The 144,179-nt window shown below is 37.2% G+C and overlaps 7 protein-coding genes across 12 annotated transcripts in view; 5 read left to right on the top strand and 2 right to left on the bottom strand.

Moving 5' to 3' along the window:
- The first annotated feature begins 1,065 nt into the window (after positions 1-1,065).
- On the top strand, positions 1,066-7,778 carry LOC121421574 (post-GPI attachment to proteins factor 4-like). The gene is made up of 2 exons (XM_041616324.1): positions 1,066-1,164; positions 5,508-7,778. The coding sequence occupies exon 2, from the start codon at positions 6,276-6,278 to the stop codon at positions 7,623-7,625; it is 1,350 nt and encodes a 449-aa protein (XP_041472258.1). The 5' UTR covers positions 1,066-1,164; positions 5,508-6,275; the 3' UTR covers positions 7,626-7,778.
- A 4,194-nt stretch (positions 7,779-11,972) lies between these two features.
- LOC121421123 (thioredoxin-like protein 4A) lies at positions 11,973-20,733 on the bottom strand. Its single transcript, XM_041615766.1, has 3 exons — positions 20,641-20,733; positions 15,104-16,154; positions 11,973-12,542 (listed from the first exon to the last, which is right to left on the bottom strand). Exon 2 carries the CDS (start codon positions 15,723-15,725, stop codon positions 15,297-15,299), a length of 429 nt encoding a protein of 142 aa, XP_041471700.1. The 5' UTR covers positions 15,726-16,154; positions 20,641-20,733; the 3' UTR covers positions 11,973-12,542; positions 15,104-15,296.
- A 5,244-nt stretch (positions 20,734-25,977) lies between these two features.
- Positions 25,978-68,079, bottom strand: LOC121421121 (doublecortin domain-containing protein 1-like). Its single transcript, XM_041615759.1, has 39 exons — positions 67,988-68,079; positions 64,140-64,293; positions 63,558-63,839; positions 62,492-62,654; positions 61,412-61,574; positions 60,897-60,996; positions 59,704-59,803; positions 59,084-59,177; positions 58,337-58,435; positions 56,863-57,008; positions 54,855-54,944; positions 53,870-53,956; positions 51,786-51,887; positions 51,014-51,185; positions 49,899-50,028; positions 48,983-49,130; positions 48,457-48,558; positions 47,637-47,776; positions 44,585-44,645; positions 43,918-44,195; positions 43,330-43,562; positions 42,504-42,589; positions 41,405-41,545; positions 40,286-40,532; positions 39,788-39,950; positions 39,038-39,202; positions 38,392-38,592; positions 37,650-37,864; positions 36,924-36,994; positions 35,898-36,086; positions 34,848-35,054; positions 34,286-34,439; positions 33,767-33,886; positions 32,703-32,804; positions 31,937-32,073; positions 30,036-30,140; positions 27,684-27,909; positions 26,508-26,617; positions 25,978-26,037 (listed from the first exon to the last, which is right to left on the bottom strand). Exons 2-39 carry the CDS (start codon positions 64,286-64,288, stop codon positions 25,984-25,986), a joined length of 5,532 nt encoding a protein of 1,843 aa, XP_041471693.1. The 5' UTR covers positions 64,289-64,293; positions 67,988-68,079; the 3' UTR covers positions 25,978-25,983.
- Positions 68,080-68,096: 17 nt separating this feature from the next.
- On the top strand, positions 68,097-114,976 carry LOC121421122 (myotubularin-related protein 9-like). Of its 6 annotated transcripts, none has more exons than XM_041615762.1 (16): positions 68,097-68,169; positions 86,895-87,054; positions 88,863-89,022; positions 89,926-90,071; positions 90,972-91,100; positions 91,565-91,594; positions 96,189-96,345; positions 97,248-97,352; positions 102,067-102,192; positions 106,382-106,484; positions 107,415-107,553; positions 109,642-109,726; positions 111,053-111,122; positions 111,725-111,824; positions 113,285-113,412; positions 114,391-114,975. In XM_041615762.1, the coding sequence occupies exons 2-16, from the start codon at positions 86,908-86,910 to the stop codon at positions 114,443-114,445; spliced, it is 1,680 nt and encodes a 559-aa protein (XP_041471696.1). In that variant the 5' UTR covers positions 68,097-68,169; positions 86,895-86,907; the 3' UTR covers positions 114,446-114,975. The 6 variants fall into 6 exon arrangements, with proteins under 6 accessions (XP_041471696.1, XP_041471697.1, XP_041471695.1 ...); XM_041615763.1 differs by lacking the exon at positions 68,097-68,169 and adding an exon at positions 74,132-74,450 and having other exon boundaries at positions 86,897-87,054; XM_041615761.1 differs by lacking the exon at positions 68,097-68,169 and adding an exon at positions 81,882-82,480 and having other exon boundaries at positions 86,897-87,054; positions 114,391-114,976.
- A 12,579-nt stretch (positions 114,977-127,555) lies between these two features.
- Positions 127,556-129,041, top strand: LOC121421180 (putative ankyrin repeat protein RF_0381). Its single transcript, XM_041615842.1, has 2 exons — positions 127,556-128,930; positions 129,025-129,041. The coding sequence occupies exons 1-2, from the start codon at positions 127,556-127,558 to the stop codon at positions 129,039-129,041; spliced, it is 1,392 nt and encodes a 463-aa protein (XP_041471776.1).
- On the top strand, positions 129,038-137,374 carry LOC121421179 (serine/threonine-protein phosphatase 6 regulatory ankyrin repeat subunit B-like). Its single transcript, XM_041615841.1, has 10 exons — positions 129,038-129,158; positions 129,282-129,752; positions 130,020-130,819; positions 131,192-131,534; positions 131,631-132,092; positions 132,450-132,614; positions 133,143-134,207; positions 134,925-135,098; positions 135,366-135,593; positions 136,455-137,374. Exons 1-10 carry the CDS (start codon positions 129,038-129,040, stop codon positions 137,372-137,374), a joined length of 4,749 nt encoding a protein of 1,582 aa, XP_041471775.1.
- Positions 137,375-140,079: 2,705 nt separating this feature from the next.
- Positions 140,080-144,179, top strand: part of LOC121421178 — a 14,508-nt gene continuing 10,408 nt past the window's right edge. Inside the window, exons 1-6 of the mRNA XM_041615840.1 lie at positions 140,080-140,379; positions 140,714-140,979; positions 141,529-141,657; positions 141,777-141,939; positions 142,739-142,772; positions 143,213-143,481. Of these exons, the coding sequence (XP_041471774.1) occupies positions 140,151-140,379; positions 140,714-140,979; positions 141,529-141,657; positions 141,777-141,939; positions 142,739-142,772; positions 143,213-143,481 (1,090 nt within the window). The 5' untranslated portion in view covers positions 140,080-140,150. The remainder of the gene's footprint in view (positions 140,380-140,713; positions 140,980-141,528; positions 141,658-141,776; positions 141,940-142,738; positions 142,773-143,212; positions 143,482-144,179) is intronic.

Here is a 144,179-nt window from a genome sequence, read left to right as displayed (position 1 = left end):
ATCTTTCCAAAGAAAGTTTCAATATATTTTTGAGAATACCCTTTTCTCGGGACCCTTTTTATGGCAAGAAAAAATGATAAATCACTTTAGCTTCCGCGCTTCGCGCGGAGTTATTATCATTTTAATTTCCTCCATTGTATACCTCTTTTGTGCGTTTACAATCACTTTTGAAAACAAGGTTCAAAATCGCAATATAGTCAACCGAATTGGAGGTACTAGAGACAAGAGAAACGGCTCCTTTTCATTTTAATTTATGAAACACTAAAAGCTTCGCGCTTCGCGCGGGAGGGGGAAACTCCCCCTCCCTGCACCCACCCCCTACGGAGCGCGCTTTGTAAGTGTTGGCACGCTTCGCGTGCATTTACCGCCCCCTCCAAAATGAAATCCTGGCTACGCGGTTGGCCATATCATGAGTGCTACGATCCGAAGGACATGTAGCATCGACTATGATACCAACAAACTATTGACAAAAAGGTTATGTTTTCAACGCAAAAACGAGAACATTTCTGCTCGCTCGCGGGTCATGACCGCACTGTTACATACCCATCCCCACTTAAATGTTATTGTCTTATTTGCATCGCTGAAAAAAATCATCACCTCCCCCCCCCCCCGCTCATCACTTTTTAGAGACTGGGCGGGAGATTTAAAAAAAATCAGCTCGAACCCCCCCCCCCCCTTTCAAAAATCCTGCGTACGCGCCTGTGATTGATACACGTCTGACAAAACCATAGAGTTATATACGTATTTAACTCTATGGACAAAACTCAAATACACACACACACACGCCCACTAAATCGTGATTGTATAAGAGGAAGATTTATTTGCATACCGTGACCGCGATCGATACAATCGAATACATTTTTAAAAAAAATATCATGACTGTTGTGAAATAAACCTCCACGAAACGAATTGGTAGAGAAAAAACAAATAATCATAAAATCTCCCAAATAATAACCATCTCACTGGGCCTCTTTCAGGGATTTATTATAGGTAAAAATAAACAACCTGGGAGGATTAATTGGCAGAATGCATATGACCAGGGTACTCAGATAGCGTTCCATATTCTTCGAGTGACAAATTTTTCATTACGGTTAGGCCTAGATGATATTGGCGATCATTTTTCGTTGGATCTGGTATTCTGCAGTAATTATGAAGGTGTGAATAGTAAGTATCTTGGGGTTGTGTTTGGATGAGAAAATTTAAAGCATATTTAGGGGTTCGGTTCTAACTTTTTAGATTCTGCTGCAGCGACATTACTGTATCGGAAACGATACCGTACGGTACCCCGGCCGCGACGCACCCCGCCTCCGGCCCATCCGGGCGGCGCGGCGGCCGGAAGCCCGCCGCTGCAAGTCCCGGTGCACTCACGTCACACATACGAGGTTAGTATGTACCACTCATTCAATGAACAAGGTTATAATATAACCTTGTTCTCAGTTATATCTCCATGTGTGACAAAATAAGGGTGGCAATGTTTGGCTTATTTTCTCTTTTTCTTTGGGGCAAATGCTTGATTTTTTACACTGACAGTTTCCATTAGACCTGTTAATTCATACTGCTTGGCTCTTATTTAAAATTAAATTTGATTCTTTATATCATTTTTTCTTAATTAAAAATAGAGATAAAAAAAATGAAAATTTTCTTGCCATATTACTTTCCACCAATAGAGGGCGTACACAAAAATATGCCCAAAATTCAAGTTTTTGAGCGCTCTGGTGAATACAAAAATTATTCCCACATTACTAATGATAAATAAATTAAAATTGTATGAAAATTAGTAATTTTGGTCACAAAAGTGATCTATTTTAATGATTTTTTATAGTGTGTGCTCTATACAGCATTGGCATACCATAGTCCTACCTGTAGATTCTCCACAGGCCAGATGGTAGCAGTGAACAAGTGGTATGTACTAACCTCGTACAATAGACCGTGTTTGACCCTGGATTTCGAAGTAGTCGGCAAACATCGCTTCATTGCTGAAGTAATATTTGCTGAAGCTCCTTCTTGCTACGCACCGGGGCTCTTGCCGGTAATTAGCAATAATTTCTTGAATATGAAAATAATAATAAAATAATAATCCGATAAAAAAAGCACATTTTGTTTTTGCTTACCTCGGCCTCGAAAGTGACTTCGCTTGTCTCTTCCACGGAAATACAAGGAAGCCCGTTGGTGGCGCTAATAATTTCACAACCTTGATTCAGCTCCTCGGTAATTTTATAACTGTATCTAAATTCTTTGAATGCGCAATCATTAATTTACTAATTATGGGCACCAATTAATGAAATGCCTTCAAAAAACATAATTAATGATTATTATTGGTGATGATAACACTCATTTGCATTAATTTAAAAAGATGACTGATAAAAAAAAAAAATGAAAATAATATACGTGCCTGGAAAGAAACCAGCAGTACAAGCTTTGACGAACGTCAATAATACGTATACGGTATACCAAAGTCTATACAATGAAAAGATTGGACACTTCACGGACTTTGCGTAATGCCTTGCGTCGATATGCGTGTAAAATAGTGTAGGTGCCTATTCTTTCCCTTGTCGTGTCTTTGATATGAATATAAATCGCGCGCCCTCTTCAGGAGAAAATTGATATCAACGCTGACTGATTTCTACCTCCGTAAAATCTTCACTAAAGATCAAGAAAATATACATATTTTTAGAAAGAAACTTCAAGGAGAAGTCACGGAAGGATCTAAATGATTCGGTAAGTGTCATAGCAGGATGTGGAATATTTATTTATACATAATATTTTATGTGGACAAAAGCCCACTGTATTTTGGAAGTGTAGTGTGTCGCGTGCGTATGACTGATAATCCTTCGCTCGCGAGACGATATGAACCCATGGGTGGTCCCGGTGGGTGTTTCATAAAGCTGTTCGTAAGTTAAGAGCAACTTTAATAAGAACTACTGGTGATCCTATTTTGTGGTAAATGGTATTGAATAAGCGATTATTTAGCATGTATGAGAAGGGTTCACCAGTCCTTCTTAAACTTAAGTCGCTCTAGCTCTTATTTAAAGAACAGCTGTATGAAACGCGCAGGCCCAGCTCATTTGATTTGACAGTGACACAGCTGGTGCATGGTGGGTGTTTATTATTTTCAATATTATTATTATCATTTTATCATTCAGTAGAGGCGCACGGCCAATATTGGAGACTGTCTCCCATGAGAGAGATAATATCTCCAATATCAGAGACTTTCAAAAAATTTTGGTAGGCCCTATCCAATTTTCAGAGACAGTCTCCAGTTTTGGAGACCAATTTTCTTTGTTTACATTGCTTAAAAAGGATTACCTTGGCGGCAAATAAAAATGTGATAAGCAGATTCCTGATGAAATATTACTCCTTTTCACCGTCTACTTTAAAAATTCACCGTCTACTTTTGTTTTTATAAGGATTTTTGTTGTCATCCACACACAAAACGAATGGGCTTCTGACCTTGGTGGGACAAAAGTTTGGGTGGAAAAAAATCATACTTTTGTTGGTGTTGTTTCTTTTGATCTTTTGCAAAGCAAGTCTCCATTATGGGAGATTGTCTCCCTTATTGGAGAGAGTCTCCCATATTGGCCGTGCGCCTCTATTGATTATTAGTATTGTTGTTTTTATTATCATTGTTATTCTTTATTATGTTAGATAATTAACTAAAATTCTCATCTAGCCTTGAGGACTCCATGATGATGTTTTTTTTTTATAATATTTTGTCATTTTTGACACATACTTCATCATGGAGCCTTAAACCGCCTGCCATATATGTTTAAGAGACTCACCATTTAAACAAAGATGGATTTCCCTAGGAAATCTATCCATCTTAAGATAAAAATCATGTAAATGGTGGTGATTTTAATATTATTTTTACACCTTCTTACGCCTAATGCGTGTGAAGGTTTCCAAAATTGGTTAATGAAAAGGCGAAAAATTGAAGGTTTACAAGACCGATCTTGTGTAGATCCCTCGATCCGTTTGTCAACAAAGCAAATTACAATAGGTTTGACCCTTGAACCGCTTTGTTATGACGAAGCAAGGTTTTGCGATGTTACGAAATGCTGTTTTGAAGAACCATTTATAGATAAAAATTATTATTTAACAAATACTAAAATTTTATACGTCATTATGTGATTATAAATAAAGAATTTCAGGAAAAGTTAGGGTATGTGGGCTTTTATTACTTTGTACACGGCCGAGTACAGGTTATTGTACTAGAATAGATGGAGTAGAAATTAGATATTGAATTCATTTATATCCATTTCAACTCACAGTCACACCCACACAAACACATCCACATCCAAGATTCTGAGCATGAAAAAAAAAAACTTAAAAAATAATGCAATATTAAACAATAAGTAATAATTCATTAATAAGTGAACAGGTATCCCTCAAAATACAAAAAAGTAGCATTTGAAAAGAGCCCCCGAAAAGGAGAAATGGAGCCTCAGAAATTTGAAAATGGAGCCCCTGAAAAAAGATATTTTTTTTCCCTGTATTGTTATCATTAATCTTTATCATTGTACTCCTTCCATCCATTCCATTCCTTTTATTTCATTTAATTCCTTCAGTCAAATGAAATCACTTTAGACTCATAATGTTTGGGTATTATCATTTTTTTATATTATTATCATCATTATTATTCTTATTATTTTTGTTACTATTACATATTTTACTTATTGTTACCATTATCTTTTATTATTGTTATCTTCTCTATTATTACCATTAATATTGTTATTAACCTTTATTATTATTGTTGCTATCATTACTTTACTTTTTGAAAATTATACCTTCGAGCTGTAGTAAAGAAATGTGCCCTTTAAAAAAGTGGCCTTGCTCCCCCCCCAAAAAAAGTATAAGAATTTAGTACTTGAACTTTGTAGATGAAATGGAAGTCATTCAACTATTCAAAGACGCAACAGGTTTTTGTGTTTAACCATGCTTAAGCTTAAATAGTCATAATTGACTGAAATGCCTTTAACTTTCAACGAAAGAAAAGAATCTGGGAGCATATGAAAGGCCAGACGCAACGGCATGTGTGACACACATAGACCATGCCTGTCAAAGCAATTCATGGAAATATCTGGAAGGATCACTGACCAACTCTGCACGAAATAATTTCCTCATATCTACACTTTTAAAGACTGCTACACAAACAAAAAAAATTCCTTGCTCTTTCGTTTTTACTTAGGACTGTACAGAACATGCATGCAGCCTCCTTTCAGTTCAGACCTTTTCCCTTGATAATCTAATTTGGAAAGAAAAACTATTCTCTGCTCTGACCTAAAGTTCTTGAATTCAATCACTGATTTTGATTTTCAATTCGGCCAAGGTTCATCACTTGCCCTTTAATGTAATAAAAACTTCTTGGTGCATTATGTAACATTTGTATGGTATTGATAATAGAGCTATCCATTTCCTTAAATGGTACCCACAAATAATGAAATGATCCATGCATTTCTTCATTGTATCCCAGATGGTTAATATCCATTTTTTCTTCAATTTTTGTACAGGTTTCCAGACGCACACAGGAACACAGCTTACCTCAACACTTCTATAACAGTACATCTTCAAGACATGCTACATTGACTGAAATTGGTTTGTCAATTGGAGGATTGCATTCAAGAGTTGACAGGACCAACAGATGTGTTGAAGTTCAGCTTTGTCAATTCTGTTTGGACAAGTTTCCAGTGGTACATAAAAGAAGAATGCAGATGTTTCCATGATGAAGTTGAGTGCTTGGTGATATCTACAGGAAATAGTATATGTGGGACTACAATACCTCAAAGACTGGTGATTGAGGTATTTCGGATACTGATGGCCAGAATCTGAGCCCACATTTAAATTGAGCAACATATGACATCATCAGTGGTGAAGGGCGGGAATGACGAACGGCAAATGTGTTGCGAGAGCTATACTAGTTGTGCTAGATGTATTGCTATATTGTACGAACACAAATATAATAAAAATTCTGACACCCTGTGGAGTAAGCTGACATTCTAACCAATCATAGTGGTTTTAAAAGGGAACAGAGCTTTCAAATTTCATGATGTATTAAAGAAAAAAAGGGATCTTCAAACCGAGAGGTTTCATTTGGGACAACCAACCAACCATCTGTGGGGGCTCTCTAAGATGAGAATGATTCTGTAAATTTCTTTAGAGTTGCAGTGTTGAAGTAGAGCTCAGATATACAATGTTATTGTGTGCTGAACAGTCTTACAGTCACTTTCATACCGGTTATTGATTTGATTGTTATTTGTTTTAATGTTGAACACTACATTATGGAGAGGTCATCTACATGTATTTGTAAGTTCGTGTGCAAGCCATTCGTTTACTGTGGAGCAAAGTTTATTTCCCTTTCTCGTAATAGAAAGTTGAAAAGATTCCTTCTAGCCACTTTTACCATCTACTTTTTGACGTTCTGCATTGCTCTGCCCATCCTGTGCCATGACTTGCCATTAACAAAATACTATCGCCTCTGGAAGGGTACATCCAGACAAGCGTTGATAAACGAAGCCAAAGAGATCAATAGCTTCAATGCCGATAATGCCCAGACACACCTGGACCGGATGCCGAAGGAAGCCACTAAACAGCTGTATGAAGAATCAATGAGGAAGCAGGACCTCAGGTATGCCATCGTTGTTCAAACAATCCCAAGGAACGGGAGGCCGTCTCCTCGCTATCTATCTCAATTAATGCTTGCGCTACATGATATCCTTCGGGAATCCGGAGGCATCACAGAGACGGCACTGTTCATATGTAACACCCAACGATCTGCCGGAGAGCACAAGGAAGCAGTGGATCTGTCTGAATACTTCCCGATGGTGCAGACATCGCTCGGGCCAAGAGTGGATCGCTATGAACGCGAGAAGGAGGACTACCTATTCTGTCTCCAGGAGGCGCAGAAGCTATCTCCAAAATATGTGATTGTTCTTCAAGATGATGCGCTTCCTCGTGCAGACTTTTACACAGTCTTGGATTATGTTCTGAAATATAGAGTTGAGACTCAGATTCATCAAAGTGAGCTTCATCTGGATCAAGACGAATGGCTGTGGCTTAAACTCAACTTTCCCGACTCTCTTGCCAAATATGAACGCAATTACTACTTTGCCTTGGAATGGGTTTCTGTAAGCCTTATTGGGGCATCAATTTTTGTATTCATGATGCGATTTATACTAACCTTGTGTTGGGGAATAAATGCTGATGAAAAAGCAATAGGGGTCCTGCCATGCTTCCTTGTGGGATTCGTATACTTCATGTTATTTACATGGCTCCTCGGGAGACCGTATGTCACTCTTCCACTAACGCTTTCCAAATCCTTCTACAGCCTTGGCCCTGGGACTTCCTGTTGTCTGCCGGCCGTCCTGTACCCACAATCACAAATACCTGGGATCATCGGGTTCCTGGAAACGGTAGAGCTGGACCGAACCAGGCCCTTGGACTTTGCCTTGGACGACTATCGGGCCCAGAGCAAACTCCGCCAGTTCTTGATCAGTCCAAACTTATTTTTCCATATAGGAGTGGTTTCAGCTTTGCATAGCAGCACCTCCAACTCCAGGGTTGCTGAGAGCTTTCTGTTCATTGTAAAAACCATGAAGACTCCTTTTTCCAATTGGATTCCTCAGGATTAAACGCAAGTCAAAAAATCATTTGCAAGTCCAAAATGCGCGCTGCTGATTGGTTGAAAATCAAGTTACGCAGGATTTTAGAGTTGCGTTTGATTGCAACTCTTTCTGCAACAGGCCCCTGTACATGTACCACTGCACAGCTCAAATTTGCAACAACTCGGCTAAAAAGATGAGATTTTTATTATGCTTTTTACTTGGACATAGCAGTTCCTAAGCTTCGTTAGAGCGAACTGTGTCGTCACTATTGATCAGCTAGTTCAATTTTTTTATTGAAATGTAGGAAAATTTCAAAGGTTACATTCAGAGAACAAGAAGAAGCTTCATTCATGCATGAGATGTGAGAAAGCCATCTCATTTGTTATAAACCCTCAATCAACTCTCGCAATGGACATTCTCTTTTCACTCCACAAGAAGATAATTGAGTATATGAATATAAAAAAGGCCCAAGTCCATAGGAAGTCATGTTGAGAAAATCAAGAAAAACAACTAGGATATTTTTTAAATTTGGGCAATTAAAGTATATTTGGCCAAAAGACATTAGAGAACATAAAACAAATTTACATGTAAGTGTACATTTTTTTACGAACCTTGATTCATGTTACCTGTTGGCGGGGCCTTTTGTCTGGTGGACTTGGGTCATCATAGAATCATATGGACTTGGGTCATTTTTACATTAATACACACAGTAGACTTCTGGAGTAAGTAGTAGAAGTATTGAGAGAGGGCGCTTTGATATGAATGTAAAGATAAGCCCAATTCCTGGACTTGGGCTTTTCTTACACTCGTACCACATTTTCCTCCTTTATTTTAAGGTCAAGTCTACCCCAGAAAATTGTTGATTTGAATCGATAGAAGTTTACGAATTTGATGATTAGGACCTCCTTGCCTGAAGCACAAAATGTTAAAATAATGGAATTCCAAAAGTTCAGGGAGGAATGACACTTTATTTCACATGACAATAGTGAGAAAATCAAAATATTTCATATTTCATATAACAAAAAAAATAGTGAGTGGATGATGTCATCGGTGTCCTCATTTGCATACCGACTGAGATGTGCATATAATTGTTTTGTGAAATGAAGCGAAACTTTAAAATATCATATCCTTCTTAGTTTGCGTCCGATTTTGATGGAATTTTCGGTTTTTGTGGGAGTTTTCTCTTTTTATTCAAATCAAATTTTTGTTGGGTGGACTTGTCCTTTAAAATTTTGCCAAAAATTTTACTTGGGCTGTTCTTACATGTATCTTCAGATACTCAATTATTCAACCAATTGTTATTATAGAAACTTGCCTGGTGGTAGTATGGTATACCAGTTTGCAATATTATATTCAAATCTAGTATTATAACCACTACACAGACCAGACATTCGACTTCAAACGCTTGTGATTGGTTGGGCTTGGGCAAAAGTATGTGCCGCATCTCTAATATAGACATTTTCTGCCAGTGTCTTTCCATTGCGTGTTTACACATGAATGTCATGTTCAGAATTATTTTAACGATTTGCAAAAGTGAGACCATAGGCTTTCATTTTCTTGTGTTTATCAAGTGTTCTCTGAATGATTCCTTTACCTTGTCTGTTCAAAATATCTTTACATGACTGTATGTTTTGTCTTCTATCTTGACTTTTTTTCTTGAAAGTTCAACATTATTTTATGATAAAGTTTGCTATTTCCCCACCCTTTACCTCTCTTCAATTTTTGTCTTCTTTTACATTTCAAAGAATGATTTCAAAATGTCCAAGGTTGGAGCCTAAAAAGTGGAACTTGGAATAAATTTATTGGAGATTTATTATTCTACGTACATGTAGACAGTACAAAATAGAAATGTAATGATACTGATTATTCAAGAACTAAGTTTTATTCAATATTGTGTTATTTTGTGAGAGTCTTTTCTTATACCAATGTAGTGTGAAACAAATAGGATAGTGAAAGAGGGGGGGGGGGGGTGCCTGACAGTGAGACAAGACTCATAGGATAGTCGAAAAGAGAGAAAAATAAAAAGGGGAATAGGAAAAGATGGGGGAAGGGAAGAGAGAAAGGGGGTTCTGAAAGGGGGGGGGGGGGGTAGTGGAAATGAAAGGGTGAGTGAATGAGAAGAGAGTGGAAAAGGGAAATTATTGTTGGTGGGGGGGGGGGGTAGTACAAAAGAGGAATACTGGAAAAGAGAGGAAGGATGGGGGAAGAGATGATTGGAAAGGAATATGGAAATGTGAAATATAAAGAAAAGGCTGACTTGTCCTTGCCACAATGACTTGTCAAGTTTCCAATTTGAAATTCAAACTTGTTTGCATAAACTGCATTTTCATTCCTTGATTAATCTTTCAAACTTTCCCATGTAAGCTCTCATTTTTCCCCTTCCATGTAAGTTTTATGTTTGAATGTATGTCTGGGGCCCGTCTTACAAAGACTTGCGATTGATCCGGTCAATCATAACTGGAAATTTGCACAATAACCTTTGAAAACAAAGAGAAGCATACATGTACTCAATTGTACAAAGTTATTGTATGAAGAAACATTTTTAGATATTGATGTTGCTGGCTTTCCATACTTGTCATTGATGGGATCAATCATACCTCTTTGTAAGACAGGGCTCTGATTAAAAACAATCATAGAACCAGCCCCCCCTTTTTTACTTTCACTTTACCCTCTCTCCCTCGATTACCCCCACTCCCATTATTTTTTCTCTCTTGCTGTCATGTCCCTTTCTTGACTCCACTCCATATTCATCTCTCTTCCAGATTAAAGCAATGGTCCAGGCTGAAAACATGATGTCACTTCCCCACTTTCTGTTTTCTTACAGTATGTTATTACATAATTTTTTTTTTCATTATTTCATGACTTGTGTGAATAATGTCTCCCTTATAATGAAATAAGTTGCAGCAATAAATATCTAATGTACAAAATCAGTTGTCAATCCAATTCTACATGTAGTTCTTGGAGGAAAAAAAAATGAATAATCCTAATTTCATATAATAAAATACAAAAGAACAAGTGGGGATGTGACATCATCAGCCCACCTAATGAAAATTCATGACTGTTTTTACAAAATATTGCTAAACTTTAAAATTCAATAACTTACATGTAGTTATTTGTTATCTGATTTTGATGAAATTTTTGTCTTTTTGCTCAGTGAATTCTACTCTATTCATTGAGCCATAAATACTTTCAGCCCAGACCATCCCTTTAAAGTCAAAATCATGATTATTACCTAATTATGTATGATCAACTCAGATTACACATATGTATGAACTTTCAGTCATATTTTTGTGTTTGTTAAACAGAAACTGTTTGCATATTTACTATAAAGAACATACATGTTTAAAGTTCAACGTACAATTGTGACTTCTGAATCAAATAATCATGAATAAAATAAAATCAAAGAAAGAAAAACAACATTTATCAACTGTTATTCTACGGATATCTGAAATACTGGTGGACAGGAGGGGGCCCCATTTGTGTCAAATAATAGCCTTTTACTTATTGGAAAGTCAGTCCCACTTTAATGAACACCAAGAACAATTTGGGTACATGTACATCCCACATTTATATACATGTACATGTAGCACAAAATATGTCCCAGATTTTTATAAAGTTGTCCATAACTACAGTTTTACACCCCTCTCCCCTCCCTTGGCTTATCAAAAATATGTCCTCTCATGATATTTTCACATGCATTGTACTTCACAACATCCGATCGGTGGCTTGGATATTGAGGTGGCATGGTGCCATAAAATTGTGACAATGCATGCACATAGACTTCAGTGAATGAATAATTTGGTTAACAATATTACTCCTCAGAAAAATATTGTAAGTTTTGAAGCTTGATATGATTTTAACATCATCTCCCTCATGTAGAAATAAAGATCACCAGGGTCCAAGGGGAACTACTGTGTCAAGCCTCTCTAATTTTAAAGTATATTTCCCCATCAATATTACCTGATGATCTCTGGGTCCCGTGTCATAAAGCTGTTCGTTATTAAAGTTACGCACAACTGGAACCTGTTCTTAAGCGCTATAAAATCAGTTACACAGGAAGAACATTTACTCTAGTAGCACAAGAAAGGGTCACCAGTCGTGTGTAAAGTCTTACGAACAGCTTTAAGAAACGGGTCCCGTAACACAGGTTAGCTATTTACAGAGCTACATGAAATGACCTACATGTAACAAGAACATTGTTGCATGTGAAATTTTGCTCAGTGGACTGACTAGAAACCTATCTTTCAAGTTAGCGATTAATTGCTAACCTTTTACAGGGACCAGGGGCCCGTTGCAGAAGGAGTTGCAATCAATCGCAACTCTAAAAAAACACGTGCAACTTGATTTTCAACCAATCAGCAGCGCGCATTTGGGACTTGCGATTGATTTTTTTACTTGCGTTTAAATGCACTCTTTTTGCAATGGACCCCAGGAGTGCCATAAACAAGAAAGCTAGAAAAACACTAAAACATACTACATGTACATAAATGCAAAGAGTGTCTGAGACATAATTAAATCTGAACGACACACAGGTGACACTACCCAAGTTGAGTTTCTTGATAACACAGAAAGCTGTTGCACTTCATAAAATTGGAGAGACATTTTGCATATTCTGGTTTGAAATAATGCCTTGAGTTTTATAGGCTTACTTGATTTATTGAAGGTCAAATATGGAGAGTTTACTGCAGTGTATCTTGAGATAAATCCTGGGAGCGTTTCATCATTCAAAAGGACTTGTAAGATCTATTATCAGACAAGTACTGTTTTATCTGACAGTTCCTATGTTAACAGTGCCTCTCACAGTGCCGATCATCCAGTATGTAATCAAGGAAAGTTGTCAGATCTGACTTGTCGGACGAAAATGTTGATGAACTGCTCCCCAGGTGATCGGTGCGATACTGTACACTGTACATTTGATTCAATATGTGACAGCCCGCAACCCTATTGAGCGTGATCGGTTCATCACGGACGGACATTTGATAGATTTTGAAAGTTTTGAAGGCTTGTAACAAATTAGGAATAAGATGAACAAGGTTCCTTTGTGTTTTATAGTGAAGGGTAGGACAAAGTATGCTGAATGATGAAAAAAGTTTGTTGCCATGGTTACCTACAAACATAGGTATCCACTAAATGTGCCATATCACGGACGGACATGATAGAAATGTGGTTTTTAGAATTTTTGTACATTTTTATTGTTTCTATCTAAACAGCTTAAAATTGACCAATAATTGTTAATGCAACTAACACTCGGGTATGTTAGCTTCTATGTTCACCACATTGAATTCTTAATATCAAACTTCTGAGAGAATTGCAAATATTTTCCATCACGGACGGACATCTCGGACAGACATCACGGACGGACACAATCAAAATACATTGGAAGTACCCTGTAACAAGTTCTTAATACTTTTTTGGGGGAACAAATGCTATTGTATTGATGATTTGTACATATTTTAATATTATTAAACAGTATTAGTTGCACAATCAAGTTGTTACAACTTCAATCAAGTTGCTGCAACTTGATTTAAGATGTAGCAACTTGATTTCTATGCAAGACGCACAGTATAATCTAGACATATGATTTCTCTAAACACAGTTCTTGTCAAAATCGAATGTAAAGAATATTGTCTTTTTAAATTGTAGAATACTCGTACATGTAGGATCCAAATCAACAGCTAGTTGATCAATGATCATGTTGATACAAGTATTTTTATGATCATGATGATTTTTAGGCATTAATTTTCCAGTAGCAAAGATGTTTTTTTTTAATCCAAAAACTAAATCGAAAAGATCAACAGGTCGTTGATCCTTATGCTTGTTTGTTGGATCAACACTTGTCAGGGGCTCTCTTTGAATCCATCTTTTGCACATATCAAAGTAGAGACACCCCATAATATCAACAGCCCTCCTGTATTTAGGCCCTGACCGAATCCAAAATTGAAATTGATACACCAATCCTAAGTTTATTAAAACTTCTAAACACTGCAGTGCAAGCTTTCTTCATTTTCAGTTTACCAGATAAGCGATTTGCTTAAAAATAGCTCCAAAATGGACTTCGAAAAAAGGTATTCATGTAATTTTCACAAGCCTCAAGACTGTGATGTCATGTTCTGTTATAAGCATTGTGAATCCATAGGTAGAAAAATTGATGATTTTTCTACTTATATACTTTCTTCTTCTCCATCATTTTCTGCAAGCTTGAATTGATGAAATCTACAGCTTTGGACTTGTACATGTACTTCCCATGTTTTATTTCCTGTTTTTTGGCACATACATGTACATGTAGCTTTCCAACTCTATCTGAATTCCAATAATGTTTAACAATTTTTCCTGACAACAATATAGCCCCAATAACGGCCAAACAAAGATATCACAAAAAATTAAGAAGAGTTGTAGGTTTATTCCTTTTGAGTTCTGAATAATTCTCAGAGATACTTTTCACAGCAATTAGAAGCTAAAATTAAATTCATAATCTGCTCAGCAAAGTTTCTCATTTGCATATACATGTATATGAATCTTTCCACAGTATTTCACTCGTCTGTCCGTGATGAAATTAATGTCCGTCCGTGATCATTTTTGATTGATTTATTATATGCATAAAATGTATGGATTTTTATAGCTATGTTCAAATAAAATGATGTACAGTGTCCAGTGAAATACTTCTACACACTTTTATTTCTGTTTCTATTCTGATAAAGAATAAAGAGCTGAATCCATAGAAATTATCCTAATAAAAATGATCACGGACGGACATTAATTTCATCACGGACGGATGGAAATGTTAACATCCACAAGGAAAGTTTACTTCCCATATTTTTTTCCTACTAATTTATGTTTGATGATAGACTGATGTTCAGAGTGCAAGACTATTGAAAAAAATTGGAGTACCTTTGAAAACAATAAAACTAGAGTGAATTGAATTTGAGTGAATTAACTTTGTCCGTCCGTGATGAAATTAATGTCCGTCCGTGATCATTTTTGATTGACTTTATGATATGGATAAAATGTATGGATTTCAGCTATGTTCAAATAAACTGATCTGTGTTTAGAGAGATACCTCTACACCTTTTTATTTTTGATTTCTATTCTGATAAAGAATAAAAAAACTTTTCATCTTTTTTTCCATCACGGACGGAAATTTCTAAATGGAAATGTTAACACCTACCAAAAAAAATTACTTCCCAATGTTTTTTTTCTACTATATTATGTCTGATAATAGAGTAATGTTCAGAGTGCAAGAACATTCAAACCAAATTAGAGTAACTTTAAAAACAATAAAACTAGAGTGAATTTAATTTGAGTACAAATGTCCGTCCGTGATGAGAGGTAGCAGCACCCCCATGAATAAAATGGACTATTCCGGTACTTTCGGAATCATCAATCTTCATGAAACTAAGTTTTTTTAAAACTGAGATATCAAAGATCATTTTAAAAGCAAATTTGATAGAAGTACATGTACCTTAAAAAAAAATTTTCACCTCAATGCGAACCCTTAGCCGATCCTGCTCTACAAAATCCATCAACAAATTTACCAAAGCTTTGCAGTTCTGGAGTAGCTGAAAGTCATAAGAAAATGTTTGAGGAATGATGTTACATGAAGGCATGGCACCTGCCAGTATTCATTTCCAAACCAACGTGTTCTCAATTGCTGCCATCCACAAATCCGAACTGTTGGCAACAGAGATGCGGTAGAGGACATTAATAACGGTATTTGGTAGAGTAGTCTTTGGGTGACACAACCAAACCACGCCCTTTCCTCGCGCCCCTGTACACTGTCTCCACAATATCAATAACCTCCTGTTCATCGTCTATAGCCCAGTTGATCTTATTGTTGTTACCGGTACCCAGATCAATCATTATATGCTTGTTCCTGAAGAAGAACATCATAGTGCACGGGTCGTACAACTCGTACATCTTGTTAAAATCCGGCACTTTTGTGATGTCAACGAGGTACACCACAGCAAAGTTTTTCACCTTGTCACAGATCCTGTACAACGTCTCGTCCATCTTCATGCACGTCGGGTCCCAGTCGTGACCGAAGCGGATGACGACGACGCGATCCTCCTCGCCGAGGATGGCCTGGTCGACCTGCCAGCCGTTGTGGAGATGGCTAAGCATGTAAGACATCTTGGTTTATTGGTCGTCTTATTTTCTTCAGATTATCAAGATTTTGAGGAGAGTTAACCCCTACAACCTTCCAGTTGTGAACACAACTGACTGCTTCAGAGACAGAAAGAGAATATAAGTTTGCAGGTAAACAGCCACAGTTGATATGGGGAGTAAAGTCGTCTGTCTCCAGATTATCAAGAAATTGAGGAGAGTAAATCCCCTAAAACCCTTCAGTGTAACAGCTACTTTACAAAGTGATGATGAAGTGCAATGCCGACATCCAGTTAAAGAGAAGGGGGTATTCTGCCATGCAAATTACCAAAAACTCTAAATATCAGAAGCTACTACATGTAGCTCAGTTTTATCTGATGATAGAACTTCCTTCAGATCAAAATCTGATCTAAGACACAGGTATCTGGTGTCATCAAGAAGATATGGTCGGAAGACCTGCAAGGGAAGAATCAAGAAAATGCTTTAAAAGATTACACCTTTGCAAATAATTTAGAACGACTAATTTAAAAATAGAAGAAATCTATGTACCTTTAATCGAAACCAGCAGTACAAGCTTTGTTTGTTAGTCAATAATACGGTCTACCAAAGTCTAGACCTATACAATGAAAAGATTAGACACTTCACGTAATGCTTTGCATCGATTTGCATGTAAAATAGTTAGGGTGCGCTGCTTAAGACTAGGCACAGGTGCCTCTAGTCTGTCCCTTGTCGTGCCCTTGATATGAATACAAATTGTGCGCCCTCTTCAGGCCAAAAATTGATGTCGTCGCTGTGGGACAGGCAGCGACATCAAGAGCAAGAAAATATGAGGAACAGGGTGCTAAGAGAAGTCACCAAAGGGACTTTATCGATCGGTAAGTGAAATGGAACAATTCGATGATTTCATAATTGCATGCCATGGAAGTGCTTTATCTGGACTCCAGCCAGGAATCTCACAAGAAGTCAAAGGATCAGCTCAAAGAGTTGCATGCATCATGCCTTCTAGAGAGTGAATTTATTAAGGTACGCTTACTCTCTACGAAGCCAGGGATTCCACTTCATTCATCTGCATGTACATGTATCGCCAAAAAACTTTTGCCCCCGAGGTTTCTACTTTTATTCTAAAAGATTTAGCCCTAGCCTAAATCATGTAAATCGGATACAACTTCATTTCCGACATTTCTACGCTTATTTCATTTTTAAACTTAGCATTCACAAAAAAAATCAGAAAAATATGAATAGATGGGGGGGGGGGGGGGACTAGCCCAATGTTTACGCCAACCTCTTGTTGAATCCTATCGTTCTTCCCTAACGTTATTGGACACACGCGTTAGAATGAAAGGTTATATAACCCATCCATGGGTGCATTACTGCCGCCTTGTACAGTTCACTGCTACCACCCTGCCTGTGGGGAATCTACAGGTAGGACTATGGTATGCCAATGTTGTACAGAGCACACACTTTAAAAAATCATTAAAATATCACTTTTGTGACCAAAATTACAAATTTCCATACAGTTGCAATTTATTTTTCATTAGTAACTTGGGAATAATTTTTGTATTCACCAGAGCGCTCAAAAACTTGAATTTTGGGCATATTTTTTGTACGCCCTCTATTGGTGGAAAGTAGTATGGCAAGAAAATTTTCATTTTTTGATCTCTATTTTTAATTAAGAAAAAAAAAATTCAAAAGAATGAAATTTAAATAAGAGTCAAGTTGTATGAATAATAGGTGTAATGGAAACTGTCGGTGTAAAAAAATCAAGCATTTGCCCCAAAGAAAAAATATGCCAAACTTTGCCACCCTCATAATTTGTCACACATGGAGAGGTGAGAACAAGGTTATATCATAACCTTGTTCATTGAATGAGTGCACGGCGCATGCAAAATTGCAACAAGGTTACAAACTCCTGCGAAATTCACAAGAAATTTTGTGAAACCAAGTACTTCTAAGAAATTTACTGAACGATGTGAAGTCAATTCCCCCTAGTATGATGAATATTCCTCCAACACGAAACAGCGTCATTTAAAGTAACATTGATTTTTCTTCTCGTTGACAAAATAAGGAGTGAGCTTGCGATTTCCCAAATTTTTCATCTAGTAAAGTCTAAAGAGGGCACACACCGCACACGAATATTACTATCAAAGACACTACAAGGAAAAGACTAGGTACATGAACTATTTTACACATAAATCGATGCGAAGCGTTATTGCAATGAATGACTTCAATGAGTGGAATGGATTGTAGTAAGTAGAAATCTCACTTCTCAGACTCAGTCAGGGGCGAAATTTTCAGGTTTTTTGGCGGTACCGGTACACGGAAATCAGTAGAGGCGCACGGCCAATATGGGAGACTCTCTCCAATAAGGGAGACAATCTCCCAATCATATTGGAAACTTGCTTTGCAAAAGAACAAAAGAAACAACACCTACAAAAGTATGATTTTTTCCACCCAAACTTTTGTCCCTCCGAGGTCAGAAGCCCATTTGTTTTGTGTGTGGATGACAACAAAACTCCTATATATTAATAGGAGTGGGCTATACATGGGTCAAAAAAACTTTTTTTGGAATTTCAATATGAGAACAGTTTTTTTTTATTCCTTGTAATGTATCTCAACATGAAATGACAATATTTTTTGTCTCGGGTCCGAGAAAAAAGTGTGCCGGGCCAAAATCCAAAATGGCTGCCAAAACCCCCCAAAATCACAGTTTTGGCCACAACTTCTTTATTTGGTGGTCTTTTTCTTTGGTTTTGGTGTCTATTCATATGTGTTTGGGGGCAGGCAATTTGTTTTTCCTATAATTAGTACTTTTAAACCATTATTTGTAGAGTTAAAAGGTAATTATACCTAAATTCTCAAATTTTTATAGCCTTTTTTCAGCCAAAATGTAGGTTTTTTCGTCCTGGGATTCTTGGATATTAGATGATATGAGGTCAACAATAGCAAGCAGCTTCATAGCAATATCTTGCTTTTATTCCTCTACTATGGGTTTTACGGATATTTGTGAAATATATCTTATTTAATAAAATATGTTAATTATCCATAGAGGATATACAGTATACAATGTACATACTGTTACTGTACATACTGCGCTGCATAAATGCATTGGCCACCATGACAAGGCCTGTATAAACTATAGTGTTATTCATGTAGAAATGAGCTGTTAGGTTTAGAATTAGATGCCCAGAAATTGAAGATATATTTTGTCTCAGACACTGAGGACATGTTTTGTCAATGCTACATGTAGTTCAGGGAGACTCGAGGAGAAAGGTAATTAACCCCACATCATGGCATTTACATTGTAGCTTATTATGGGCCCTGTTGCGTAAAATTTACCATTATGTTGACCTAACTTAATGGTAACTTGCATGGAATCCTTGGTTCTGATTGGCTGTTGATCAACATTACCATGATAGTTACCTGACCCCACAAACATATATGTAGGACGGTTACTTAGACACCACAACCAGGTTAAAAAAAGCATCCAAATGAAGAAGATATGGCTACTTGTAGATATGTGATATTTTTATGTGTAATTTACGTTGCTGGTTTAAACATGTACATCAGCTGACAAGCAATCAAATTCAAAATTCACAATCTAATTTAAACCTTAGGAGCTTATTTCTATTACACTATACAGGCCTTGTCATATGTCATGGTGGTCAATGCATGGATATATATGCAGTGTAGTACTAGTATGTACAGTAACAGTACATTGTATACTGTATAGCCCGTATGGAAAATTAACATTTTTTTATTTTTAATAAGATATATTTCACAAATATCCGTAAAACCCATAGTAGAGGAATAAAAGCAATATAGCTCTAAGAAGCTGCTTGCTATTGTGACCTCGTACCATCTAATATCCAAGAACCCCAGGACGAAAAAAACTACTTTTTGGCTGAAAAAAGGCTATAAATATTGGAAAATTTAGGTATAATTACCTTTTAACTCTACAAATAATGGTTTAAAAGTACTAATTATAGGAAAAACAAATTGCCTGCCCCCAAACACATATGAATAGACACCAAAACCAAAGAAAAAGACCACCAAATAAAGAAGTTGTGGCCAAAACTGTGATTTTGGGGGGTTTTGGCGGCCATTTTGGATTTTGGCCCGGCACACTTTTTTCTCGGACCCGAGACAAAAAATATTGTCATTTTATGTTGAGATAAGGTAAAAGGAACACATAAAAACTGTTCCCACAGTAAAACCAAAAATCACCCATTTATAGCCCACTCCTAATATAAACGAAAGTAGATGGTGAATTTTTAAAGTAGACGGTGAAAGGGGGTAATATTTCATGAGGAATCTGCTTATCACATTTTTATTTGCCGCCAAGGTAATCCTTTTTAAGCAAATGTAAACAAAGAAAATTGGTCTCCAAAACTGGAGACTGTCTCTGAAATTGGATACCAAAATTCTTTATGAAAGTCTCTGATATTGGAGATAATCTCTCTCATGTCATGGGAGACAGTCTCCAATATTGGCCGTGCACCTCTACTGCAAATGAGAATGGGATGGAATCCCTGGCGCAGCTTCATCATAGAGAGTAAGCACACGTTAGTAAATGATTTTTACTCGACAAGCCTCCTGGACCTGGGTAAGCGGCATGTCATGAAAGAGTGGATCGAATCTCGACTCGAGCTCCGCAACGCAGCTCAGCTCAGCCTCACGTCACTCAGTGCCGTCTCTGGCCTGGCCTGCCTGAATAGCGGGGCTCTGCAGCTCTGGCAGCAGTTACCGCTATTAAGCGAGCCCGCTGCCCTGCGGCTCAGCTCAGCTCTGATGGAAGAAGTCGAGTCCTAGTCCTGCGGTTGGGATTATGTTATGGTTTCTCAACAATGTAATTATCTAAAATTTAATGAAATAAATAGCACACATTATAGTTTGACAGTCACCCTATAATCTACATAAATTTTACAACATGATGGTTACTTACAAGTTACACAGTCAAAGTTTGGTACAGAAAAGAGAGCATCCCTTTTAGAATTGTCCAGAAAATTGTTGCAACAACGATTTGATCTGCCTGGCCTGGAACGTAGATGGCGCTCGACCTCTTCAAAATCAGACGTGAGAATTCAAGCCTTGCTTGTCATTTTTTTTGAGGTACGAAATGACGTCAAATTTTTGTAAAGCTATAGACCCCCTTTTTTGCTAGGGGTAGGAAACGACTTGTGATGAACACCCCCCCTTTTTTTTTTTTGGGGGGGGGGGGTTATCAACATTTCATTCAGCTTGACCCCCCCCTAATAAAAATATTTAAAAAAAATAAATAACTTCTGTGAACACTTGAGTAACACAGGGGCGAATCCAGGATCTGTGAATGGAACATTTTTCCAAAGAAAATTTGACAAGCAAAAAAAAGAAAAAAGGGTACTTACTTGTATACGAATGACATTTTTAGTCCAGTTGAAATATTTGCTGTTGATTCTGTATGGGGGCACACTTCTCTATGAACAACATAATTATCTGTCAATTAATAGAAGCTGCATCAGCAGTGCCATAAAATTGGAAAATTAGTTGAGATTGAGACTCCCATAGGCAAATTATACGATTTAAAGGGATAGTCCGGGCTGAAAATATATCTAAATTCATAAAGTAGAATTCACTGACCAAAATGCCGAAAATTTCATCAAAATCGGAAAACAAATAATGAGTTATTGAAGTTTAAAGTTCGGCAATATTTTGTGAAAACAGTCATCATGAATATTCATTAGGTGGGCTGATGTCACATCCCCACTTTCCGTTTTCTTATGTTAGTACATAAAATCATATTTTTTTCCATTATTTCATACTTGTGTGAATAATATATCTCCCTTAAAATGAAATAAGTTGCAACAATAAATATCTAATGCACTAAATCAGTTGCCATCCAATTTTTCTAGTTCTTGGAGAAAAAGTGACCTAATTTCATGTATTAAAATACAAAAGAAAAGAAGAAAATACAAAAGAAAACGGGAATGTGACATCATCAGCCCATCTAATGAATATTCATGATGACTGTTTTCACAAAATATTGCTAAACTTTAAAATTCAATAACTTTGTAATTTGTTATCCGATTTTGATGAAATTTTCGGCATTTTGATCAGTGAGTATATATTCTACTCTATTTATCAAGCTTTAAATACTTTCAGCCCGGACTATCCCTTTAAGTGTCAACATGAGTTAGATCGGTAGAGATGCACGGAAACAGAACAAAATTTTAGAGTGAGAATGGAGGAAAACGAGTGACTCTTACTCTAAATGAGAGTTGGCAGACCTGATATTTTCCCTTCCTTCCTCTCTCTTCCCTAACCCTTTCTCGCCTTTCCTTCTCTCACTCCCACGATCTCTCTATTTATTCCCCGCTCTAACTCTCCCCCTCCCTACCTACAAGGTAATACAACACACTGTAACAATAGAGGCAAGACAAAGAAGGCATGCACATATTCCACCTGATATTCATCAAATCATTCTTATTGATCATTTCTACAGAAATGATTTAAATCAAGAATCTTATTAATTCATACAACAGGACATATTTTCATACCAATCTGATCACACTCTACATTGGTCATTAATTTTGCCTAAAACATTAAATTTCATGACTGGTACTTGCTCATTCACAAATTCTTTTTCTGAGAAATAGGCTAAGTTGGCCTGTTGTTTGCATCCGCAAATTCACAAAAGAAGTATCAAATTAGAATATGGCTCATTTTTTTTTTCAAAGATGATCTCAAAGTAGATGATTTAGAAATTGTCAATTTGAAAAAAATAGTGCAAAAACATCTAGATGCATACATGTATATAGAGGTAATGAAATGAAATAAATCAGAAAAATGACTTGCTATCAGATAGTAAAAAAAGAAGAATAAAGATCACATGCTATTACTTCTTTACAGACTGATATAATTATATATTTTCAATATCAAGGTGTTTCAAGCTTGCAATTAATGAAAAATTCTTTTATAATACATTCTATACATTGAAATCTGCCATTGTATTGTTAAAATTCAATATTTCAACCAAGGTTTATACCACTATATACATATATCACTATCAAATTTGAGAATCATTTACAAACAAGATATACAGAGTGGAGAATGAATACACGACAGTATATTTACACTACATTTTATGTATTGAATACAATTTTCACGACCATCGCACTAAAATAGAAAATGAGGAAGAAAATAAAACTAGCTATGATAGTACTAGTTGAGTGAGACAACTTAAATCAAAATCAAAAACAAAAAGGTTGCATGGCATTTCTAAGAGCATGTACACATGCAAACAGAGACAACTACTCATGTACATTTTACACTGGCTTCCTTAAAGCGTGTCACATACAAAATCCTCACCATGGCCTACAAATGCATCCATAATTGTGCTCCACCCCATCTGAATGAGCTAATTTCTCCATACCAGAGTGAAAGGCGTGGATGATCGGGTAATGATTCAACTCTGATGGCAAGACCAAGAACTGCTTCCTCCTCAGGGGACCGATCGTTCGCTGCTGCTGCGCCACGCCTCTGGAACTAGCTCCCCCGCTGCATCCGTGAATCGTCATCTCTGAGAGCATTTCAGTGGTCATTACAGACATTTTTTTTGGAAATAGTTTAATTTACTTGTTATTTATGTATGCAAGTATTTTTTTTCACAATTTTGATTTTGCTCATTTCGTAAAGCGCTGTGATACAATCATTGTGAAGAATGCATTATAAATACTTATATTGTATTGTATTAACTGACAAACAATACCTTACAACAAAAATACATAACTGGAAAAATGTTGTTGTAGCATTAATTACATGTACTTGCTAAACATTTTGTTTGAGTAAAGCCCAATTTTATAACCAATTTCATTGATAAAAATGAATACAAATGGCAATTAAATGTTGATGAACTCAGGACATTTTTATGTGACTGACTTACAGATGATATTGATATATAAATTTTTTTTTCTTCTTAAATGTATTTCTGACTAATCAAATGATGGTGATAATAGTGATACATCTACCGTATTAACGATGACTTTTCATGCTAAAATCGAACTGAAAATCAATGAAAACGAATGAACTGTTGATGATACTGGAAAGAGAAATAACATTACAATACTCATAGCTCTGAAGACAATATGCATCACAATAAAACATCTTTTAATGTATCAAATATATACACCTACTTATATATTCATTATCAGAAATTCCCCATTTTTATCCTCTTTTTTATCAACCTTGAACAAAAATTGTACAATGACTTTTTGCAATCAAAAGAGAAGATTTGGAATTACATAGAGCACATTCAACAGTTTCCACCAATGGAAAATGAACCCTTTTCTCTGTCAAAGGTATAAACAAACTGTGCTTTCATTATAAGCATTCTTTTTTGGCTAAGTACTCGTAGTTGATCCCTACTACGAATTGATTCTCATCAATTTGTTTTTCTGATCAAGGAATGCATAATACTCAAAGTCCTTTTGAAGCATAAAGAGATGCTAGATATGCAGAATACGAGTGCAGAAAATTATTATTATTCTCAACAGCAAAAATAAGACTTGAAAATCAAACCCCTTACCAAATGCCATAAAACGACCTATTGCAATACATGTACAAACATACGTATAAAAATTACAAAACATACTTTAAACGATTTATATAGCCTAGGATAGAATTTATTACACATTTTTTGTAATAAGCACGCTACTATAAGACATTGCACAACCAGAGGGTTTGAAGCATATGACAAGTACTACACAGCACAATAAACAACATCCCCGATCACCATCGTCAAGTACATGTACATTTATGATGGTGTTAAATGCATTGGCTTCAAATCTACATTTTTGTCAATTTCTCAATATACGACAACAAAAACAACACTTTTTTGGCCTGAAATAGGCACACAAATCATCTACAATCTTATTATTAAGAAATACTTAAGAAATGAAATAGTTTTGAGCGGCTTTGAAAAAAATAAAATGCCAAATTATACCTCAACTTTTGCAAAATGTAGATAATGCGTTTTTCCATGGGGAAATCCTTAGATCAGTGTAGATACTGCATTTGCAGTTACTGAAAAGTGGCTTTAACCCCAAATAATTCAGAAAACTGGATGTGTCATGCGAAGAAAATGTAATATTAGGAGTGGGCTACATGTATACATGGGTCAAAAATACTTTTTTGGTAATTTCAATATGGGAACAGTTTTTTTTTATTCCTTGTAATGTATCTCAACATGAAATGACAATATTTTTTTGTCTTGGGTCTGAGAAAAAAAAGTGTGCCGGGCCAAAATCCAAAATGGCCGCCAACGTCCCCCAAAATCACAGTTTTGGCCACAACTTCTCTATTTCTATGCATGTTGAGATAAGGTAAAAGGAACACAAAAAAACTGTTCCCACAGTAAAACAAAAAATCACCCATTTATAGCCCACTCCCAGTAATATGCTGCATTTGCCGTAAGGGCAGTATTTAGTACATGCACATGTATGATTTATCATGGTTGGTATTCGTAATACAGTTAAGTCTGCATAAGTCAACCTTCAATCAATAAGTCAGAAAATCACTTACGTCAAAGCAATTAGGTCTGGTTTTCCCAGTGATGACTATCACAAAATACTTGATTATCATGGCAAATTGTCATGACCATGGGTCCGTTTCTTACAACCCGTTGCAACAACAAATTTGCGATAACAGTTAAAAGCTACTGAGATCCATCAATCTGATAGGCTGATAGTAATCTACAGAGCTTAAAGGGGAAGTTCACCCTGAAGAAAACTTTGTTGTAAAAATAGCAGAAAAAATAGTAAAAAATATTGCCGAAGGTTTGAGAAAAATTCATCAAATGATTATAAAGTTATGAGAATTTCAATTATTTGATTTGTGACGTCATATGCGAGCAGCATTCCTACATAGCGAATGGTAAAAAATCAATGAAATGTCATTTTCTCAGAAAATTGAAAATGGTTTTCACTGTAACTTTTGTATATCAATAGACAAATCATTTCACACCCGATCATGAATAGAAAACAAAATTAAGTCATCAGGAACCATACAAAATTTGAAATTCATACAGTTTATATTACATAACACATGGGGCAGCTGCTCGTTTATGACGTCACAAATCCAAAATTTTGAACTCTAATAGCTTTCTTACTCTTTAACGGATTTTCCTCAAACCTTCACCAATATTTTTTATTATTTTTTCTGCTATTTTTACAATAAACTTTTTGTCAGGGTGAACTTCCCCTTTAGGTCTCCGTTGCTTGCTGTGTCTACTCCCCTCTCTTGTTTCTCTGGTTCATTTATCACCAGGAGCAGGAAGGGCCAGGGCTGGAGGTCCAAACGGGTCCACCTGATCAAGAAAACACAAATGAAGAATTGTTTCTTTCAAATTAACAGACACAATGAGGATACGGTGAAGCTCTCTGGCTACCTGAACATCAAAGTATATCTTTACTTTGGGTAATTTGCAATTCTTAAAGCCATGGTTACGTGAAACCTGCATTAACTTAGATCACACATTTATGGAGTGGAAGTTGTCAACTCATCCACCAATCAAAACTTATTATTATCCTGTGGCAAACAAGTTGTCAAGAAATTAATTGACTCCTGAAACGGGAGGAATAGCACCAAAAAGAGAGAATATAATGAATTTTGGTGGATCAATTGATACATTATAATCACCAAAAATGTAACAGAAATGGGATGAAGGGCCGCATTCAATGGAAGTGTAGTCGATATTTTTATCTTTATATCAGACTAGGTTTAAACCTAGGTTTAATTATCAGAATACCGCCGCTGCTTTAGAAAAAGCCTATATACCTCAATGCTAGGATGTGTATTAGCTGTGATCATGATATCAGTAGCTGACTCTCCGTCCCTTTTACGCGCTCTGGACCAGTTTGCCTTTACTTCCACTTGGTTTCTGCTTCCTGGGGGAGTGTAAGACAAAGACATACAGTTGATCATAAGTTGTTTGTACATGGTTCATCATAGACTTATAATTATAATTGATTTTATGATTGATTTGATCTTATATACATGTATGTAACGGGTCCAGTTTGGCTGGCCTTACCTTGACTTGGTTTCTCCTTCCTGGGAGTGTGTAACACAAAGATAAACAATTGATCTTTACGATTGAATGCAAGTTTTTTGTACATGGTTCATCATAGACTTATAATAATAATTGATTTTATGAACGATTGTATCTCATATATGTAACAAGTCCAGTCTGGCTTCACCTCCACTTGGTTCCTTTTTACTGGCATGTTTAACACAAAGAGGTAAAATTAATATTTACAATCTATTTTAATTTTTGTACACAATTTGTCGGAGAAATTCTTTGTACAATGGACTATATCTTTTATGTCACAGGTCCTGGATGATCAGGGTCCCCGTCTCACAAAGAGTTGCAATTGATCCAATCAATCGCAACTATGGAAAGCCAGCAGGGAATAAATTAATAATTTATTTTCCGGGGCTATTTTTGAGCTCACTAGCCCAAATATCCTAATTTGTGTTAAAGTTTACATTGGACCCTATATGAATTTCAGGGGCTCCTTTTTAGTTTTCCAGGGCTCTTTAGGGCATTTCGGGGGCGAAATCACCCCGAGCCCCCATGTATTTTTTTCCCTGAAAGCCAGCAACATCAACATAGAAAAATGCATGTATGTTCAAAACTTTTCTACATATGAATGTATATCCGTAAATACACTGAATTCTTGATAATTTACTGTGTTCTCCGTGGTTTACAAAGGACATTTTTCCAATTTCCTGTCTAAAACATTATGATGGATTTCCATAGAGTTACGATAAATGGATCAATGAAAACTCTTTGTAAGACACGGCCCTGGAATCTAATGCAAACGTCAATGCATAAGGTTTATTGTTAAATCATTATCATTTCAAATGCTGAGTCAAAATGAATCAAACGTAACACCGAAAGTCCCATTTTTTACAAGAATATCTCAAGTCACAATGTCTAGAAAAAAGAACTACCTTTAGCGCCTTTGAAAGATTCCTTATAAGAAACGCACAGCACGTCGTCCCTTGAGACATCATCGAATGATGCAACAGCGCCCCCAGTGGCGGTGTAGAGCTGAGTGGCCGTCTTATGTAGACCAAGTTTCACTGTAGCTTCTGTGAGGATTTCTTCTAACGATGAACCCCATACATACTGGGCTTGGTCCTCGCTGGTACCATTCTTATACACCATCACACGTTTCTATAAAATAAGGATAGAAATATTTTAAGATGGTAAATAGCAATTTGGTCTCATTCATATACAATTCACAGAGATGCCAACTTTTGGAAATCAGAATTAGGGAGGATTTGCAACTGCCACCAAATTATGTGCGCGTAGCGCACATCTCGAGCGCGGAGCGCTCGACCCTTGCGGCCGGGGTCCAGGGCCCGCCTTAGGGCCCTGGAAGCTCTGGGTTTCTAGATGCTCTCTGGTGCAATCTGACCCTTATTTTGGGGCATTTCACATGTTTTCAAATAAACATTGTTCCCACTTTTTTATTAAACATAAAAAATATCAAATATTCATTTTTACATGTAAAAAAAAATGAGGGGACAAAAGTCAAAAGAAGTACCTGTTCAACAATAATAATAAGGAGGAATTATCACTATCGGCTATAGGCAGGTTATGTTCCACTATAAATCCAGTAAAGAAAAGCTCAGCGCTGGTCCCTTGCTTGGTGAAATAAAGACAACAGGGTACTAGTGGAGCTCGAAGATCTTGTCTTCGCAATGTCCGTAGGCCTATGCCGTTTGCTCCCTAACGTTAAGTGCTTCCGAATTATTATCACGACCTCCCTGCTCAACTGAAATGTCCACGCTGCAAATTGCGCAAAATGCATGGTAAATTCCTCTTTCCGACTTCCGAACACACAGGTACTGGAGACTGTATTCAGTCTTATACTTCTGAGACCATTTCTTGGTCTTCTTTTGTTGATTTTCCGCCAGCGTGTGTCAATATCAACCCATCAATACGCCGAAATCACACACCGATATTCCACCGCACGACTCGACAAATCCAGTGGCCGCGAGCGAACACGCCTCGCGAAGTTTCCCGGGCCTACCGGCCTGGTGCACAGTGGATTCCCGTTGGGCATATCACATGCACCAGCTTTTCGCTGCTCCTTATTTTTCTACCTTTCACACAGAATGTAGTAGCAGCGAACGTAATGGAGTTAATACATGCTAAAGTTAGCAGACGATACATGTAGTATTACTTCCAATCCAATTTGATCAATGCAAAAAAATCGTAATTTCGGGAGGATAAGGACGGTAATCGTAAGGGCGGGAGTTGGGATGAATTTTCAGGAGCCTCCCGATTTCATCGGGAGGCTCCTGAAAATTCATCCCAACTTGGCATCTCTGAATTCAGTCAGATAAATGTGCCTGGTGGGTGTTTCATAAAGCTGTTCATAAGTTAAGCATTGTGGCCCAGTGGATTAGTCTTCTGACTTTGAAAAAGTGGGTCATGGGTTCGAATCCCAGCCATGGCGCAATTTCCTTCAGCAAGAAACTGATCCACAATGCGCTGCACTCAACCCAGGTGAGGTAAATGGGTACCGGTAGGAAGTAATTCCTTAAGAAGCTATGTGCGCTGTGAACGCATATCTTAGCCGGGTAATATAGGAGCGCCTTGAGCACCTAACAAGTTGGATACATGTATGTGCGCAATATAAATATCCTATATTATTATTATCATTATTATTATTAACAGTGACTTGAGAACAAATGGTGAACAACTGGTGGAAACCATTTTTCACAATAAAGGATCACCAGTCGTTCTTAACTTACAAACAGTTTATAAAACACCCACCAGTTGATCTAATTTATGTACCAGTTGGTCTAAGTCATGTACCAGTCGTCTATTTCAAATAAAATTTGGTTAGTTAACTGAAACGATTGATCTAAGTCATGTACCGGTTGGCCTTACTGGGGAGTGTTTCATCGACATTGTCATTTGAAGTTATCGGATCCGACAATTTCCTTAATTTTGATTGGCTAAGCACTGTAACTATGAAACTCTTGTAAAACAGGACATGTCAAATATAACGTCAATAAGTCTTTTCACGAAAGGTTCCCCTGGGGCCTTGCATAAAAGAAAAACTCTGGCAAATTTTTTGCCATAGTTTTTTTAATGTGTACGTGTCTATGGCATAGTTTTTTTGTATTTTTGCCAGAGTTCTTTTTATGGTTAAAAGTTTCATGCGACAGACTCCTGATGGACTAATTGGTCGAATTCACGCATCAGTTAGTCTAAGTCCCACTTTCCTCCCTCCACTTTAAAAAAAAACCCCATCCTCTCTCTGTGCACCTTGGCAATAATCTCACCTTTGTTGGTTGACTGTAAAGTTTGCGACTGGAATCAATAATGGGTTTGGTAGACGAGTTAGGGTCTCTGGACTTCTGATGGGCCTTCACTTCTGAAAGATGATTCTAAAAAGATGATGAAAAATAAAAAAAAGGAACAATTTACATTTTACCTGACTAATGTGCAAATTGAGATTTGTCATGATTTGTATAATCTTGATGAGACAGATTGACCTTCAGTTAAAGAAATTACCTAATAGGCCCATATTCTGAAGTCAGGTTTAACTTACACCATGGTCTAACTCTGTGCTAAAATTATGGGAAGCCAAAAGTGTCATTTCTTTATTAAGTTGTATGTTTCTTATGTTTACTGTGCTCTTTTCTGATTGACCGATGGTGAATACAATGGTGAAGACAATCATCTATTTACACTTCCTACACAATTATGAATGATTTGAGAGCCAAATGAGCTGAAATATGATATCTTTACTGTTAGTGATTTTATGAAACAATTGGCTATCCATGCTTAAACCGCAACTTTAAAGGACAAGTCCACCCCAACAAAAACTTGGTTTGAATAAAAAGAGAAAATCCAACAAGCATAACGCTGAAAAATTCATCAAAATAGGATGTAAAATAAAAAAATTGACATTATAAAGTTTCGCCTCATTTCACAAAACAGTTACATGCACATCTCGGTCAGTATGCAAATGAGGGAACCGATGACATCACTCACTCACTATTTCTTTTGTATTTTATTATATGAAATATTTTGATTTTCTTGTCTTTGTCATGTGAAATGAAGGTTCATTCCTTTCCGAACACGTGAAATTCCATTATACTAACATTTTGTGGTTCAGGCAAGGAGGTCCTAATTGCCAAATTCCTAAAAATATATAATTCAAACAAAAGAAATAGTGAGTGAGTGACATCATCGACTGTCATTTGGATGTAACTAACTCGTTCATATAACTATTTTGTGAAAAATAAGCGAAATTTTGAAATGTCATAACTTTCCTATTTTACATCCGATTTTGATGAAATTTTCAGCATTGTCAGGCCTACCAACCTGTAAACATACAAAATAGGAGTGATTCATTTACAAAATAGGAGTCACAGCATATTTCCCATAGATGACTGTACATAATATATGGACAAAAAAAGGGGAATTTTCTTTCCCTATGATATAATGGATATTAAAAATTTCCAAAAAAAGGAGTAACTCCTTTTAAAAAGGAGTAGTTGGCAGGCCTGCATTGTGCTTGTCTCTACTGGTTCAAATCAACATTTTTCTCAGGTGGACTTGACCTTTAGCCCTGAGTTTAAGTTAAACCCGACTTCAGAATACGGGCCATAGAGTCTACTAATATCACCATTCTTTCTACCATGTAAAACAACTCATGGCTGATATTACAACAGAAAAAAAAATCCTTCCCATTATGCAACATTCAGAGGGTATTCTTGTAAAAAAAGCCCTCTTGAATGATAGCACCCAAAATCACTATTCAACGCATTCATACCACAATAAATGATGTAACCAAGTAGGTAAACAAGTACTTTTCCTCTCAAAAACATTAAATCGTTTCGGTTTCTCTTTGTAATCAAAATTATAGGCTAATATATTCTCTGCATTATCAAGAGTTATCTAAAAGGGTATCTTTTTATAACAGACAGTCAGTGAGAGACCACACACCTTGCTATTCAGTTCGCTCCTCTTCATTTGTAAAATTTGTAATTGACTTTAAGTTGTTATAATAAAGACAGAATTATACAAAAAAAGTTAATTATCATAATTATTTATGGTTATACCTGTACCATCGAACTGATGGGGAAAGTGTTTTATGGGACATTGCGATGAATAAAGAAGCCCGCTACTGAAAAAAAAGAAAAGAAAAAATATGATTTTTACGAATCTATCATACCTCTAGTTGATTGACCTGGATACTTTTCTTGACCTCTGTCATGCTCGGCTTGGTCCACCCTCCTTCAACCAAGACAGGTTCATCAGGGCTGAGGGTTGGTACGTACTCAGGGACGCTCTGTCCTGCCGTTCTTCTTCCTATTGATAGAACAAAAATTACATTTTAACAGATAAATTATCTTAGGTTATCAGTGACAGTACTGTTATCATCATCATATCATCATCATCACCACCACCACCACCACCACCACCATCATCATCATCATCACCATCATAATCACCATCATCATCATCACCACCACTACCACCACAACCATTACCACCATCATCATCATCATGATCATCATGATCATCATCACCACCACCACCACCACCACCACCATCATCATCATCATCATCATCATCATCATCAACCACCATCAGCTTCATCGTATATCTTTCTCATCATGGTTGTTTGCTATCATTGGTATTGTCATCATGTTAATCATCATCAAGGTCATGATCAACTTGCTGTCATCATCATCATCATCATCGGCAGCAGCAGCATCATCCTCATCATCACCACCACCTTAATCATTAACATCATCATCATCACCATCACCATCAGCATCATCATCATCATCATCATCATCATCCTTATCAACATCACAATCATCATTTACCATTATCATTTTTGCTTTCATTGTAGTAATTCCCATTAACATAATCATCAAAACCATAGTCATCATCATCATCTTGTTATATAATTTAACTTCAAGAAAGTCTACCTTGCATCTGTCTCAAAACATGCTTCTCTTTCTCCAACTCCAACATGACCTTTGCCCTTTCCTCTCTTAGTTCTGCCTTGAGGGCACGTGCGTAGTCCACCTCTGTATAGGAGACAAAAAAAAAACAAAACAAATACAAAGTCGCTTATCATTCATGAATAAACTTTTCACCCGCAATGTATAAACTAAAAAAATTTGAAGACCCAATTCAATTTGATTTTCATTTTCAATTCAATGTATTTCTTCATTAAAACCATCAAAAATCACTATAATACAATGTTCAAATACACGGGGGATTACAAAAAGCACAAAATAATGCCTCCTTAAAAATTAATTAAATTAAAGATATATTCGACTTGGATTCACCATGATTGCTAGCTATTATTTTCGATTTTGTTTTCAAACAATGGTAATACAATGTATGATGTAATGGATTTTTACTGGTTTTTGACTTATGCTGCATATACTGTAGCTTCATCTTCACCTCTGACAAAGTATTAAGCGCTATATAAGCAAACATAATTATGAAACCCTTGCGGAAAATTCAGTTTATGTAGTAACAAAAATCTAATGATGATGCTGTATTATCTAACGTGAAAAATTCAAGGGTAATTCCCCTCCCCAAACATCTGGATGGTAATGAATAATCTCCCCCTCTCTCTCTTTCTCTCTATCCCTCTCTTACTTTCGTTCTGGTGGTTTGAAGGGCTCTCCTTGTGACATCCAAACCTCAACAGGCAGAGCTGCCAACCTTAACACGAACATTTCAGTATTTTGGTGAGAAAATCAGTATTTTGAAAGAAATACCATAGCACAACACATTTTTAAGACTGAAACTTCAGAAATCAGTGTTTTGCACGAAACCATCAGTATTCTTCTCATTTTCAGTACTAAATACTGAAAATCAGTACTGGTTGGCAGCTCTGAGTCGGTTGAAGAGCTCTGTAAGTAAACTCTCCGTGATAGCTCGCTTCATCTCCCTCACTCTCTCTCACCTTCTTTCTCACTATCTCCTCTGTGTGTGTGTGTGTCTCTCTCTTTTTCTCTATCCCTTTCTTACTTACGTTCTGGTGGTTTGAAGGGCTCTCCTTGTGACACCCAAACCTCAACTGGTTGTCGGTTGAAGAGTTCGGTGCGTAAATTCTCTGTGATAGCCCTCTTCATCTTCGCCTCATCCTTGGTATCTGTGGTAGAAAGACAAGAAACTGTCAAGATTTTCCATAACCCTAAAAGCACTGGGGGAAGGGGCATGATGCTTCAGCCCTCAACCATTTGTGCGAACACAAAGAGCTGGCGTTGCAAAGTTTCATGACTTTTTTCTTTGAAGTGTCACGCAACTTTTGAGACCAAATTCGCGACATATGGGTATAGAACCGTGACGCCATGTGCCATTTTATGAGACAACGTCATGCCGAAAATGGCTAATTATTATACTTTGTGTACCAAGTTTACGGGAGATGATTATTTGTTTTTTCTAATTGGTCTGCTCAATTGATTTAGGGCTTAATATATTTGTCAAATGGTCTGTAATAATGACGATGATACATAAAACATTGTTTCTAAATGAAATGTATTGGACTAACCTATATCTGGTCCTAGATCCAGATTCTGCATGCCATAGCAGGTCACCTTCCACGTATGTAGGTCTGATAACGTCAGGATTGCGGTGCCATCCTGGGTATATATACGCCTCCCTGCTGTGGGTAACTGTAAAGCGTAGGTGCACTGGTCCAGAAGCTTGAAGAAGAAAACAAAATTAGATTAGATTGGATTTTATTCATTTCCGTTCAACAAAATGAAACAAAATACAAACAAATTAACAATACATACACAGAGTTCCCACAGAAATTTGAAAACAGAATTCCTTGACTTTTCCCAGACTTTCAAAGACCACAAATTTTTCCAGGATTTTCCATGACTGTGGGAACAATGATAATTATAATATCACAGAACAGTTCACTGATAGTGCATAAAAAATATAAGAAAAGGTACAAAGGAACAGTAGTGAACTGATTTTGCCCCCCCCAGTTCCTTTTGTTTGTAATATTAATAAGACTTCCTTAATCAACCACTTCAAGCACACATTCTAGAGCAGTACCAATAATTGCGAACATGTGCAAGTTTATAGTTACAAATGTGACATACCCCTCTGAGAGTCGAGCCACACACGATGACACCGGCCTGGTTGCGCCCTTCACCGTTCTTGTAGGCAACGATACGGACGGTTTGAACCGGTTGGTAGGCTGATATCTCTCTTGCAATCACCCTAGCGCTGGTCATCTGCCTCAGTCGCTTGAGTTCACCTTCGTAGTGGGCCACGGTATTAGTCGCTTCAAACGCTGATAGGTCAACCTGACGGGAAAATATTGATTTGTGCTGATTTTCCTCTTTTTATCACCATCCAACCCACCTTCACAATCACCACCATTAATGTCCTCATCATCATCACTACCACCACCACCATCTCAACATTATAATCATGATTATTATCATCACTACCACATCATCACAATCATTATGAACATTTTCATCATACCACCATTATTATCATCATCATTTTCCATTCCATGATCAACTCCATCACCATTACCATCATCATCATCATCTTCAATATGATTATCATAATTATTATCACCACCACCACCATTATAATGATCATCATGACCATCATTACTATTATCACTATTATCAGTATTACCGCCATCATCAAATCAATACTCTCATCATCATCATCATCATCGTCGTCATAATCATCATCATCGTCATCGTCGTCGTCATCATCATCATCATCATCATCGTCGTCGTCATCATCATCGTCATCATCGTCATTATTATCACCACCACTACCACCACCACCGCCATCATCATCATCGTCGTCATCACTGTCATCATCGTCATCGTCGTCATCATCATTATCACCACCACCACCATCACTACTACCACCACGAACACCACCATCATCATCATCACCATCATCATCACCATCATCATCATCATCACCACCACCCCCATCACCACTACCACCACGACCACCACCATTATCATCATCATCATCGTCGTCATTGTCATCACCATCACCATCATCATCATTATCACCACCACCACCACTACCACCACGACCACCACCATCATCATCATCATCGTCACCATCATCATCATTACTAATTTGTATTTCTTTTATCGTTTCTTGTTTACCTTGCCTCCTAAGAATTGCAGACACCCCTTTATCTTCTGCCCTTCCTTCTGAGCGATTCCAACCGAGCAGCTGAACGACGTCGGCTGGCTCAGTTTGTCCAGCTTATATTGCGCCCTCAGTGTTCTCGAGCAGGCGAGGCATACCGTCATGGGTGGCTCTTCTTTGTTATTGCCCTTCATTGTATAGCCCTTGGAGGAAAACAGTGCAAATATATCATGAATACCAGTACAAGCTTAGGTACATTCACTGAAGAATCAATAATGTCAGGTATTACATGTAAGTACAAGAAGAACAACCTATTCTTGAAACTCTACTCATCCTGTAGCACCATGCAAGTAAAATCAATAGGAGTTGTAAAATGACGCTTCACATTATCTATCATGTCGTTAAAAACTAAAGAACCCACAGGCTTTACAAACACGAGTGCATACTTGGTTTGGAAACGCATTTCATTTCACCTATGCATTTATGTCTACTGCAGAAACTTGCTTCTGGCTCAAATGCATTTCAAACTGCACTAATTTGCGCTATTCAAAAAGGCTTTTCAAAGTCCATAATCAAAACAACTTTCCATTTTTATATCATCTATCCAAAGTACTCTGACAGGTATTCTGTAACCATAGTTCTAGCCTCGAAAATCAGATAATTACACCCACTTCTCCAAGAATGTCTTCCATGATATCCACTCTGACTTTTGAGACTGTGCTAAGCATTTAAGCAAATGGTTTTGATTATCAAAGAACTACCTTGTCAGGTATGAAAAAGATAAATTATATTTCTCCATCGAAACAAAGTGCTTAGCATTGATATTCTGGCCTTCGGTCAATTTTCGCAGCAGAAACGCGAGCTGGTCCTAAGATGAATGTAGCTAGATGTTGACCATCACTATAATTTATTTTGGAAACCCTTATGAGGTATTGAAGCTAAAGACAACAATCGAAATTGTACTTCTAACACCAACACCTACATCATCAATTGAAATCCCCCATTGAGATATCGGATTTATGTTCAATGTGTTCACTTACTGGCTGTTCTATCGCTTCCGAGTCGGCGATTGCAAATGTGCAGACATTGGCTCTATTGGCTGCTGTGATTTCTGCATGGGTGAAAGATAGATTGAAAAAAGAAAATTGGAATAAAATCAAGCAAATTTGAGTTTAGTTACCGATTACAATACACACAAAAGATAATACATCACACACATGCACTAGGCTTGTTCTTTAACCAGATTCAGCTCAGTGACGAATCCAGTCCTAATGATCAGCAAGTTTCTCCTTGCTGATGGATGGCTATAGGCAAGATAAATTTGTTGTGGAGGATCCTGGCACATGTATTTTCTTGAGAGCTTGTCAGACTCGGCACTCAAATGCTGCCATCTAGGAACATACCCTACATGTACATAGTCAGAGACCTGGGCCCTGTCTTACAACGAGTTACAAATGATCCCATCAATCGCACCTATGGACGGCCAGCAACATCAACATGTATTATTTATGTTTGTTCAAAATACTTTCTAACTATGATGTATATTCGTGCATTCATTGTTTTCTTGAAAACTCACTGCACTTCTCTTTGCATACAGAATACATTGTGCAAGTATTTCGTAGAAAAAAATTATGACACTTTTGGATTTCCATAGAGTTACATGCATGATTGATCGGATCAATCTTAACTCTTTGTAAGATGGGGCACAGGACTTCCGACCCAATCAAAATCAACAATTTCACTGAAAATTTTCAGAGCTTACTTACCCCTGTCTCTGAACTCTGCTGCCATGCCAAATATGAACCCAGTCTCCTTCTCTGTGGCCCAGATCTGGTTAGCCCGACCATTCTTCTCAGGCTTGACCGGCTGTAGGACCACCGACTGACCGGTCAGGCTAGGAGGGGGTGAACCGTCACCCGGAGTTGCGTTAGGAAGGGAACAGGTCAGGACCAGGTCCTCGTTGGCCTTGCATCTGATCAGACTAATAGACAGAATGATAATGATGATACGTTGTGTTAGGGAGGGATAAGTCGTCGAGGACTTTATTCTGATAAACAGGATAGAAATGAGTTTAATCAGTAAATTCGAAATAACGATTCATTCTTATTTGGTTAAAAACACAATTTGCACACAAATTTAAGCATTCAAGCAACTATTTTTGACTGATATGCACTTATGAAATATTTCTTAATTTCTGAACTACATAACCTGGGGTCGTATTTTTTTTCCCAAAAGTTGCTCAAGACTTGAAAGTAAGAATTCAGTGATGAGAGTAGTCAGAACATTTTGCGTGGCGGATTTATTGCGAAAAATATTGGGGGGGGGGAAGGAATCTGCAAGAATCTTCAACCCTGAAGGAGGCAGATGTAACCTGATGAAGAAGAGGGGATGAATCAGCCCCTAGCCACATAAGGGTTAAAATTTCACCACCATATTTTCAAAATATTGCCCATGTACAATTGTCATGCACATGTGATTTTAAAGGAAGACAAATATTGCAGTCCTTACCCATCATCACCTATGGTCCACCTCAGGTAGGCATTGTCAGCATCTTTCTTACAGAGTACGACCGGGGAGCTGTCCGTACTGGGATCTAGAGGACCTAGAACCAGATAGGGCGTGGTCTTGCAGGCAATGTAACCGTCCATGTAGATGAACCTCTGGTGGGATTGACGAGGGTTGGCGGGCCGGGGCGACTTGGCTTTAGGTCTTTCAAGGATGAATGAAGAGAAATGAATCGTAGTTGGTAAGGAAAGAAACAGAGCAACAAAAGGTTTTCTCTTGACTTATTGTAATATCCAGTTGGTAACAGAATGCTGGTGGAATTACCAGGGGTGTTTGACAAAGGTCTAAGTTTTGATGCCTGGAAAGTGGCCCCTACAGACTCGCTCTGCTCAGAAGGTGGGACAATAATCAGATGAAATCATCTGTTACATTTCTGAATTTCCTTGCTGAGTTGAGAACCTTAAAACTTTTCACAATAATCAGATGAAATCATCTGTTACCCTAGAGAATTTCCTTGCTGAGTTAAGAACCTTAAAACTTTTCACATGAAAAAAAAACAAAGACAAGTGATTGCATAAATCTCCTGAATACAATGACTTAAACGTACAAACTTGATTAAATCACCCTGCTACATGAACTATATGCTCACTTGAGTTTATGATAAAGGTCTGGGTTGGTATATCCGTCAGCCTCGCCTCCTGATTGGTTGTTAGCATCGGAAACCTCCTCAAGACCAATGTTAAGAACCTTCTCCCACGGCCACTTCAAACCTTCCTGCTTCTGGTCTGCAATCATGTGGGCTTTCTGGTGGGCACTGCAATAAATCACAACACAGAAGTGTATACGTGGAACATTGTTGTACCAGAACACTACACAGAATTCATTATGTGGGACATCACTGCAAATGGAAATCTCAATACATGCATGTAAGGTAGATGAATAACAGAAGTGCTCAGAATGTTCTAAGGCAACTTCAAACCCTTCTGTTTCTGGTCTGCTATCATGTGGGCACAGCAATAAAACACAACACAGAAGTGAATATCTGGGACATCATTGTAACAGAACACTACACAGAATTCCATATGTGGAACGTCACTGCAAGCGGAAATCTCAAGAAGTATAGTTTATATAATTCACAAAAGAGGTCAGAGATTTTTCAGAGGTCAGAGTAGCACTGCAACAGAACATTACACACAATTGAATATATGGGACTTCATTGTAAAAGAAAAAAAAAGGCAATACAGAATTCAATACACATGACTTTGAATGGAAATCTGAATATGTACAGTTTATGAATGAGAGAAAAGGCCAGGGGAGTGTGTCATGAAAGAACTTGTCAGACGTTTTACCTGACAAAGTTTGACTTATCCTACAGTTGCCATTGCTTGTGTCGGCTTACCTCATATTTTCATAGGGATCTCCTGGTGGCGGTGGCTCATCCTGGGGCTGCTCTGGGGTAGGTCCTCGGGCTAGCTTCTCTCTATCCTCATCGCTGAGGCAGCAAGAGTTCACGATGAGGGGACTGCCAGCTCCAAGGGCGCCAGAAACCTCAAGGCACATAGCTATTGGAAGAAAGAGATTCATATAAGATAATATGGTGCAATATATTGCGAACGGTTGAATGAGAGATTTATAATAAGATACGAGAAAGAGAGGAAAGAAATACTGCCCTAAAGATGATTAGGTCCAGATTGCGAATAGTATTTGAATGGGAGATTCAGAATAAGATAGACAAAATATTTTTACAATAGATGGTTAGCACAATATATGGTTAGCTGTTTGAGGTACAGATAAAATGAGAGAAAAAATCGCATTCACTCAACATGTGTTCTCTCAAGGAAATACATCAATTCATTTGCATACTTTGAAAATGTGAATTCCGCATGACTGTACTTACCACCTGGGTCTCGGAGTGCACAATACATCTTGATGGCATCGATGTCGCCAGCTAGAGACGCCAGAAGCATCCTCCTCTGCTGCTGCTGTGTGGTTAGCTTGGGGTTCAGCCAGGAATCACCGCTGCTCACGTAGACCAAGGCATCCCTATCAAGGTCTTCTAAGGTGGTGAGTTCTTTGCCGTTCTCGTTGAAGAGACGCCGGGCTGCGAAGGGGAGGTTGAGCTGTGGGGTGCACCTGTCCAAGAACTGTGGAGAAGGAGTGTGTTAAATTGATGCGAAATTGGTAGATGAGGGTTATTCACTGGTTTATCTTTGCTGTGATCGTTGTCACCACTATCATTGTCACTGTCATCACGATCACGATGATCATCATCATCATCCTCATCAATATCATCAGTTTCGTCATCATCATCATCACCACTATAACCATCGCCATCACCACCATCATCATGATGAGAATGATCACTACTACGATTTGAATTGACATCATTTCAATCATCCCAATCACCACCACCATCATTATCGTCACCATCACCACCACCACCATCATCATACATCACCATCATCATCATCATCATCATCGCCATCATTATCATCATCACCATCACCATCATTATCACCACTCCCACAACTATAATCATCTTCATCAAAAGCATTTTCATCATCATCTTCTTTCTTCCTCCTCATCACTATCACCCTCCATTACCTAATTATCATCATCATTATTATCATCATAATCATCATTATCATCATCATCATCATCATCATCATCATCATCATCATCATCATCATCATCATCATCATCATCATCATCATCATCATCATCATCATCATCATCATCATCATCATCATAATCATCATAATCATCCTTATCATCATTATCATCATCATCATCATCATCATCATCATCATCATCATCATCAACATCATCATCATCATCATCATCATCATCATCATCATCATCATCATCATCATCATCATCATCATCATCATCATCATCATCATCATCATCATCATCATTATCATCATCATCATCATCATCATCAACATCATCATCATCATCAACATCACAACCACCAGCAGCACATCAACATATCACCACTTTGAATCATACTTACCAGTTGAAACTCAAGTTGCTTGAGATTCACTTTCTTTGACTTTATTTTAGCCGCAATATCTTCCTTATTCTTCGATCCTGACCGCCGATGCCTGTGAGGTCGCTTTCCATTTTGAGCTGTTCGATTCAAATCCTTCATCATCTTGAGCAAAAATGAAAAAAAAATATCACAATAAAATAATTCCTTTAATCCCTTTTCCCCAAGTTTGTGTAATTATGACTTCTTAAAATTAACAATCAGCAGTATTACAATAAAATATCATAAAGATTTTCTTGTTCACATTCAAATAGAATGTACATATTCTCAATATAAACTCAACTCTGATTGGGTAATGTTTGACCTGAACATGATACATGCATCTATGCCTCCTAAGTCAATCAAATGGCTACTTTAATTAGAAAGATCTGGGGAGCGTTTCATCAATATTTTCATCCGACAAGTTGTCAGATCTGACATCTTACCATGATTTTGACTGGCTGAGGGGCACTGTTCCTATGGTAACTGTCGGATAAAACGTCGGACAAGCCCTTTCATGAAACGCCCCCCTGAACCCACTACAAGTGCCATCTTCTTGCGATCTTCTTGCGTCATGTATCTAAGCTCAACTCGGATTGGACAATGACGGACATGCACACACTGGCCCGTATTCTGAAGTCAGGTTTAACTTAGACCACTGTGCTAAAAAGATGGGAAGCCAAAAGTGTCAAAATGTTTATTAAGTTGTATGTTTCTTATGTTTGCTGTGCTCTTTCGTGATTCATCCATGGTGAAGACAATCGTCTTTTTATACTTCCTAGATAATTATGAATGATTTGAGAGCCAAATGAGCTGAAATATGATATCTCAACTGTTAGTGATTTATGTAACAATTGGTTATCCATACTTAAACCACAACTTTAAACCTGAGTTTATGTTAAACCCGACTTCAGAATGCGGGCCACTGTCTCCTAAGCCATTCTCAAGTCTATTTTAGTGAGATCTGGAGCGAATATGACATCTTTTGGAGAACCAATAGCAATATATAAGCTTGATTCTGATTGGATAGTGATTCACAAGTATTCACATCTTTGTCTTCTGAGCCAATCACAAGGCTACTTACATTAGTGAGATCTGGGCCCACTACATATGCCATCCTGTTAAGATCTTTCTCTCCATTCTTCATCACTCTTAGTCTCAAGGGAACAGCTGTGAAAAAGAGAAAATAAGAGTACAAAATCTTAAATTATTTTGTCATCTATTGGTAATACATGTAAATCTGTTCTTTCAGGCAGAAAACCACATTTTCTGAACTCTGTTTTAACTCATGCCACAGTCTAAAGTTATGTCAAGAGCACTTATTCAAAGAAATTTAATTCCTCAATTGGTTATTTGTTATCATGTGAACAAAACAATGAAGGTTTGAAGTATCAAATAATGTCTTTGTCAGCTGCAACCAACCGAGTACATGAGAAAGTAAATTGCCAATTTGTCTACTGTCAACTTGTCAACTCACCACACGGTCTAGCTTCATTTAGTCTAATGCCATTCCATCCATCTACATTTCGTCTAACAACCATTCAGTCCAATAACCATTTGGTCCAATCATCACTTTGTCTAATCATCATTTTGTCTATGACCATTTTGTCTCATAACAAGTTGGTTTAATGTTCATTTAATTTTCATTCATTTTGCACAATTAACACTTAGTCCAATTAGACCAAATGATATATGGACTAAATGGCAATTGGACCAACTGGTTATTAGACGAAATGGTGAGTGGACGAATTGGTATTTAGACCATGTGGATAGAGGACGAACCGATGTTAGACGAAATGATAGTAGACGAGTTGGCAATTGGAAGAAATGGCATTAGACAAATTGGAAATAAGCCCATGAATATCATGACGTGGGACTACATAGAAAGCAAAACTCCCCCTCAAACTCACTTCTGTACTCCTCGTTGGTATCCTCCAGAACACCCACGGAGCTTTTAGTCCTAATGGGCGGGGCATAGGCGATGAAGTACCCTTCCATCGGCCAATCAAAGTTCTTATTGATGTCCCCTCGCCAATCGACGGGCCAGGAGTAGGCTAACTTGTTCCACATAGGGTTCGTTGACATCAGGTCGTTGTGACGCCATTCTCTCGGGCGATCCAGGTTCTCCTGCTTCAAGGCCCATCTACAGTGATACCATACAAAGACACGATGATACAAGGGGACAATGATACAAAGATAGAATAAAAGAAGTAAGACGATATAATAATAGAGTTTGTTGACACCAGGTTGACAGGTTCTCCTGTCTCCACTCCATACACAATGATACAATAAAACAATACAGTTGCACAATTACGGATAAATGACTTTTATTTTGGTTCTTGCTTGTTTATGTTTGTTTTCACAAATAATTGCCATTAAGTGGAATTACATTAAGTCATCAACTCTCGAGCTTAAACCATGCCAAAGTGAACTTGTGCACCCAGTTATTACAGACCCACTCTAGCCTGTGCATCATTTGTAATATGATAATGACCTACCTCTGTGCCTTCGCCCATCTATGTTTATCAGATAGCCTCTCCATACCCAGGAGTACAAACTTGTGACCTTTGAACCCCGGCTTGGGCGGGTCACCTTCCTCCTGCTCCGCCCCGTATCCGTCCTCCCATTGGTTAGTTTGGCTGTTATCTCCTAGCCAATCACTGGCTGAGATTCCCTCATTGCCCCCTCCTCCCCCTCCTGATAACGTCATCTCCATTCCCTGCTGGTCATCACTAGAGGGCGCTTCAACAAAGGTCAGCAGAAGACTTTGATTTGCCTGGAATTAAGAAAAAATTATGTTTATGATCTGGATGTATGTAGCATCCCGTTGACCGCATAAAACAGTAATTGGTGATGAGGAAATATATTCAGTATTTGATCCAACGTTAATAGTGAGTGAGTGATGTCATCAGTTCCCTCATTTGCATACCTACTGAGATGTGCATATAACTGTTTTGTGAAATGAAGCGAAACTTTAAAATGCCATAACTTTCTTTTTTTACATCCGATTTGATTAAATTTTCAGTGTTATGCTTGTTGAATTTTTCTCTTTTTATTCAAATCAAGTTTTTGTTGGGGTGGACTTGTCCTTTAAAATATAAAAATCAACTTATGTGGTACATCAAGGTGCAGAGTGATTTTTTTTTAGGATGCTAGTGTATTTACCCAGTTTGCTATTCTTCCGTCATTTAGGAAAACCCACTGCTGGCCATCCATACGGTCCTCTCTGTAACAAGAGAAAAGAAAATCAGTTACACTTAACACATGCATGCATGTTGGCCATTCATACAGCGCATAACTCCCTAATAGATCACATGCCCGGTAACTCCCTTATACATCACATAACTCCCTTATACTTCACATAACTCCCTTATACATCACATAACTCCCTAATACATCACATAACTCCCTTATACATCAAATAACTCCCTTATACATCACATAACTCCCTAATACATCACATAACTCCCTAATACATCACATAACTCCCTTATACATCAAATAACTCCCTTATACATCATATAACTCCCTTATACATTATATAACTCCCTTATACATCAAATAACTCCCTTATACATCAAATAACTCCCTTATACATCATATAACTCCCTTATACATCAAATAACTCCCTTATACATCAAATAACTCCCTTATACATCACATAACTCCCTAATACATCACATAACTCCCTAATACATCACATAACTCCCTTATACATCACATAACTCCCTTATACATCACATAACTCCCTTATACATCACATAACTCCCTAATACATCACATAACTCCCTTATACATCAAATAACTCCCTTATACATCACATAACTCCCTAATACATCACATAACTCCCTAATACATCACATAACTCCCTTATACATCACAGAACTCCCTTATACATCAAATAACTCCCTTATACATCATATAACTCCCTTATACATCAAATAACTCCCTTATACATCACATAACTCCTTAATACATCACATAACTCCCTAATACATCACATAACTCCCTTATACATCAAATAACTCCCTTATACATCATATAACTCCCTTATACATCAAATAACTCCCTTATACATCAAATAACTGCCTTATACATCAAATAACTCCCTTATTATACATCAAATAACTCCCTTATACATCACATAACTCCCTTATACATCAAATAACTCCCTTATACATCAAATAACTCCCTTATACATCACATAACTCTCTTATACATCACATTAACTCCCTTATACATAACTCCATAATAAATCACATACATGTAACTCCCTAATGTCAAAGAAATTTTAAGCACACATTCTGGAATGCATAACTCTTGTATTGCCTCGATCAAACAGATACCTGGGCCTCATCTTACAAAGATTTGTAAAATTTAGGTAAACAAGTGGAATGCCTCTGGCCGTCTCACCTGCATCACGCGGTTCAATATAGCAGCAGTGCTGACTTTGAATACTACTCTAACTCGCACAAGATGTTCAGTGATACATGGTTACTCTTATGTCCACTAGACCAATAAACTTACAGAGATATGATGGTTATTCAACAAAAAACCCCAACATGGCCAAAGTTCATTGACCTTACATGACCTTTGACCTTGATCATGTGACCTGAAACTCGCACAGGATGTTCAGTGATACTTGATTACTCTTATGTACAAGTTTCATGAATCAGATCCATAAACTTTCAAAGTTTTGATGGTAATTCAACTGATACACCCACTTCGGCCAAAGTTCATTGACCTTTGACCTTGGTCATGTGACCTGAAACGCGCACAGGATGTTCAGTGATATTTGATTACTCATATGTCCAAGTTTAATGAACTAGACTAATAAACTTTCAAAGTTATGATGGTAATTCAACAGATACCCCCGATTTGGCCAAAGTTCATTGACCCTAAATGACCTTTGACCTTAATCATGAGACCTGAAACTTGCACAAAATATTCAGTGATGCTTGATTACTATTATGTCCAAGTTTCATGAATCAGATCCATAAACTTTCAAAGTTATGATAGGAATTCAACAGATATCCCCAATTCGGCCAAAGTTCATTGACCCTAAATGACCTTTGACCTTGGTCATGTGACGTGAAACTCATGCAGGATTTTCAGTGATACTTGATTAACCTTATGTCCAAGTTTCATGAACTAGGTCCATATATTTTCTAAGTTATGATGACATTTCAAAAACTTAACCTCAGGTTAAGATTTCAATGTTGATTCCTCCAACATGGTCTAAGTTCATTGACCCTAAATGACCTTTGACCTTGGTCATGTGACATGAAACTTTAATAGGATATTCAGTAATACTTGATTAACCTTATGGCCAAGTTTCATGAACTAGGTCCATATACTTTCTAAGTTATGATGTCATTTCAAAAACTTAACCTCAGGTTAAGATTTGATGTTGACGCCGCCGCCGCCGTCGGAAAAGCGGCGCCTATAGTCTCACTCTGCTTCGCAGGTGAGACAAAAACCCAATACAATAGATCTAAATGTGTACATGTATTCAAGAGATGGGAAGTTAAGATCAAACCAATTTCTGTTTGATGAGGATCAATTGCAACTATTTGTTAGGTGAAGTCCAAAGATATGACCTGGGCAGATTCACCTGTGCACGATTTATGGTAAAAAAAATGCATATTAATCCAAACGGGTAACTTCACTTAGTAATTATACATTCCAATCACAAACTAAGATAAAATGTGAGATTTCAATAAATGTTTTACTCCAGACCTTTAGAAGCAGAATGAGGGAGAAAGTAAGTAAGAAAGTAATACTGCAATGGGAAGTTCTGGGCCCCGACTTACAAAGAGTTACTCTATGGAAATCCATCAGTGTCATAATTTTTCTCTCCAGGATATTTGCACAATGTCCTTTGTAAACAAAGAGAAGTACAGTAAATTTCAAGAAAATGATGAATGCATAAAATATGCATCATAGTTGGAAAATATTTTGACCAAACATGCATAATACATGTTGATGTTGCTGGCCGTCCATAGTTGCGACTGATGGGATCAATCGCAACTCTTTGTAAGACTGGGCCCTGGTATGTTCCTATTTTCTCCCACCATGTAGTTCACCATGACATAATGGTTTCACTAACTCCCATTCAGCTGATGCACAGCAACTATGCGATTCAGAAACCGACATAGCAAGATTCCCTACTTTCGGAAACAACAGCCGCTCAATGAGAATTACCCTCCATGCTTACCTCTCAAGGAGACATACAGGTATCCCATAAGTCTCATTGGAACTCCCTGGGAACTTGACATCAATCTCCCACTCAGGGCCACGGTTCAACATCAGGGTGAGAGCTAACTTTGGGTGTGACTTGCTGTAGATAACACCATCCTAGGATTGGAGATAGAATCAAGATACCAGGGGCGTGTTTCATGAAAGGACTTGTCAGACGTTTTATCCGACAAGTCCCATTTTATCCGACAGCTAATCAGAGTCAGAGAAAGATGTCAGATCTGACAACTTGTCGGGCAAAAATGTTGATGAAACACTCCCCAGGGCTTCGTAACACAAAGGTTTGCGATGAATTGCAATATGAAAGAACCTCACCGATTGGTCACTCAATATTTTAAACCTAATCCGTGTGTAACATTGATATTGGTTGGTCAAATTATTTAGTGATTGATCGCTAATCTTTGTGTTATTGACCCAGGTTAGAGAGAAAAGCTACAGTTCATTATTAGAACTATTCAAATTTCAAATTGGCTTTGATCAGGGCCTCGGTTTGAGAGAGGGTTAAGATAGAAATACATGTACCAAGTTAGGAAAGAAAAAGTTATAATTCATTGCTTGAACTGAATATCTTTCATAAAAAAGGAGATTGTTGAAGGGAAGGATGAAAATGACAAGTAGAAAGAGGAGAAGGAGGAGGGTAGGAGGAGAATGATGGGGGGAAAGAGAAGAAAAAAGGTAGAAAGGATAAGAAGAGGGAGAGAAGGAGGAAGAAGATAGGAATGATAATGAGAAGAGGGAAAGCAGAAGAGGAAAAGGAGCAGCTGAAGAAGTCAACTTACTTCATTGATGCACCAGGACTGAGCCCTGACAGGCCAGACTTTAGAGGATTTTTGTTTCTCAGCCACGGACACCTCAGGATATAACATTAAACTTTCATCATCCTGGAAAAGAAAGGTTACACATGATTGGCCTTTTATATTTGTAATGACTCTACTACAGGGAGTTCATAAATAACAGACTAATAGTATTTCTTTTAAACAGTTATGCCATGTAAATTTAATGGTCATCATTGCTATCACCACATCACTACCACCACTTTCAGCATCATTTTCATAACTACCATCATCATAATCATCATTACCATCATCATAGTCATAAATCATCATCATCATCATCATCACCATCATCATCATCATTATTGTCAGTGTTATGATTATCATATTCCTCATCATCATCATAATCATCATTATGGTTTAGTGTTATGATTGTCATATTCATCCTCCTACCCCTCCTCGTCGTCATCATCATCATATTCATCATCCTCATCATCATCACACAACACACTTCAAAATTTCAGCCTCTCACCTCATGTTGTAGGAAGTGTGCATCGGGGTGAAGGTCATGAACTTTCATGTCTTCTTTGACCTTCTCCCTCAACTCCAGGGGTGTGTCTTCGTTGATTTCCTGGAACGCCTCCTCAGGGTACATGTCACGGATCATCCAGGATGTGTGTCTGCATGGGTCAAATGTCAGAGTTTAAAGGTCAAGTGAATGCACAATATTAAGTCTGGTGTTAGTTTTGGTACTATGGAGGATGGGTTTTTCACCTCTCTAAAAAAAGCACTCAACGTGATACAGAAAACTGACAAATCTATCAGAAATCCACAAGAGGACAGAATTCAAGTGAACTTAATTAATCAATTTCCCACGAAATGCAATTTGTTTGGCCAAAGATTGAATAACGAAAAACACAATGAAAAGCATTCCTACAATCCTATAAAACAAAAACCTCTAACTTCTATTCTAATTTCAAATCATCAACAACAAAACAGTTTCAGGACGTGTGTGTTCATATTATATGTAGTAATGAACTGGAAAAATGACAAGCACTTTCAAAGGACTTTGCTCTCCTTAAGAAGTTGATGGAAGGCTCAGGTAAGAGGGCATCAAACCTCCACTCTGTACCCAATTACATCTTAGCTTGTAAAAAGACTTTGTACATGAACATGCTTCCTGTAAGTGGTGATAATCTTTTCAGTTATTCAATTACTGTCATGTTTCTGAAGTGTTTTCTCTTCAAAATGCCCCCACCCCGCTGTAAATCCTTGATCTGCCCCTGGGGCCCATTTCATAAAACCTGTTTTAATAACAAATTTGTTAAAAACTACTGAAATCCATCAATATGATTGGCTGATAGTAAACACGTTATAGAAACCGTACATTTACTTCTATGTAACAAGTCTTTATGAAACGGGGACCATGGTCAGGATTCTTTACGTACCTTTCTCCTCCTTCCGGTATCTGGTCAGCAAGAAGTGGCTCCCTCACGACCACCCTCTGAGGTTCTCCATACGCCTGGGAGTAATCCTTGTATCCTATCGCTTTATCTAAGGTCAGCTGAAGACAGTATACTGAGGGGAAGATAAAATATGATTTTGATTAACAAGTATCATCACAACTACCACCATCATCATCAAAATCACTATCATCATTTTCTCTTCCTCCTGCTCGTGATTATCATAAACATCCTCCATTACCTAATTACTATCACCACCATCATCATCATCATCATCATCATCATCATCATCATCACCATCATCATCACCATTACCATCACCACCACCACCACCATCATCAGCAGCAGCATCATCAAAATCACTATCATCATTTTCTCTTCCTCCTTCTCCTCCTCCTTGTGATTATCATAAACATCCTCCATTACCTAATTATCATCACCATCATCATCATCATCATCATCATCACCATCATCATGATCAACATCATCAACATCATCATCACCACCACCACCACCACCACCACCATCATCATCCTAATCCTCTTCTTTACCAGCTCAATCATTACCATCTACACTGCTAACATTTTCTATATCATCATACAGGGAGAATTGAATACAGTATTGACCGATTGAGTTTATGAAAGGTCAGTCCAAAATGGCTGTGTTTGTCAACATCAGTTAGGGAAAAACATTTCTAAAACCATTTCCAAACGCATTTCTAACATGCTTAACAAGGGCTATAACTCATTACATAGCCAGACAACCAACCTGGCTCTTTCTCGAAAACCCCAAAGGGTGGAAGAAATCCAAGTAAAAAGAAAGGGAAAAATGTTTGTTTATTTCCCAAGCAGAAACACGTTTCTGGCCAAAATGCATTTAAAATGGGGGAAAAAATAGCAGGATTCATAAAAGCCTCCTGAACCATATAATCAAAACATATCGGCATTTCACAATGTCAAAATCACTCTATGTTTCAAATATTTAATTCAAAATTTTATTTCTAAATCTGAATTATTCTCCAGAAAAAATTGACGCAAGCTAATTTGTCAGTGGCCACTGGTACTGACAAAAATAAAAATTTCATGAAGGAACTCTCTTACCATGAGGGTCTCTGTATGGCTCTCCGAATGACAGCCAGACCTTCTGATCGTTCTTCAGATCATAGACATTGGTGATCTCCTTGCCCTTGTTATTGAAGATCTTGGTGACGATGGTGCTGAGAGCTGTCGTATTCTGCTCCGGTCTCACCCAACGGGTTATGGTATCAAGGAGCTGTGTGGGAGAGGAGTACAAGAAAGTAAGTAGGTGGGACTGGATTGTAGTCTAAACATAGTAATCATAGGCCAACCATCATATACACATCTAGACAATACCACACCCTGCTTGAAGTCATTATCATGACAGGCAATTATGCCCACCAAAAGCTCCAAGTAATCCTTTTCGCAGGAGGACTTTGGGGAAAATGCACACAACGTACAAGGTATTTGCTAATGATACCTTTACCTTTCATTTATTTTAATCTTATTTCTTTTTACAGGGAACGAATCAATGATAAAAAAGTAAATAGTGGCTCTGCCTCATTTGCAAGAGTCAGTAACATGTTATACCAAGGTTTTTTACCTGACTGCTAAGAAAGCATGAATGCCTGTGAGCAATAAACCAGGGGACCAATGGCGTAAGGTCCTCTCAGAGGGGCCTGGTAATGAGGACAACTGCCTTACCAAAGGGCACTAACGCACCACTTGGGAATCGAACCCGAGTCACCGGGATCCCAAACCCCTGCTCTACCGACCGAGCTATCGTGCTTGACATACAAGTCACAATGGTGTATCTTTTAGTACAGGTATATTTCTGCTTTCAGATTTAACTTACCCTTTGCATGAGGAGGTTTTGTTCTCCCTGAACTCCTTTAGAAGCCTCCTTCATATTGAAGAACACGGTCTCTTCCCCATCATTCCTGCCATTCTCATACACCTAGGATAAAAAATACAATTAAACATCAAGTGCTTATGTCAAATAAATTAACAACAAAGGTCTTTGTGATAAGAAACAAGAGTGCTGCTAAGGTGAGCACATCATACGCCCGCCTGTAACACGGAAAATGGAGTTATTGGTCAAGCAAGAAAAGTGGAAGGTGGCGACTTCACCTTTGACCTTCAGACCTGAAAAGCACACCGAATTATATGAGCCAAGGTTATGTTCAACTAAAAGTTATCCCGCTAACAAGGACTTCAGAAGGGTATTAAGATGAAAACATGTCACTGTGATCTTGACTTAACACGTACATGTAACACCAAAAGTTTTGAGTAAAAAATAAATACACTATTAGTGTTTGTGTTGAATAAATTACCACCCTTAAAGATAACAAGTGGAATGCCTCTGGCCGTCTCACCTGCATCACGCGTTTCAATATAGCAGCAGTGCTGACTTTGAATACTACTCTAACTCGCACAAGATGTTCAGTGATACATGGTTACTCTTATGTCCACTTTTTATGAACTAGACCAATAAACTTACAGAGATATGATGGTTATTCAACAAAAAAACCCAACATGGCAAAAGTTCATTGACCTTACATGACCTTTGACCTTGATCATGTGACCTGAAACTCGAACAGGATGTTCAGTGATACTTGATTACTCTTATGTACAAGTTTCATGAATCAGATCCATAAACTTTCAAAGTTATGATGGTAATTCAACAGATACATCCAATTCGGCTAAAGTTCATTGACCTTTGACCTTGGTCATGTGACCTGAAACGCGCACAGGATGTTCAGTGATACTTGATTACTCTAATGTCCAAGTTTAATGAACTAGACCAATAAACTTTCAAAGTTATGATGGTAATTCAACAGATACCCCCGATTCGGCCAAAGTTCATTGACCCTAAATGACCTTTGACCTTAATCATGAGACCTGAAACTTGCACAAAATTTTCAGTGATCCTTGATTACTATTGTGTCCAAGTTTCATGAATCAGATCCATAAACTTTCAAAGTTATGATGGGAATTCAACAGATATCCCCAATTCGGCCAAAGTTCATTGACCCTAAATGACCTTTGACCTTGGTCATGTGACGTGAAACTCATGTAGGATGTTCAGTGATACTTGATTAACCTAATGTCCAAGTTTCATGAACTAGGTCCATATATTTTCTAAGTTATGATGACATTTCAAAAACTTAACCTCAGGTTAAGATTTCGATGTTGATTCCTCCAACATGGTCTAAGTTCATTGACCCTAAATGACCTTTGACCTTGGTCATGTGACATGAAACTCTAAAAGGATGTTCAGTAATACTTGATTAACCTTATGGCCAAGTTTTATTAACTAGGTCCATATACTTTCTAAGTTATGACGTCATTTCAAAAACTTAACCTCAGCTTAAGATTTGATGTTGACGCCGCCGCCGTCGGAAAAGCGGCGCCTATAGTCTCACTTTGCTTCGCAGGTGAGACAAAAATCACTTTTGGTAACATCCTGAAAATGAGTTCGAACAGAAATCCAATAACATGACTGCTCAAGCATATGTATGACTGTATAAATGACAAATATTTGCCAATTGGCTTGGGGGAAAAGGTGTGTAATTTCTGAGAAATTAGCAAAATAAGTATGGAATTTCATAAAATGGGTATTTTTTCAAGCAATACTAATATGTCCCACATATGCCTTTTTGTGTTAGTTATCATAAGAATAATCAGTTTTCGGCTAAGATTTCATGACTTTACAAAGATGAGCTAATTTCAATGATCCAGACCTAGAACTTTGATAATATTGTGGTAATTAACATTGATTTTAAAAGCTTTCTCATGAAATAATTTTCCTGCAGTTACTTTCTTTCAACCTTTAATATCTGTCTTAAATGTTTATAACATATGCTGTAACTTAGTCAAATTACATGCACGTTAGACTTGTGTCCAGTGATTTGAGCAATAATTGTACACATAACTTACTTTGAGTCTGATTCCTTGTTGTCCTACCAGCCTGTGTGAGGAGTCTAGTTCTTTCATGTGCTTTGATTTGAATGTATGACCTTCCTCCTATAAAAATAATCACAACAAAGAACATTTTGCAAATCTGGAACTTCATAGTTATTACAGTTTAAAAACAACTCTAAAGCATCTTTATCACTGATCATTACTATTTCTTTTTTTATTTGGGGAACGGGAAGCGGAGGCTAAATTTTTGCTTTTGAGAAGCTGACAACACTGTTTAACTTAAAATTAATAACATCTTTCATGAAAAAGGGTTCTGATATACTCTTAATCTCTAATGAAGCTTTATCACCGACTGACCCAATTTTTAATACTTTACTTTGCGGAAGGGGAACGAGAGACTCGGTTTTGGTTTATTGAGAAGCTGATAACACTTTGTAACTTGCATTTTATTAAACCAGGTACTGATACAGATTCAGTATATCAACAGAAGCATTATCACTGATTATATTATAAAAAAAACAACAACAAAACATTGGGAAAGGGGGGGCGGTAAATCTTTGCTTATGAATAGCTGATAATACTAAAAAAAAATAAATATCAAATAAACCTCACAAGGGGGCCATTCCATAAAGAGTTCCAACTATTGCAACTTTGCCATTATGGCAAAAACCACGAGTTCTGGGTGCGTCATGGTCAAGTAGTTCTGACTCTCACCTTTCAAACAGAGGGTTGTAGGTTCAAATCCTAGCCAAAGCTTTGTTTTCTTGCAGCTTCTTGACCCAGCACTCGACCCAGGTGAGCTAAATGGGCACCGGCAGGAAATAATTCCTCAAAAAGCTGTGCGCACTAGTATCGGTAGACTAGCTTAGCCGGGGTAATATGGAGTGCCTTGAGCACCTAGCAAGGTGGATATGTGCACTATACAAGTCCTAAATTAATATTATTATTATCATTAATTACAAGGCTATCTTCATGAAACCGGGTCCTGATAGACACTCACCATCTCCATGGCAGCTTTATCACTGATTGAATCCAGGATATCATCCACTTTACTCCTCGCTTCATGGAAATCTTCTATCAGAGACTCAACCTATGCAGAGAATGACAATTTTATGTGCGTGGTCTCTCATTGACTGTGTGTTATAAATACATAGCTTAAAATATAATAATAAATAATGCTTAATTCTTGTATAGCGCATCACACATAGCATAGCATGTCCCTATGCGCTATAGGTTTTCAGATCTCTAACTAATACTACAGAGAATAAATTGACCTATAATTGTATTTGTATAGAGAAACTAAAATGTTTTGAGAGCTTCATGGAAATCTTCTATCAGGGACTCAACCTATGCAGAGAACGACAATTTTAAAGGGGGGGGGGGGTGAACTCTGCATGTTCTCTCATTGACTGTGTGTTATACAGTAAATACATAGCTTAGAATAAACTAATTACTAAACTAAAGAAACTAAAATATTTTGAGAGGAAAAGTAATTGGTTTGCAACTTGGTAACATAATTATTGCGGTATCAATGTATATTGAGTAGTTAATTAGCATGTTATCATTCAAGTGGGTCTATATTACCAGACTACACTAGCATTATGGCTCAGGAAACTGGCCAGGTATTACTGTAAACGCTGTTATTTTCGCGGGATTAATTTTTCGCGCTCGGGCGGCTTCAAACATATTCGCGGGTTTTTAAATTCGCTCTGCACACTCCATAATCACAAAGTCACTTCCTTCTTGCCATCTCGGAATGGTTTTAATTAAAATTTCAGCAACGAAATTGTATTTTTTTAACATAATTTTAGCTCTAGGGCCGCATAATTCAGCATTGTTTTGATCTAATCATGAGCTTTGTGACATTTAGCGCAACTTTTCTTTGCGGGGCGGACATCGGGAAAGGCAAAACGGAGGCGCTGCTAGGCTGCTAGCTGATGGCCTGGGATAGACGGCCGAGCACCGGGTAAGGATCGGGGGGACTACGGCTATTAAAAGTGCATGGGATCAATCAACAAACACGGGCGATCGACCCAACGTCTTCTCAAAAACTAAACAGATCTAAACACTCACCAATCAAATAGCAAAAGCAATTTATATTTCAACCAAAATCATAATTTAAATACCGATCTGTGACTGTTAAAAAAATGATCGCATTGCTTTTAAACGAATTCTCGCGATGCACATGATATTGGAGCTCAAGCTTGCTTGCGTAAATGCCGCCCTCTTTAGATCAAATTATGCAATCTCTTTGCCAAAACGATACACGCAGTTGATAGATGCTCATAAATTCGCGTGTTTTTAAATTCGCGCTCGCCGATCTTTCCGCGAAATGCGCGAAAATTTCCACACCGCGAATATTTCCACTTTTACAGTAGTAGATGAGGACTCGAGATGGCGCTATTGGTTTGTATCTGCTTTAATCAGAAAACTGGTACTTGCAGGTAAAGTTTGGTTTACATTATCAAGGCAACATAATCAACTGGAAAGATTAATATTCTAACCACAAAGAACATTGTCAATGGCAATATGAATTATTTTGGAAAACAGAAATTTTGTTCATTGGCAACATAATTGTATTACAAATGTTTATTCCGTTTTTATCTACACACAGATTTACTGTATCTAAATTTCAATCACTTGACCTTTGCTTCAAATTAACCACTTATTTTCTCCTTTTTACATTGTTGATCATTTAGTCCTATTTGTTGTTTCTGTATTTTGATTTCAAACATAATAGTAAAAAATCAATTCATAATTTCTATCAATTGTATTTGGCACTTCATCAATGTTTATTTAACTTATGATTTATCTCTCACCATTGTATAATTATACTATCTCTGTTGATTTTTTGCTTGTAAACTGAACATTTTCACCCTGCAAGCTGCCTGTTTAATATTTTTTCAATAAACCAAGTAATTGAGATTCATTTCAATTCAGTATAGAGTGGTTGCAAAAACTTTACACGGGCAGTTTTTCAAGTTTTGGTTGAAGGAAGGAATGTCTACCTGTGTAATTTCCTTATCCATGACCGCCACCTCCCCTGCATTGCCCCTGTCCTCCGCCGCTTGTCGGCCTTGCCTGAGCTCTCCCAGACGTGTCTTGTTCATCTTGGTCTGCTGCTTGCAGATCTTCACTATCTCAGTCAGGAAAGCTAAGAAAACAAACAATAATAATAATAGCTGGATTTATAAAGCGCTTTTTGCCAGAGGATACAGAGCACTGCTACATGTATTACCATCCCGGCTTTAGCTTGAGCAAACATCACCGGCGCTCAGTGCATGCAAGGAATTACTCCTGCCGCGTACCCATTCACCTCACCTGGGTCGAGTACAGGACAGCATGGATAAATTTCTTGCTGAAGGAAAATACGCCATGGCTATGATTCGAACCCACAGCCCTCTGTTGCTTCTGTTCTCAGCTTGAGAATGTTCTTGGGCAAAGGATTTCACGTAAAAAAGAATAACAAAATAAATACAAAAAAAAAACAAAAAATCAGAATTCCGATTTAAATTGGGAGAATATCATGCCTGGGAACTGTTTCCAGATAACTTTGTCCAAAATTCACAAAGATGGTTTCAAATGTACTATGGTTCAAACCACGGACTGTTGCAGACTTTATGCTTTATGTACATGTGCATAATGTTGAAGACATGTGTAACATTTGCCTATCCATACGTAAACAACAACTTCAGACCTGAGTTCAAGTTATCCCTAAAAAGACAGGGGGGGGGCTGATTCGTTTTTCGCGAGAAGTCCGCCGCGCGAAATTTTTTGACCGCGTCGCTCGCTGACTTTTTACTTTCAAGTCTCGCGCAACTTTTGAGACCAAAATTGTGACCCCTGGGTATGCGGTTCCGAAATTATGCAACATTTTGTAAGTGCATGCAGACCCAAAATTACTCAAAAATGTGAATTTGTGTACAAATCCAATGCAAATAGTGTTTTTAGCCAAAATTCAGAAATGTATCATTTTTCCTTTTACTGCTTAAAATCAATTAATTTTATCTTTTTTATGGTCAAAATAAAGTCCCCGACAATTTCCATTGAAAAAACAATAAAAAACAAAAAGTCGAAAAACAAAGAAATACATAAGAAATTTAGAAAACAATAGAATACATAAGAAAATAAATGTGATGTTGAAATTTTTTAAAAATAAATTTGATCAGATGCCTATCTAGAGTATGTGAAACAAAAATTAGCATTTCAGGGGCATTATCTTATTAATTAGAGCAAACTATGATTTTACGCATAAATTAGCATAATCAATGTGACATGAGATTTTTTGCAGAATTTTATGTTATAGTTTTGTAGATAATGCCATGGGTAACGTGTGTGCCAATTTTCGTCGCGATCGTGCCATTGACAGCCGAGATCATTAGGGGGGGCTGAATCAGCCCCCCCCCCTTCTTAGGCGTCGAAATAGCCCAGTCTATTTAGGGTTAAACAGTTTTGAATAAAGTCCATTCTCTGAGTACTTACTTTTAGCTCCTAAAGCACTGAATCTTTCTCCCTTGGAGACCCAAACCGGTCCGTAGATTGGTGTGGTGCTACTCTGAAGGCAAGTATCTAGTCTGGGTACTGCAAAGTAATGGAGGGAAAAATACATGATAGGTTAGACATGAGGCTAACTCATCTTCTGAAAAGGCAATCAATGATTTGTGATGAGCCGCATTTCATGATCTCCTAAAAATGCTGGAAACCCCTAGATTTTAAGAAAACAAAGTTCCTGACTTTTCTATCATGATATACCTAAAAAGAAACACTCTCTTGATGATTATTCAAACTCATTTTCACTTCACACATTATCTGTGCTGTTTTGGTAAATTATTTACAAGAGAAAACACCGACATGTCAAATTTTGCACTTTTGGCTTTTTTAACATTCTCTGATCTGAGACATTCTTATCAAATTCCCAGTTTTTTGTGACTGAAAAAAGCAAAATAATTTTTTCCTGATTTCCCTGATTGGCTGAAAACTCGGATAAGGCTTACCAATTCTAAATAGTAAAAGACAAAACAAAACAAAATCTGAATTCGAAACGTTAGATCAAATGAAAGCAGTTCAAAATTGATCTTGGGAAGTTAATAGAGATTAGATATTTTATGTTTCAGCAGGACTGTTCATGCTCACACTTAGAGGATTCATGCTCTAAACACTAACATCAGCACTGACACCTCAGCCAACAACTAACACTACACTTGAAAACAACACCAATGATATACTTACAATCACTAAGATCCTCTAATTTCTGTCCATCCCATGTATATATAAATCTGGCAGGACTGTTGAGGTTTAACTTTGATGTACATGAGTCCAAAAACTAGAAACAAATAATCCAATAAATAGAAATGAAAAATATAGTGTATTACAGAAAGTCTAAAACTGTTCAATTCTGAGAACAAACTGTAGAATTTTGAAAATTCGAAATCAACGAACGAAAACTGAAGACAGGTCAGAAAAGCTGTATTTCAGAATTTTGGTGTATCATCTGAAAGCAGTCTCCTAGACCATGGACAGGAAGTCGCGACAGCTCATAATTCTCATGTGAATTTTCAAAAGCAAAATGGGTTTGAAACGATATATTTTGGATTCCTGGCGGCTTCGGGTGAGATGTGTATACTGTCTAATTGGTGACCCCCCCCCCCAAAAAAAAAATGGTGTCGAAGGACACTATTGTATTGTACTGAAAAAAAAAAAACAATTGTACAACTTAATTTCCTTTAGGTATAGAGAAAAATTACTCTTTCAAAGCTGATTTTCTAATGTCTATTTTTTGAATAGCACATAACTAAATTGGTTAAGGGTGTTGGGTCATATATTGGTTTGAAGATAAATGTTACACCAACCTGGTTAAACTGTTCTAGATTAGCCACCACCTCCTGAGACTCCGCTGCATCACCGTTGATGAACACCATCACACGACGCATCCCAGATGATAACATGTTTCTGCAAATTAAAATGTTGGAATTAGCCCGTATTCTGAAGTCAGGTTTAATTTAGACCATGGTCTAATTCTGTGCTAAAATTATGGAAAGCCAAAAAATGTCAACATTTTCCTTACTTTGTATGTTTCTAATGTCTACTGTGCTCTTTCCTAAATCGCGAATGGTGAAGAAAGCAATCTCTTTATCCTTCAGAAATAGTTAAGAATTATTTTAAACAAAAATGAGCTGATACACCCTGAACAATGAAATTATACTGCTATAAATTTATGCCACTAATGGCTTTCCATAGTTAAGCCACAACTTAAAACCAGACTTTAAATTAAACCCAACTTCAGAATACGGGCCATTCAATTTAGATACATGTAGGTGTCAGCTTGCTTGGGGAGTGCAGGCACGGACCTGGGATTTTGTTTAATCCACCCCCTTGAAAGTGGACGCTCATATGACTTTAAAGCCAATTTAAAAATATATAATTTCTCATGAATAGGGTTGCATTTCTGGCTTTTCAAACTTCTGCTTTCAAATCCGAACCAATATGATTTGCCACTTTACTTAATATGTAATGTGCATAACTATATGTGAGAATGGTAGTCGAGGTTTCTCCTTTCAGTCTTTGCCACTGAAAATAATAAACATACATAGCTTGACACATACCAGCTGTGAAAGTGAACTCTCATATCTTTTGAAGCACAAAGTTTCTCACGAATAGGGTTGCATTTCAGGCTTTTCAAACGTCTGCTTTCAAATCCAAACCAAAATGATTTGCCTCTTTGTTGAATATGTAATGTGTATATTAACTACAATTCATTTGTTTTTGTAATACGGTTGCCACTAAAAATAATAAACATACATAGCTTGCCATACACCAGCCGTTTCTTATAAAATTGATCATTAAGATAAAGAGTTTTTTTTTATGACAAACACTGGGAGCATTTCATGAAAAAATATAAGCAGTGATTTTCCCTATTAACTGTTATAAGCTACTAAAATCCTTGCATCTGATTGGCTCAGAACAACAAAGGTCAGTGAAAATCATTGACAAGATGCTTCATGGAACATCCCGAGTTCTTCTGGGATAGGCAGTGTTAACTTACCTCATTCTCTTTGAGAGTGTTGTCTTTGTCTTCTTTTTATTGCTTGGTAGAACAACACCATCCAGTGTCCAGGCAGCATGCATGTTCTTCTTCACAATACCTTACCCCCCAAAAAAGGAGAGAATATTATCATTAATATTACCATCATCGTCATCATCATCGCTGTCGTCATTACCACCACCACCACCGTCGTCATCATCATCATCATCCTCACCACCAACATCATCATCAACATCATCACCCCACAACCATAATAATCTTCATCAAAGGCAATATCATCATCATCTTCTCTTCCTCCTCCTACTGCTCATCACAATCATAATCACCCTCCATTACCTAATCATCATCACCTTCAGCATCGTCATCACCACCACCAACACCACCACCACCATCAATAATGAATGCAATAATCATCACTAAAACAGTAACATCACCACAACAATCGTCATGGCCATCCTCCTCAAAATCTTTGATATCTTCACCATCACCATCATCATCACCACCACACTACCTACCGTGGACAGGCTTGAATGGATTCTTGAATGGCTCCCCTCCTGAGATGTACACCTCACCGTCCCTGGGAATCTCCTCCGCACCCTTCACCTCCGTCCCATCCTCCAGAAAGATCCTCCGAGCTGCAAACTCAAAGTCCAGCTTCAGAGTGCAGTATTCAAGGAACTGTATTGGGCACAATTAAAAGATAAATAAAAATTAAAAAATTGCCAAAGTAAAACAGTGCAATAACAATGTCCTCCATATCCAATATTGTCCAATATCTTAGATAAAATGAAAGTAAATTTCCCAATTCAGTACTCTCCCAGGCAATGATATAAAGTAAGAAAACATGTAAGAAAAAATTAAACGATTGATGTACTGGTTCATGTATCAACTAAAATTTTGTGTTTGAAGTGTTAATGTTCCTTCCGATTAGAGTTTCTAACGAAAACAAAGATTCTGCTGTAAGATAAGGTTAACTGTTGTGGTTGTGTATTTGACTTTTATAAACATCATAAATGAGTTTTTCTCTTTTTCAGGAAAGGACACCTTCCTAAATTCTTTCCTTTGTCAAAGAACAGCAATGATGTGCATGTACTCTACAGTAGGTACATACATATATCTTATCTATAGCTGAACAAAGGCCCTGATAAAGGTGTTAAAGCATTCAAGGAATAAATCTTGCCTCGTACTCCTCAATCACCTCACCAAGGCTGAGTATAGCACAATGTAGATTTTTATTCATTTATTTTTTATATACAGAGCTAACTGATAATACTTAACCTGGATTTAAAGACTTTCTCATGAAATCAGTGTTTTACTGCAACTACTTTCATTAAGCTTTAAGAACAACTGGTGAACCTTTCTTACACGCGTAACCAAATCGCCAATGAACACACCATTCACCACAAGAAAGGATCACCAGTAGTTCTTAAAGTCGCTCTTAACTTACAAACAGCTTTATGAAACACCCACCTGGACTCATAAAATGTATGAGAAAAAAAAATTTTATTCAGCAATTTGTAACTTGTTTTTCTGATTGTTTTTCAAAAACACAAGCCTTTCCTATATTTGATAACATTTTATGAATTGTGACTCACAATTTTCATGGTAGGTGCAGTTATCTTGACACACTTCTCTCTGCTTCCGTTCCTATAACACATGGCCCTGATGACGGGAGGCTGTAACCGGTTCAGCATCTTACCCCTGGAATTCTGGGAGTACGTTGACATTGAGGATGCAGCAGACCGTCCACTCCATGGCCTGGATCACCCAACGTATAAAGCAAAACCACAACCAAAACACAGTTACATGTAGGAATGGTTTTTATAAGATGGCTAAATAATTTGCAGCTTGCTGATTGGTCAAAGCGTACCATTTGATCATTCACGAAGTGTCTATCCCTGCATGCCCGTGGGACTTTCACGCACCCAAATTGTCTAACCCACGGTTTAAAAATTTCAAAATTTTTGATATTTGATTTAGATCTATTTCATTATTTCTTTCTCATATAAGGTGCTTAATAATTGCGTTCGAAATTACTTAGCCATCTTATAAAAGGAATAACGCATTTTCCCGTCGTTGTTCAGCGATATGCAGTGCACTCGAGGTTTCTTCTTCGCATGCACACTCCATACGCCTCTGGCTCGTGTGGAGTGCGCATGCTCAGAAGAAACATAAAACAACTCAGCAGAATGCGTTATTCCTATAATTGTCAATGGCTGTATCGATAACTTTATTCTGCTGGGAATTCATATTGTCTTAAAAACAGTATTCTCATTTCTGTACAGAACACTTTAATATCTGCCAAGAACAGGCCTGGGCCACGTTGCATAAAAGTCACCATTGTGGTAACTATGCCATCTAACGGTGACTACAACAATGATGAACAGCCAATCAAAATCAAGGATTCCATGCAAGCTACAATTGGATGGCAAGGTTACCATAACTTTAAAGCAACGGGGTCCCGAATGTACATTTCTGTTTTGTGAAGGTAAAGGAAACTTAGAATGCCATAATTTTCTCATTTTACTCATCTTATTTTAATGAAATCATCAGTGTTATGCTTGTTTGATATTTGTTCTCTATTTATTCAAATTGACTTCATGGGTGGACTTGGTCTTAAAAAAAAAATATTGAATTCCTAACTTAGATACATACACATACCTTGACTTATACACCGGGGCACTAGCCGGCCGGTGTTTACCCTTTGTTTTCTCCTCAACCTCCTCTTCAACTCCATTCTGCTTCGGTGGATCAACCACGAATCTGGCGTGGATGCGCTTCCGCTCCCGCTCCGACCGCGAGGAGGTCTGGGCTGCCGAAAACGGGCGTCGACTGGACTGTGGGCGTGGTCTCCCCCTCGTGTCTCCCGCAGCAGTGCCGATGATGTCGGTGTGGGCAAGGCGCTGGAGGTAAGGGGAGGTGTTCTTGGGAGATTTCACCAACCTGTAGAGGGTTTGCAATAAAATGCAAATTTTATTGTTTGCACTGGAAGCAATCACACATATTGCACTGGCAGTAATTTGATACATGTACAGAAGAAGAGTGTGGCTTATGGGAAAGGTGCCTTAGATGCTCTTATTCGACTCTAAACTATCCTTTCCGAAGGCTCATTCTGGTTCAGGTGATCCATCACTTTCAAAAACTTATTGGATTAAAAATAGGACGAAAGGTGACATTGGATCCACATAACTATAATACCAAACCTGAAAAAGCCAGTGCGTGCATGTGTAATGGAATATCTACCTCTTCCTTTGAGAAGCTGATCTCTCTTTCTTCAATCCCTCGAGATATTGAGCCACCAACAAGTCTTCATAGCTGACAGCATCCATCCCTCTGGCGGCAGACTGCCTGGGAGAACCAGGAGAACGCTTACTCACATGCACAGGGGGCATGTGTACTGTACAAGGAAAACAAAATATATGAGATAATATCTAATTATTATCATGTGGATGAGTTCTTATGTACATGTATGAAAAAAAAGAAAAATATTCAACAGATCAGCTACAGCTGGGCGTACGAACATGCCAGCCAATCCGTGGGCACGACCGTATGCTCAGCTGTAGCAATCGAAGAAGAACCTGGGGCCTGTTGCATGAAATGTAAAAAAAAATTAATCCCTCATACCCATTAGGATTATTTTAGGCACATGAAGGTTCATTGATATGATAGATAAATAAAATCAAGAGAAACAAACCAATTTCACCCTCTAATTAGGGTGTCTGAAGCCACACTGAAAAGTGTCAGCAAATATCAGGCTGATTTAGGGGAAAATAGGGCACATTTATTTGGGAAGTTCAGGCTGCTAGAAAAATGTGATCTGAATTGATTATTAACTTGTGTTTGCGATGTATGGAAAGAAAAAATTCAGGGGCTTCTTTTGACAGCAAAGACAAGTTTATATCATATATGATCATTTTAAATAGGGATTTAGAGATAAATTGCAAACCCTTATTTGTGTGTGTGTTGAGATTGCCAGGCATCTCCCCATGCGTTTCTACATGTATGGGAAAACAAAATGTTTTGCACAATTTTTTTTCACTTTGTCGCAATTTTTCTTTGTGATCTGGTTTCCAAACCTTTATAAAAATTATACCATCAAAAAGAACATAAAAAAATCATATTGGACTCTTTAAGGACAATTTTTGGCTTTAATGATAAATTTGTAACAGTTCTCGGAAGCTAAAAATTTTGAACGTTGTGTGTCCATTTCTTAACTACACAGTCTATGACAGAAAAATGCTGAAAATTGACGTAATTTCATTTTTTGCAGCCAATAATTGGATCTTTTTTCAAAAATGTTACATTTCTGTCAGTCTGGACTGAAGGTCATTTCTTTTTCAAATTCACAAAGAAAGTGATCTTTTCTTGAAATCCTACTCTAATTATGAATTTCCGAGTTAAATCCATACAAGTCTCGCTTATTATGCATATTATATGGCAAGCATTTCAAGGCTCTGTGATGAAATTGTATATAAATGTAAAAATATTTTGAAATATCAATCATCATGGAGTCCTCAACTCAAATCAAGTCAGCAAGGGCAAGCGAAGTGGAGCCATGGCAACGGCAAAATTGGGTCAACGTTGGAGTTCAGCGGAACTCACCCCCCTCCCTCCCCCCAGTTCATGGAAAAGATATTTTTTTTCAATACCAATATTAGTAATATTTGAACCCATTTATTCCCTCATTCATCCGCGTTCGGGTAGCCAGGCGGCTTCTAGAGACTAAGAGAGTAAATATCATTTACTAAAACGTAGCTTACTCTCAATAAAGCCAGGTATTCCTTCCGTTTCATATGCATGAAGGGCCCCAAAACCTGAAACTGTGTCCGGACGATCAATCTTAGAAATTCATTTGGAAAAAAATACAAGCAAAGTTTCATCAAATTTTAGTACAAAATGTTAGAAAATATTATAGAGAACAAAATAGAAGATGATTGCAACTATTGAATTCATATTTTTTGTGTAATCTAAAGACAAAAAAGAAGGCTTCAAAATTGTAAAGTGTCCGGACACCCGACCCCCATCCTATGAGTAGAAATTTTTAACTTTCAAAGCATTATGTCCAAAATAAGCGAACCAAACTTACAGTTTGCGGCGCTGTCAATAGTTGAGCGTAGGGCTCCGCCGCGAAGCGGCGGAGCCCTGGGGCCCGTTTCTCAACACCTGGACAAGTTAGTCATATCTTTATCCACAAACCACGGAGTTAGTGCCACTCTTACTAAACCTGTTTCACGAAAGGCTTCCTAACTAAAATACCTTGATATCGGTAAAAAGAGCAGACGATACGTAGCCTTAGTCACAAAATAGCATAATTTCCAAAAAGAAAAATTCTGACAAAATTGCAAATATTGTGATGAATTGGGAATTACATCTTTTAAAAATAATAGCACAGGTAAATTATGCATCATACATACTTAGACCATGAAGACTGGGGCATTCAATTGCTGAAAAATGGAATTATGAATAATTTATTTCATGACTAAAAAAATCACATGTGGACGTTGAGATGGGTACCCCCAGGATATTCAATTTTAATAGTTTACAAAAGTAAACCATAACGGTTTTATTTGTAAAATTATGATAATCATACAATGTTTTACGATTCCAAACATCATTGAAATATTGTTTAACATTTTTTTAAACAAATCTTTGATAATGATCTTACGATTTGACAAATTCTATGCATAATTTAGAGATTAGAATTTATCCAAATGTCAATAGGGTCTGAAAACGACAAATACAAGTCCAGTTATGGATGGCCTGACGTGGTAGAATTTTTATCGATTAAATTATTTTACTATTTCAAAATGAATGGTTTTGTGGCGTTTTACCAACAGTTTTCATAGTTACTTTGTATTACAATGATCATTGAATGCATTATCACACTTGTTTTGGGATGTAATTTCAACCTCTATGGTTGATTACGTAAGATTATAATTTTCAAATTTCTCGGCACTTTTGCATGTCATAGTCTACCCACGTGATACCACTACATCATTAAGAAAGAAGTTATGACAGGTTCGGAGGTGTCATAAATATTTAGTGAGGTTGTTGTACCCGATCTTGGTAAAGAGGGCTTCATGAAACGGTTAGCGGACAAGTAGCTCACTATCTCCGATTTAGTCAAGAAGTTAGACTTGTGACGGTGTTGAGAAACGGCCCCTGTATCGTTAGATCTAGTCTAGACCAAAAGCTTCGGTCTCTGTTATGTTGGTTGTTCAGCTGAACTCCATTGGCTTCACTCACCAAATACAGAGACCAAAGTTCTAGCGCGATCTGTACAGGGGACTCAATGGCCATATATATGTTTATGTACTTAAGATTGGATAAAACAGGGAAGTGAAATTGCGCGACAGCTGAGGTAAGTCACTGTTTTTGTCCCTTTTAACTTGATTTTTCTCCATTTTTTGGCTATTAATGCCAAGAGATTAATATTAATTTGCATTTTGGTCGCGTTAATTTTCAAAATTTTTATTCATTAAAGACAAAAATTGAAGAGCCCCAACGGGGGGATTTTGCATTGCAAGGTGGGTGCACGATAGCGAGCCATCTGTGTACGAGCAGAAATTTAAAAAAATGTTTAAAAACTCCTCAAAACAGACGGCTGCCAGCTGTCTAGATCTAGTCTAGATCTAAAAAAAGTTTTAGAAAGTAGGCCCTAGAGAAATCTCGGGGGTGAAGACTGAAGTTTCAAACTTTCAGGTTTTGGGGCCCTACGACTACGTGCAGAATGGGTTTCTGGGAAGGAATACCTGGCTTCATTGAGAGCTACGTTGGTAAATGATTTTTACTCTCTAGAAGCCGCCTGGCTACGTTCGGGGTCTCGACTCGACAACCACTTAAAGTAAATTCAGCTCGGCATCCGCACGCCGTAGTCTACCTCCGCTCTCCGCCTTGTCTACCCGGCATGTCCGCGGTGCGATGCTGAGCTGCTGAGTCAGTGAGTGCCTGATTATTCAAAACAACCCAGTCTGCATAAGAAAAAAAATGCAACTGCAACTTGTATAAATTTAAAGCTCCTTTTCACGAACTCAGTCTCCCTCACATAGCGTCTTGTCTCTCAAAAAAGTGAAAATTCAAATTACACTTACTGCTCAACTCTATATATTTTTTCAAACGAATATTCTCATAACAAAGACGAATAAAGAGGATGATTTCAAAGGATCGCGAGGTATTCCGCTGTGGATTGTCATGGTGACGTCAGGTAAGACGACGGCTCCTGATCGATCTTGCGCATTTTCGACTGTAGAGGGCAGCAGATACCAAACGAAAAGGTAAGTATTCTCGTGTTAAAATTGCTTAAAAATTATGTTCTAACTTTATGTATGTCTATTTGTTGATTGAGTCTTCTGTTGTCAGGTATGCCTCATGTTTTTTTTCATTTTGAAACTGCACTTATCTTCTGTTATTTAAGGTAGAATAAACCACATTCATATCGCTAGTTATCAAAGATAGTACTTCGGTCCCACACACTTCTATCGGTGTGTGTTTAGATCTAAGTCTGGGGCGGGATCGCGGGACAAGGCACGGGAATGGCCAAGGCACTTCTATCTATGACTGTCAGTATGAGCATTGTGACTTGAATTGTGAGAGGGTGAGTAAGACTAGAGTAGAGAAAGTGTGTGTGGTCAAGAAAAGTAACAACCACGAAAATCCATCAGCCTATCTATCTTGATCTAAGACTAAGACTAAATCTTGAATCGAGAAGTGAGACTTTTTTTGAGACATCAGACTGAGCTCGTTGAGACCACTTGTTCACTGCTACCATCTGGCCTGTGGAGAATCTACAGGTAGGACTCACTCACACAACATGCGAGGTTAGTACTAATACTAACCTCGCACAACGCATGTGGTTTCATAGTGGACTTTGACGTTTTCATTCATCACACGAATGTGAGGGAATTAGAAACGCCAAACGTTTCAGTATTTCTCCACTAATGATTTCTTTTTAATAAATTTAGTTTAAAAAAACAAAATAAAGTGGAAATTATTTATAAAACTGTTTTTATCGCTTACCTCCAAGTCTCAACCAGGATACTCCTTTCGATCCGTCCTTAATACTGCGGTGGAAAGTACGCAAACAACAATCGAAAAGCAATTTTTCGTATCGAACATTCTCAATTCAAGTCGTCAGCGCGTAATAGGAAATTGTACCAAAAATCAACAGGTTGCATCTCATGTATATACTTATTGGTAAAGTACGCCATCTTTTGACAAGATGATGATGAAAGTGGATTGAACGAGCAAGAAAATAATGCTGATCGCCTAGAATGCAGCTAGCTTGCAACACCGTAAACAAAGGTACGGTAGGCACTTAAGAACCAAGTTTGAAAGGACACTCGTAAAATTATGTCACTCTCGCGATGAATATTCATTAGATCCGGTTGTCTCTCTGCATGCATGCACTCGGTGTGTATTGAACACGCACGACCACGATCTAATGAATATTCATCGGCCAGAGTGACATAATTTTACGAGTATCCTTTCAAACTTGGTTCTTAAGTGCCTACCGGCTTGGTGAATAATATCGCGCGCCCTCTTTAGGCAAAAGTTGATATCAACGCTGACCAGGAGGCATCTACGTGAAGATCACGAAAAATGCTCTTATTTTATTAAAACAAACAACAAAAAGAATTCAACAAACGGTCCATATGGTTCGGTAAGTATTATAGAAAAATCATATTTCATAGCTATGATGTAAAGTCATAGTTATTTTAGTAAAGATGGTGTGAAAGATTCGCGTGCACCAGGTGCATATGAATCCTTCACACACGAGACGATTTGAAACCATGAGTGGGTAGGACTATGGTATGCCAATGCTGTATAGAGCACACACTTTAAAAAATCATTAAAATATCACTTTTGTGACCAAAATTACTAATTTCCATATAGTTTTAATTTATTTATCATTAGTAATGTAGGAATAATTTTTGTATTCACCAGAGCGCTCAAAAACTTGAATTTTGGGCATATTTTTGTGTACGCCCTCTATTGGTGGAAAGTAATATGGCAAGAAAATTTTCATTTTTTGATCTCTATTTTTAATTAAGAAAAAATGATATAAAGAATCAAATTTAAATAAGAGCCAAGCGGTATGAATTAACAGGTCTAATGGAAACTGTCAGTGTAAAAAAAAATCAAGCATTTGCCCCAAAGAAAAAGAGAAAATAAGCCAAACATTGCCACCTTTATTTTGTCACACATGGAGATATAACTGAGAACAAGGTTATATTATAACCTTGTTCATTGAATGAGTGGTTGAGACTTGACTTGAGTAATTAATGCGCCAGGATTCCGGTAGGTATTTCAGTCGCGCGAGTGATCATGTGGATAGGTGTGTTGGCTCAGTTGGTAAAGCGTCCGTCTCACAACCAGGAGGTCGAGGGTTCAAACCCTGGTCGTATCAGACCAAAAGACGCAGTTGCTGCTACCCTGTTTGGCGTTCAACTATAGGCTAGTCTAGAGCACTCACACAACATGCGAGGTTAGTAATACTAACCTCGCACAGTGCATGTGGTTTCATAGTGGACTTTGACATTTTCATTCATCACACGAATGTGAGGGAATAAAAAAAGCCAAACGTTTCAGTATTTCTCCACTAATGATTTCTTTTTTAATAGTTTAAGTTTTTAAAAAAAAATGAATTGGAAATTATTTATAAAACTGTTTTTATCGCTTACCTCCAAGTCTCAACCAGGATACTCCGTTCGATCCGTCCTTAATACTGCGGTGGAAAGTACGCAAACAACAATCGAAAAGTAATTTTTCGTATCGAACATTCTCAATTCAAGTCGTCAGCGCGTAATAGGAAATTGTACCAAAAATCAACAGGTTGCATCTCATGTATATACTTATTGGTAAAGTACGCCATCTTTTGACAAGATGATGATGAAAGTGGATTGAACGAGCAAGAAAATAATGCTGATCGCCTAGAATGCAGCTAGCTTGCAACACCGTAAACAAAGGTACGGTAGGCACTTAAGAACCAAGTTTGAAAGGACACTCGTAAAATTATGTCACTCTCGCGATGAATATTCATTAGATCGTGGTCGTGCGTGTTCAATACAAACTCTCTGCATGCATGCACTCGGTGTGTATTGAACACGCACGCCACGATCAAATGAATATTCATCGGCGAGAGTGACATAATTTTACGAGTATCCTTTCAAACTTGGTTCTTAAGTGCCTACCGGCTTGGTGAATATCGCGCGCCCTCTTTAGGCAAAAGTTGATATCAACGCTGATCAAGAGGCATCTACGTGAAGATCACGAAAAATGCTCTTATTTTATTAAAAAAAACAGCAAAGAGAATTCAACAAACGATCCATATGGTTCGGTAAGTGTTATAGAAAAAGTATAATTCATAGCTATGATGTAAAGTCATAGTTATTTTAGTAAAAATGGTGTGAAAGATTCGCGTGCACCAGGTGCATATGAATCCTTCACACACGAGACGATTTGAAACCATGAGTGAGTCTAGAGCCTCATCGATCTGGTGCTGCACAACGGCTGCTGGGCCCACGATCAATTGGGCAAAGCAGTTTTTGGAGTATTTCATTTCATGTCTATTTCAAACAATAAAAAATATGGATGGATGGATTGGACAGATCAGCTAGACGCACTCATTCAATGAACAAGGTTATGATCTAACCTTGTTCTCAGTTACATCTCCATTTGTGGCAAAATAAAGTGTGGCATTTTTGGCTTATTTTCTCTTTTTCTATGGGACCATTCAGCGTTCTCGCCAGAAAAAAAATCACCCATGTCGGGGACTTGTGCTGCCACTCCCGGGGGGTGGGTGCGGGAGAGGGGGTTCCCCCCTCCCTCGCGGAGCGCGGAAGCGACGGCCTTTTCTTCAAATACAGACGCTAAGGAAGCCCCATTGTGGCGTATTTTTAAGCCCACACAAATGCACATAAATGCTAGGCCTGGGAGTAAACACCGATTGATCGAATGGTTCGATTGGCATGCCGCCAATCACCAATCGATTAGCAAAATTTACACAAATCGAATGTTCGGCAGATCCCGATTATGACATTGGGAGAACTCGAATACCCAAGTAATAATAACAAAATGACAAGAAGACAATGATGACACTTCATACAGACAGGTTTAAAAATTATGTTACCGAGATAATTTTTCAAAAATAATCAATGATTGTATTACATTCACAGTTACACACCAACATGAAAGCGCTCCGAATTTTTTTTAATCCCACCCAACCTTGCCCTCGATACACAAAACGAGTTCATTGTCTGCGTGAACAAAACAATAAGAAAACACACAACCAAGCTCACTTGAGCTGATTGGACCTTCGGATAGCCAATGAAACTTTTGGGGAAACAAAGAAGAAGGCAGTGGTTCCCTTATCAGGAGAGGTCATGACTTCAGAAATAAATTGACCCCTCCCCCATCTGTGTGTGTGTGAGGGAGAGCTAGAGAAAGATAAGGGTGGGAGCCGGAGAATTCCTTTCATGTTTCAATACAATAATGCAACCTTTTTTCTATCCCCCTCACACAATGAAAACTACATTCCAACATGCGCCCGTCTTCACCGGTACTTTCTCGACTAGTCTCCAAAAATAGACCCAGTTATACATGTAGGTTCAAATGATAAAAAATCGTAATTTTAAAAGGTATTTCAAATTAAATATTTTGCAAAATATTTTTTTGAAATACATGTGTAGAATCGTGGGCAGTGCCACAAGTGGGGGCGGGGACATGGTGTGGGCAAGGGATGAAATTGTTCAAGAAATGGTCCACCTGCATGGGGTCAGTCTCAAAGAATAGTTCATGAATGAGTTGTTTACATCTTTGGGCTTTGCTGGACTTTGGACTCTGATCTGGGCTGATTCATTCATATGCAGGGGTGTGGCACTTGGAGGGATGCATGCATAATACCAGAGTACCAGCATGGATTTAGGAAGGATTTTCATTGGAACAATAAACTGAAAGTTTTAATCTCATTTCATGTAGTTTCTTTTGATATAAATATCATGGAGAAGGGGAAAAGGGTCCTACTTTCATTTATTCTAAACATGTGACTTAATTTGATGGAGATTTCACCATAAAGTAGGTCAACTATTGTGACTTAAAAGACCTGATTCCCGACGAACAATCGAATCATTCGATTATTTTTTCAGGAAATAATTGAATGGTAAAAATGACAATCGTCCCAGGCCTAACATCCATGCACTATAGCGGTCACGCACAGTTCTCAAACTCCTTTGCTATTCGTTCATTGTGTGCAGAGAGGGCGGGATAAAATGACAAACACAGTACAACTCCTTTGCTATTCGTTCATTGTGTGTATAGAGGGCGGGATAAATGACAAACACAGTACAAGTACATGTTCCTTGTATATACAATGCATTTATTCCAAGTTCCACTCCCATCATATCAGTAAGCGCAGCTACCGGTAGATCATGGAGCATAGCCGGTGTGATGTACGGGGCAGACGGGGAATAGGCAACGGAACGACCTTACCGTGCCGTCATATGCCCGCAATAGCAGCCGCGAGCTAGCTGGGCGCCTTGCCACTTTCCTAGCCGTAGTAGGCCTGTAAGTGGTCTTAAGTTGGTGGGACTTCGGCGCAACCCGATAAATGAAGTTGATATCACTAAGATGAGTTCATGGAGTGTATTTTTTTTCCTGAATATTTCCATTTCAATTTTTCCACGCATGTCGCCACGCATGTCGCTGAAATTTTACGCATGGTTCCACTTGGTCTCCATTTCCGCACGCATGGTGTTTGCACCATGCGTATTATACACTGGCGAGAACGCTGGGACAAATGCTTGATTTTCTTACACTATTAGTTTCCAATACAGCTATTTATCATATAACTTGGCTCTTATGTAAATATGGCTCTTTACATTATTTTTTTCTTAATTAAAAATAGAGATTGAAAAATGAAAATTTTCTTGCCATATTGCTTTCCACCAGTAGAGGGCGTACACAAAAATATGCCCAAAATTCAAGTTTTTGAGCACTTTAAAAAATTATTCCCAAGTTAGTAATGAAAAATAGATTCTAATTGTATGGAAATTAGTAATTTTGGTCACAAAAGTGATATTTCAATGATTTTTTTAAAGTGTGTGCTATGTACAGCATTGACATACCATAGTCCTACCTGTACATTCCCCACAGGCAGGATGGTTGCAGTGAACAAGTGGCTAGACATAGATTTTTGCATTGCAGTGAATTGTGAGCCCATGTCTAACACACACGGTTCACTCTGCTCGTCACTTTGGCCGATTACTGGAGTTGCATTCGGAATTGCTCGATAACAAAAATGATATTCCAAGTCAGATCAGTCACTGAGAAACGTAAGAAATATATTTACATGAGAATGAGAAAACCATGGAATAGTCTCAATAATGAATTAGTTCATGCACCCAGTGTCTACAGCTTCGAGGATGACTGGGCAAGTATTGGAGAAGTGAAGTTCAAGTTCGATGCTGACCCACCAGGCCAACCTTAAGAGGAGAAAGAATTTGGGACTGAATACAGTCATTATATGACTTCGTTCAGTATACTCCCTAAGTATCCTAAGTAAGTATAAAACAAAGTCAGTTTCTTCCTTTTTTCCGCTGATTTCGATTGGTCAAAATTTTTGTGGTTGCTTCGTACATCTGCAAATATCGGAAATAGACACGGAGTAATTTTACGGTATTAATTCTTCTTTGCTTGAAACAATCTCATAATCATCGGATCTTAGTAAAACTCTGTAAGTAATGACATTGTATATATTTGAGAACATTCTGTGACAGTTTAGTTCGTAAAGAGCCAGCGGAAATGACCTTCAATTGTTGTGAGAGTGTCGTGATTTTTTCGTGAATCTGACTCGGCCGATCGAGAAGGGTTGATTTTGAATGTATACGAGCAACTGTGACTGACGTAATCTTTGCTGCGGTGGGCTTGAGATTAGGCTGGGTATTCAGATACAGTAGGTTTGAGCCGTTGTATATTTTTTCTAAATTACGGTTTGAGCTCTGTTTTATAAAATTTTGATTATTATTTTGAAAATAATTTGTTAGAATTTGTACAAAATAAGTATGAAGAGCAAAACCGCAAGTTAAATTCAAGAATTTTTTTTGAACAGTGATTTTTTTTGTTAGAATGCGCCTGTGTCTAGAATATGGTACAGGGTGTATTGTTAATGGAAGTTGTATTTTTGAAAGGGCTCAGAAAGCCCTTTCATTAATTTAATTTAGAAATACATTTTTGAGATATGTTTCATGAATTTGATATCAGATTATGGACCTTTGTTATGATGTTAATTATTATTTTGAAAATGTTATGAAATAACGAGATAAGACAATAATGCGCAATAATGATAATGAGCAATAATGATAATGAGACAATGATGATAATGAGACAATGATAATAATGAGACAGTATACATGTAAATAATAATTATTACAATGATGATTATAGAAATAATTGTAATTATGATAATTATAATAATAGGCCTAATAATTATTGAGACAATAATAATTTTAATTTTTATGAAATTATTATAATGATAATTGAGACATTATTAATGAGGCAACAATAATAAAAATAGTGACTAATAATTATGAATTATAATGATAATAATTATGATTATAATGATTATAATTATAATAATAATTAGGACAGCAATAATAAGACAATAATGATATTAATATTATAAGTGAGACAACAAAAACAATAATGAGGTAATCGTTATAGACAATCAAAATTAATATGTCTTTATATTTTTCTTAAAAAATGCTTCTATTATTACTTTAATTCTCTTTCTTTGATTTCGATTGATATTCTTTGATAATTTGATTTTTCATGTTCAAGCAAAAGAAATCCAAATCAAGGCATGTTTATCATGTGCACAAACCTACCACAGGACAATACCCCCCAAAATAGGGTTAGATTTTTGGATTGGGGTACAGTGTAGTTGCTCGGGGGGGGGGGGGGTAATTTAGGGGTAGTTGCCCTTGAACCAAAGAAATCGTATGCCAATGTGCCAATTTAATCCGAGTACTTTTAGGCCCTCATTTTTCTTAATTTGCCCATTAAATTCGAAAAAGTATTTAATTTGCCCATTAAATTCGAAAAAGTACATTAAAAGGCCATTTGCTAATTATGTCTTTTGTCTTAATTAATAATCAATTAAAATATAAAATAAAGTAGACAAGTATAAATATGATGAACAATGACTTGGTAGACCATTAATACGTCAAAATCATTGCACAAAAATGTGTAAAAGATTAGAAGCATTCCCAATAAGCTCTGCCATGCCCGAAACAAAGATGACAATGACTCGACTTCTAGATGTCAGAATTCGAAAATTCAAACAGTTTTGTGAATCATAGATATTGAGCCTCATTGTGAGCATGTAAAACATGCTGGAACAGCCTTTCCTTATTTTCACCTAAAGTACATACAGTTAGTACTCATATAGATACAGTTAAGCCCTGATTTCTCTTCTCATTGACTATGGATCTTACTCGCTGTTTCTGCATTTTTCGTCTAAAGAGTGCACACAATTTATACACTACAAAGGAGAGACTCCGACTAAATTGAACACGTAAATCGATGCCAAGCATTACGCAAAGTCGGCAAAATGTTCAATCTTGTCTACGTTCAAGCCACATAGAATTTTTAATTTTTTTGTTAAATTGTTCATATCGCTTTGAATACTTTTCGAAAAGTATTTTCATCAATCATAATCTAAAAGTACGTTCTTAAAATTATTGCATTTATTGGTGACCATGTTTTATCAAACAATCATAGAAATTGTGTATACATTGAATTTAGAATTTAATGGTGAGTGAATTGTGTGTTGTCTCTCATTGACTGTGTGTTATGAATACATAGTCTTAACCCTAAATCTCCCGTGGTATTTTGATTCTTGTCATTCCTTGGGGGTGGGGGAGGCCATTATGGCCCCCCCTTACGATCTCCGCCACCGATCGCGCGAGCGACGCAAAAATTTGCACGCTGGTAGTGTGCGATGTAATCTACAAGGCTGTATGGTAAAATTTTCCAAAATAATGAGATTATATTTTCTATGAATTAATTATGCTAATTTGTGCATAAATCATACTTTTTGCTCTAATTCACTAAATAAAGCTCCTAGAATGCTAATTTTTGGCAAAAATATTCTTTGTAGCATTCTTAACAATCGCAATTAATAAAAACTTCGGTTTGGAAATCAATTTATAAATGTATTTTATTGTTTTATGAATTTATGTATTTCCTTGTTTTATTTACTTTCTGTTTTTTTTTTTTTTTTTCAATGGAAATCGTTCCAGACTTAATTCTGATCATAAACAAGGCAAAATTAATTAAGTTTAATCAGTAAAAGTAGAAATGATACATTTATGAATTTTGGCTAAATACACAATTTGCATTGGATTTGTACATCAATGTTTATGAGCTATTTTGGGTCTGACGTGCGCTTACATAATGTTGCATAATTTCGTAACTGCGTACCCGGGCATCACAAATTTGATCTCAACATTTGCGCGAGACTTGAAAGTAAAAAGTCAGTCAGCGGCGACGTGAACAAATTTTGGGCAGCAGATATATGGTCAATTCCAGCCAAATGTTGCATTTTTCCATTTTCAAAAATTTATTTTCTGAGCAATTTTGTGTATTCTGTTTAAAAGTATACAGTTTAAGGTTGACAAAAACACAATTATATTTACTATACCCTCATTCATTCATAAAATGTACAATGTGCACTCTGTTGCACTTTGGTACTAAGATTTCATTGAAATTGTACAACTTTGACCCATCCCTGGCTCCTGGCATGCAAAGGGTGCTCACGAAAAATTCCACTGTCCATGTGACCTCCAAGCAGTAATTTACCATTAGCTGTATTGTTTTACATGCTGCAGTGAAACGGTGAGGCACAAAATACATTTCAATGTATGTATGTTTGATGTCCCATAAGTCACAGTTTTAAGCATTAAGTTTCCCTCATATGCTGCCATAGACTCCTGCAGACAAGTATTGGACTTTTTTATCTACCATGTGCAGTACATGCTTGCTTCAACAAATCAAGCTGCATCTGTATTGGACTTGAAATAGCTATACTGGGGGGACATACATTTAAGTCCCATAAGTCACATGTCCCATAAGTCACACATACAGTTCGTAAACCATGCCACCTTAAAGCTGTCCATGACATCAAAGAGTGAGATGAGACTGCTGAAAAGCTGGAGAACAGTATGCTGACTGTCAGAAAAACAGTCAGAATATCATAGGCAGTGCATGGAAACACACAAAAAAGTTTGGATTGTGTGCCCATCCCCCCAAAAAGGAGAAAACTGAATATGATCGCTAAAATGCAAAGCTTGAGTACAGGTGAATTGGGTTTGTTTCACCCCAGCTTTTATTCATTTTTTAAGGTCCAGATCACTCTCTTGGTTTTCTTGTCTCCTTGGGGTATGCATCTACTGTTTGACATGTGATGTGAACTTGGTATAGTTCCATGGAAACTAAACTTATTGCAATGTCCCATCAGTCACAAATTTTGTAGTTGAGCGATCCTATGGATCCTGTCGAAATAAGAGCACCAGTCCTCAGATGCATAAGGCTACCATGAGCAGAGATATTAAAAGGGCACATACAACGCTCTCTACCAGCCCCTGTAAATGCCAAAAAGTTGTTCAGAAGCTTGCAATCAAGTTTTCTTAGAATCATTCCTGCCGCCTGCCAATAGAAAGTAACATGCGCAATTTACAGAGTACCGAAGTGTGATGTCACAATGTCATGACATCGAATCGGCCAGTTCTAAACTGAGTCGCAGCTGCATGATCGTCAGTCAATACCTATTTGTATTTGCAAAAATGGTGATGTGTGTTGTCCCTGGTTGTTACCATAATTCTGAAAGTTGTAAAAGGGCACTGGTTCATAAAGCTAATCGTAACTTAAGAGTGACTTTAAGAACAACCGGTGATCCTTGTGGTAAATGTCATCATAAATTGGCAATGTTTTAGCATGTAAGAAAGGATCACCAGTCGTTCTTAAAGTTGTTTCTAACTTGCAAACGGCTTTATGAAATGGCCCCCTGGTTATTTTGTTTAGAACCAGGCCGCCATGACACCATGGCAGCTGACATCATCGCTTCGGTATTCTATAAATGGTGATGTCCTTTATACAGGCATTCTGAATTTCTATGAAAGAGATGACATAACACCCAAGCATCTGGCAAAAAAAGAATTTGTGATAGGGTGCACCCCATGATATATTATTCAACTAACTTTTTTGTATTGCCTAAAGTGTATAGTTAATGAATCTTGATGTACCCTTTGCCAAATTGTGTCCCATAGGTTTCAAAATTGGCAATATTTGGCGGCCATCTTGGCGGCTATCTTGGATTTTTCATGAAAATCAATTATTTTAATATTTTTTGGAGAGACAATGGTAAAATCTTCCATGTAAATGACTACACTTTTTACTATACAAACATGTAGTTTAGATATAATAATTAAAAAAAAAAGAATTTATGCCAAAATTTTCATGTTTTTCGTCAAAAATTTGCATGTGCACTGATATCTATTTGTTTTATTATAAACATCAACAACTAATGACAAATATCAGCTTTCGACATGACAGAGAATACATGTTAACAAGAATATTGATATACTTCATGGCAGCATTAATGAGTACCACCAACATATGTGAGTGCCCCCCCCCCCCCCCCCCGGGCTCAGAATATCACCCCTGAGTGTTGGTTATGACCAGTGCAGTCACATTTACCCTACAGTGGATTACGTGTTTAGGGTCGAATTTGAGGGGATGCTAAAACAAAATTAAAATGTTTTATAAAGGATGTCCTTTTTGCCCCAACACTTCATGTTTAGAGTCTGATTTGCGCGAGGTGTAGAAGGTGGGGTTGTTCTAAACCAATAAGGTAAAGCCGACGACTGAAGGACCCGTAACAATAAAACATTCCTGTACTTGTTTAGGGGTTCATTTCAGGAAATATTTGCCAAGATAATCGTTTTGTTTCCAATAATTGTTAAGGGTAGGGTTTGACACCCCAATACTTGTGAAGGGGTGCATTTTCAGAATATGGAAATTACGTGTTTAGGGTGCTTTTCGAGACCCCATGGTCGCGCATGGTATCCACTCGTGAATGGAAGTGCCTCCCCCCCCCCCCCCCCGGGAGCATTAGGTACTTTTGATTGATTATCAAGCCCCAAATGATATGTGAAAGAGCCAGCTGTGACATGTGTACTTAAGGGAAAGAACATTGATTTAATAACAGTGTGTAAACACAAGCTGATGCTGTGGCAATAGGGATGTGGTTAAACCTAGAACCTGTTTAATGACAAGCAGTGAAGGTACATGATATTTTAAAGGTACATCAATTTTTAAAATCAAAATGCAGGATGATGATATAAGCAATGTTCAGACAAGTGCCCTGGAGACATAATTGGTGTGTAAACACCAGCTGATGCTGTACAGCAGAAAGATGGTGTTCAGACCAGTGCTGTTTAGTGAAAATGATATTGATTTGAATATAATGTGTAAACAACAGCTGATAATATAGCAGTACATATAGGTAGATGTACCTGTGTTCAGACCAGTCCTGTGTAACTAGTGTAAAAGATGTTTCTGTTCAGATCAGTGCTGTAATATGTTGATTTTATAATTACATGTGTGTAAACAATAGCTGCTGCTGATATACCAGGAGGTTCAGACCAACTGATATTTTTTTATTCCAATGCGTATGCCAGTATAGTATGAGAATCATGTTGTCTTCGACCCAATCAAACTACAAATGTCACTGTCAGTTTTAATTTCTAAAGCAAGATGTGTATACATGTATATTATATGAATAATTCTAGTGAAAACTTTTAATAATTTGTGTTCTATGAATATTTTTGTCTTTATTTTTGTTGAATTATCGATTGAAAATGGACGAATAAACTTTCAAAGTATATTAAGAAATGAATGAACTTTCCCTGTGAAATCAAAAGTTCAATCACTGACAACCCCTTTTAATACATTAGCAGAAAAAGAAAGATTCCTCAATAGATTGATAAAAGAAAAAAATGGAGATGATAATGTATTAATGAGAGTTATGTATAAGAAGTAGGGGGAGACAAAAATTAGAAATAAATAGAAAACACATGAGAATTATCCCCAGCACTAAAATAATTAAGGCCATGATCAGTGTATGTACATGTACATTGTATATCTGTCTACATGAATGCTATGTTTATTTGGAGGAAGACGTTAATATTGATTTTATCCTTTATATTGATTTTGACTCATCCTTTGGGTACATTGATTTATTTTGACCTTTCACCTTGGAACATGGTATTTCTCTGGCTCAATGATGATCATTCTATTGTTAGCTCTGCTTCATGTCTGGATCCATTGATTCTTTTCTTCATTTTGTTTATTTTTAAAAATGATTTGATGGATTGAGTACCGGTACTATATTATACTTGTTCTGTGGAATATGAATGAGTGTTAAGGGGCATTTGATTGTATAGTTTTGTAGATAACATGTATGCCATGGGTTACCTGCGTGCCAATTTCTGTCCGATCGCGTGATTGATGGCCGAGATCATAGGGGGGCCTAAGTAATAATGAAAAAGGGATTATTTTCCCTCCATAGCCTACAAGGATAACTTATTCCATCATCACAGCAATTGGAAGCGACTGTTCAAATAGTCTTTAAAAAATGTTGTAATTTATACATGTATCTACAATAATTGTGAAACTTTTCTCAACACTCCCACTCCACCCCCCCTTTTAAGTAAAATGCATCCATGCGCTGTATCTGAAAAGAAGACAGTAAATAAATATAAACTTTACTGAAAGAGGACTGCACATCAGTTTTCTTTAACTCTAGATTTGAATTTTTCCCCATGTAATCCACATCTATTGAAAAACTAATGGTCACTGGTAGCTTTGTATTAAAGATTAACTATAACATTGATAAATCCAACATACAAATCACAGTTTAGTGACTAACTTCACCAAAGGCGCAAGCAGATTTTTTTCCCCTCAATGTACCGCACCCATTTATATAAATCACCCAAATTTGAATCTCACATAAAAATTTTAATTCCATGTGTAAACTGTCTAAACATTTTTGATCATCATCTCTCGACCTCTTCTCATACAAGTAGCTAATTACATGGATGAACTGTTAACACTGATTTAATCATCATCTCTCAACCTCTATGACACTGTCTGAACACAATCACCTTTCCACAGGTACATGGATTAATTGACATATACCAGCAAGGAGTTGGCAGTTATTTTGAAGTACATTATCAGAATAAAGAGAATGAAGGCGATTAATATTTAATCATCACTTGCGTGCACGTATCTACAATTGCCAGCTGTCTGAACACTCCCTGTAAACATGATCTGCTGCACCACGAATAAACCGTCTAAACACACTGCCCTCGGGAGACTTGTCTTGCAGACTGTGCACACATTAACATCAAGCCTCCTTCTTGAATTATAGGGATTCTATCTTTTTATATCTGGCAATCGTAGAGTAGACCGTTTGACGGTCAAAATATGGGATGTTTGTGCAATATGGTCAGGAATGGACAATGAAAAAGGTCAGTTGAATAAAGGTTTTTTCTAAAAATTTCATCTCATTTTGTTTTATGTGGTCTCAATATTTTTTTTAGCAGCTTGAAGAAGCTACCTTGTCTCTGATTCATCGGATATGATGAGAATTAAGAAATTTCATCTTCACCTGATCTCATTTTGTTATGGATTGATTTTCTTTGATTTTGATGGATTTCATATCTATACATGTACATGTAAATGGGTATTTATTAAATGATTGTTTGCTTTTGGCTTTTTGCCCTAATTGAAACAAGTTTTGTTCTTGATTCGATAAAATTCATCCACATTCATCCATCCATATTGTAGGATCACCTGTTGTTAGGGAAGTTTAATGTCATATGTTGTGTGATGCATGTGTGTTGATGTGAGATAGGATATTCATACTGGGTGATTACATGTATATGACATGGCCATCAACTTTTATTGAATGAATATTACACGCCCGGTTGTACATAAAAGGGCCCTACAGTGCATTCATACTACATACATATTTTAAGTATGCAAACATTTCTTTGTGTGCATTAAGTTCCTTTTGTCTGAATATCAAATGACATATTAAGATCTTGCAGTGGTGTAATGAGGCAAAGGTTTTGAGGGGGCTGGATATGATGTATCGCATAAGATTTATCAAATGTTGTGAGCGAACGAAGGGAGCGAGCAAAAATTTTAACATTTTGATTGCAAAAATAGATTTTGACATGATATTCAGAAAATATCACCATATTTCATCCTTCTCTCTTTTTCTTTTCTTTTCTTATCTCTTTGTTTTCTTGATCAGATTTTTTTTTGGGGGGGGCAAGAGCCTCCCATCTGTATGCCCCTGTGATAATTCTGTGAACACATGGCAACATCACACACTTGCAAAAAGGTTTTTCTCTTTTTTTGTAAAAATAAGATTAATAATGAACAATGATTACTATGGCATATACATGTATTTCAGTCATCTACAGAGCTGTTGGGCGATTCCATATATAATGATCAACTTTAATTTTGTTTGTTGGACCCTTATTTTTCTCAAATCTTACTTCACTTCATAAACTGATCAAGTCATGGTCCTTTGAGAACGTTACAGATTGTCAAAACTACAAGAAATCAGAGATCTACAGAAAATTTCATGAAGGTCCCACATATAGGGGGTCTGTTGCAGAAAGAGTTGTGTTTAAACGCAAGTCAAAAAATCAATCGTAAGTCCCAAATGCGCACTGTTGATTGGTTGAAAATCAAGTTGGGGCCCGTTGCAGAAAGAGTTGCAATCAATCGCAGCATTAAAAATCATGCGCAACTAGATTTTCAACCAATCAACAGTGCGCATTTGGGACTTACGATTGATTTTTTGACTTGCGTTTAAATGTGCATATTATGACCTGATTGTATTTTGATTTGTTTTATTTTGATTTATTTTTTTTGGGGGGGGAGTGGTGCATTGTGGGAATGAGATTCAGTGACTTTTCAAGTTTCAAAAACAAAAATAAAGACAAATAAATGAAATTTAAACTGAGTCTTCAGTCATCTATGATTATACTAATTGGTGTATTTTACAGCAGTTAAGTGTATTTTTGAGGAAACATCAATATTGATTTTAACATAAGAATAGTAAAGTAAAAGGCAAGGTGCCCTTTTTATTGTAACACCTTGAATTGAGCATTAGCAAGTCACTTGCAAATCTGCAACCTTTGCAACAAAAACACATGCAATTACCCCCTCTGCCAGGAAAATCCAAATTAAATTAGAAATATGCCAGTAATATTTACATACTGTATGAATCCACTTTCACTTTCAGTATGTTTCTATAATTTATCTTATATTGTACAGTAATATAATACCCTGTGACAATAGGTGTGTACATACGGACACATTACATGTAGTTACGAATAGCGTTAGTCATATTGGCTCTCGATGATATGATGATTTCTCCCTCCCTTGACTGTTTCATGCAGAAAGTTTTGAACTTTTCTCTCTTTTTTTGAGATACAATGTAATATCAATTACTATTACCCTGTGGTGATGGGGCTTTCTATCCATGTGGAGGCGTTAGTCATAAACAGCTAAACAATGATGATTTTCTCCCTCCCTTGCCTGTTTCATGTTGAAACTCTTCTTTCTTTTTTTGAGATACAATGTAATATCAATTACTATTACCCTGAGGTGAAGGGGTTTTCTGTCCATGTGGAGGCGTTAGTCATAAATAGCTAACAATGATTTTCCTCTCTCCCTCTTCTAGTCTGTTTCTTTGCCCCCAGGAAGCGAGAAATTAACCAACATTTCTCGTCATCACAAATCCTCGCTAGAAATACATGTAGACCCAGTCACGGCCTGAATAGTATACAGACAAAGACTGTAGCATCAATCACCCCCATGATTGTTCCTGAAACTTTCTATTTCAAGTGCCTCCTACTCTTCATTAGTAATAGAAGAGCTTGTTTTCAACACCTTCATAATTTACTTGGGTCTGGAATTATTATCTTTGTAGATGACAGCTTGGCCAGCGTTATGCATTGTTTGTATACATGTAATTGCTGTACACTCTTTCCTGCTTTTGATCGAAGACATTTCCAGATGTTGTTTTTGGATTGTGTTAAATTCGAAGAAGACCTTAAAAACGTTCTTAAACAATAAACTGTAGCAATGGAGCCTACATTTAGTGAGTATCTGTTGTTATTTTGACATCATGCTTTTGTTTGTTTGTTTGTTGGGGGTGAGGGTTATTGCAACACTATGCAGTGCTTTGCTTTTTTGAGGGGGAAAATAGGGAGGTGATTTCTTATGATTTCTATATATTGTTTGTATATTTTAAAGTACTTCATTGTAATGTACATGAAATATTGTTTTGCAGTATATTTTCTTTAAAAAATCAAATTACTGTACATACATTTGAAGACAAACTTGATGTTTTGTGTCTATGTTATAGAATAGAATCACATTTAGACATTATCCAATGATAATTTTACTGTGCTTGTTTGTGAAGAAAAAAGTGCTTACAATGGTTGCTACATCATAACATGTAAGTATTATACAGAATTAGTTTTGAGAGGGTTTGTTCTCTGTAGGCTTATCAGTTCAAATCACTGCTTCAGCACTAATGAGGATTTGTGGCTCAGTGGATAACTCTCCAGACTTTGAACAAGAATGTCCAGGGTTCAATTCCCCATTCAGCACTCCCGTCCTTTGGCAAGGTGTTTGCCACTCTCCACCCAGGTGTTAATGGGTACCTAGCAGGGAGAATGTCCTTGAATGCTTGAATGTGAAGTAGTGTTAACTTGTTATTAGGGATAGGTAGTTTTATAATTATACTTATTCACACTCTTGTTCCTCCCCTGATTCTTTTCCCTGACATTCCCCTTATATTACCTCTACTCTTTACTTTGTTCACTGCCTTCAAGTCCCTTCTTTCGTAAATTCTGCTTTTCTCACTTTCATATCTTGTCTGTGATCTGGATCCTCTGTCTCACAATCTTCCACAGCAAAAACTGTGGTGTTAACCGGTGTACATAGAGGACCACACCAGTTAGTTTACACCGGTGTTGAATTGGTGGTGTTAGTTTTACACCTATAGGTGTTATTACAACACCTATGGTTGTTACATTTACACTCTTTGGTGTTATGGTCAATCTCTAGGGTGTTATTTTAACACCTCAGGCTGTGGTCCTCTGTTAACAGCAATTGGTGTCAGTTTTAACACCACAGTTTTTACAGTGTTCCTTTTCTTATCTCTATATCTATAAAATCTCCATCCGTTTGCTCCCCCTCTCAGTGTTCCTGTCCTTTAATAATGCTCTCTCTTTTTAACTCATATCATTCACCCCACCCCTGTCCCTCTCCCTCTCTCCCCCATTCTCTCCTTTAGCCCCCGTCACACTTATTCCGAATCAAGCAGAATTGGCCGGAATGAAGGGCTATTGTCCGACCACCAGTTGGTCATTGAAATCTACTTTGAACACCGTTCGGAGATACCCCGCAAATGTTTAGAACATGACCAAAACCTTTCGGACGGTCAAAAGAAACGACAAACATATTTCGAATGCAGTCGGAATATTTACATGTAGAATGTCCAAGAATGTAGCATGAATTATCAATCCGACTCCATTTCGGTTCGTTTTGACTAGTGAATGATGAGTCACCTGGTCATTTTTTACTGGATTTCAACTCCCGTTTGGTGAATTCATAAGTTCCTCACCAAAATTTCTAAATATTTTTTTTTTTTTCGTTCTAGCTTCTGCTTGATTCCTGCTTATTTCGAAGAAGCGTGATGAGGGTTTTATGTAAATCACTTGTTGACTATATGATTGTATTCTTACATTGTACTTCCTCTAACGTTATGCAAACTGAACTAATTCATCCAATTAATTCAATCAATAACACACATATGTTTTGGATTTATGTTATCCTCTTTTTTCCCCCATCAGAGTTCCACACAATGGAGTTTGTTGACTTCATACGCATCCCAAAGGTGGATGACGTTGTTCTCCATCGCCATGGTTACAAGTCGGTATGCGGTACACTCTGTCTCACTGGACACCACATGATACTTTCATCTCGGCAAACAAACTCAGAAGAATTATGGGTAATTTATTGTATACTCTTTACATAATCTTCTTTAACAGTACATCCAGCTAATTTTAATGGTAACTGAGCTTTTGCATCTTCAGCACCAGCACTTTGGAATTCTCTGCCCTTAATAGCGCTAAGAAATCTTCCCTTTCTCAGTCATCATGTATAATGTACTTTTAATAAAGCCCTCCCTTTTAATTCCTACTATTAATATACATGTATACTTTTGTACATGCTGTAAACTAACTCTGCTAGTTATTGTGATAGCTCCTGTAGATGGTCTTAAGCACAATAAGAATAAATTATATGTACTTATTAAATCTATTGTTACTCATCATGTTAATATAGAATATGCTTTAACATGTATATTATCATATCAAACATTTTCCATAATTTGTTTTTAAACTCCAAGAGAAGGTTTAATATTCCGTCTATTTTATTATGAAATTGATGTTATGAAAATTTAATGTTAACCCCCCCTTTCCCATGCCAAAAGTAATACTGGTAATAATAATGATAATAATGATAATACTGATAATAATAATATTATTAATAATGATAATGATAATAATAAAAATGATAATGATAATAATAATGATAATTATAATCTTAATGATAATAATATAAATAATAATAATAATAGTGATAATGATAGTAATAATAATGATAATAATAGTAATAATAATGATAATAGTATAATAGTACTGATAGTGATGATAATGATTTATAATAATGATAATAATAATTATAATAATAATAAGAAATAATAATAATGTAAAATCAAAGGGAAAAAGTGTCATGTCCATTGATGACAGATCATTCTTTCACTGAATAGAAAAGATACATTTACATGAATATTTGGATATGTGTGTCATTAATATGAACTTAATATGATCTTTTCTCTTCAAGTCACACATGTGCGCATTTATCAACTTTGTTTCATAATTCAGTTTCATTGTATATTGCTAGCTTCCTCCTTTAAACCACTTATAGGTAACAAATGTAGTTTCTATTGTACAAAGTAGGTAATTTACAATAAACTGCATTTTTCTTGCTTATTTCCTCTCATTTCTCTCTCTACATGTCTCTCCCTCTTCTTTCCCTCTGTCTTTCCCTTCTTGATAATGATAATAATGATGATAATATCAATAATAATAACAATAAATGATTGATAATAATGATGGTAGCATTTAAGATTATATAGCATATTAGTAATTATGAGGAAGAATATGAGGATGATGATTATGATGATAATATTGATGATGATGATGATTGTGATGATAATGATATTGATGACGATGATGAGACCTTGTTCTTGAGTCCAAGTCACATGTCCAAGTGATGATACCGATGACGATGATGATAGTCATCAGGATCATGATGAAAATAAAATAACTCTATCCAATTTCCTGCAGGAACCTTGTCATGCCTGTATGAAACCTATGTTAATCATGGAATCTGGAAGGGAATGGGTTAATAACAGAGGCCGTGGAAGTGGGGGTGGGGGGTTGGTGCTGGGGGATCAGTCCCCTCCCCACTTTTTGTCCAGAACTGTGGACAAAAACATAGAAATGACCATTCATGTAGGATTGTGATTTTTTGCATGGTCAGCCCCCTCACTTTTGGCTTAGCCGCCCCCCCCCCTTTGAAAATCGTCCGTCTCCCAAAGGTTGACAACTCTGACTGACTTGCAGGAAAGTGGCAACCTAAAGCCAAAACCAGCCATAGCAATATTTTGACCCTGCATATCCTATTAAAAGAATATGATGATAATATTAACATCATTCTAATTGTCATTATACTATGCCATGTAACTTGCAGCTCCTTCATAACAATGTGGACAGCTTGGAGAAGAAGTTTGTGGGTTGCACCGGTCAGCTGACGGTCAAATGCAAGGACTTTGGCATCATCAGACTGGACATCGTTGGGATGGATGAATGCCTAAAGGTAGCCGAGACTATTGAATCTCTCTCTAGTCTTGGTAAGTTTTTTTTTTAACTTTGTTTCTTTCATTAGACTAGTTTGCACTGTCAAATGACCTTATTATATTATATACCGTATCCATAGATTTTAAAGAAAAAAATCCCCAGAAAAGTCATTTGTTCACTAATGGTGTGTTGCAAAAAGTTAGGACATTGAATATTATTTTGCTATCATATACATAGTGTTTTTTTTATTTAAATATTACTCATCAGAGTTGTTTTGAAATTCAACACTGCTGCAATATTTTGAATTGTGGCCCTGTGGATCAGTCTCTGGACTTTGAAACAGAGGGTAATGGGTTCAAATCCCAGCCATGGCGTAACTTCCTTCAGCAAGGAATTCATCCACAGTGTGCTGCACTCGACCCAGGTGAGGTAAATGGGAACCGGCAGGAAGTAATTCCTCAAAAAGCAGTGTGCACCTGAATAGGTAGCCTAGCTTTATAGCAGGGTAATAATAATAGCAGGGCCCGCTGGGAGAATACTTTGCGGAACTGATGTGGCTACCCTGGGTAAATATACCGTTATTGTTATAAATCATATATAAATCCAGGTGAGACTGGCATAGGTGTGCCTCTTGTTTCAACAAGAAATTTATTTTGATTTTTTTATATAGTTAAAATCGAGAATGGCAATTGATTGTAATTTTTTATTTTCTTGCTACACCCAATTAGATTTGTCTCTCACAAAGGTACAAAGGATTCACATGACAAGATTTTAAAATCAAATATGAAAGTCCCCAGCCAGCGATCATGGAATGCAATATGCATATTTAGTGAATAATAAATATTTCAGGTACGGATGCATAAGACAGTCCTATTCACCTGATTTTAGTAATCAGTGATGTAACTTAACCTGTACTGACCTTTGAACTTTCTGTGACCTATGTTGTGCTTTCGCAGAGCCAGTGACATTAACTTATCCGTTCTTCTACCGAAGTACGTTTGATGAACTGGAGGACGGGTGGCATGCCTTCTTACCGGAGAACGAGTTTGCGAGGCTCGCAAGTGATGACTGGAGAATCAGTTACGTGAATAAGAACTTTCAGGTAGAGTTTCTTAGACAAGCCCCTCTTGCTCTGTTTCTATAGGGCCATCTGCACCTTCCCGAGTTTTCAAATTAGCGCGCTACAGGTGTATTTCTGATCCAGCAAATTATCCCGATCTGAACAATCTCGAGATTATTTGCAATGGAGACGCAATTAGCGCGCTAGTTCATTGGATTAATCTCGAGATTATAATCCCAAGTCAACTAGGGATTACTTGCAAAAAAGTGCGCTATTTCACGAATTATCGCGCTAATTCGTAGGTGCAGACGCACTCGTGATTATTTATTCACGGCGTCAGACCACTATGCATCGATGCCTCGCTCAAGCAGGAATTGCTCATCTTGTGATGGTAGAGACAGGGTTTCTTGAATCTCAAAAAATCTCGAGATTGGGCAAACTCGGGATGGTGCAGCACGGCCTTATCTATCTATTTTTTATTTCCTTGTGGTGAGTTATTCAACATGCACTGTTAAGAACGTGTCAGTCTACATGTACACCACGTCACAATAATCACAAAGGAGGCGTATTCTAAAGTAAGCTTCCCTTTAAAATCCTTCAATACTAGGAAGTATCTCAGTAGTGGTGCTAGCTTGCAGCATATATTCAACAACTGTGTGTGAATCAGTTTTGTATTAAAAAACAAAGAAATCATGGGATCGATCAAGGTCGATGTAACTTCGAATGGTCTTGTTTTAGCTGTGTGCTTTGACCTTAAAGGGTAATTATTCTAAATTCAAGTACAAGCAATGAAAACCAATTATTTCAAAAAGCAACAATATCTGAATTTCAAACTATGTCATTCTATGACATACACTGTACATACTCCCCAGCATCTCTCTATCTCTTTCCCTCCTAAATCAGTGACTTTTAAAGCACTCTCTTCATACTGTTAACCCTCAGATCTGTCCGAGCTATCCTCCCGCTGTGATAGTGCCCAAGTCTATAGACGATGATGCGTTGGTGCAATCGGCCGCATTCCGTTCTGGAGGTAGATTTCCTGTTCTTAGCTACATGCATACTGCCCAGAAAGTAAGTTTTAAGACCAATTTTACCATCAATTCCATGATCAATTTTGCAATCAGCTGCATATATTCAATCAATTTTGCTTCTTGATATTTGATTTGCAATTTTTTTTTTAGAATTTGTTTGTTTCCTGCTTACATGTAGAAGGTATATTTATAATCAAGAATACAATTAATAGCTCATCAATCACAAGCTCCCAAATCTATCGTGAATTTGTATCATTGATAAAGACTGTAAAATTAGTATGAGTAACTCAGTCTGCAAAGAGACGTAATAAAAAATTCACTCCTTATACACTAATCATTTGTTGAATTACTTTGTTTAAATATTTTCTTTTTCTTACCACCAAATTATTATTTATTAATTATGTGAGTTTTCATGCTCTTCTGGAAATCCCGGAAGTCTTTTTTGATCTCGCTGAAAAATAGAGATGTTAATATGCCCTACCAAATCATGTTTATATTCTACAGATAGAACCCAAAGCAAGTAGAGGAGTTAAGGTAACAGAATGTTGTTATTAAGGTGTCTATCTATCGATCCATTCGGGACTTTTTGATTTGCTTTCACTTGTGGACGGCTCAGGAAATACATAATGCAGTTCATAATAGAGTAACAAAGTGATGATGTCACAATATTTCCTTTTTACGTTTTATATTTCAGCATTTTCAATACCATTCCTGCCAAACTTTGGGTTGGGAAGGTATCTTGTCATGCTCTTCGGAAATATTGTATAAAAAATGCTGAAATATGGAAAACTTACAAGGAAAATTGATGATATCACACTCCGATACTCTATTGGCTGCTTTGAATTGTGACAAGCAACATGGATTTCACCCAAATCACTCCTTTCGCCAGAACTTACAGTAGGAGGGATAGTTTATCAAGTTTGAAACTAAAAGGTTTTCAGAAATGGAAAATACAATTTTTGGAAACAGAAAATCATTGTCCCTACCAGGCAACAAATTGATTCTTTACCTTTTTATTCATTTATTTTTTTTGGGAGGGGGGGGTGGAAGGAGGGCTACTTTTTACTACTGATTGCTGAAATCCGTAACATTTGATAAGCTTTGACATTTTAGCGAATGGGGAATATCGGGGACTCGCTTTTTTCAATTTTAAGGGCTCTTTTGGGCATTTCAAGGCTACATTATCACCCAAAGCCGCCATGTAATTTCTTACCTGGTCCCTACAACGGATGCTTGCCCAGCTCTGTGTAATGAGAAGCCTCATTCCACTGACTATGAGGACAAAGCAGAGTGTTATTAATCCATGTATGTAAAAGTCCAATAGTGAAAGTGCATTTCAAAAGTCTCTGTTGCAAAACTTGTGAACAATACATGTATTCCTAAACCAACTACATATCACTTCACATAATGTACATGCAAGTATCCAACACTTCACTGTACCAACGTGTAGAAGTCCAATAGTGAAAGTGCATTTCGAAAGTCTCTGTTGCAAAACTTGTGAACAATACGTGTATTCCTATAAACCAGCTACATATCACTTCACATAATGTACATGCAAGTATCCAACACTTCACTGTACCAACGGTTGATTCATAAATCCATTCAACATTCAAGCTACAGGTTGCAAAATTTAGAACTTTCTTGAAGATGTACTAAAAATTAATATTTTTTCTTCACTCCATCTCATATTGTTCATTTTATTATTCTTGTTTTATTAATTTTATTGATGTCACCTTGTAAGTTTAAACTGATTTATATGTCATGTACATGTAATCAATCATTATATTGTTTTTGTTATTGATGCCATTTATTTTCATACTGAATCTGATTTATTTGCTTTCCTTTCACATATCATATCGTTTAATGAGAATAGTAATAATCATATTAATGAATTTGTGATGATAATAATATTAATAATGATAATAATAATGATAATAACAATAATGTTAATAGTAATCGTCTTTTATACATTTGAACAACATCTCTAAGTTCTTTACAGATCTACATGTATATCATATCGTTTCACAAAACTCACTAATCTCAGAAAATGTGTATTAACTAGCGTACTTGGAGGAGCCTGTGCCAATGAATGTTTTTAAAGGCCACCACACACCTAACGACCCAACCGGTCGCCGACTGGCTTGCGACTGGGTGAGGGGAGATGTGACGTCACAGCGCTTGTCAGCTTGAGCGTCGCAGATCGGTCGTAGACAAGTCGCAAGGAAAATCGGAAGGATTTGACCTGTCGAATCCTTATGACTGGATCGCAAGCTCAATCCAATCAGACAGCAAGCTCAAGCCAATCAAACAGCAGAGTGGCATAACGCGTACTATGATAAACGACGCGCATATGCAGTAGTAAGCGCAATTTCTCAGATGCTATGCCAAAAAGCAAAAAGTGCATGCGTGAGTCGCAGATCGGATCGCAAGGTGTGCGGTGTCGAGGCTTATGACTGCCTTGCGATTTCATCTCCCCTCACCCAGTCGCGGCCGGTTGCCGACCAGTCGGGTCGTAAGGTGTGCGGTGGCCTTAACAGAAACATTGCGCAATACAATGCTTTGGATCAGCATCATCATATTACATGTAATATTACCCTGGCCATCGGATCCTGACATGCTCCCACACAATATAAATGCACTTTCTCCCCTTCTGGGAGAAGATGCTAGAATATGAATTTAGACTCATCAGCCCGCATTCTGAAGTTGGGTTTAACTTAAACTCAGGTTTAAAGTTGTGGTTTAAGTATGGATAGCCAATCGGTACATAAATCACCAACAGTAGAAATAAAATATTTCACCTCACTTGTCTCACATATCATTCATAATTGTGTAGGAATTATAAAGATTATTTTCTACACCATCGATGAATCAGGAAAGAGCACAGTAAACGTAAGAAACATACAACCTAATAAAAATTTTGACACTTTTGGCTTCCCATAATTTTAGCACAGAGTTAGACCATGGTATAAGTTAAACCTGACTTCAGAATACAGGCCATCTTGTCCATTGGCTTAGTTTCTGAATTAATCTTCAATGTCATTTTCAAAATTAAATTCACAAATATATACGTACATAATATCCCGAATTCACAAAGGTGGTTTTGAAAACCTACGGTTGATTTCATGGTTTATACAGATTTCCTGTATAAATTACGCTTAGTTTAGCGCGTATCGGGCGGGTGTATAAAACATGTCCAATTCTGATGTGCGCTTTTGTTACAGTGCGCCAAATTGACGCCTGTTACCCTGGTTAGATACGCTATTTCATCCATAAGTCCACTGTTTGAAGAGTGGACTCATGAATAAAAACAGTGGACTCATGAATAAAATAGCCTGGATAACCATGGTAACAGGCGTCAATTTGGCACACTGTGACAAAAGCACGCATCAGCGTTGGACTTTTTTATACATGCGCCCGATACATGCTCAATCAAGCGTAATTTATACAGAAAATCTGTATAAACCATGGACTCAACTGTGGGTTTTAACCCTATCTAGGCCGGGGTATTTTGGGAGTTCCTGTGTCCTGTGGCGGGGGGGGGGCCTGGGAGGCCCCCCAAGATCTCGGCCGTCGACCTCGCGATCGTGCCGAAAATTGCCACACGGGTTGCCTTGGACATAATCTACAAGATTGTATAGTAATTTATTTCATGCGACTCGCTATTAAATGATTATGCTAATTTATGCGTAATTAGTATGTGAAATCATACTTTTACCTCTAACTCCCTAAATAAAGCTCCAAATGTACTAATTTTTGGTATAGAAACTCTTTGTGGTGTCCTAAGCAAGAGTACATGAAAAAAATTGTGATATCAAATCATTTTCTTATGTATTATATTGTTTTTTGCAATTTCTTATGTATTTCTTTGTTTTTTTGACCTTTTGTTTTTCATTGTTTTTTCAATGAAATTTGTTTGGGACTCTTCTGTGATCATAAAAAGCATAAATGAATACACTTAGACTAGCAAAACTAAAAATAATCATACATTTATGAAATTTGGTTGAAAACACAATTTGCATTGACTTTGTACACGAAATCACGTTTTTGAGCAATTTTCGGTCTGACATGCACTTACATAATGTTGCGTAATTTTGGAACCACATACCCGGGTGATGCAAAATTGGTCTCAAAAGTTGCGCAAGACTTTAAAGTAAAAACTCAGCAAGCGGCACAGTCAAAAAATTTCGCACGGCGAAAATATCGCGCGATTCGTTGAGGGGGGGGCCTCGGAGGCCCCCCCCCCCGGCCTAGATAGGGTTAAAAGCCATCTTTGTGAATTCGGGCCAAAGTGTTTTGTTTCATAATTTCTGTTGGTACATGTACAATGAAATGCATGCATGACCAACATCCAACGAACATTGTAACTCAAATATTCATTAAACAATGATTGATGTGATTCACATGTACATGTTAATATATCTACATGTAAATTGCACTTAAGCAAATTAGGGTTATGAGCTTCAAAACCAATTTGTGCCAACATACTGTTTATGTGAACACCAAATATTTTTTAATCAAGTTTAAACAATTCTTTTTTAGATTTATATGATGTTTTCCCACCCCACAAAAAGGTTTTTTTTAGAATATTTGTAGAAAAAGTATTAAAGGATTCAAAGTATTCAATGTGTATGTGTATGCACTACTGTCAGTTGCATGTCCAGGGGCCTATTGCAGAAAGAGTTGCGTTTAAACTCAAGCCAAAAATCAATCGCAAATCCCAAGTGCGCGCCGTTGATTGGTTGAAAATCAAGATGCACATGATTTTTAGAGTTGCGAGTGATTGCAACTCTTTCTGCAACGGGCCCCAGTACAGTGGTCATACACATACATGTATTCCTTTTATTCTAGTATGTATTCATACAGCAGTTGATGATGGTATAATTTTTCATTACAGAAACCAAAACTGAAATCAGATTCAAAGCAGGGTACCCCCCAACCACCCCCCCCCCCTATCATTGATAGATGTACTCTGGATTATCGTCTTGAGTCTGTATACAGGCTCATGCATATTGTGCATGTACATGTATTCAATTCACAGTACATGTACTTTGCACCATCTATTGGTACATGTATAATGCCCTACATGATCACCCATAATTATCATCTTTGATTGGTAATTGTTTTTCAGACGGTTATCCTACGAAGCAGTCAGCCACTGACCGGGACCAACACCAAACGATGCAAGGACGACGAGAGACTATTAAATGCTGCCCTCAGTGTTGGAAAGAGGGGATATATCATCGATACAAGGTCATTGAATGGAGCTATGGCCGCAAGAACCAAAGGTCAGGAAATTAAAAGGGTACTCAGGGCTGAAAATAATATGATTTGAACATGCAGGAGAGAGAGATAATGACCTTACTACAAGGAAATTTTCAGTGACACCAAATGCATGTGGATATGCTTGGCATAAAAAATACGCAATACATAAAGTGGGCTTATAATTTCATGTCTCCATGTTCTTTTTGCTGTGTTATTACATGAATTCATAATTATTTCATATTTTCATACAAGTGTCCATCATATGTTTTCTATGTAACAACATAAAATACCGGAATGATTATCTTACATATCAAATCAGTAGTCATTCCTTTTTCTTTATTATAGGATAATGAATATAACTAAGTTCATACTTAGCGCCATGCGCGTCTCTGGACGGTGTGTGCACTCAATAAGACATCACTATTATTAATATTATTATAAAAATAAGAAAAGAATGCGGGATATGACATTATCAGCTTGCTCATTGCATGTTCATGAGGATATTATAAAACTGTTTCACTGAAATACAGTAAAATTCCTAATGATGAAGTTTTCAGTGTTTTAATTTATTTCATCTGATTAAATCATAGTATTTTTTTTTGCCTGGAGTATCATTTTAGACAATGATATGATCATTTCTGTTCAGCAACAATCTAATGAGCATCAAAACAAGTTTGTAGGGATGACCTGTATTTTCTTCTGAGTTACATACAACTGTACATGTTATCAATTAGACAAAATGCACTGTTTTATGTTGTCTCCAAAACTTCTCAATCAGAATTAATACTACATGTATGTCTTTAAAACAGCCTGTTTCTCCCAAATTCTACTATTTTTTTCCTTCAAAATTGGAGATATGTGTGTATTGTTCCACACGAAAATGGTGATAATGATTTTTCTCTTCTTGTTTTTCATATTTGTTCAGGTGGGGGTTTTGAGACAGAAGTGAATTATCCCCAATGGAGGCGTGTCAACAAGCCTCTTGATAAACCCAGTATCCTACAAGAATCTCTCTGTAAACTACTTGAAGGTAAGATATACATGAAAGAAAAGCCATCATCGCATTAAATTCATTTTTATAAGCTTACAATTCATTACTATTTCCATGAAACTTTGCATTGTTTGGTTACTTTAAAAAAATGTCTAGCAAAAATCACAATTTTTGTCTGACCTGCATAGCAGAGTGAGACTATAGCCGCCGCTTTTCCGACGACGACGGCGTCAACATCAAATCCTAACCGAAGGTTAAGCTTTTGAAATGAAAGCATAACTATTGAGTATATGGACCTAGTTCATGAAACTTGGACATAATCAAGTGTTACTGACCATCCTGCCTAGGTGTCCGGTCACAAGACCAAGGTCAAAGGTCATTTAGGGTCAATGAAAATAGGCCAAGTCGGGGGTATTTCTTGAATTACCATGATAATTCTCATGTTTATGGATCTGGGCCCGTATTCCATAAACGAGATAAGCATGCTTAAGTAAAAAATCTAAGCATTTTGTCTTATTTTTCTGTCTAAGACAAAACTCTTAGCCAAAACGCGTATTCCATAAAGAATTGGCTAAGAATTTTGTCTTAGAATTTGGCTAAGAGGTTTTGCGCAACTAAGACAGATATAGGGTGAATGGCTAAGTAACTTTTCTTAAAACTGCAGAGTCTGTATTTCATAAATACAACATGGCTAAGAATTTAGCCCTAACTTTAAGACAGCTGTGAGTTGTCTTAATTGTATTAGTTTCAAGGTAATTCAGCCAACAAAATTTTTAGAATTTATACCTATATTGCATTTCGAGCTCCTGCCTCATGTTTTAAACCGATTTTCATGAAATTTTGAACACACATTGGTCTTAAGGTAAGGAGGTGGAAAATGTTTTTCTTTTTCAGAAATTATGTTGCCATGGTAACAATATATTATGGCCAAAATTTTACCGTTTAAAATACTTCATTAATTTTCTACCAATTCTCATGAAAGTTGGCTCACACATTGGATTTGAGGAAAAGATGTTCAAGACACATTTATGCATGTGTCAGAATTTATGTTGCCATGGTAACGGTATATATTGGCAAAATTATGTATAAATCTTGCTGTTCCAACTACTTCCTCAGTTTTTAACCAATTTTCATTTAAATGTGGCACAAACATTAGTCTTGATGTGAAGATGTGCAAAACATATTTTATGCCTATATAAAAAAATTGTGTTGCCATGGTAACAAAAAAAATAAAAAAATAAATGAAAATCTTGTGATTGAATTACTTTATCAGTTTTCAACTGGTCTATTCTCCTAAAAACTTGACATACACATTAGTCTTGAGTTGAAGATGTCTAAGATATATTTTTCCTGTATAAAAAATTGTGTTGCCATGGTAACGAAATATTATTTAACGAAAATCTTGTAGTTCGAACTCCGTCATCTTTTTCAACCAATGCTCATGAAATTTGGCACACACATCAGTCTTGAGTTGAAAGTGTGCAATAATATTTTTTGTCTGTGTCAGAAATCGTGTTGCCAAAGGTAACAACATATTATATAATGAAATTAGGTGAAAATCTTGTGGTTTGAAACCCTTTTTAGTTTTCAACCACTTCTTATACAAGTTGGCTCACACATTGATTTTGAGGTATAGATCTGCAAGACATAGTTATAGTCTATATTGGAAAATTTGTTGCGTGAACATATTTTTCTGTGGCCGGTCGAGACAAGTATTTCCTAATAAAACCAATATTTCGCAATTGGTAGCGAACTGATACACAATAAAAGAAATGTGATTAGACATGTGAGAATCAAAAACTATACCGAGATTACGACAAGAACTTGACAGATTTACAGTGAGGCCAGAAAATGAGATTGAGTCGATGTGGATTTTACTAAGATGTACCGGTACTTTGGAGCCAAAAAGAAGAAATTCACATTTGGCTGGATTCAACTTAATGCTAGATCCCTAGCCTGCTTCCTTTTTCAGGCCTACTGTTAGATGAATAGATATAGCCTAGGCCCTAGCCTACATTTACTGTTTTTTAGAACTAGGCCTAGAATCTATATTTTGATAAAGTCTACAAGTCTCTAAGTTAGATCTCGACCTATAACTATTAACACCTAGATTGTTATAGTTCTACTTCTACTAGATCTAGATAGGGTCTAGCTTTTAGTCTTATTTTTCGTCTAGATCTAGGCCTACGTTAGAGATTCTAGATCAAACAGTTGACTAGTCTGACTAGATCAGCCAGTCCTAACGTTAGGGCTACCGGCTAGGCTAAAAATAGAATCCAGAATGAATAGAAGAAAGTATAGCCATAATAGGCTAGGCCGCCTAGTCCTAGACCTGAAGTAAATTTTTATTTAAATCTAGGCCCCAGTCTAGACTGAGCTGTTGGTCTACTGTCTAGGCTTTACTTTTAGGCCTGTTTTCTAGAAACCTAGATCTAAACAAACTCCCCAAAATGTATAAATTAAGAACTCCTCCAACAAACATATGGACCTAAAACAGAAGTAGAGCTAGGCCTAGATCTTCTTAGAATGTACATAGATGTCTAGGTCAGGACTAGGCCTAGATCTAAGTTTAGGCGTAGTTGGCAAGCAATGCATAGTGATAGGCCTAGCAGTAGCACTGTAGACAGGAATAACCGTCGTTTCTGGGAATTTATTTAAAAGTTTCTGACATTTACTGTCATATCATTGGTGAGATTAGGGTCTAGGCCAACGTAATGTTGTTAGACTGTTGAGTGTCGTAGGCCTACTCGTAGTTTAGCTGAAAAACCAAAATACAGTCGGAGACAGAAGCTTTTGGTCTCGGGCTAGGCCTAACCGCCTAACTCTAGTCTAAGTCAGATCTATTCTAGTACATGTAGGCCCTAAATCTATCCCTGTCTTAAGTAAGGCTAAGCCAGGCTAAGTCCTGAATGTTGTTCTAGGCCTAGGCCAATACTAATATAGGTCTATATGATGTATTAATATACTATTAGGGCCTATATAGCTTCAGTCTCGGTTGCTCCACTATGGCATGCATTGCCACTAGAGTCTAGACTAACAAAGTTACGTTTTGCAGCCTTCATGAAACTAGGCCTAGGGCCTAGTAAAAAACAATGTTTAATTATCCTCCAAACAGACGGATATTATAGATCTAATTGGGCCTAGGCTAGATCTAGGCCTAATGTTAGACCCAAGGCTAGTCTCAAAAGTTTTCCCATAGGGGGCCTAGGTATACTTAGACTGAAGTTAGAGTAAAGATGTCGAGAAGAATATATTCAATTTATATTTTGACAAACAATACATGAAAAGTAATATATGGGACTGATACAGAAAAAAACTGTGCAAGTCACTCGGTTTGGGATTGAAATGTTTTGGTAATTAACAAAAATATAGATAAGTAGAATTAAAAATTCTTACCATATATGTGTGATGAATGCTCTTCTCTTACTACAATAGTTGCAATTAGTTCCAATAAAATCCAAATTTTTAAGAAAAAACAACTTTAGTCACATTTTTGCAAGTTTGTTGCAGTGACCTCTGCAGCAATTTATCATTAAGAAGGTCACTGAAGGTCATAGAATTTGAGACTTTGGCTTAGCCATATCGCCTGACTTGAGACAAATGTCTTAAGTTTATGGAATATCGCTAGGGAAGATTTCTTAGACAAGCAAAATGCTAAGACAAATTGCTAAGACTTAAGCAAAAATCTTATCTCGTTTATGGAATACGGGCCCTGATTCCTAAAACTTGGACATAAATGTCATCAAATATCACTGAAGTTTCAGGTCACATGACCAAGGTCAAAGGTCATTTAGGGTCAATGAACATTGGCCAAGTTGGGGATATTTCTTGAATTACCATGATAATTCTCATGTTTATGGATCTGATTCCTAAAACTTGGACATAAGAGTCATCAAATATCACTGAAGTTTCAGGTCACATGATCAAGGTCAAAGGTCATTAAGGTTAATGAACTTTGGCCATGTTGGAGGTTATTATTAAATTGCTGTCATAACTTTCAAAGTTTATAATGGATATAGTTTATTAATTGTGGACATAGGGGAAATCAAGTATCACTAACAAGTGTAGGCCACATTATCAAGGTCAAATGTCATGTAGGGTCAATGAACGTAGTATTGTATCATCATATGAATGGTGTTGTTTGTGAATAATTATTTTATAGTAGTGTTCAAAGTTAGCACTGTTGCTACATGAATATTGAATGTCGGTAAGACTGCCAGAGGCGCTCCACTTGTTTCTCATTGCCCTCTATCAAAGAAAAACATGCTTATTTTTCATTAAAAGAAAATATTGGAGCATAATATTGGTTGAGACCATGCCAATGTATCGATGTATGTAATGTAATTGAGATTTTTGGGACACAATTCAGATTGAAATATTTATGTCCGAGGCCAAACTTTAACGTCACCAACCGAAAGACATGGCTAGGACTTGAAACCCTGCATCAATTTGGAGCTTCCAACGTGTCACTTGGATTAGAACCTGCATATGCCATTGCTAATGGTTTTTGCAGATTTCACAACTGAATATTACAGTTGCGGAAGTGGTTTATTCGGTACACCACGCGTAGCGTCCTCGTAGGACTGAGATGAAATTGGATGGAAATAGAAGTGAAATGCTACAGGAGTCCTTCCAGGACTCTACTCGTGGTGTACTGTTAACCACTTCCGCGATTGTTCATATCACCATGCAAACCTTTTAACATCAAATTTCACAGATTTTTGTTACCACTATTCTTCTGTTTCACTCCCAGCATGCATGGACAACGGATGCTCTGCCGACAAATGGATCAGTCGTCTTACAAACTGCGGTTGGTTACACCATGTTAAGGAGACGCTCACCGCAGCCTGCTTAGTTGCACAGTGTGTTGATAGAGAGAGTAAGTACATGCAGATACTTTTTTTTGTTTTGAATAAGATACTGTAAAATACAGATACTGTAAATTAGAAATTGATCTAGCGCCCTCTAAGGACAAGATCTTTATCAGACAAATTGGTTGGTTATATCATGTGAAGGAGACTCTTACTATGGCCTGCGTAAGAGCACAGTGTGTTGATGGAGACAGTAAGTAATAACGTATGGACATATGAATTAAATCTTCATCTAGCGCCCTCTAAGGTCAAGACCTTAACCCATAATTCTCCCGGGGGGGGCCATAATGGCCCCCCCTCAACAATTTTCGCGATATATCTGCTGCGCGAAATTTTTTCACCTCGCAGCTCACTGACTTTTTACATTCAAGTCTCGCGCAAATTTTGAGACCAAAGTTGTGACGCCCGGGTACGCGGTTACGACATTACGCAACATTATGCAAGTGCATGTCAGACCCAAAATTGCTCATAAACGTGATTTCATGTACAAATCCAATGCAAATTGCGTATTTAGCCAAAATTCATAAATGTATCATTTCTACTTTTACTGATTAAACTTAAATAATTTTGCCTTGTTTATGATCAGAATTGTGTCTGGAACAATTTCCTTTGAAAAAACTAAAAAACAAAGAAATACATAAGAAATTCATAAAACAATAAAATACATAAGAAATTGATTTCAAAACCAACCGAGGTTAAGTTTTTGAAAAGACATCATAACTTAGAAAGCATATGGACCTAGTTCATGAAACTTGGCCATAAGGTTAATCAAGTATTAGTGAACATCCTATTAGAGTTTCATGTCACATGATCAAGGTCAAAGGTCATTTAGGGTCAATGAACTTAGACCATGTTGGAGGAATCAACATCGAAATCTTAACCTGAGGTTAAGTTTTTGAAATGTCATCATAACTTAGAAAATATATGGACCTAGTTCATGAAACTTGGACATAAGATTAATCAATTATCACTGAACATCCTGCGTGAGTTTTATGTCACATGACCGAGGTCAAAGGTCATTTAGGGTCAATGAACTTTGTCCGAATTGGGGGTATCTGTTGAATTCCCATCATAACTTTGAAAGTTTATGGATCTGATTCATGAAACATGGACATAATAGTAATCAAGCATCACTGGACATTTTGTGCAAGTTTCAGGTCTCATGATTAAGAGAAAATTTTAAATATGTATAAGTATGAAATGGGACTTTTTATGTATCTATGTTCTAAAGGACTTTTACCTTCTTATTTATTGAACTGTTTTGAATTAAATTATAATATTCATGAATACCCTACTAGAAATGCTGCAAACTTCCACTTCCCTAAAATAAGAACTTGCCTTTCTCATAAATCTATTTTCTTTCGTGGCCCACTACTTTTGAATTCTTTGCCGGTTAATTTGAAAACGTCTTGTTCTTTTAATATTTTCAAACGTAACTTCAGAAACTTTATATTTGATAATTAAACCTGTTTGTAAATATTGTTTATATATATAATCTAAATCTTACCATTTGTGTATCTATGCCTTTGTATTGTCTCCTAATTGTCTTTTTTACTTTTTATATTGTCAAAAATTATTATTCTTTTTAAAGTAAGTTGGGTCGGCCTTTTTATAAGGATATTCTTTTCCTTTTTGGCTGCTTCCCTCTCAATGCTTTTTTATGTCTTTGATGTTATGTAAACTTTGTTCCTATGTATTTTACCACATTTTTGTTCATTTTTATGCAGAGAGCAAAATAAACTTGAATTGAATTGATAAGGTCAAAGGTCATTTAGGGTCAATGAACTAGCTTTGGCCGATTTGGGGGTATCTGTTGAATTACCATCATAACTTTGAAAGTTTATTGGTCTAGTTCTTTAAACTTGGACATTAGAGTACTCAAGTATCACTGAAAATCCTGTGCGCATTTCAGGTCACATGACCAAGGTCAAAGGTCAATGAACTTTGGCCGAATTGGGTGTATCTGTTGAATTACCATTGTAACTTTGAAAGTTTATGGATCTGATTCAGGAATCTTGGACATAAGAGTAATCAAGTATCACTGAACATCCTGTGCGAGTTTCAAGTCACATGATCAAGGTCAAAGGTCATGTAAGGCCAATGAACTTTGGCCATGTTGGGTTTTTTTGTTGAATAACCATCATATCTCTGTAAGTTTATTGGTCTAGTTCATAAAAAGTGGACATAAGAGTAACCATGTATCACTGAACATCTTGTGCGAGTTAGAGTAGTTTTCAAAGTCAGCACTGCTGCTATATTGAACCGCGTGATGCAGGTGAGACGGCCAGAGGCATTCCACTTGTTTTGAACTACGATTGTTAAGAATGCTACAAAGAAAATTTTTACCAAAAATTAGCATTGTAGGAGCTTTATTTAGTGAATTATAGCAAAAAGTATGATTTATGCATAAATTAGCATAATTAATTCATTTAAAATAAAATTTCATTATTTTGGAAAATTTTACCATACAGCCTTGTAGATTACATCACACACTACCAGCACGATTGGCAGCCGAGATCTTAAGGGGGGGCCATAATGCCCCCCCCCCCGGGAATGACAAGAATCAAAATACCCGGGAGATTTAGGGTTAATTTGAAAAACTGGTTGGTTACATCATGCGAAGGAGACGCTCACTACAGTACAGCCTGCGTAGTAGCGCAGTGTCGTTACGAGAGAGCAAGAACATACTGTACAGGCACCAATTAATTATATATTGATGTAGCGCCCTCTAAGGTCAAGATCTTGATTTGGTCACTGCGGTTGGTTATATCAAGCCGGCAATGATTACAACCTGCATGGTAGTGCTGGGTGTTGAGAGGCAGAGTAAGCGTGTAGATTTCCGGGGCAGCGCGATAAGAGAAAGATATCTATTGCCCTCGGAAGTTAGTATACTTCATACTTTCTTGCTCAATATTCCTCTGCTAAAATATCAGACTTCATGAAAGTCAGTAAAATATTCTGGAGTAATAACTTGAAATGCAATACCATGCGACCATATTGAAATGTCCCCATCTATTGCTTCATTTAAACAAGGTTAAAAAAAAATCTCATGAAGGAATCTTAACGCGACCGCACACCTTACGATAGGTGTGCGACCCGATTTCAGAATAAAATGTACTGTAGTAGAATTTAATGCTACATGTAATACTGAGACTTTGAATATCTTACTGTGTAATGTTCTAAATCATCGTACGAATACCTGTTGTTCAAATCTGTGACTCTGCTATCATCCTTCATAGAATATAAGCTAATTTATTATCTAGTCATAATGACGTCATACCAGTCGTACAATTGCCTACGATTTGAAACTAATTTGGCCTTTACTCTGAAATAAAGGCTTGTAATCTCAAATGGTTATAATGTATTAGTATTCTTTCAATTAATTTTAATCTCAAATAAAATGATATGTTCCATTCACTTTTTAAGAAAATGAGCAAAATCAAAATGCGAGTTGTTCCAAAATCGGATTGCGAACAGTCGTACATGTTTGGTGTGCGGTGGCCTTTAAGTAGACTGTTATAGTAACTAGTTATGTATACAATTAGCTCATCAAAATTACACATGTATGTACCCCCCCCATCCCCCTCTCTGTATCCACTATGGTATTGGAGCCCAGCCTATGAAAGGTCAATGGCCTCTGCTGGCTCCCCACATGCTTTGTATTTATATTGCCATCTATTATATTTTGATTGTATAAAGTGTTCTTTATGAGAATCGGAAATAATAATAATAATATGCAATTTTTTATATAGCGCTTAATACAAATGTTTCTAAGCGCTGCATACTATTACCCCGGCTTTAGCACGGCTACCCTGATCGGGCGCATCAAGCATTCAAGGAATTCCTTCCTACCTGGTACCCATTTACTACACCTGGGTCGAGAGTGACAAATGTAGATAAACGCCTTGCCAAAGGACGCTAGTGCTGTGAAGGGATTTGAACCCCGGACCTTGTGGTTCACAGTCCGGAGACTTATCCACTGAGCCACTGAAATGAACTAATACAGACTTGCTAATTTACTGTACTACTTTCAAAGTAATATCTATGAAATAATTGCTTTTTTGATTTATGTATTGTTCTCATAATTTATATGTTCCCCTTTGTTATATCAGTTTGCTCTTCTAAATTTAGTGTTCACTTGGGATGTTATCTTTTTTATACAATGTATATTTTTGTTTTGATTTTTGTTTGTCTCAGATTCTGCTGTTCTTGTTCATGGGTCAGAAGGTCTGGATGCGAGTCTACAGGTGACCTCATTGGCTCAGGTTATTCTCGATTTAGACTGCAGAACAGTGAGGGGGTGAGTACCGGTATAGATATAAAGACGATAGGGGTGATGTTTATGATAGTGATGATGATGATGATGATAAGGATGATTATGATGATGATGGAGATGATGATGATGATGATGGGGATGATGATGATGAGAAGGATGATTATGATGATGATGGAGATGATGATGGGGATGATGATGATGATAAGGATGATTATGATGATGATGGAGATGATGATGATTATGATGATGATGATGATGATGGGGTTGATTATGATGGTGGTGATGGTGAAGACGATAATGTTCTTGATTGTGATGAGGATGGTGATTTGAATAGCCTAAAACTAATGATTATGAATTATTGCGGTGATGATGATTATGGTAGTGATGATAGTGATATTGTTGATGGTGATGATGATGATGATAATGAGTATGGTGATGAGGGGGATAATGATGATGGCGATGAGGATGATAACAGCCTAAAAGTAATTATAAATGAATGCAAATTATGGTGGTGATTACAATTTGATTATCATCATCATCATGTTTGAGTGATTTACTAAGCATGAGGAGAATGGGGAACACAGAAGGAAAGAAGAAGAGGAAAAAAGAGATGAAGAACAAAGAGAGAGATGAAGAAGAAGATGAAGAGAAGAATGAAAAGAAGAAGAAGGAGAAGAAGAAGAAGAAAAAGAAGAAGGAGGAGAAGAAGAAGAAAATGAAAAGAAGAAGATAAAGGAAAGAAGAAGAAGAAGAAAAAGAAGGAGGAGAAAGAAGAAGGAAAGAAGGAGATGAAGAAAAAGATGGACAAGAAGGAGACGAAGGAAGAGAAGGAGGAAGAAAGGGAGGAGAATGGAAACATTGGTGATGGTAGTGATAACGACAATGATGATTGCCCAACACTGATAATAGGGAGGGAAACAACACTCTGACAAATTTTTCTCTCCTTCATAACAGCTTTGAAGCTCTTATCGAGAGAGAATGGATCCAAGCTGGCCATCCGTTCCTCAGCAGATGTTCCAAGTCAGTCTTCTCTCAGAGCAAGAACAAATACGCTGGTCCGGTGTTTCTTCTCTTCTTAGACTGTGTCTGGCAGGTACACTATCATTACATCCATATGGTTATTTTAGCCTGTAACTTATTTCTACCAATATCTATACCTGTTGCCATCTGGAACTGGGTGATTCCTGTACAAAGTCTATGGGAAACAACCCGTTAAAATAGACTGGGCTATTTCGACGCCTAAGAAGACGGGGGGGGGGGGGCTGATTCAGCCCCCCTTATGATCTCGGCCGTCGATCGCGCAATCGCGACGAAAATTGGCACAAGTTATGATGGTAATTCAACAGATACCCCCAATTCGGCCAAAGTTCATTGACCCTAAATGACCTTTGACCTTAATCATGAGACCTGAAACTTGCACAAAATGTTCAGTGATGCTTGATTACTATTATGTCCAAGTTTCATGAATAAGATCCATAAACTTTCAAAGTTAAGACGGGAATTCAACGGATACCCCCAGTTCGGCCAAAGTTCATTGACCCCAAATGACCTTTGACCTTGGTCATGTGACGTGAAACTCATCCAGGTATCAAATTTGAAGAATGAAAGCTGAATGTGCATACATTGTCTGCGGGCATGCAAGGATCCGACGATGACCGGGGTAATAATATGTCTGTAAAGCGCGTAGAGACGTCGTTCCGATGTATTAAGCGCTATATACCGGTAAATGCGGACTATTATTATTATCATGACGAAAACCTCCATTTGAGAACACTATACCCCAGTTTTTCCATGGACCTACTCCATGGTTTCTCTCAATTACTGCCCAAAGTAAGTATCAAAACACCTGTTTCTTGACGTCGGTCCGAAGATAACATAATAGCCCGAGTGCGGTCCCCGGCAAAGCATGCCGCCATTTTTTGTCTCACCTGCATAGCAGAGTGAGACTATAGGCGCCGCTTTTCCGACGGCGGCGGCGTCGACATCAAATCTAAACCTAAGGTTAAGTTTTTGAAATGTCATTAAAAAAATGTATGAACCTAGTTCATGAGACTTGGACATAAGGTTAATCAAGTATCACTGAACATTTTGTGCAAGTTTCAGGTCTAATGATTAAGGTCAAAGGTCATTTAGGGTCAATGAACTTTGGCCGAATTGGGGGTATCCGTTGAATTCCCATCTTCACTTTGAAAGTTTATGGATCTTATTTGTTAAACTTGGACATAATAGTAATCAAGCATCACTGAACATTCTGTGCGCATTTCAGGTCACATGACAAAGGTCAAAGGTCAATGAACTTTGGCTGAATCGGGTGTATCTGTTGAATTACCATCATAACTTTAAAAGTTTATGGATCTGATTCATGAAACTTGGACATAAGGAGTAATCAAGTATCACTGAACATCCTGTGCAAGTTTCAGGTCACATGATCAAGGTCAAAGGTCATGTAAGGTCAATGAACTTTGGCCATGTTGGTTTTTTTTTGTTGAATAACCATTATATATCTGTAAGTTTTTCTTGTGCGAGATAGAGTAGTTTTCGAAGTCAGCACTGCCGCAATATTGAACCGCGTGATGCAGGTGAGACGGCCAGAGGCATGTCACTTGTTATTCACTCACTTTCCTTATTTCAAGGTCGATTTTCTTCATTCGAAATTGAAAATGGACTAACATTGAATTTCTGAATACAATATGCCTTTGAAAACGTGATTAAATATCGAATACAATAATTTCATTCCGAAGGTCCTACTACAGGCAGAGAAGTCTTACGTAATAGCACAGCTGTTGTTTATCATTTCGTCCCTGGCCCAACGCTCATAATCTGGCCTGTGGAGACAGCTGGGATTACCTGGCCAAGCGGGGTTGATCAGGTGGGTGTTTCATAAGGCTGTTCGTAAGTTAAGAGCGACTGGTGATCCTGTCTTGCGGTAAATGGTACACACCATTGGCGATGATCACCAGTCGTTTTTAAAGTTGCTCTTAACTTACGAACAGCTTTATGAAACGGCCCCATGATCTCAAACTTGATTTGGGGTCTAATACCGCAGTTTGCAGTCTGAACTGCGGTCTTTCTCCAAATGGGGGTTTGACGTAATGATTATCAAAGGCAGCTATAATTTGGGCATTATACAATACGTGGGATGTCATTAATGATACGTTTTTTTTGTTTTGCATTTCAACAGATATTCCAACAATTCCCCTGCTCCTTTGAGTTCAATGAGAAATTCCTCATCATGCTGTTTGAGAATGCATACGCAAGCCAGTTCGGTAAGTATAGGGGGATGGTACCTGAAACAAACACAGCCAAACCTGCCTTATAGGGCCACCCAGGTGAAACGGTAAAAGTTGCTACTAGAGACATGAAGCCTAATTATTTGCCCACTTTGTTCAACTTCAGTCACATCTAGCGGACTGCCCAAGTTCAACTCAAGTCACATTCTATTCACAATGCACACAGAGTGCATCAAGTCTAATACATATACTCATACAACAATAGTGATGTGTGCATTGCATTTTACAGTGTACACACAAAGCTATTCTTTACAATAAACCAATTAGCAAAAAACGTGCAAAACCCTCTGAAATGGTTTGTTCAACAAAGTTTGTTTCTCTGGGCTTGCCAAACATTGCGGTGGTGTTGTTGTCTACATTCAACATTCAGCATGAGGGGTGTAGTTTGGATGGGGTCCACTAACTTCTGGACACAAATGTTTGTATGTACTCATTGGGACTATTTTGTGATAGTTGTCAACACTGACAAGTGGTCAGTATTTCTGTACTAGCAGTAGGATACCTGGGCGTCTCAGCCAAATACAGGCAAGGAAGGTGATAGATGAGGGGCCCATTCCATTAAAGGGATGCTCCAGGCTGAGAATAATATGATTTAATCAGATAAAGAAAAATCAGACAAGCAAAACACTGAAAATTTGATTAAGATTGGACTAGGAATAACAAAGTTATGGCATTTTGAAGATTTGTATCATTCCGGTGAAGCAGTTCCAGGCATGTCTTCATGATTATTCAATCAGCAACTTGATGATGTCATATCCCTACTTGTTCTTTTGTATTTTATTACAATAAAATTTTATGTAGGTTTATTCTAATTTTTTTCTACCAAGAACTGAAAAAGTTGGATTGACAAATGATTTAGTGCACTAGATATCAATTGTTGCAACTTATTTCATTTTAAAGGAGGCACAATATTTACACACTATGAAAAAAATGAAACAATTAAAATTTCATGTGATAACATAAGGAAAAGGAAAATGGGGACGTGACATCATTAGCCCACCTAATGAATATTCCTGATGACGTGCATATAACTATTTTCTCAAAATATTGCTAAATTTAAAAATTCAATAACTTTGTAATCGAATTTTGATGTAATTTTTAGCATTATTATAATTATTTAGATTCAGCCTGGAGTACCCCTTTAAGAGTTATAACCATCTTAACTTAAGGAACTTATGGAACCTTCTTTTACCATGGTAACAGGGCTCGGCGCCAATCAGAATTAAGGTGTTCATGGTACATGTAGTTACAATAATAGCACAGAAATCTGTTATGTGAATATCTTTACTTTTCTCTTTTCAGGTACATTTTTGTGCAATAATGAGAATGAGAGAAGGATGGCTAGAGTATCTGAGAAAACAGTTTCTCTTTGGTGAGTTCCAGTTTCATTATGATTTCTGTTTCTTTCTTCCTTTTCTCTTTTTATTTTCCTATTCCATCATGTCCTGAACCTCAGTCTTCTTTTTCTCTGTAATTCTCCCTCACTTCGCCTTCTGCTCCTTCTTTTTCTTTCCCCCCTGTTTTTCTTCTCTTTATCTTTGTCTTCTCCTTCCTTTGCTCTATTTCTTTTTCTTCTACTTCTTTATCTCGTCCTTTCATTTAATACCCGTGTCCTCCTCTTCATTATCCTCCTTCTTTTTCTTCTTTTTCTTATTCTTTGTCTTCTTCTTCCTCTTCTTCTTCTTCCTCTTCTACTTCTTCTTTATTCTTGTCTTTGTTCTTTATTTCCTTCTTCTTCCTATTCCTCCTCTTCTTCCTCCTCTTCTTCTATTTCTTCTTTTTCCTCCTTGTTGTCTTCCTCCTTCAACTTCTTCATATTCATTCTTTTGAAATGAAGGGGAAGGGGGATATTAAGCACTACCACATGCATTATGCAAAACACTTTACCTCTATTACTGTCATAATATTTCCAACTGCATTTGTGCATTTCATTTTTTTCAAGAATATTGTGTCTCATCTTTTTTTTAATTGCAGGACATACATCAACCGTCCTCAGATTCTCCAGACATTCTTCAATCCCCTCTACCAACCCAATCAGCAGGTCATCTGGCCTTCGGTTGCCCCACAGAGCCTAGTGAGTTTAATAATAATAATAATATAGGATATTTATATTGCGCACATTTCCACCCTGTCAGGTGCTCAAGGCGCTCCTATATTACCCGGCTAAGCTAGGCGTTCATAGCGCACACAGCTTCTTAAGGAATTACTTCCTACCGGTACCCATTTACCTCACCTGGGTCGAGTGCAGCACATCGTGGATCAGTTTCTTGCTGAAGGAAATTACGCCATGGCTGGGATTTATTTATTCAATACTGTTCAACTCTTGAGTTACCATGATTTACATGTATGCAAGCAAAAGAGAGGCTAAACGCATGACGTATGTACCGTTGCACATGTACATCTACCTCCAATGTGTACCATTATGGAAAGCCATCGCTGCTACAATTCTGTACGTAGACTAGTTAACTCTGTACATATACGAGTTAACTCTGTACGTATACGAGTTAACTCTGTACGTATACGAGTTAACTCTGTACGTATACGAGTTAACTTGTACGTATACGAGATAATTAAATGGTACGTATACAAGTTAACTCTGTACGTATACGAGTTAACTTGTACGTATATGAGTTAACTTGTACGTATACGAGTTAACTCTGTACGTATTCTAGTTAACTCTGTATGTATACTAGTTAACTCTGTACGTATACTAGTTAACTCTGTATGTATACTAGTTAACTCTGTATGTATACGAGTTAACTTTTACGTATACAAGTTAACTCTGTACGTATACTAGTTAACTCTGTACGTATACTAGTTAACTCTGTACGTATACGAGTTAACTCTGTACGTATACGAGTTAACTCTGTACGTATACGAGTTAACTCTGTACGTATACTAGTTAACTCTGTACGTATACTAGTTAACTCTGTACGTATACTAGTTAACTCTGTACGTATACGAGTTAACTCTGTACGTATACGAGTTAACTCTGTACGTATACGAGTTAACTCTGTACGTATACGAGTTAACTCTGTACGTATACAAGTTAACTCTTGTACGTATACGAGTTAACTCTGTACGTATACGAGTTAACTTGTACGTATACAAGTTAACTCTGTACATATACTAGTTAACTCTGTACGTATACTAGCTAACTCTGTACGTATACTAGTTAAATAAATCCTTTTAAATTTTGCATTGCTGTCTAAAAAAAGATTGATTGTCCTTTGTATTTTCACCAATTTTTCAGCCATGATTGTATATTTAGTGCACCCATTACATATAGATTATTTGATTACATGCAAGAGTTTGGCGTTTGGACTGAGTGCTATTTAATTGATAAAAAATCACAATGAAATCAGCTCTTATCATACTGAATTTCAATATTTATTTTGTTTCTATCTATGAAATAGGGTTGTCATGCTAAAGTCTCTATTTTAGTCGCTTTTGTACTGTTAATCAGTCTGTTTTAGGCCTTATGGTCAAGCCTCTATTTCTACTTAACTAAGTTGTATTGACTTTCTGTTCTAGGCGCTATGGTCAAGCCTTTACATGAGATGGACGTTGAGTGATACAGTGACCAGTATACCTACACAGGTCATCAGAGATATTAAACAGAGTGATAAAGAACTCAGGTTAAAGGTCAACGAACTAAGAAGGTATGATGATTATATCGCCTGTAAAGAGGACAGAATGTCATAAATGGAAAATAAAAACAGCAGTTTTCGAACCTAGAGTGTAGTGGGTGGATCACAGTACACCATTATTCTTTTGTGCGCATGTGTTGGTCCTGAAAAACAACTATCCAAACTTAATGTTTCAACAAGTGTGTTATTGTCCTCTTCAGGATAATAAGCAACAATAACAATTTAAGTAACAACAGGGATCTTTTAAATTGTGTTCTAATATATGGAATTCAATACAGGTAAAAGTATCACATATCTTCTCTGAATGTGTTTTGGGAAAACTTTGTATATACATGAACATTAATGTTGCTTTCTCACCATCTCTCTCTCCCTCACTCTTGCTCTGTATACAGGGGCGGAAATCTCTCCCAAAAGGTAGGGGGACAAGGGTCTGGAAAATTTGACAAGCAAAAAAAAAGGGTATTACCTGCAATTTAAGGTCATTTTGTCCCAAAACGCACGTTTTATTCCCATTTTCAGTAATATATTTCTTAGCATCACCAAAGACCAAAAATGGTAGGGGGGACATTTGATATTGTGTCCCCCCTACTATTTTGAGTAGGGGGACACGAACCCCTTGTCCCCCTGGGATTTCCGCCCATGTCTGTATATCTTTCTGTATACTGGTATACATCAATCAATCTATCCCTACCGGTGTGTTGGCTAATTTCGTAGAGCATCCGTCTCATAACCGGGAGGTCGGAGGTTCAAAACCTGGCCGCGTTTGACCAAATTATATTAAAAGGTGGGAGTTGCTGCTACCCTGTTTGTCGTTTATCGATTAAAGGGATAGAGCCTCGTTGATCTTGCTGTGTACAGCGGCTGCTTGGCCCACGATCATTTTGCCAAAGCAAATTTTAACAGTTCTTCATTTAATGCATATTTCGAACAGTAAAATATGGATTTTCATTTTTCTTACATTTGTTTGTCTATCTTTTTCTCTTTCTCTAGGCAATTGGCAGATCTTCAGAAGGAAGCCTTAGAGAAAGGTTTGATCAGCGATTGAATGCCAGCCAAGTACTGTACATTCCTTTGTTTTGTTTCTCACGAGGTCTAGTTGAATCAGTCCATTGTGATGTCACAAAAATAGTAGACTTGTCTATTTGCTCATGGGCAATTCTTTTGAAGTATGTACATCAAACCCGCTATATGCAGGACGTTCTTTAAATTATACATCCTATTTTGTGCTTCATACAAAAAGGGCCCCTGTCGTACAAAGAGTTACCTTTGATCCAATCAATAACAACTGTGAAAAGCCAGCAACACCAACATCTAAGATACATCATGCAAATTTTACCAGTATTTCCAGTGCATCTGTTGGTTGTTCAGAGGGACCATTAGGTCACAGTGATTAAGTTTGCTCTCCTCTTCCCTGGCCACCAACTGATGCACTGGACAAACTGCTATCAAATATTGCACGTACCTGTATAATTTTTATGTCATTTTATGTAACGTTTGATATTGCTTTGTAAATCTTAAATATGTTTGAAGTGCCGAATAAATAATAAATAAATAAACATATGTGATCAAAATATTTCCTACATGTAGATATACTGTATATTCATAGTGTTCTTGAAAATTCATTTTGCTTCTCTTTGCTTACAAAGGACATTGTGCAAATTTCCTGAAGAGGAAATTATGACGTTGATGGATTTCCATATACGTGAGGTTGAATGGGAACTCTTTGTAAACAGGGCCCGGGGCACCATCTTACAAAGAGTAACAATTGATCCAATCAATCCTAACTCTGTGGAAATCCATCAGTGTCATAATTTTTTTTCTACGAAAAAATTTGCACAACGTCTGTTGTATGCAAAGAGAAGCGCAGTGAATTTTCAAGAAGACTATGAATGCATGAATATACATCATAGCGAGAAAATGCTTTGAGCAAACGTGTATAATAGATGTTGCTGGCCGTCAATAGTTGCAACTGATCGGATCAATCGTAACGCTTTGTAAGAAAGGGCCCAGGTGTAATGTTCTCATTATGGCTTTAGTAGGTCATGTAGAGAGGTAAACATAGAGAAAACTTTGGGTGGGGCGAACAAATAGTTGATATTTTTTTAAGTTGTCCCCCTGCTAATTGGCAAGGTGAAGATTCCCTTCTCCGGATGGGGGTCAATGAATATCTGGGTCCCGTAACACAAAGGTTAGTGATTAATCGTACGCTTGATTCTCACGACTGATCGTAGGCCTACATTTTAGTCAATACAGTCAATAGTAGAAAGTTTTTGTACGATCATTGCTAAGCTTTGTGATACGGGCCCCCGGGGTGTGTTTCATGAAGCATCTTGTCAGTGATTTTGACTGGTAGTGTTGCTCTGAGCCAATCGGATGCAAGGATTTCTGTAGCTTGTAACAATGGTCAGTTAAAACTCATGACGATATGTTTCTTTTAATGTAACCTTTTTAGGTCAAGGCTTAGGACATACTGAACTGTAGAAAACGGCTACAGCACATGAAAAAGAAATTCAGATACGTGAACCTTGTGATGTTTTTATAATGCATTGAATGCTGAATTCTATAATTACCTCCCGGTTCCAGTTAGTCCACGTCCTGGATGATTTTTATTGATTGGGCAAACCAAAGGGGCAAACCCTATCGGACCTTACTGGTACCCCGCGCGCGCACACACACCCTCCACTGATTCATTTACCCCAGTGATTCACCTTACCCAGTGATTCACCTAACTTACTGATTCACTTTCCCCGAAGTGACTGTTCAGGGGGTGTGGGGATGTAGTGTGTTATGTGTTTGGTAGTCGTATCGTACAAAATATCAACAGTCCAGGAGGTGGACTAGGTCCCAGTAGGCAATGGGCTGAGACAGTTTGACCTGAATTCTCAAAGATGCTTCTCTAGCCATTGTTTGGTTTCTTTGGAAACCTCAATGAATTCTAGCTAAAAATCAGGTACAAAATGCAATTCATCATCATTGTCATATGCACTAACACCTGCATAATTCGTATCTTTTGGTATTATACTCCAAATCTTGTCCACTTAGTTGAAATTCAACTCAAAACATGATGTGAATAATACATATCCTGTCTGAAAACAAAACAAAAAATGATATGCTACGACTTCATTATTCAAGGTCCAATAAGGCACACTGTAATGTACATAACAAGTAAGATTATCTGTCATTCTGTTCTAAACAGAATGAAACTTGAACCCCTTCTATTATTTGTAAAGTAGGCTTCACAAATAAGATTTCCGCTGCTGTCTTTATTATGCATTACAAGCTGTGGAAGTGCTTTTTTGTGTTATACGCTTCGAAGCAAGCATTATAGTGTGCTAGATATCATACTTCTTCTGTCTTTGATTTCATCGAACCATGCCCTTCCTTTTGATACTTCTCTACATTAGTCTATATGAACATTTCATACTAACCAATTGAGATTTCAATTTTAATTTCGATTAAATATTTTATTTCATTCAAAAGTAAAACAATTTCAAGGTAAAAATATATATTCAATAAGATAGAATGTGGAGACAGCTTGGAAGAACATTAACCCTTTGCACGCTGATGTTGCAATTTTCCATATTCGTACAATTAATTCAACAATTGTAATAATTAGCTTTCTCCCCTACCTTCAAATTAGATATGCTAATAAAAGGCAATAGTTATTGGATGACATCTATATAATAATAATAAGTATCAATGGTCCAATATGGATATATTAAATGGAAACAATTGCCATTATTATCCCCAAAATTAATTCAGTGTGCGAAGAGAATGAAGTTTTATGAAATGCTTCCACCAGTGTATCACATTGGGTTCAATAGTACAATTTTTATCTCTGGCCAAGTGAATTATTCCCCAGACTTTTGAATAGAGTGTCATAGGTTCAATATCCAACAATGGTATAATTGCCTTCGGCAACAAATTCATCCACATTGTGCTGCTCTCAACCCAGGTGATGTAGATAGTTACCTCCTATGATTTAATTGTGACCTGCTACCTTAAAACCAACAATAAGTCGGCTGAAATGAATATTGATATTCTTATGTACATGTAGCCTGAAAAATTTATTTTCTAAGCTTTAAAATGATATATAATATGTTAAAAATTGACCAACAATAACCATTACAAGTACTTGATTGAACGTAAAGGAAATTCAGCAAGAGTTTTAAAAAATAAGGAGAAAACAAGGTTTAAAGTTTGGGTTCACTCAAGCATGAGAATGCATACTTTGTAATCTCAGTGAAACTTACACTCCGTCCGAAAAAGAAGTGTCCAAGAAACTTGCATATGTTTTCTGTTTTTCAACTTCACGACTTCAAATTTTCAGTATGATGAAGAAGAATTGCTCTTTCAGATAAGCTTTTTTTTAATTGGGGTTTTTTGAGACTAAATTACTATTTTGGCTGTTTACATAGAACCCTGCCTGGCGACTTATTGGTGGTTTTGGGGTGGTAGGTCACAATTATTGTTTGAAATGTTTGTGCACTGTAAATGGCTACCAGGATATATGATAATGTACAAGTCATATTGAATTGCAGAGATACATGTATGTTACTGTATGTGTATATCTTAATGTGATATGTTCTATACTATAACTGCATCATTGTCATTATTATTTTCGAATCATTCTAATCATGTGAAATGACTTCCATGATATGATATGATTTGTTACATGTTTGGGGTCATTGTAATACTGTCTGAAATGCATGATAATATTACATTTATATACTGTAGCTACATGTTATCCTTTAAAATGCTCTTTTGAGTTCTGATCATAGTTTTACAATCCTTATTCTGTGTGCAGAAGTGTACATGTACAAATTCTTTGAATAATTGTATTTATTAGTTTTCTCTTTACTTAGGGGCTAGAGAAAGTGAAATGTAAGATGGGGCAGCTTTTAATACCAATCTTGCCACATTCCAATTTTTGTATAGTCTGGTGGAAGTAACCTACTTGAATGTATTTCAGTTTGATTTAAATGAATAATATGTTACATAATTTACAGTCAACTCTTCTTTATGATTCATATTTGAAGTCTTCATCTCATGATTTTTTTCTCGTAGATCAGGAAGTGTTATTTTGTAGCTGTAGACACTCCTTTATCGAAATAATTTATAAAATAAGGGAGTTATGAAAGTTTTGAAAAGTATTGTACTGTCTATGAGGATCATCAAATTGGCAAACATGCTTCAAAATGGCTTATGTTGTAGTACACAAATTTTCCCTATTAACATTCGTATCGCATCTTGCCTCTCTTTTGAGCAAAGCATACTGTATGTTGTGGGGAAAGCATAATTCACACCACATACGTCAAGGTCAGAAGAAAATTACAAATACATAGAATAGAGAGGATTATCTGCCAATTTGTGTAAAAAGCAGATAAAAATTAACCATTTTGTAGCGTGTTTTTTCCAATTTTAGGATTCCTATAGAAAGTATGTAAGATCTTATATAGCTTTCTATTTTAAATTGTGATGAATTTCTTCTTTTAATTACTCCCTCATTTCACTATTTCCAATAAGATTTATTATTTCTTGAGTATGGTTATTCTTTCAATGCAACATTCTGCATTTGCATTTGTCTGATTTATGTTTCATCAAATTGAAAGAAATGATCACTTTTATTATGTGATATTAACTTTATTGGAATTTATGACAATGTTACAATGTGCAAAAAGTGCAAAAGTACTTATATGTGATCTACTGTTATTGTAAATAGAAAAGGAAAGTCTATGCGAATTGTATCTATTAAATGTTATTACACAACATATTTGTTTATATTGATGTTATTGCGTTGCAAGTAGGGTAATGTTTTAACAACAGGCATGGTGTGAAAAATTTGATCAAGATAATATATCTACAGTTCAGAAAAAGATTACAAAATGTTTTGAAGCTTTTTTAGTATTGCTGGTCTGAATGGATTTATTTTGTGCATTTTATGATTTCAATAGAGTCCCCGACAAAGTTCATTGTAAAAAACTATCAAATAATAGAAAAGGTCTAAAAAGCAAAGAAATACATAAGAATCTGCAAAAAACAATATATTACATAAGAAGTTGTTCTGATATCGCAATATTTTTCATGGTCATTTGCTGAGAACACCACAAAGAGCTTCTACACCAAAAATTAGAACATTTGGATTATTTAGGGAATTAGAGGAAAAGGTATGATTTTGCGTACTAATTATGCATAAATTTTCGGCGCAATCGACGGCTGAGATCTCAAGGGCAGGGGGGGGGGGGGTCTTGGAGGCCATATGCACTCCCAAAATACCCGGCGTCAATAGGGTTAAGTGACAGTTATCAAGGCAGTTTTGTATCTCAGAGTCTTATCTCATGTGTGGTTAATATGTTGTACAATTTTATTTTGATGCGCAGGTCACAGGCTTTTTTCAAGTCTTGCGCATCTTTCAAGACAAAACTGGTGACGACCATGAGGTACGCGGTTTCGAAGTTATGAAATTTTTTGTAAAACTGCATGTCAGATCAAAGCTTGTTTAAAAATTTGATTTTCTGTACAATGCCAGTCAATGCCAATAGTGTTTTCAACCATAAATTATCGATGACTATATTTATCTCTTGCTATTCATGATCCAAAAGTGTCACTGGCAGAGTTCTTAAAAAATTGTTCGAAAAACAACGAAATTCACAATTCACAAAACAACACAACTGGAATCAATTGCATGTATGTTTTGACATTTTTTGTAGACATTTTTAAGACATATTAGCTTGCTTGTTTCTAATCTCTTTCATTCTACAGTTATAGTATCCTACATAAATGATGTTGGACTATTCCAAGTAACTTATTACCCTTGTTTTATGTCTAATGCAATAACTATTATCAATAATTTGTATAACATTATTTTGTTTCAATTGATACCATGAACTTCATTATGGGTAAAGGGGAAATCTCTCACACACTAGGTGTGCATGCGTCTCCATTATTCTATTTCTATTCATTTCATCCATTCAATGTGTGGTTAACAAGGAATGTGTGCATTGTGCATTGCTTTTCACCAAACTTGGAATTTAGGGGCTCCTCTGTAAACAGCAGGGCTTTTCATCACATTCAAATGTGTTGAAAAGAAACGCTGTTTACATTAGAGCCCATTCATTTCAAAACCACTGAAGCCAGGAATTTGATATTCTGTTAATACAAGAACAGCTTTTCAAAAACATGTCTGTGAGCGAGTCGTCCAATCATTCTACTAACAATGAGTGGGTAACCCACTTCCTATTGCAACACGAGATATTTTAACTGCAGTGCATTTCAGTAAGGTCCCCAAAATATCATATTTAAAAGTCCCAAGAAATCTAAGTCGGGGAAACTGTCTAATTTTCGTGTCTTATGTAAATAAGCTTTTGTTATATGTAAATTTTCAATTTTCCTCGCAGAAATGGAAATATTTATCCGCGTAAAATGATTTAAGTGATCAAACTGGTGAATTCAAGGTCAGAATTTTTGTCTGCAATATTATCAGAAATTTTCATGTGCACTAAAAGCCTTTCCTTATGATCATACACATCAGCAACTCATGCAAAAATTAATGTCAGCATTCGACACAAATATATATTGACATGCGTCATGACAGTATTATTGTCTTTAGATAAAGACAAATACTTCAAATTTTACCAGGCATTTTAGGGGATAAATAAAAGTAATTTCTCTCGCTACTTTCAAGGCGAGACTAACGAGGAAACATTTGCCACTGCCCTGCGCGGGCTGCGCGTTTCCGTTTTACACCCTGGCGAATGCATTTTCCGGAAAAGTAGCCAAAAAGCGACTAGTGAAGAGTCTACGTTTGTTTACATTCCCGACCTTTCGTTTGAGGACGCGGAAGCTAATTTACAACGGTAGTTGATTTTGGAAGAGACTTTTTGGGCCCGTCGTAAAACTCTAGCCGGCAATGCAAATTGTGTGACATGAGATTTTTTTTTCGTTTCGCATCTGCGACGGAAACGTTCAATATGCGTTTCGTGTGCAAAATTCTGGTGGCTACTATGGTAACAGCGATATATCCGATTGAGGACGACTTTCCAAAGCCACATTTGATTCCTCCTAGAGCTCGAGAGGCCGCCCGGGGGGCCCACTTCCATTGATTAGTGGATACCAAGAGCAACCACGCGTAAAAGGGGACAGAGTGGGCAAGTATATTACGTATAGACCTATGTAGCGTTATAAGGGTGTCAAAACGATGTTTAAAATGCTGAAAAAGGGATACTGACATATCCAATACTTGTAGGGTGTCACAATCCAAATACTAATTAAGAGATGCATTTTCATAATATGAAAAAGACTTACTTCCATTGTTTAGGTGCTTTTCGAAACTCCATTGTCGCGCATGGTATCCACTCATCAATGGAAGTGGTCCCCCCGGAATTTGAATCTAATCCCATTTCTGGGGAATGTAAAACATAATGCCCCTCACATCGTGTGCTCGAGGCATATCGTTTGTGTAGAAGGCGTACACAATAGAACAAAGAAACCCGTTAGCTCAAACCATGGACCCTATAGGGTCCGTGCTTAAACGTATTGTACATGTATATGCTGTGTACAGAAATGGTTTTGGCTAGAGAGGTTGATCTGACCCATGAAATCAATTGCCAGTGATCCACCAATAATCCACATTAAATGCAATATCGATTCGATGGAGTGTAATGATCTATATCTAAGCGTTCATTCAGTAAGTTTTTCCTCATTCAATATGTACTCGATCTGTTTGAAAAACCACTTTCTTATCCATGTCATAATCTATTTTAGGTCCTACATTTCGAATATCTCCAGCCATCAGTCATAATATACATGTATGTATAGTGCGGGTGTCGCGGGAAAGGATTTTGCACACGAAAAGCAGATCTGTAGGGCCTGTAACCCCCCTGTAACACAAAGTTTAGCATTGATTGTACAGCAGTTTTCTACGTTTGATTCTATTGACTATGATGTACAATCAATCTTAAAAATCAAGTGTATGATTAAACGATAAATTTTGTGTAAGGGGACCCCAAAATTAGCGTCGGTGAAGATTGCGAAAGGTCACAATTATCAGCTTGGCGCGCGATTCAAAGTCCGCACCGAAGTTATCCGCTGAACATACCGTACCATGGTACTTGCAAATGCAGCTGAGCTTTTACTTTCCAGGTTCAATACGAATGTTTGCCTTGATCATTGCCTTGCCGATTTGCTGATGTCTGTCTTTCTCTCTATCTGTCTATATATCTATCTCTCAAATTCTATCTCTATCTATCTATGTAACTGCAGTATCTATCTATCTAATAATCTTCTCTGTCTCTCTCATTCTTTATCTAACATATATCTCAAATTCTCTATCTCTCTCTATCTATCCATCCATCTGTCTGTCTTTCTCTATTTCTCTCTCTCTACCTACCTTTGTAACTACAGTATCTATCTGTTAATTTGTCGCTCTTCTTTCTCATTTTTGATCTATCTGACATCTATCTATCTCTCAAATTCTCCAGCTCTCTCTCTCTCTCTATCCATCTGTCTGTCTTTCTTCTATCTATTTATCTATCTATCTATGAAAATACAGCATCGGTTAATTTGTCTATCTTCTCTGTTTCTCTCATTCTTTATCTATTTATCTCTCAAATTCTCTATCTCTCTCTCTCCCTCTATCTATCCATCTGTCTGTCTTTTTCTCTATTTCTCTTTTTCCGTCCATATATCTATAACATATCTCCATCTCTCAAGTTCTCTCCCCCATCCATCTATCTATCTATCTATCTTCTATCTATTTTTGTATACAGTATCTATCTATCTGTTAATTTGTTGATAATCTTCCCTGTCTCATTCTTTATCTATTTAACATCTATCTATCTCTCAATTTCTCTCTATCTCTCCCTATCTATCTATCCATCTGTCTGTCTTTCTCTATTTCTCTCTATCTATTTATCTATCTATTTTTATAACTTCAGTATCTATCTGTTAATAATCTTCTCTGTCTCTCTCACTTTTAAATCTATTTAACATCTATCTCTCAAATTCTCTATCTATCTATCTCTCTATCCATCTATCTATCCATCTGTCTGTCTTTCTCTATTTCTCTCAATCTATTTATCTATTTTTTTAACTAGAGTATCTATCTATCTGTTAATTTGTTAATAATCTTCTCTGTGTCTCTCATTCTTTATCTATTTAATATCTATATATCTCTCTCTCTCTCTATCTATCAATCTGTCTGTCTTTCTCTCATTCTCTCTATCTATTTATCTATCTATTTTTTTAACTAGAGTATCTATCTGTTAATTTGTTAATATTCTTTGTCTCTCTCCCTCTTTATCTATCTAACATCTATCTATCTCTCATCTCTATCTCTCAAATCCTCTATCCATCTGTCTGTCTTTCTCTATTTCTCTCTATATTTCTATCTATCTATGTATCTATCTATCTGTTGATTTGTCTATCTTCTCTGTCTCTCTCATTCTTTATCTCTATCTATCTAACATCTATATCTATCTGTCTCTCTTTCTCTTTGTCCGTCCATATTTCCACGTATAACATCTCTCTCCCTCTCTCTCTATTTATATATCTATCCATCTCTCCCTCTTTCTCTCTTTTTCTATCTATCTATCCACCTCTCTCTCTCTCTCTCTCCCTCTCTATTTCTATCTATCTATCTATCTGTCTATCTTGTCTCTATCAGTCTTCTATATCTATCTTTCGGCAGCTAATTCTAAGTGTATCAATCCATCAAACTTCAATTTGTCTTTCCATTATAAGTATCTGTTTATTTTGATTTTGTCTGTCATTCTATTCATTTAGTTAATAATTTATTTTTAGAAAAAAAACTGTCATATATAAACAACGCGACTGCAAAAGCATGCTCGGAATTCACTCCTGACCGCCACTCTCTCTAGGGAAGTGCCGAGGAACTCTCTGTAGTAACTGTGCAAATGTGGTGGACTCGCCTGTGTCGCACGCTGCATGCAACCAGCGACGTGTGTAGACTCTTCACTAGTCGCTTTTTGGCTACTTTTCCGGAAAATGCCTTCGCCAGGGTGTAAAACGGAAACGCGCGCCGGGCTTTGCCCATAGAAATCCTGTACAAAATAGAGGGAATATTTGCCAAATTTCTGCTAGTGCGCTTGCGCAGTAGCAGCCGATTTCGATCGATACACTCTAAATTACACGGATTTGAAATAGGTCCACGTGGACTGTAGTTAGGGACCAATCGAATTTCGGATTTAGTTTGAATCCTTAAGATTCATTTTTAAATCTCGATAGAGTAAAATTTAAATCATTTGAGATGTAAATCTAAGTCTTTGGGATTAAAACTAAATCCAGAAATCGATTGGTCCATCTGGACTTTTTTTAAATTCCTGTAATTTAGAGTGTAATTTCAGTATTTCAGAAATCTGGCTGGAACCAGTTTACGGCAATGACATTTATTCCTTTGTCGCCCATAGAGTGGGTTTTAGTCCATGATAGAAGAGGCATAACCATGTTTTTTCATAATTATAAACAGTACTTTTTTATGTTTTTTTTGTCAATTCGAGGGTGCTGATTACGAATCTGAATGATGGCACTAGATCGTGTACCCTTGAGCATTTTCCGCAAATTGGCAAAATCCAATATGGCCGCCGAAATATGCATATTACTTATCAAAATCAGAAAATTGCAAGCAGACTGGCTAAAAAATGTCTGTAATTGTGTTGCAGGAGTGAAATATTATCTGATCTTTGTTTTTTGCGGGCAGTTTTATGATTTTCATGGGTAATTTCAGACTTTGGCAGCCATATTGAATTTTGCCAATTTGCGGAAAATGCTCAAGGTTACATGAGTGGCATCATTCAGATTCGTAATCAGCGCCCTCGAATTGACAAGAAACCATAATAATATATTGTATATGTGAAAAAAAAGGTTTAGTCGATTTTCTATGGGGCCTATCCTGGACTACTTTTTTGAGAAACAATCATGCAAATTACAAAATCCCAATAGTATTTCATCAAGTAATTCGATGTATTAAGCGCTATATAAATGCGAAATATTATTAATATTACTTTTATTAATTCCGTTAATGTGTGGAAGTTGGATTTGTCGCCAGAGAATGCCATGGGACCCGAATTAAGCCTAGACGCTAGACATGTAGACGTTACCCTATACTTTCTTAAGTTGGACTATATTGAAAACCCCTGGTTTAAGAATACACCCTATACCCCCAAACTAACATAAAATCCTATTGCAACCCTCAACCTACATCTTAGAAATAATTAAGCCCGGAACAATTTTTCGCAGGAGGAAACGTCGCGTCATCAATCTCCGATTTGCCAGCACTACTTTTCATGTAGCTGATAGAGAAAGTCCTACTCTGTCCTCTACAAGTGGTTTAAATAACAAAATGAAAGTAATTTTACTCTATAGCAGAAATGTCATTTTGCCTTATTCGGGGCTCCAAACAGCAAGGTGCCTCCTCTATCTTTTCCGATGGGCTTCATGAACAGAAAATATGTTTTGATGTGTAAAAGAGCCTTTTACCCTTATGCACATGTAAATAATATATACCTATTTATCGCAACGCTCATTAGTTTCATGCTGTTACTGAGTGTTAGTTGTACCAACAGCTACTGTATTCTCTTAAATGGCCTTAAATGGCATACCATCAATTTCATTAAATTAAGTAAAATTTAGTGTTATTTCTACACGGAGGTTGCTTTTTGGTCTAATTTTATTGCTATATTGAACAATACGCAATCTATTTGCCCATTTTCGACGCAAGATAAGACGTTAATACTGCTATGAAGCCTAAATATTCTCGGTGACTTTGTGTCGGATACTTTTATTTTGCATTAGTTGTTGCTTATGATAAAACAGAGAAATCAAAGCACAATCAAGTTTTTAGGTAAAAGACGTGGACATATTCCCATGATTATAATAATACATAGGATGATCATTTGCATAATATTCAAATGATATAGCTGACATTAAGCTGAATAGGTATAGGCCTATCTATCATTTGTTTTTGTGATCTCATCATATTACTTTGTCTTTAACGAGAGTCTTACATGCAACATTCAATCTATATCTCAATTTGTTTAAATTTTCGAATATGAGGGATACTTATTTGCATATTATGCAAAATAGACAAAGCGGTTCCACATTAATGCAAATAATAATGTTCCATCATTCAAGTCAATTTAATTTGGATCTTGTTTTTATATTGATTATATTTTTTTTTCGAATTTACAACTACCTATTTGCATAATATTGTGCAAATTATGCAAATTTAATCCAGACAAACATTTTCTAATTATGTCTGCCTTCACCCCTGATTCTGATATCGTAAATTTGCACTCTTAAATCATTTAAACTGGATAACTATATTTCAATTTTGTGAAGAAAATTTGAAGTCCTCCCCTGCAACAGAGGATGTTTTGCATAAAATTATTTGATTTCTTGTATTTTCAGACCTAATAAGGGACATTATTAGCAAAATTTTGTAATCATGATACGTACCTGTCTCGCTATACGCTTAATGCGAGTGTGAAGCGCGAGTTGAAATGTTTGTATATATTGGCCCCAAACAGGGTAATTTTAAGGACTATATTTCAGGAATCTATTAAAAGTATACATATTTCACCATAGTCATTTAAAGCGAGTGCCAAGTACTTGCTGTTTTTGGTTCAATTATATCTAAACACAAGGAGCAAAAGTCATATCTCAAATGCTTCAAATTTTAAGAGAATCAACAAAACTTTTCAATTACACTTCTCTTCTTATCACTACCATAAACCAATAACGTGAGGGTAGTCGGTAAATATCATTACTACTGGATATTATATTCTCTCCAGTACAATATAGTATCGACACGCTTTGGTAACACGGTATGAATAGTTGTAAACATCATGTGGATGGTGACAACAATGCACCAATGAACTGCATGATTCAGCTGTTCTGAGACATATATTTCTTTCACACTTCGGAATAAGGGCTTCACAACGTTCAAATACACAGAGTGGTGCAGACATGCAGAAGTTTCACTTTATTTCAAACATTCTTCTCTTAAGGAACGACGTGAAGACAGGTTAAATTTACCAGCAGACAATGGCAAATAATGAAGTTCTAGATTCTTAATGAAGGCTCATCTTGACACTGTATGATACAGGCTAAATAGCAGCGGGACCAGTAACTTGGCACTATGGATGACGTGTTTGAAAAATTACAAAAAGCGGTATGGAAAGGAAAGATTAAGGAGGTAAAACAATTGATCAAACATGGTGCTAACATAAACGAGGCAGACCAAGATGGATACACGTGTTTACACATTGCAGTAGAAAACAACCAAAAGGACATCACTGAGTTTCTCATTGAAAACGGAGCTGATGTCGAAAAGACTACCTCAAACATGTCAAAGGGGCAAACACCCTTACATCTCGCTGCCGCAGCGGGACATCTTAAGATGATGAATTTAATTCTCAGTCATGGAGGTGAATTGAATAAAGGGAATAATGATGGCGGGACTGCATTACACTATGCAGCTGAGAATGGTCATCTTGGTGTCACCAGACATCTAATCAGTCAAGGAGCTGAAATTAATAGAGAGCAAAAAGATGGTTGGACTGCATTACACACTGCTGCTGAGAATGGTCATCTTGATGTCACGAAACATCTCATTAGTCAAGGGGCCGATGTGAATAAAGGGAATAAAAATGGTAGTATTGCATTGCACTATGCAGCTCAGAATGGCCATCTTGATATCACCAAACATCTCATCAGTCAAGGTGCTGAAGTAAATAGAGAGGAAAAAGATGGTCGGACTGCATTACACACTGCTGCTCAGAATGGTCATCTTGATGTCACGAAACATCTCATTAGTCAAGGGACCGATGTAAATAAAGGGAATAAAAATGGTAGTACTGCATTGCACTATGCAGCTCAGAATGGCCATCTTGATATCACCAAACATCTCATCAGTCAAGGTGCTGAAGTAAATAGAGAGGAAAAAGATGGTCGGACTGCATTACACACTGCTGCTCAGAATGGTCATCTTGATGTCACGAAACATCTCATTAGTCAAGGAACCGATGTAAATAAAGGGAATAAAAATGGTAGTACTGCATTGCACTATGCAGCTGAGAATGGTCATCTTGATATCACCAAACATCTCATCAGTCAAGGTGCTGAAGTAAATAGAGAGGAAAAAGATGGTCGGACTGCATTACACACTGCTGCTCAGAATGGTTATCTTGATGTCACCAAACATCTTATAAGTCAAGGAGCTGAAGTAAATAGAGAGAAAAAGGATAGTCGGAAGGCATTACACATTGCAGCTCGGGCGGGTCATTTTGATCGCACCAAACATCTCATCAGTCAATGGGCCAATGCCAATAACGGGAATCATAATGGTAGTACGGCATTGCACTATGCAGCTCAGAATGGCCATCTTGATATCACCAAACATCTCATCAGTCAAGAAGCTGATGTGAATAAAGGGAATAATAATGATAGGACTGCATTACACATTGCAGCTTTGAATGGACATCTTGATATCACCAAGCATCTCATCAGCCAGGGTGCTGATGTGAATAGAGAGCAAAAAAATAATTGGACTGCATTACACATTGCAGCTCATAATGGTCATCTTGATGTCACCAAATATCTCATTAGTCAAGGGGCCGATATGAAAAAAGGGAATAATGACGGTAGTACGGCATTGCACTATGCAGCTCAGAATGGCCATCTTGATATAACCAAACATCTCATCAGTCAAGGAGCTGAAGTAAATAGAGGGGAAAAAGATGGTCGGACTGCATTACACACTGCGGCTCAGACTGGTCATCTTGATGTCACCAAACATCTTATCAGTCAAGGAGCTGAAGTAAATAGAGAGGAAAAAGATGGTTGGACTGCATTACATATTGCAGCTCAGAATAGTCATCTTGATGTCACCAAACATCTCATCAGTCAAGGAGCCGATGTGAATAAAGGGAATAATAATGGTAGTACTGCATTACACACTGCTGCTCAGAATGGTCATCCTGATGTTACCAAGCATCTTATAAGTCAAGGAGCTGAAGTAAATAGAGAGGAAAAAGATGGTTCGACTGCATTACACACTGCTGCTCAGAATGGCCATCTTGATGTCACCAAATATCTAATCAGTCAAGGAGCTGGAGTAAATAGAGAGAAAAAAGATGGTCGGACTGCATTACACATGGCAGCTCAGAATGGTAATTTTGATGTCACCAAACATCTCATCAGCCAGGGTGCAGATGTGAATAGAGAGGAAAAAGATGGTTCGACTGCATTACACATTGCAGCTCAGGAGGGTCATCTTAATGTCACCAAACATCTCATAGGCCAGGGTGCTGATGTGAATAGAGAGGAAAAAGATGGTTTGACTGCATTACACATTGCAGTTCATAATGGTCATCTTGATGTCACCAAACATCTCATCAGTCAAGGAGCTTTTGTGAATAGAGAGCAAAAAGATGATTGGACTGCATTACACGCGGCAGCTCAGAATGGATATCTTCATGTCACCAAGCATCTCATCAGCCAGGGTGCTGATGTGAATAGAGAGGAAAATGATGGTTGGACTGCATTACACACTGCTGCTCAGAATGGTCATATTGATGTCACCAAACATCTCATCAGTCAAGGGGCCGATGTGAATAAAGGGAATAATAATGGTAGTACTGCATTACACACTGCTGCTCATAATGGCCATCTTGATATCACCAAACTTCTCATTAGTCAAGGGGCCGATGTGAATAAAGGGAATAATAATGGTAGTACTGCATTGCACTATGCAGCTCAGAATGGCCATCTTGATATCACCAAACATGTAATCAGTCAAGAAGGTGATGTGAATAAAGAGCAAAAAGATGGTTGGACTGCATTACACATTGCAGCTCATAATGGTCATCTTGAAGTCACCAAACATCTCATTAGTCAAGGGCCCGATGTGAATAAAGGGAATAATAATGGTAGTACTGCATTGCACTATGCAGCTCAGAATGGCCATCATGATATCACCAAACATCTCATCAGTCAAGAAGCTGATGTGAATAAAGGGAATGATAATGGTATGACTGCATTACACATTGCAGCTTTGAATGGACATCATGATATCACCAAGCATCTCATAAGCCAGGGTGCTGATGTGAATAGAGAGCAAAAAGATGGTAGTACTGCATTACACATTGCAGTTAATAATGGTCATCCTGATGTCACCAAACATCTCATTAGTCAAGGGGCCGATGTGAATAAAGGGAATAATAATGGTAGTACTGCATTGCACTATGCAGCTCAGAATGTCCATCTTGATATCACCAAACATCTCATCAGTCAAGGAGCTGAAGTAAATCGAGAGGAAAAAGATGGTTCGACTGCATTACACACTGCTGCTCAGAATGGTCATCTTGATGTCACCAAATATCTAATCAGTCAAGGAGCTGGAGTAAATAGAGAGAAAAAAGATGGTCGGACTGCATTACACATGGCAGCTCAGAATGGTAATTTTGATGTCACCAAACATCTCATCAGCCAGGGTGCTAATGTGAATAGAGAGGAAAAAGATGGTTCCACTGCATTACACATTGCAGCTCAGGAGGGTCATCTTGATGTCACCAAACATCTCATCAGCCAGGGTGCTGATGTGAATAGAGAGGAAAAAGATGGTTTGACTGCATTACACATTGCAGTTCATAATGGTCATCTTGATGTCACCAAACATCTCATCAGTCAAGGAGCTTTTGTGAATAGAGAGCAAAAAGATGATTGGACTGCATTACACGCGGCAGCTCAGAATGGATATGTTCATGTCACCAAGCATCTCATCAGCCAGGGTGCTGATGTGAATAGAGAGGAAAATGAGGGTTGGACTACATTGCACACTGCTGCTCAGAATGGTCATATTGATGTCACCAAACATCTCATCAGTCACGGGGCCGATGTGAATAAAGGGAATAATAATGGGAGTACTGCATTACACACTGCTGCTCATAATGGCCATCTTGATATCACCAAACATCTCATTAGTCAAGGGGCCGATGTGAATAAAGGGAATAATAATGGTAGTACTGCATTGCACTATGCAGCTGAGAATGGCCATCTTGATGTCACCAAACATGTAATCAGTCAAGGAGCTGATGTGAATAAAGGGAATGATAATGGTCTGACTGCATTACACATTGCAGCTTTGAATGGACATCTTGATATCACCAAATATCTCATCAGTCAAGGAGCTGAAGTAAATAGAGAGGAAAAAGATAGTTGGACTGCATTACACACTGCTGCTCAGAATGGCCATCTTCATGTCACCAAACATCTTATCAGTCAAGGCGCTGAAGTAAATAGAGAGGAAAAAGATGGTTGGACTGCATTACATATTGCAGCTCAGAATAGTCATCTTGATGTCACCAAACATCTCATCAGTCAAGGGGCCGATGTGAATAAAGGGAATAATAATGGTAGTACTGCATTATACATTGCAGCTTTGGATGGACATCTTAAAATCACGAAGCATCTCATCAGTCAGGCTGCTGATGTGAATAGAGGGCAAAAAGATGGTTGGACTGCATTACACATTGCAGCTCATAATGGTCATCCTGATGTCACCAAACATCTCATTAGTCAAGGGGCCGATGTGAATAAAGGGAATAATAATGGTAGTACTGCATTGCACTATGCAGCTCAGAATGGCCATCTTGATATCACCAAACATCTCATCAGTCAAGGAGCTGAAGTAAATAGAGAGGAAAAAGATGGTTGGACTGCATTACTCACTGCTGCTCAGAATGGTCATCTTGATGTCACCAAACATCTTATCAGTCAAGGAGCTGAAGTAAATAGAGAGGAAAAAGATGGTTCGACTGCATTACACACTGCTGCTCAGAATGGTCATCTTGATGTCACCAAATATCTAATCAGTCAAGGAGCTGAAGTAAATAGAGATAAAAAAGATGGTCGGACTGCATTACACACTGCTGCTCAGAATGGTCATCGTGATGTCACCAAGCATCTTATTAGTCAAGGAGCTGAAGTGAATATAAAGCAAAAAGATGGTGGGACTGCATTACACATTGCAGCTCAGGAGGGTCATCTTGATGTCACCAAACATCTCATCAGCCAGGGTGCTGATGTGAATAGAGAGGAAAAAGATGGTTTGACTGCATTACACATTGCAGTTTATAATGGTCATCTTGATGTCACCAAACATCTCATCGTTCAAGAAGATGATGTGAATAGAGGGGGTAAAAATGGTTGGACTGCATTACACACTGCAGCTCATAGTGGTTATCTTGCTGTCACCAAACATCTCATCAGTCAAGGAGCTGAAGTAAATAGAGAGGAAAAAGATGGTTGGACTGCATTACACATTGCAGCTCAGAATGGTCATCTTGATGTCACCAAACATCTCATCAGTCAAGGAGCTGAAGTAAATAGAGAGGAAAAAGATGGTTGGACTGCATTACACATGGCAGCTGAGAATGGTCATCTTGATGTCGCCAAACATCTCATCAGTCAAGGAGCTGAAGTGAATAGAGAGGAAAAAGATGGTTGGACTGCATTACACATTGCAGCTCAGAATGGTCATCTTGATGTCACCAAACATCTCATCAGTCAAGGAGCTGAAGTGAATAGAGAGGAAAAAGATGGTTGGACTGCATTACACATGGCAGCTCAGAATGGTCATCTTGAGGTCGCCAAACATCTCATCAGTCAAGGAGCTGATGTGAATAAAGGAAATGAAAATGGTGGTACTGCATTGCACTATGCAGCTCAGAATGCCCATCTTGATATCACCAAACATCTCATCAGTCAAGGAGCTGAAGTAAATAGAGAGGAAAAGGATGGTTGGACTGCATTACACACTGCTGCTCAGAATGGTTATCTTGATGTCGCCAAACATCTCATCAGCCAGGGTGCAGAAGTGAATAAACAGCAGAACGATGGTTGGACTGCATTACACACTGCTGCTCAGAATGGTTATCTTGATGTCGCAAAACATCTTATCAGTCAAGGAGCTGAAGTAAATAGAGAGGAGAAAGATGGTCGGACCGCATTACACACTGGTGCTCAGAATGGTCATCTTGATGTCACCAAATATCTCATTAGTCAAGGGGCCGATGTGAATAAAGGCAATAATAATGGTAGTACTGCATTGCACTATGCAGCTCAGACTGGCCATCTTGATATCACCAAACATCTCATCAGTCAAGGAGCTAAAGTAAATAGGGAGGAAAAAGATGGTTGGATTGCATTACACACTGCTGCTCAGAATGGTTATCTTGATGTCGCCAAACATCTTATCAGTCAAGGAGCTGAAGTAAACAGAAAGGAAAAAGATGGTTTGACTGCATTACATATTGCAGCTCAGAATGGTGATCTTGATGTCACCAAACATCTCATCAGTCAAGGAGCCGATGTGAATAAAGGGAATAATAATGGTAGTACTGCATTACACACTGCTGCTCAGAATGGCCATCTTGATATCACCAAACATCTCATCAGTCAAGGAGTTGAAGTAAATAGAGAGGAAAAAGATGGTCGGACTGCATTACACACTGCTGTTCAGAATGGTTATCTTGATGTCGCCAAACATCTTATCAGTCAAGGATCTGAAGTAAATAAAAAGGAAAAAGATGGTTTGACTGCATTACATATTGCAGCTCAGAATGGTCATCTTGATGTCACCAAACATCTCATCAGTCAAGAAGCCGATGTGAATAATAGGAATAATAATGGTAGTACTGCATTGCACTATGCAGCTCAGAATGGCCATCTTGATATCACCAAACATCTCATCAGTCAAGGAGCTAAAGTAAATAAAGAGGAAAAAGATGGTTGGATTGCATTACACACTGCAGCTCAGAATGGTCATCTTGATGTCGCCAAACATCTCATCAGTCAAGGAGCTGATGTGAATAAAGGAAATGATGATGGTAGTACGGCCTTATACTTCGCATCTCAGAATGGTCTTCTTGATGTCACCAAACATCTCATCAGTGAAGGAGCTGAAGTAAATAGAGAGGAAAAAGAAGGTCGGACTGCATTACACACTTCTGCTCAGAATGGTCATCTTGATGTCACCAAACATCTTATCAGTCAAGGAGCTGAAGTAAATAGAGAGGAAAAAGATGGTTGGACTGCATTACATATTGCAGCCCAGAATGGTCATCTTGATATCACCAAACATCTCATCAGTCAAGGAGCCGATGTGAATAAAGGGAATAATAATGGTAGTACTGCATTACACACTGCTGCTCAGAATGGCCATCTTGATATCACCAAACATCTCATCAGTCAAGGAGCTGAAGTAAATAGAGAGGAAAAAGATGGTTGGATTGCATTACACACTGCTGCTCAGAATGGTCATCTTGATGTCACCAAACATCTCATCAGTCAAGGAGCTGATGTGAATAAAGGAAATGATGATGGTAGTACGGCCTTATACTTCGCATCTCAGAATGGTCATCTTGATGTCACCAAACATCTCATCAGTCAAGGAGCTGATGTGAATAGAGAGCAACAAGATCATTGGACTGCATTACATATTGCAGCTCAGAATGGTCATATTGATGTCACCAAACATCTCATCAGTCGAGGGGCCGATGTGAATAAAGGGAATAATAATGGTAGTACTGCATTGCACCATGCAGCTCAGAACGGCCATCTTGATATCACCAAACATCTCATCAGTCAAGGAGCTGAAGTAAATAATGAGGAAAAAGATGGTCGGACTGCATTACACACTGCTGCTCAGAATGGTCATCTTGATGTCACCAAACATCTTATCAGTCAAGGAGCTGAAGTAAATAGAGAGGAAAAAGATGGTCGGACTGCATTACACACTGCTGCTCTGAATGGTCATCTTGATGTCACCAAACATCTCATCAGTCAAGGAGCTGAAGTAAATAGAGAGGAAAAAGATTGTCGGACTGCATTACACACTGCTGCTCAGAATGGTCATCTTGATGTCACCAAACATCTCATCAGTCAAGGAGCTGAAGTAAATAGAGAGGAAAAAGATTGTCGGACTGCATTACACACTGCTGCTCAGAATGGTTATCTTGATGTCGCCAAACATCTCATCAGCCAGGGTGCAGAAGTGAATAAACAGCAGAACGATGGTTGGACTGCATTACACACTGCTGCTCAGAATGGTTATCTTGATGTCGCAAAACATCTTATCAGTCAAGGAGCTAAATTAAATAGAGAGGAAAAAGATGGTTCGACTGCATTACATATTGCAGCTCAGAATGGTCATCTTGATATCACCAAACATCTCATCAGTCAAGGAGCCGATGTGAATAAAGGGAATAAAAATGGTAGTACTGCATTACACACTGCTGCTCAGAATGGCCATCTTGATATCACCAAACATCTCATCAGTCAAGAAGTTGAAATTAATAGAGAGGAAAAAGATGGTCGGACTGCATTACACACTGCTGCTCAGAATGGTCATCTTGATGTCACCAAACATCTCATCAGTCAAGGGGCCGATGTGAATAAAGGGAATAATAATGGTAGTACTGCATTGCACTATGCAGCTCAGAATGGCCATCTTGATATCACCAAACATCTCATCAGTCAAGGAGCTGAAGTAAATAGAGAGGAAAAAGATGGTTCGACTGCATTACATATTGCAGCTCAGAATGGTCATCTTGATATCACCAAACATCTCATCAGTCAAGGAGCCGATGTGAATAAAGGGAATAATAATGGTAGTACTGCATTACTCACTGCTGCTCAGAATGGTCATCTTGATGTCACCAAACATCTTATCAGTCAAGGAGCCGAAGTAAATAGAGAGGAAAAAGATGGTTCGACTGCATTACACACTGCTGCTCAGAATGGTCATCTTGATATCACCAAACATCTCATCAGTCAAGGAGTTGAAGTAAATAGAGAGGAAAAAGATGGTCGGACTGCATTACACACTGCTGCCCAGAATGGTTATCTTGATGTCGCCAAACATCTTATCAGTCAAGGAGCTGAAGTAAATAGAAAGGAAAAAGATGGTTTGACTGCATTACATATTGCAGCTCAGAATGGTCATCTTGATGTCACCAAACATCTCATCAGTCAAGGAGCCGATGTGAATAAAGGGAATAATAATGGTAGTACTGCATTACACACTGCTGCTCAGAATGGCCATCTTGATATCACCAAACATCTCATCAGTCAAGGAGTTGAAGTAAATAGAGAGGAAAAAGATGGTCGGACTGCATTACACACTGCTGCTCAGAATGGTTATCTTGATGTCGCCAAACATCTTATCAGTCAAGGAGCTGAAGTAAATAGAAAGGAAAAAGATGGTTTGACTGCATTACATATTGCAGCTCAGAATGGTGATCTTGATGTCACAAAACATCTCATCAGTCAAGGGGCCGATGTGAATAAAGAGAATAATAATGGTAGTACTGCATTGCACTATGCAGTTGTGAATGGCCAGCATGATATCACCAAATGCCTCATCAGTGAAGGTGCTGACGTAAATATTCAACATGACACTGGACGAACTGCATTACATTTTGGGTGTGAGAATGGTTATCTAGATATCACTAAATATCTTATCAGTCAAGGAGCTAAAGTGAATAGAGGAGATAAGGCTGGTTTGACTGCCTTACATCTTGCAGCTGCGAATGGACAACTTGATGTCACCATGCATCTTGTTAATCAAAAAGCTGAGGTGAATAAAGAAGATAATGATGGTCACACTTCACTGCTGTTTGCTGTCCAGAATAGCCATGTTGAAGTCATTGAATATCTGATAGGTCAAGGAGCTAAAGCCGACAGGGAAATCGCTGATGGTTGTGCAAAAGTACTCTCTACTGTGCATGATGGTCGCCCAAATGTCGTTCCCGTTGTATTGGCACCAGGATCGAGTCCTGAACTAGACGGCATCCATGGAACGACTCCCCTAGGACTGTCTTTGCTGTTTGGGTACGAACAAATCGCTGGGATTCTAGCCACCTGTTCCCCATCCGAGGTAAGCTCTTTATATTGATAACGTATTCTCTATTTTGATGCATGACAATCAGTTTGATATTTTGTTTAGCACCTCTAATCACCTGATTTTACCAAGCTTACTCCATTGTTTTGATTTTTTTTACCAGGATCGAAACAGAACTAGTTCATCAAACACAACAACTAAACATTTAACACAACATTGAAATTCAAACTAACATTAAAACATCAAACAGATAACAAAAAAAAACAAGAAACACAAAATAATGATAATGGAATATAATAAAGGTTTCATGCCATGAATGATTTTCATTTTGAAATTAAAAAGAAATCTCTTTAACTGTTCTATTCATTATTCAATACGGTTAAGAAGAGATTTTGAAAACGATCTCTGCCCAGGTCATCAACAGTTATTTTCATCATGCGATACAAGAGGGTCATACATTTGTTGTTGAGTATCTAGTCAATCGTGGAGCAGATCTCAATGTCCAGTCAGCAGACGGTCAGACGTGTCTTCATAAAGCAATCAAACTTTGCGACAGGACGGAGAGAAATGTACAATATAGTGACACACTAAGAAATGTGAGTAGCATTCAACATTGTCAGCGTACGAATAAACCAACCATGTACAAGACGATTAACTTTTTAAATTTCATTGTTTAATATAATTTTTCTAGGAAAGGTGCAAGAACTTTTGTTTATATGTCATTCTAGAATGGACACTCATAATAGTTTTCCTTTAGCTCCTGATTAGGTATGACTCGCCAATTCACCCCTTCCCAAAAATGATTGATAAACAGATAGTAATAATAATGAAATCATAAATCAGCGCGCTTGAGCTATTAAAATATATCAAATGACGCAACATTTTGCCAAAATGTTTCAGTACTCTCTCAATCGAGATCTAGTGTGTTCACCTATATAAGCCTACATTATGTCTGGTGGCTCGAGCTTTGGGCATATTTCTGGCATGTTTTAGATTTCTGATGAATTTTACGGTGGAGAACTTGCTCCTGACAAAGCCTTAGTGTTCTATCTCCTTGACAACGGAGCCAGGATAGATGTGGAAGACAAGTCAGGTAGACTGCCAATCCATTATGCCAAGGATGAATTGGTCAGACAGATGATATTGTCAAGGTAAGTTTTCATACTTAAATTCTCATTTGTAAAACCTTATGTACACACATGTATTTAATCGTTCTATACACAATTCATATACAAAACACAGACGTGAAAAATCCTATAAAAGATTCAAAATATCTTCGATGACTTATTTTATGTCAAGTCCCCCTTGCACTTTATTTTAAGACTAAATCATCTTTTAATTTTGTCATAAAAACAGGAATGCTCTGTTAATTTCTATAACATTTCTCTAGTGTAATTTCTGTAATCGATAATTAAAGAAATACAAAATTGAATTAGCAAGATTATTGTTTTTCCTCATTACACGTCTCTCGACGTATATTTCTTCCCTTCTAATCCGAATGAAGCATTAATATAAGAAATGCTTTCAGCAAACGTAAACATGTTAAAAAGAATCAAACAAACAAATGTCCAGTGAACGAATTTTTAGGACAAACCAATATTACATGGGAAAAAAACATCATCAGTGAATGTTTGGGAAAGAAATTATCATTTTTTTTATATCTTATTCTAAGTTAACTCAGAGTAAAAAGGTAATTGCTTAATAAACCAATTATAACAATGATGATATCTATGCGAAGTGTCTTTTAATTTCATGTACACGGATCGAATAGAGCGAGAAGAATACTACGTTTGTTAGGCACTCAGAATTGTTAATAATAATGATTATAATAATAATAATGATAATAATAATGTGACTCTGTAGAGTGCTCAAAGCGCACAAAGAGCTAAGAGTTGAATAAAAAAAACCCTCTTATGTGTTTATGAATAAGTTTATCTGTATTGAAAGATATACTTCTCATATTTAGAATGATAATTAATAATTTGTCATTGATAATGGGAAATATTCCTTTTTTTCAGATTGAATACTTTCGAAGATATAAAGTTTTATCGAGGTAAGAAGTCCCTTACATTAATGTTTCAATTGTTTTTATAAAATCGTAAATAACGACCATTAATTTCATTAAATATGTTTGAAGTCAAATGAGGATAAAAGCACAATTATCACCATTATCATGATTAGCCTTAAGGCATTACAATTATCAGAAATTTGACGGCTATCAATCAAGAATAATATTAAACTTTATTTTTTATCACTTTTGTTTGCTACTCTGTACATGAAATCCAATTAACCATTTCTTTAAATAGAGTACTAAAACTGTGTGGACACTTTCTTTCAATTTTTCGAATGTAAATAAAACAATAGCGGGTTTATATGATTTACTATAATGTATTTTTGTATTTTCTTTTTTTTCTCTTCAATACAAACCGTCCGCGACACTGTTCTGGTCGTACTCAATAACATAACCGGGTGTGTTCATTAAATATATATATATATATATATATATATATATATATATATATATATATATATATATATATATATATATTATGAATCTCCACTTAAACGGAATCAGCATTCGATTTTCCATCATGATATAAAGTTTCTAAGCAATTCGAAGTCTATAACACCGATTATTCAAGGGTGGCAAGTTTGGATTTAAACGTTATTCTAGAGTTGTATGGATATATCTTGATTTGTTTTAGAAATATATATTTCTCACTTACTGTTATTAGACAAAGCTGAAAAAGAAGCTGGATCTACTGCAAGTCGCGTCAAAGTCGACGAAAATATCTCCCAGGGTATTTTACAAGAGGACCATGGCTTGTCAATGTTCATCCCACCCAATGCTTTGCTTCAGGGAGAATCACAAGAGATCACACTAACCCTCCTTCGAGACCCTCCAAGCGTAGACATCCAAGATGATGAATCCGTGGCCTGCTACGGGATCAGATGTGATCCTCCAAACATGGTATTCCTCAAACCCGTTAAGATTAGGATACCACACGCCACGCTAGTTGCCAACCCAGCCGAAGTAAAGCCAGATGTTGTGTCATATGAATGGGATTCGGTGAATGGTAAGTTTATAGTGAGGGTAAAGTTTTACAATATCTGAACATCACTTGGATCCATAAAATGATGAAAGGAATTTTAAGGTAAATTTTCATTAACAATCACTAACTTGATTTTACTTTTACTAACTTCACGCGAGCTAAGTTATTTAGAAAGGCTAAGAAATCGACTGTCCTGTAATAAAAAAAATCCGGATTTAATAGTTAGGTAGTTTGATTGATGGATCAATTGATGATTTATCACTACATTTTATTCATGTTTTGAATTTATCATTTGTTTGTTTCTGTATTTTACCAAAGAGGTTAACAGCAAATGTATTTTTTATGACCCCAAACCCAGATCTGCCACAAAGTTCAAGAAGCACTTCATCCAACTCTCCAGACAAGCCACCATACTGCAAGGTCTACAAGAGACACCTTGAGCTGTATATTGACCACAGTGCTGAGTGGTGGGTTCTTATTCCCCTTGAGCAGCATGTGATTAAACACCGATTAATATGCACACCGTATATTCCAGATAGAATAACAAGAGGAAAGGAGATTGGTGTCCACCTTCGTCTTCATGTCGATATTCCTGGAATGGATGTGGTAGGTATACCAAGTCCGACGATGTCAGAGGATATGCAGTGGTCGCAGAACGCTTTTCTAAGTGGCGAAGGGGGGGGGGGCTGACCACCCAAAAATCGTGATTACAATACATGTATGGTCATTTTATATGTTTTTGTACACGGTTTTTTAACAAATGTTGAGAGGGGCGGAAGCCCGCCACCCCCCCCCCCCTTCAGCGGCCTCTGATATGGACCCGTCGTGCGGATTATCGGATACTTTAGTACTTAAAAGAATGATGTAAATGTTAAAAAACAATTAAATCTTTTCTTCTACATTGAACCAATCTGCCGATTTATGTGTGCTACTATCACATTTTATTCCTACGAAAGTTATTTTTCAAATTTCATCTTGCTTCTCCGTTTGTTGTCATATTCCTTAAGTTTTTAGTGACATATTATTATTTAATAAATGTTCATTTTGAACAACTATAAATCCCCTCATCTTCAAATGTTAGTGAAATTACAATGCAGCATTTTGGATCTATTAGATCTGATGTTTTTACATCCGATTTCGCTTTTGGCTCAACAGGAAATACAAGAGGAGGAGAAGAAGCAGTTCTATCACAAGGCCCATCCCTCTATACCCATCAGTATTGCCTCCAAGGCAGGGGATGTCAGTGTGACATCATACCGAGGTGTCGATGCTGTGGATGAAAAGGTATTTGTTTTGTTTTACTTTAGCCTGTTTTTGTATTGAAACGCTTTGTCTTTATCATCTTTGAAAATGAAAACTTATACGTTTTCACCTTTTCCATCGTTTTCCATCGTGGACGGCAGGTTCTCCTTCTCAAAGACGTTCAAAGAAGAATGCAACACCTAATTGTGCTCCCGGTGCCAATGCATGAAGATGACACAGACCTTCGAGTTACAGTCATTCTTACCCAGTCTGGGAAACGGGTCGATGTTTCAGTATCACTCGCCTTTGTTATCAGATGCTCTGGTATGTATGGTCATTGCAGCGTTGTTTTATTCAAAGTGGGGATTATGATTAGACTAATTGCAATACAAATATACTTCTGACATGCAAAACTATGATTAGAGGAGAAGTTCACCCTGACGAAAGGTTTGTTTGTAAGAATAACAGAAAAAATTGTAAAGTTGGACGAAAATCCATGAAAGATTAAGAAAGTAATTAAGAATTTTGATTTTCGATGTAATATTAAAGCTTTTCATTTTCATTTTTCATTTTTAATTGTTCATGATGACTAAAACTTTTATTTTTTAGAGAGAGTGAATGATAGTTTCTCTATTGCTATGATGAAGTTACCGACAATAAAACACATTTGTTATTTGTTGAGAAAATGACATTTGATGCCTATCTAAAATTCATGATAATGGAAAGATGTTTGCATAGGACGTCACAAATTGTGAAACTAAGATTCCAAAATTCTATTCAAATTCTAATCTGTAATTTATTTTGCATTAGTGCTTTGCCAATATATCCCTTTCTGCAATTGGTACCTCTCTCTTATCTCTTAAGCGTCTATTCATGGATATTCTTTTATGAATCGAATTTATATATATATATATATAAATATATATATATATATACATATATATATATACATATATATATATATATATATATATATATATATATATATATATATATATATATATATATATTATATATAATTTAAATCGAATGTTTATTTCCTTTTAGCAAGCAGTCGATTTACACGTATGATGTCATTACGAGTTGTTAGATGTGTTTTTTTCTTGCTTTTTTTCTGCGACAGATAAGTGGACTTTGGAACCCACTCTCTTTGGACGGTAAGATGCATGTTTATTGTAATCTACCCTTCCTTTCTGGATCATATTATTATTAGGCTTTTTACAAGTATCCCCGCAAATAGGGTATTGTGAACGGTTAAGTATTCCTGCTGTAAACGTTCAGATTGTTAAAAAAACACCCCAAAAAAGTTAAATAAACGGGGTGGGTTACATGATAGTTCGATACTATCGACTATGTTTACGATTTTACCGAAAACGTGCAAATGCGTGATTTAAGGTTTTAGTAACCAACAAAAGGGGAAATCATGTTGATGGGGGCAGTAATCGTCCATGATATTTATCTTTACCTATTTATTCTGCTCACGTTTTTATATTTGTATATACTTTTCCGTCAACTATTTCTAATTTGACTTCGTAAGCGGATAACATTCGTCTAACTTTGATTACTTTCCTTTAAAACCTTCATCTGCTTCTTCCAGGTTGGTTGAAGAAGTCTCAAAAGGTGACCTCCAGGATGATGATATCCTCAACATTGCTGAAAAGATGACAGTGGATCAGTTTTATGATTTAGGGGTAGCTCTTGGTTTCACGATCACGCAACTGGATTCTATAGAATACCAGAGATTCAGAGACAGACAGCAGGCCTCCTATGATATGCTTATAAGATGGCGGCAGACACAAACCTCTGGTCAAGCAGCGAAGGAAGAACTCATCACAATCATGGAAACGCTGGATTCCCCTACTGAAGGTATGGTAATAATAACAGAAGTGCGAATGTGTATTGATAATTTTCTGTACGTACTTGTGAATTCAAGGGTGTCTGGGTAGTGTGTGCATTTTGGTAATTATATGGTTCAGTATAGGTCTATATAGTTCAGGGTGGTGAAGGTACGGAGGTGTGCGTGTGGGGAGTGTGCGGCAAGGCGTTTGCTTGTGTTTTGTGTGTTTGCATGTGAAGTGAGGTGCACTGTGTGGACGCATGCCCTGTCACATCGTTCCGTGCAAGCCTTGCGGGAAACTATTTCTGCTACCCGCAGATCGCCCGCATGTCGGCTGCGTTGACTGTATCTGGCACGCAACTCACACGCAGAAGTTCGCGCATCTGATTTGCACGTAGGACAAAAAAAAAGTTTTGAACATGTTTTAAAATGCAGTCAGTCGGCAATCCCTAAAAAAGTAGCTTCTTTTATCAAAGTGATATTCATGACTAGAGGGATTTTGCATTGTAAATGAGCTTGGTGCGAACCAAAACACCTCCTTTTATTCGGCCATTGCTGCTCTAAATATTGACCAAATTTCATTTTTTGTATATTTGTTAAAAAGGAGAATCATTCTTTTAGGTCTTTCTTTTTGTGTTTGGATTTTCAAAAGAATGTTGTAACATAGGGGAAAAATTTGGTAAAAAACATGAAACAAAATATTTCTTTCATGCAACAAAAGTTGTTT

This window comes from Lytechinus variegatus, chromosome 9 (genome assembly GCF_018143015.1).
Source record: "Lytechinus variegatus isolate NC3 chromosome 9, Lvar_3.0, whole genome shotgun sequence".
In the NCBI taxonomy this organism is placed as follows: Eukaryota; Metazoa; Echinodermata; class Echinoidea; order Temnopleuroida; family Toxopneustidae; genus Lytechinus; species Lytechinus variegatus.
Note: the sequence above shows the minus strand (reverse complement) of the source record. Positions and strands in the feature narration are given on the sequence as shown.

Excerpts from the sequence above, each read along its gene's own strand:
- LOC121421574 (XM_041616324.1), top strand. The coding sequence starts at position 6,276 with ATGGAGAGGTCATCTACATGTATTTGTAAGTTCGTGTGCAAGCCATTC.
- LOC121421123 (XM_041615766.1), bottom strand. The coding sequence starts at position 15,725 with ATGTCTTACATGCTTAGCCATCTCCACAACGGCTGGCAGGTCGACCAG.
- LOC121421121 (XM_041615759.1), bottom strand. The coding sequence starts at position 64,288 with ATGCCCCCTGTGCATGTGAGTAAGCGTTCTCCTGGTTCTCCCAGGCAG. Across the intron at positions 58,436-59,083 it reads ATTAGAGGATCTTAGTGATT|TACCCAGACTAGATACTTGC; the intron begins GTAAGTATATCA and ends ATTACTTTGCAG. Across the intron at positions 32,805-33,766 it reads GCCCTTCAAACCACCAGAAC|AGGTGGACTACGCACGTGCC; the intron begins GTAAGTAAGAAA and ends TCTCCTATACAG.
- LOC121421122 (XM_041615761.1), top strand. Across the intron at positions 106,485-107,414 it reads GACTGCAGAACAGTGAGGGG|CTTTGAAGCTCTTATCGAGA; the intron begins GTGAGTACCGGT and ends CCTTCATAACAG. Across the intron at positions 111,825-113,284 it reads CGGTTGCCCCACAGAGCCTA|GCGCTATGGTCAAGCCTTTA; the intron begins GTGAGTTTAATA and ends TTTCTGTTCTAG.
- LOC121421180 (XM_041615842.1), top strand. The coding sequence starts at position 127,556 with ATGGATGACGTGTTTGAAAAATTACAAAAAGCGGTATGGAAAGGAAAG.
- LOC121421179 (XM_041615841.1), top strand. The coding sequence starts at position 129,038 with ATGAAAAAAGGGAATAATGACGGTAGTACGGCATTGCACTATGCAGCT. Across the intron at positions 129,159-129,281 it reads AAATAGAGGGGAAAAAGATG|CTCAGAATAGTCATCTTGAT; the intron begins GTCGGACTGCAT and ends TACATATTGCAG. Across the intron at positions 132,093-132,449 it reads TATCACCAAACATCTCATCA|CTCAGGAGGGTCATCTTGAT; the intron begins GTCAAGGAGCTG and ends TACACATTGCAG.